Source organism: Martes martes (assembly GCF_963455335.1).
Source record: "Martes martes genome assembly, chromosome: 10".
Classification (NCBI taxonomy): domain Eukaryota; kingdom Metazoa; phylum Chordata; class Mammalia; order Carnivora; family Mustelidae; genus Martes; species Martes martes.
In genome coordinates, this window is record NC_137898.1 from 54,472,008 (window position 1) to 54,616,186 (window position 144,179).

Sequence of the window (144,179 nt, forward strand, 5' to 3'; positions counted from 1 at the left end):
ACCTTGGGCAAGTTTCTCAACTTTCTTGCTTCATCTGCAAAATATATAAATAACAATTATACTTGTTTCATAGGGTTGTTATGCAATTATATGAGTTAATATTTGTGAAATGTTTAGAACAGTGCCTGGCACTTAGTATATGCTTTACAAAATAGGTGAATACAAAATAATATGAATTGATGTTCCTAGCAATTGGGAGACATGCAATCTAACCCAGTGCTGTTACACTCTAAAGCCGGTGCTCTTTCTGTAATACCAGTTATAAAACACTGCCATTTAAAGTTGGCTCACTTCCTAGACACGTTGTTGCCCAAACCAAGCACCTTCTGGAAGCCTACTCTCAGCTCCTGGGTCCGGAGGGCATACACCATGGGGTTAAAGGCTGGGGGCATGACACTGTGTAGCACATTGAAGAGAGCAGGGATGACAGGGACCTTTCTTCCTGCCAGTTGGGTGACAGACACAACAATAACAGCTGTGTAGAAAAAGAGAATGAGGATGAGATGGGAGCTGCAGGTACTCAGGGCCTTCGATGTTGCTTCAGCAGAGTTCAGCCTCAGCACGGAGCGAATAATCAAAGCATAGGAAGCAAACACCAGACCCATGTCACTCCCAACCATAACCCATACCAACACCAACTGGTAAAATCTGTTAATCGTGATGTCATCACAGGCCAGACTGGTGACCCCCAAATTAGAGCACAGGCAGTGGTCAATTTCATTCCTGGAGCAGTAGTGTCGCTGGGCAGCCAGTACAGGCACTGGGATGGTCAAGAGGCCATTCCTGAGCACCATGGACAGTGTGGCTTTGATCACAAAAGCCTCAGTGACTATGGAGGGGTACCGAAGTGGGTAGCAGATGGCTACATATCTATCGACAGCCATGCAGAGGAAGATGCCTGACTCCATGCCCATAAAAGAGTGGATGGCGTAGATCTGAGCAAAGCACTCAGGGAGGCTGATGGCCTTGGCCTCAAACCAGAGAATGGCCAGTATCTTGGGCATGATGGTGGTAGCCAGGCCAATGTCCACTATAGCCAAGATACCAAGGAGCCAATACATGGGCTGGTGCAGGGAAGGCTCATGTTGGATGGTGATTAAGATGAGGATGTTGGCACCAAGAGCTAAGATGTAGAGCAGAGCCAGGGGCAGGGAGAGCCAGTGCTGCCAGTCATGAATGCCTGGGAGCCCCATGAGGATGAACTCAGACACTTGGAAACTGGAGCTATTGTTTATGCTCAAGGAGGTATCCATATCATGGGATGTCTTCTCAGCATCTATCTGTGAATTAAGGGGAAATAAGCATAGGCTATGGTAAGCTCAGCTGAGGCTCAAAATTTGTGTAGATGTAGAAGATTTATCCTTTATAACTCAAGAAGTCCTTTTTAAGATAATGTATCCTCAACCCATTTGGACCCCTGAGAAAAGTTTGGATAAGAACAATAGAAGAGCCAAAATAGATTCTAACATAAAGATTTTTAGCAGAATAAAAGTGAAGATTTATTGGCTTTGTTTTCTGGAAATTCTGGGTAGATGTGTGTATGTGTGTGTGTGTGTGTGTGTGTGTGTGTGTGTGTGTGTAAAGCAGACACATAGCAGAAGACTTGTACATTATAAAGAACCCAAAGTTAGAGGGCAGAGGTATTTTCTCCATTGTTGGGGATCTTCACGAAGAGACCAAGCAACCACAGGGAGAACCTTGACCGTGTTTTTCTTTTAAACAATGCCTGTGGTTGACAAATGATATCTCCACAAAAATCATGTCATTTAATCTTCACCCAGCAGGGGTTGGTATTTACATATAAGGATACAGAGGTTGAATGATTTGTCTAGATAAGAATCATTTTTGAAAACACTAATAAGTGAGAAAACTTGAGCAAAATTTTAATCTCTGGCATCAAATCCTAGCTAAAAGGTTAATATCTGTAGGAATATCACTATTTCGTCTGCTGATTATGAAAGTAATTTAAAGACATACATAAAGCTATATTTTAGAATCATCAATTTTATTAGTAAAAGATTTAAGGAGAGAAAATTACTACCAGACTTCCCAACACTTTCAGAGTTTTGTGTGGTATAGGTTTAAAGCAGTAGGCATTTATCACGCACATTTAGACCGTTTCATTTAAGTGATTTCACAGCTCGTTATTGGTCCTTTATACACTCTGTCCTCCTCATTCTCACAGTCTCAGTTTTGTTCACTCTTGAACTATTGCAGACTATTTTCAAAAATTTGTATCAAAAAGCATACAGGCATTATGGTTTTGGAAAGCTTTAATACCTGAGAATTCTTTTTTTTTTTTTTAACGTTTATTTGTGAGTGAGACCTTCCCTTGTCAAATATTTAGGTATAAATATTGCCTTTCCAAATCTCTATCTTTGCTTCATTGATGGCATTAAGTATAAGAACAAGCCTCCATCCCTCACTGCCTCTGTGAAGAATGAATGACCATGCCTTTTATAATTATAATAAACATACAGTACTCATGAAATTGAAAAATAAAAATAAAAAAATAAAACAGTAGCACTTTTAGAAAACAAAAAACAGAAGTTAAGAAAAATAACCATAAATCAAAATCCCAACAAGCAAAGGTAATGGTTTTTAACATTTTAGAATATTTAATTTTCAACACTTTTTTGCTGAAAGATAATATGTTTTATAAAGTTTCATGTAAGTGGAATTCTTCATCCTGTGCTTTTTCTTAGTACATGTAAATTTCTTTTTTTTTTAATTAAAGATTTATTTATTTATTTATTTCACAGAGAGAGAGAGAGAGAGAGAGAGAGAGATCACATGTAGGCAGAGAGGCAGGCAGAGAGAGAGAGGAAAGCTGAACAGAGTCCGATGTGGGGCTCGATCCCAGGACCCTAAGATCATGACCTGAGCCAAAGGCAGAGGCTTTAACCCACTGAGCCACCCAGGGACCCTGTAAATTTTTATAAGTTCTATGTAGCACTCAGTCTTTTCTATTTTTTTGTGGTTAATTTTGTGCCAATATCAAACTGAGTTAAACATTTTAGTTTTACAATAAATTTAAGACACAAGAGGACTATAATCCCTTATTACCTATTCTCTTTAATTTTAAAGTCCTTTTCATGTGTTTGTTTTTCAGATTAAATTTGATTTCCTATATTGAGTACTAAAATAGCAATTTTGTTTGGACTGTGCAAAATTTGTAACTTAATTTTGGAAAAAAAGTTGACATCCTTATACTGTCAAGTCTGCTTATTCATCAAATGTGGATTCTCTCTGCCTTTGTTTAAATCTTCAAAAATATTTTATTAAAATTTTGTTCTGCAGTGTTCTTATTATTAGCATTTTGAGGTATTTTGAATGAATATGACTTTTTTCATTATGTATTCCATTGTGTATTTATGACCTATGGAAATCCAGTGAATTTACCTTTTTTGGTGTTATTATATTGGTTTTTGTTATTTCCTTTTGCATTCATTCATTTTGCTAAACTTGTGCTACTTTTAAATACTTCATGGATTTTTTTCTGTACTATCTTAACCAATTAATAATTGCTGATAAACCAGATATTTTGGGTTTATTATTTTATAAATTGCAATTTTGCTTGTTTTGTTATTTCTGTCTTGTGTCTCAACCATTTTGCTAAACTGTTGTCAATTTTTAAATTTTTCCCATTAATGCTCTTTTTCTGATTTTCTAGGTATAGCAAAAAGTCGCTTTTAGGGCATCTGATTGGCTTAGTCCACAGAGCATGCAACTCTTGATATCAGGATTGTAAATTAGAGTCCCATGCTGGGTGTAGAGAGTACTTAAAAATAAAATCTTAAAAAAAAAAGTGCAACAAATACCTTTTTAAAAAAGTTGCTTACAAACAGTGCTATTTTTCCTCTTTACAAATATTAATATATTTTAATCTTTGTTTCCTATCTCACTGAAACAGTTGGAAATTTATGATCAATGTAAAATAAGTATGATGGCAAATATCTTCAATTTTTGGTTGATTTAGTGGGAACTCAGCTTCAATTTATGTTAAATATGAGGTCTTTTAAAAAAATCATGTCTTTTGGGGTGCCTGGGTGGCTCAGTGGGTTAAAGCCTCTGCCTTCAGCCCAGGTCATGATCCCAGAGTCCTGGGATCGAGCCCCACATCGGGCTCTCTGCTCAGCGGGGAGCCTGCTTCCCTTCCTCTCTCTCTGCCTGCCTGTCTGCCTGCTTGTGATCTCTGTCTGTCAAATAAATAAATAAAATCTTTAAAAAAAAATCATGTCTTTTCGTTGAGTATAATAAAGCAATGTTTTGTTTAAAGTTGCTTTTTGTTCTAGGAATCTTGGGTGTAGAATTTATTATTCTAGGCCTGTTGGTTTATCATTGATTTACTGAAAATCCTAGAACTCAGTCTCATTTCTCTCCTGTTTCCTAGTCACAGAATATAGTTTCTGCAAGTCAAGAGCCTGAGAGAAGGGAGGTACTAGAGGTGGAGAATCAAATAAGGAAAGCCATAGAAGGCAAGGATAAGGCATATACTAACTAAACTCAGAGCGGAGGAACAGAGTTTCTTACAGGATGGTGGGAAACATCCATCCTCTCACTTTTAGGGTACAGGTCATTGACTGGTTTACTTAGTACTTCAAGGTCTTGGAAGATACCTGTAATGCGTTTTGTAGCTGTGTCTGCTCTCCTGGCTTCAGCTGCCTTTGTCAGCCTTTTGTTGTTCAGAACAGATTCGTGTCCTTGCTTGTCACCCTTGGAGTCTGGGGTTTTTGTATAAATTAGGTCCGTGAGATGTCTGATCCTGGTGCGGTGCTCTCCAGGCCCTCCCTGCTTTATAACAAACATCCTCCAGGGTCTTTTTTGGCATTGCAGTGGGAATACAACCCAAGTGTTGTTAGGGATTAGTCACAAAATGGGTCTGTTCATCTCTAATCCCAGAGCGGCCCACAAGATGGACAGCTTTTCACTCAAGGATTAACTCACTCTTGTCTGATGAATAGTGCTCTTCATTCTAGGAAGGTTTTGAAGTCTGCCTATCTCAAAATATATCTTTACTTTGTATGCTTTCCAGAGATTGCCCCTATTTCCTGATCACAAACACTATGAGTAACCTGTTTGTGTTGCCTCCTCATCCTCACTTCCTAGAGCTTTCTTGTCTCACTGAAATTTAACTTCCGTTTTAGCATTAATAGAAATTGCTCTTGCTGATGGTCTCAAGTGCCAAAAGTATTGGGTGTTTTTTGTAAATACCCAGATTACTCAGGTAATCTTACTAGAGCCCTCACTATTATTTGTGTTGATCAGTTCCTTTTCAGGACGATTTGCCTCTCTTGTCTTTTATGACATTGTAATTTAAGTGTTAATTAAACTGGAATAAAAGAGTGATGTAGAATTTGTATTCAGATCAAATGTTCCTTAATCAGAGATGCGTTCTCTGATCAATTTATCTAAAATAGCAGTCCTGACTCTGTAACTCTCTGCTCTATTTGTCTCTATGGCACATATCACATGTCATGTTATCAAGTCATTTATTTGTATTTTTTTTCTTTTTCACATTAAAATATAAGTTCCCCCAAAGTATGCTTCTTGTAATTTTTGTTCATTGGTCTGTCCCCAGCACTTAGACCAGTTCTTGGCACATAGTAGATATTTTATGAATATTCGTCAAATAGACGAATGGATATTGAGAAGAGTGAATAGAGAAGCAGACTACAGGAGTTTCAAAGTGTGATGCTTACATTCATAGGCAGTGACATTTTACCCTTTTCTGTTTAATAATACATGTATTCTAGCTACATATACTATATATACTATTTATTTATTAAATAAAACTTTAATTTTTATTTTAATTTTCTCAAATTAGCTTAAACTCCCATTTACTTCTTTGTTGCTTAAAGGCTGCTGTCAGAGATTCTAACAGCCAAAAATTACTCAAAATACACTAACATTGTGGTGGAATGGAATCAATATATATTTAAGTTTTTATTTTAATTCCAGTTAGTTAACGTATAGTGTTACATTAAATTTCAGGTGTACAATATTGTGATCCAACTCTTCCATATATTGCTCTGTGCTCCTGAAGTTAAGTGTACTCCTTATTCCTTACCACCTATTTAACCCATCACCCTACCCATCTCCCCTCTGGTAACCATCAGTTTGTTCTCTATAACTAAGGGTCTGTTTCTTGATTTCTCTCTCTCTCTCTTATTTTTCCCCCTTTGCTTGTTTCTTTTGTTTCTTAAATTCCACATATTAGTGAAATCAAATGGTGTTTATCTTTCTTTCTCTGACTGACTTACTTTGCTTAGCATAATACACTCTAGTTCCATCCATATTGTTGAAAATGGCAAGATTTCATTCTCTTTTGTGGCTGAATAATATTCCGTGTGTGTGTGTGTGTGTGTGTGTGTGTGTGTATTACATCTTCTTTATCCATTCATCAATTAATGGACAGGTGGGTTGCTTCCATATCTTGGCTGTTATAAATTATGCTTTTGGCCTTCTGACAGGTGAGAGGTGGTATCTCTTTGTAGTTTTGGTTTGTATTTCCCTGAAGAGTGATATTGAGCATCTTTTCATGTGTCTGTTGGCCATCTTATGTCTGGAAAAATGTCTGTTCATGTGTTCTGCCTATTTTTTAATTGTATTGTTTTTTGGATGTTGTTTTATAAGTTCTTTATGTTTTTGGGTACTAACCCTTTATTGGATACGTCATTAGCAAATATCTTCTTCCATTCTGCAGGTTGCCTTTTAGTTTTGCTGATTGTTCCATTTGCTGTGCAAAAGCTTTTTCCTTTTATGTAGTCCTGATAGTTTATTTTTACTTTTGTTTCCCTTGTTTCAGGAGGTATATCTAGAAAGAATTGCTATGACCTATGTCAAACATAGGTCTCTGCTCTCTTCTAGGATTTTTATGGTTTCAGATCTTACATTCAGGTCTTTAATCCACTTTGAATTTACTTTTGTGTATGTTGTGAGAAAGTGGTCCAGGTTCATTTTTTGCATGTTGCTGCCCAGTTTTGGAATGGAATCAATATTTTGATTTATGTGTGAAAATTCATTTTTTTTGCTATAATCCAAGTTATGTAATGCTTTAGCAATTTTGTTTAATAGAATATTGTGCTGTTAAGGTTTTGTAATATATTGCAAAATGAGGTGTAGCTTGCTAAAATTAAGATATACCAAGTCGTAAATTATTATTGTCAAGCTATAGCCAAAGAAAGTCAAGAATTGCCAGCACATTAGGGAAATTTGCTTCTGGACTGTAAAAAAGCATGGTTAGGGGAGTAAGCAATTCTGGTGGAATAATTATTTATATTTTGGTAAAATATTTGTAAAATTTGGTAAAATTACCAAAACATTGGTAAAAAATTTTTGGTAAAAATAAATTTGTATATCGATAAAAAATGTGAAGTCACAACCAGAAGGGTTTGGGAATAAAAATATTTTGTTCAGGACATTGTAGAAACGCTGTGGAGAGAAATGGTATAGATTTCCAAAGGAAAAACATTGATAAACATTTCATAGGCTTATTCTCTACTCTGAAATCATGAGGTATTTCAGAAAACCTACAAATATCTAAAATTATCTTCTCTAATAGAATGTCAGTTGCTCTCAGAATGACTGCTGTCTGGTTGTTTTAACTAATGAACTTGCCCAAAGGAAAGGTAAATATGCTCAGTGGGTTTCTTCACAGTATCGGAAGGACTAAGTGATAATGACAATAGAAGAGGATGGAATTATTTTCAATCACAGACAATGAACTGGCAATGTGGTCTGAACTGGACCTTTGATAAGATGAACCTCAGTATGACATGCAAGATTATGGAACACTATGAACTTGGAAAAAGAGAATGTAAAAATGGGCATATTGATTCTCATTAGCAAAACCCTTTTGTGAACTCAGAAGTGGTGTAGCATCAACAATTAGATGTGTTAATCCACTTCCTGGTGGAGTCTTCTTGGGTTACCTGAGATGAATGGTCATGAGATTATTTTATCACGCTATCATGATATCATGGGCAATAAATAAATAAATCAGTTTAATCCACTGACTCCTTCTGAAGCTCAAAATTGTTCTGTTTGTCAACAGGGACAACCAGAGACTCAAAACAACTATTGGTCACTACGAGACCAACATGTAGCTAGCAAGTGGAGAGTATTGATGGTTCCTGACTGTGATAGGGACATATTCTGGATTTCAATTTGCATATTTGGTAATGGAAGCAAATACTTCAAATATCATTGGAGGATTAGAACAGAAAGTATTTTTATTTTGGATCCTCTGTTTCTAGATCTTTACAGCAAGGAACCATCTTCCAACAGACTAGTGAAAAGATGCTCAACATCATCATCAGGGAAATACAAATCAAAACTATAATGAGATATCACCATGCATCAGTCAGAATGTCTACAATCAACAACATAGGAAATGACAACATAGGTGTTGGTGAGGATATCAAGAAAGGGGAAACCCTCTTACACTGTTGGTGGAAATAAAAACTAGTGCAGCCACTGTGGAAAACAGTATGGAGGTTCCTCAAAAATTTTAAAATACAACTAACCTATGATCCAGCAATTGCATTATTAGGTATTTACCCAAAGGGTACAAAAATACTGATTTTGAAGGGATACTTGCCTCCCTGATATTTATACCAGCATTATCAATAACAGTCAAATTATAGAAAAAGCTGAAATGTTCATTGACTGATGAATAGATAAAGAAGATGTGGTAAAAAAATGCAATGGAATATTACTCAGCTAATAAAAGAGAATTTAATCTTGCCATTTGCAAGAATGTGGATGGAGCTAGAGAGTAGTGTGCTGAGCGAAATAAGTCAGTCAGAGAGAGAGAAATATCATTTGATTTCGCTCATATGTGGAATTTAAGAAACAAAACAAATGATCATAGGGGGAAAAAAAGAGAGGCAAACCAAGAAACAGACTCTAAACTATAGAGAACAAACTGAAGGTTACCAGAGGGGAGATGGGTGAAATAGGTGATAGGGATTAAGGAGTGTGGTTGTTATGATGAGCACAGGCATTGTATGAAAGTGTTGATTCACTATATTGTACACCTGCAGCTAAAAGCTAATATTACACAGTATGTTAACTAACTGGAATTTTAAATAAAACTAAAAAAAAAAAAGGTACCCATCTTACTGCCTTACACCATAGAACCAGAGGAGAAAAAGAGATTAATCTATTACCCGGAGTAATTAAACCCCAAAACTAAGGGGAAATTAGATTGCTTCTATGCAATGGGGACAGGAGGACTATGTTGGGAACCCAGGATATCCCCCAGGTGCCTCCTAGTACTTCCATGCTCACTAGTAAGGGTTGATGGAAAAGTATACTAACGATAAAGGGCAGGATGACTGAGAATTCAGATCTTTTAGGAATGAAGGTTTTCGATACTCTGCCAAGTTTTGGCAGAGCTGTTATAAATATGGTAGAGATCAATAATGACCTTGTGAACAATTACAGAAATTAGAGCTGTAGTAGTTTTGAATATTTTATATTGGCTTTTCATTTGTGAACTTCTCTTTTTATATATGAACCTTCTCTTTCCTTTCCATTTTTATTTTATGTACGTTATTGAAAGCTAACCGAATAGTTCAGTCTTTGGTAGGTAACAGAATATTTGATTGGCCTCTGACTGAGTTTGAGGAATATGGTAATTTTTCCAGCAGTGTATACACCGACTCTTGGGATTGTGCATCTTGTTATTTTTGGGGAAAAAGTGACAACCTCTTTGTATGAAGAATAGTTGTATCTTTTATGTTTATTATTATTTATTATTATTATTTAGCTGTCTTTTAAAAAACAGAAGTATTGAGTTGTTTTATTGTTATTTGGGAGTTCAGATGTGCGTGAAATAGTGCATTTGGAAGCTGAGTAGTCAAAAGTGTGAACCAGGCTGTTTATCAACTTCTTGTGCCTCAGCTACAAATCCTGTTGTTTGGCCTGCTCTCTGCAAGTGGATTTAGGTCCTTCAGTAATATGCCTTTATCTGCTGGAACGATGCTAAACTTTGGCAGTAGAGGGCACTGGAGAGACATCATAAGAAGAGAGGTTTTTTTGGGTTACTGTTTAAGTGAGGTAAAATCCAAACAACATACAATTCAGCATTTTAACTATTTTAAAGTATTTAATTCAGTGGCTTCTAGTACATTCACAATGTTGTACAACTATCAGTTCTAATACAGAAATTTTCACCATCCTCCAAAGAAACCCTTTTGTACATAGTTGTTTCTCACTTTCCCTTTCCTTTAGCCCATGGTAATTACTTAGCTCCTTTCTGTCCTTATGGATTTGCCTATTTTAGATATTTCATAAAAATGGTATCATATGATATGTATCTTTTTCTTTCTGGCTTTCTTTCATTTAGCCTAATGTTTTTGAGTTTTATCCACGTTGTAGCATGTATCAGTACTCCTTTACTTTTTCTGGCTGGCTGATTTTCCATTGTGTGGGTATACCGCATTTGTTTAATGCATTCCTCAGTTGATGCACATTTGAGTTGTCTTCATTTTTTAGCTATTAGGAATAATGCTGTTAGGAATATTTAGGAATAAATATTCATGTCCAAATTTTTGTGTGGACATACATGTTTTCAGTTCTCTTGGGTGGTACCTAAGAGTGGAATTGCTGGGTCATGGGGTGACTCTTGTTAATCACTCCCAAGAGCTGCCTGCCTCTCTTCCGAAACTGCTGCACTGGTTTACGTCCCCACCAGCGCCGTGTGAGGGTTTTATTTTATCCATAACTTCCCCAACACTGGCTTTCCGTATTTTGAATTATAAACATCCTGGAAGGTGGGAGTGGTATCTCATTGTGGTTTTGTTCTATACGGTAATGAAGACATAGCTAATGCTGTTTCGAAATGACAGGTTCAAATGAAATTGTCAGCTGGATATGAAAATAAATGTTCTAGAAAAGACAGATAGGCAATTAAAAATAAAATAGTGTGACAGTATTAAAATCACATAGGGCAGAACAAATGGGTAAATGTAAAGCATGTGACAAAGAGGAATAGTTTATAAAGATAAAACAGAGTGCACATCCCTTTTTATGCACATGGCACATAGAGTGAGTGGAGAGAATAATTAGCTGCTCTTATCTTTCTGTTGTGTCAGAGTTTTCCAGGTTGGATGTGAGATGTTTGCAGATTTTCAAAGGAACTGAGAGACACATCCCCAGCAAGTTATTGAAAGTGGCACTTGGGGCTCCTACACATAGACCCATGCTGTGTGTTTTTGAATGAATGAATAAATAAATGAAATAAATATGTGAATGAAAGCTTGGAGGCAGCTTTGAGGATGGCTCAACACTGCTATTCACTGCCGGGATCCAGCCTCGGCAGGTACAGGTGTCCCCGAAGGAGGGGTGGTGTTTGCGAGATGAATGGGAGAGCCACACAGCGAGTTCTGGTCAGTAGTCAGGCATCTCCATCTTTATTCTGATTATCGAGCTTCTTATATAGGCAGTTTAATGGGGGTGGGGGTTCCAAGCATTCATCATATAATTTCTCTTTTTTCACCACATGTTATTTTAGTTAAACCATATGGTACAGACTGGTGCCAGGGATGGGAGACAGGGTCTTGCTTCTTGACTAATCACGTCCCTCAGAAAGCCATGGAAGGTAGCAGAGATATGTGCTTTTTGGTAACTTATTTTGGGGTCTGCAGTAAAACAAGATATAGGTTAATGGAGAATGAGAAGCTATAGGGATGAACTAGAAAATAAAGAACTGTAGGAAAACAGGATATAGGTTAATGGAAAATGAGAAGATTGAGGGATGAACTAGATAGTAAGGAACTGCAGGAAAACAGGAGACAGATTAATGGAAAACGAGAAGCTATCTGGAGAAACTAAGTATATAGGAGGGAAGTAGGAATGAGAAGGCGTTACCTTTGTAGGAGGCAGGGTATATATATATATTTTTTTTTTTAAGATTTTATTTATTTATTTGACAGAGAGAGATCACAAGTAGGCAGAGAGGCAGGCAGAGAGAGGAGGAAGCAGGCTCCCCGCTGAGCAGAGAGCCCGATGCAGGACTCGATCCCAGGACCCCGAGACCATGACCCGAAGGCAGAGGTTTTTAACCCACCGAGCCACCCAGGTGCCCCAAGAGGCAGGGTATATTTTAATGGCTTGGTTTGTGAAAGCCTTGGGCAAACATCAACTTAGATAGGAAACCGTCTATTGCAGTACACATCTAAAGTTCTCCATTGTTCTAGGTACAGAATAATTTACCTCCTCGGAGTTGCTCCAGTCCTTAAGCCTGAGAGATGTTTGCGGCAGATTGGAAAGGGGCTCTTTATTTGAGAGAGATAATGGGGATCAGAGGAAAAGGTAAGAGACTAACAGACCATGCTTATCTGCAGGGCTATCCCACCCTCAGCAGTCACCGGCAGGGCAGGTGTTAGGCCTGCATTAGTTCAAACCTTAACGTAGTGGTGCAATGCCCTCAACCAGGCCTCATGGCTCCCAACAATTTACTAGTTGATGTATAATCATTCAACCTGAGTGCCTTTTTGTTGTGAAAAAGGGTTAATAGTATACTATGTTTCCTAACTAAGAAGGCTGCTGTGAAGACTACATGAAATTAGTTGATCCATTGTGGGAAAGTGTTCTGCAAACTGTAAAGAAGTCTTTAAGGTTAGATGTTGTTATTACCCTACTCCTTTGGGGTAGAAACAGTGGAAGTTGGCTTAAGTTCAAGCCTTTTCTGTGACTGCTTCTTGCATACCTTTTCTTACTGGAGAAGTGCTTCAGTGTGAATCAGTGGCTATTGTTGGTCAAGGGTGAAGTAATAGCTCCTTTTGGAGAAAGTTTATAGTCTCTGTTCTTGAGTAAGTGTTCAAGCATTACTCTTAGGATGGCTTGTCCCACATATGGACTGACTTCCTGCAGGTCTGCTGCCCTGCCCAGTGCTCACTTCTCTGGTAGGATGAGCTCATGGCGTTGCTTAAGCCCTGAGCAGTCTTCTAAGACTTCCAAGGTGGACTCATGCAAATTTTTTGAGGTCATTCTTCATATCATGGTCCAGGATATTTGATACATAGGTCCACAGACTATCTTATACTGCTGACCAGCCACATCATGAATCAAGTATTAAGCATTTGTCATGTGCGGAGTTCCTGTACTAGGCTCAGAGAAGGTACAAAAGGAACATGGATCAGCGTTCTTATACTCAAAAGTGTGCATTTTTAAGAAAGATTTTATTTATTTATTTGACAGAGAGAGATCACAAGTAGGCAGAGCAGCAGGCAGAGAGAGAGGGGAAAGCAGGCTCCCTGCTGAGCAGAGAGCCCGATGCAGGGCTCGATCCCAGGACCCTGAGATCATGACCTGAGCTGAAGGCAGATGCTTAACCCACTGAGCCACCCAGATGCCCCCAAAAGTGTACATTTTTGTTAGATGGGCAAACAATAAAATTTAAATTAGATTTAACTGGTTATTTGGAGCTACTTTTCTAGGGCATTTTCTGGGACTATTTTCTTCCTTTCCTAGAAAGAAAACTTTGCTGCATAATTAGATCAGTTTTTCCCTGTGTATATCATATCTCAAAGCCTGTTTTCTTTGTTGTCTCTTTTGCTTGTCATGGCATGCTGTGACTTTGTGAATCAACAAAATGCTATGATTATTACTACTTTTAACTTGAAGAATTGATGCAGAGTGAGCTTTCACAAGTTCCTCAAGATCGTGTAGAGATTCCAAAACAGAGCAAGAGGAACAGGGAGAATAGTGTAAAGGTTTTGGAATCAGACTTCCAAGGAGTAGAATCGTAGCTGGCAGCACAAGGTCTGTAACCCCCAGTGCCTAGATCCCTTAGCTATACATTGGGAATAATACTGTTTGCGCCTCACAGGGTTATTGTGAGTATTAAATCAGATTGTGTGCGTGTGGGTGTGTGTGTGTGTATCTCAGTTCTTTGGCCTATGAGAAGTACTTGGCACTTGTTAACCATTAATTAATTAATTGATTATTATTATTATTGAGATTATCTGGTACGAGATTAAACTTTTTTCTGTCTTAAAATAGGCATTTATTTATTTTCCTTTCTGTATTATGAAAATGACATGTAAAACACATAAATGTGTGCAAGTTAGAGTTAATTCATACAAACAGTTTTAAAGTCTTCATTTTCTATTAGTATTAATGAATTTTCTTGAATACATTTTTGCTTACATTTAGACTCTTTCTTTGGATGTTTTTCTAAATATAGCATTACTGGATAAAAGAATATGAACATTTATGAACATTTCAGTGAATTTTATCAAATTGTTTTTTGGTACAGCTGGGCCACTTTCTGTTCCTACCAGATGTGTGTAAAGAGTATCAGTCTCAGAATGGCATTTGTGGTCAGCAACATTTCACTTTTCTATTCTTACTTATTTTAGTAATAAGAAATTTTATTTTACTTTTCGTATGTATATTTTGGTCAACGAGACTGACAGTTTTCATGATTTTATTGGCCATTTTTTTTTCTGGTGAGAGATAAAGGCAGATTACAACCCAGGTCTAGTGAGATCTAAAGCCTCTGTCCTTTCCTCACACTTTAAAGGCCTTCTAAAGCTCAAGTTATTTAGTGGGTGTCTCTTCACTCAGCCCAAGCAGTCTCTGGAAGCCCAGTCTGAGCTCCTGCATCCTGAGTGCGTAGACCATGGGATTGAGTGCAGGGGGGAGAAAGTTGTGCAGCACATTAAGGAGTACAGGGATCAGGGGGATCTTTTTCTCTGCAAGGTGTGTGGCAGACAGTACAATGATACCTGTGTAGAAGAAGAGGGTGGGGATGAGGTGGGAGCTACAGGTACCCAGAGCCTTTGACATTGCTTCTGGAGTTCAACCGGAGCGCAGAGCGAAGGATTAATACAGAAGAAGAGAAAACGAGGGCCGTATCACTCCCAATCAGGACCCATGCTAAGATCAGTTGGTAAAATTTGTTCACAGTGATGTCATCACAAGCCAGACTGGTGACTCCCAAGTTAGAGCACAGGCAGTGATCAGTTTCATTCTTGGAGCAGTGGTGTTGCTGGGCAGCCAGTATAGGTAACTGGGATAGTAAACTGGCCATTCCTGAGCACCATAAATCCTGCAGTTTTGATCACAAAAGCTTCAGTGACTATGGAGGGGTACTGAAGAGGGTGACAGATGGCTATATTGTCCACCGCCATGCAGAAGAAAATACCAGATTCCATGCACAAGAAACAGTGGATGGCATAGATCTGAGCAAAACATTCAGGGAGACTGATGGCTGTGGCATCAAACCAGAGGATAGCCAGGATCTTTGGCATGATGGTGGTGGCCAGCCCCATGTCCACAGCTGCCAGTATGCCCAGAATACATAGGCATGTGCAGTGTGGCTTCATGTTGGATGGTGATCATGACAAAGAGATTGGTACAAAGAGCTAAGAAGTACAGCATAGGCGGGCAGGGAGAGCCAGTGCTGCCACTTGTGAACGCCTGGGAGCCCCATGAGGATGAAGTGGGAAATCTGAAGGCCGGAACGGTTGGTAACATTAGTGGAGGGATCCGTGGTATAGGTGCTCTGTTCTTAGTGTCTATCCATAAAACTGAAATAACAGGAAGACTGCATTTGAAAGTTCAGCTCAGGGTCCTCATAATGTACTCTCCCACCAATGACCCAGTTTCTTTCATGTGTGATTTTTTTTTTTCTCCTGGAAATATTCCACAGGGGAGTAATAAAACAAGCCAAATTTTTTCTAAACATAACAATTGTAATAACCATTTATCATTACCCTTGTGTATCTAATAAGCATGTTCAAATATATATATCAAGAATAATCTTCTTACTAATAGATAACAACTATTAATATTTGGTTTCCTTCCACTTTTCCATTTTATATTTAAGTAGTTTATATCATTATATGAGGATAATGTTGTATCTTGCCTTTGTATTTTAGTATTGTGTTCTAGGACATAAAGTAGGCACTCAGTAAAAATTTATGACATGGATGAATAAACCACAACTTTCTATTATCATTAAAAGTAAGGTAGACTCTTAATTTGGATGACTGTTTTATATTTCTACATTTGGCTGTACCATAATTGACTCACCACTATCTTATTTTCAGATTATTTCTTTTAAGTAGAATTTTTAAAATGAAACAGGAGTGATACATAAAAAGAACGTAGCCATCTTAAAATTTTATTTTCTGTAATATTTTGATTTTAAGTATCATACATGTATGTGGTTAAAAGTCAAATAAAATAAGAAAATATAAACAACAGACAGTAAGACTTCTATGCTTGGGTCTCCTAAATCCCTTCCTTTTCACCAGAGGCAGCCAATAACCCAGTTTCTTAGGAATCCTTCCAGAGATAGTTTTTGCATGAATAAGAATATACGTATATTTTTCTTATAAAAGACAAAAGCAAATGTTAGCATACTGATCATAGCCTTTAGCCTTTGTTTCCTTTCCTTTTCTTTCTTACTTAATTATCTTGGAGACTGCTCCATATCACAAACGAGATATGCCTCACTGTTAAGTACATGATTTTCTACCACACGGATATCTGATAATTTAATGAGAACTTTGGACTTTCAGTTTGTTTCCAGTATTTTGTTACTGTAAAAAATTATGTACTAACTGTACTGTTCATATATCCTTATGAATATGTGTAAGTTTATTTATAGGGTAATTTATAGGGTAATTTCTGAGTGAATTGGGGGGTGAAATGAAAAACAAAGATTTTGATTGATATTGCCAGATTGATTTTCAAGAAGTTATTCTGCCCCTGTATGAAAATATGGGTATTTTAAGTGCTCTTGATGTATACTAAAATGTTGCTTCATAGATACACTGTAGCACTTTACATATATATACATTTACAAGTTTGCTCTGGACTGTGTTTATGTCACCACATCCATCCATTTCATCACATCCCCAATTAGGAATTTTATTTATTTATTTATTTATTTTTTTTTTTAAAGATTTTATTTATTTATTTGACAGAGAGAGATCATAAGTAGGCGGAGAGGCAGGCAGAGAGAGGAGGAAGCAGGCTCCCCGCTGAGCAGAGAGCCTGATGAGGGGCTCGATCCCAGGACCCTGGGATCATGACCTGAGCGGAAGGCAGAGACTTAACCCACTGAGCCAACCAGGCACCCCCCAAATTAGGAATTTTAATTTAAAAATTTTTATCAATAGAGGAAGTAAAAATTGGTATTTCAATTTTTGTTCAGTTTTCACTTCACTGTTGAGTGACTGTTGACATTTTCTTTCTTTTTTTTTTTTGAACTTTGACATTTTCAAAGATTTATTTTCCACTTATGTGTTTCTTCACTAATTTTCTCTTTTGTCTTTATGTGCAACTTACAGTATTAAATGAAATAATGTTTTTCAAATACTCACTGTTTGTATGGATTTCTCTATAACTTTTTTTTTTAAATTTCATTTTATCTTAAGGATATTATCTCTGTTGAGTTTTCTGGAAATATTTCCTTCAATTCATTTTCCATTAAAGTCTGTCTTTTCTAAAAAATGATTATACACATGCATACACAAACTTTTATGTAGTTATAACAAACTCTACTTTTTATATTTTTTTATGACTTTTAAACTTTTAATGATGTAAAATCCATTCTTTTAATAAATATTTACTAGCATATTCTTTACAAAACTTTATTTTAATTTAGTTTTTTTAAAAATTTGAAATTTCATGGGTGCTTGGGTGGCATAGTTGAGTCCCTAACTCTTGGTTTTGGCTCAAGTCTGTTCTCAGGGTTGTGAGATTGAGCCCCAGGTCAGGCTCCACACTCAATGGGGAGTCTGCTTGAATTTCTCTCTTCTTCTTTCTCTGCCTCTCTCCCCAACCCCATTCTCTCTCTAAAATAAACAAACAAATAAATAAATAATAGAAAATTCACATGGAGTGAAAAAGTATCTAAATTAATTTCTCCCCACTAATTTTAAACTATTATTTCAGCATCATTCAATAAATGAGACTTCTTTTTTCCTATTACTCTGAATGCCCTTTTTTGTTCATATATTAAATTTCAGCCTGTATTCAAAGATCACTGCCTCCCAGGACAATCTTTTCTGTTTTTAGTGTCACTACCAATTGAATCATGTATTTACCACATGATAGGGGAGATTCTTAGTAATAACTTCAAAAAAAGTTTTAAATTAATGTTAATTTAAATGCTATTTTTTGAATATTATATTTAAAAATACAAATGATTATGGAAGAGTTGATGTCTTTATCCATTGATTCTCTCCATTCAGAAATCTATATGTTTTTCTTTTTTGTCATAGATTTTTTTTTTTTGGAATTTTTTCTATTATTATTACTTTTGTCTCTCTTTATATTTCCTAATTGGCTACTGTTACCTAAGAAACCTCCTGATGGCTATTGTTTTTTAAGACACTTTCCAAAATATAGCTCTTTTACACTATTGCTTTTCAAAGCTGATAGTTTTTAGGAAATTTTCTTTTTCATATTTTTCTTTTGGTAGAATATATTTTCCACAATTAGATAAGTTTGACTATTGTAAGTTTTTTTTAATTTAGTATTTTTTTAAAGATTTTATCTATTTATTTGACAGAGAGAGACAGTGAGAGAGGGAACACAAGCAGGGGGAATGGGAGAGGGAGGAGCAGTTTTCCCACTGAGCAGGGAGCCCGATGTGGGGCTCCATCCCAGAACCCTGGGATCATGACCCAAGCAGAAGGCAGATGCTTAACAACTGAGCCACCCAGGTGCCCCTATTGTAAGTTTTTATTTTGCATCATATTAAAATGTTTATACATTTCTAAACAACATAAGGAAACAGGGAGAGTCAACATCTGTGTCTAGGTCTAGACTTCAAATAGACTATCTCTAGAACTTTCCCTTCAGTGTGCTACTGGCTAATGCTTTTCTGATGAATGGTCTCTATTAGTTTTGGTGATTTGATGTCTATTTTTAGTTTTTGATTAAAAAAATCAGAAATGGGTATATTCAATCACAATCTCTTTTCAGGATCTTGGATCCATAAGTTAAATGGGAGGATCTCCTGTTGGCACCATCCTTTCTGCTTTGACAGCATGCTTCCCCAGTGTCAGGCTCTGAGAGGCAGACTTTGGTTGCTCTATTGTTAGGGATGGGTTTCTACTCCTCTAATATGTCCAGAGGATTGCTCAGTATCATTTTTCTCACTTGTTTTCTAGACCTCAGGCTTTTGTCTCTTTAAGGAAGATCTTGAGGAATAAGAGGGCCGAAGTCGGAAGGATCAAAAGAAGGAAGAAAAGTGAGAAAGCCAAAGATGGGGAGAAAGAGAGGCAGGGTAACCAGAACCCAGAGATACAAACACAGAGCCAGAAAATGGCCCCCTCCCCTCCCCTTCCTTCCCCTTGGCCCCTGGTTATTCCCTGCTAGGAGGTCCTGTAGAGATTCTTTCCAAATGGAACTGTCTTCTGTATCTGCTTCTAGTCTCTTGGCTACACCTATCTTTTATGCCTTTGTTGCCAGGAGTACAATTTATCCTCTCCCCTGGGGCCTGGGCTTTTGCACAGTTTGGAGCCTAGAGTTGCCCTAGACCTTCTTGGGTACTCCCCAGGTCCTCCATGAGACTCTCTGTAATCTTTTTTCCTGTGTGAATCAAGACATGGTGTCTTTTTTGCTATAGCCCCAAATGGCCTGCAGTGATCTTACAGGTATGTCAAGCTTGGCTCAGGGAGTAGAAATACTCATCCCCCAGTCCCATGGAAAGCACTATTATGTGGTCCCTCTGTCATTTAAAATTTTAAAAAATTTTTAGGTTAGCCATTTACTTTCTCTTTTTTAAAAATTTCATTTTAAGTGTTATTTTAATTCCAGGTAGTTAGCATACAGTATTATATTAATTTCAGGTATACAATATAGTAGTTCAACATTTCTGTGTATCACTCGGCACTCATCACAACAACTACACTCCTTAATCCCCATCACTTATTTAATCCATCCCCCAACTCCCTTTTTGTTACCATCCTTTTGTTCCCTATAGTTAAGAGTCTGTTTTTTGTTCTCTGTCTTATTTTTTCCCTTTTGTTTCTTAAATTCCCCATATGAGCGAAACATGTGGTATTTGTCTTTCTCTGATTGACTTATTTTGCTTAGCATAATACTCTAGCTTCATCCATGTCATTGCAAATGGCAATAGTTCATTCTTTTTTATGGATGAGTAATATACAATGGAATATTACCCAGCCATAAAAAAGAATATATATATATCACACATCTTCTTTATCTGTTCATCAATTGAAGGACACTTGGGTTGCTTCCATATCTTGGCTATTGCAAATAATGCTGCTATAAGCATAGAGCTGCATGTATCCCCCTGAATTAGTTCTTGTATTCTTTGGGTAAATACCCGGTAGTGTGATTGCTGGATCATAAGGTAGCTCTATTTTTAACTTTTTGAGGAATCTCCTTACTGTTTTTCAGAGTGACCGCACCAGTTTGCATTCCCACCAAAAGTGCACTACTGTTCCTTTTTTCCCACATCCTCAGTACTTGCTGTTTTTCGTATTGTTGATTTTAGCCATTCTGACATGTAAGAGGTGATACCTCACTGTGGTTTTAATTTGCATTTCCCTGATGATGAGTGATGTCGAGCATATTTTCATGTATCTGTTGGTCATCTTTATGTCTGGAAAAACGTCTCTTCATGTTTTCTGCCCATTTTTTAAGCTGGATTTTTTTTTTTGGATGTTGAGTTTTATGAGTTCCTTATGTATTTTGGATACTAACCTTTATTGAAGATGTCATTTGCAAATCATTTTGAATTTATTTTTGTGTTTGGCATAAGAAAGTGGTCCGGTTTCTTTCTTGTGAATCTTGCTGTCCAGTTTTCCAACACCATTTGGTGAAGAGACTATCTTCTTCCTATTGGATATTCTTTCTGCATTGTTGAAGATTAATTGACCACATAATTTTGAGTTTATTTATGGATTTTCCATTCTGTTCTATTGATCTATGCATCTATTTTTGTGTTAGTACAATATTATCTTGATCACTACAGCTTTGTAATAGAACTTGGAAGTCTAGAATTGTGATGCCTTGGGCTTTGCTTTTCTTTTTCAGGGTTGCTTTGGGTATTTGGGGTCTTGTGGTTTCATCCAAATTTTGGGATTGTTTATTCTTGTTCTGTAAAAAATGTTGTTGGTATTTTGATAGAGATTGCATTAAGTGTATAGACTACTTTGGGTAGTACAGACATTTTAACAATATTTGTTCTTCCAATCCATGAGCATAGAATGTCTTTCCATTTCTTTGTGTCCTCTTCAGTTTCTTTCATCAGTGTTTTATAGTTTCAAAGCATAGGTCTTTCACGTCTTTGGTTAGATTTATTCCTAGGTATCTTATTATTGTGGGTGCAATTGTAAATGGTATTGTTTCCTTAATTTCTCTTTCTGCTGCTTCATTATTGGTGTATAGAAATTCAACAGATTTCTGTACATTGACTTTGTATCCTGCAAGTTTGCTGAATTTCTTTATCAGTTTTAGCAGTTTATTGGTCCTTCCTTCCTTCCTTCCTTCCTTCCTTCTTTGTTGTTGTTCTTTCAGCTTTTCCATATATGATATCATGTTAATTGCAAATAGTGAAAGTTTTACTACTTCCTTTCCAATTTGGATGCTTTTTATTCCTTTTTGTTGTCTGATTGCTGTGGCTAGGACTTTCTAGTACTATGTTGAATAAAAGTGGTGTGAAAGGACATCTTTGTTTTGTTCCTGATCTTAGGGGAAAAGCTCTCAGTTTTTCCCCATTAAGGACGATGTTAGCTGTGGGTTCTCATAGATGGTCTTTGATTATGTTTAGGTACATTCCTTCTGAAGCTAATTTGTTGAGAGTTTTTATCATGAATATATGTTGGACTTTGTCAGATGCTTTTTCTGCATCTAGTGAAATGATCATATTGTTCTTATCCTGTATCTTATCAATGTGATGTATTACACTGATTGATTTGTGAGGATTGAATCACACTTCCAATTTAGGAATAAATCCCACTTGATTGTGGTGAATGATTTATTTAATGTATTGTTGAATTTGGTTTGCTAGTATTTTCTTGAGGACTTTTTGCATCTATGTTCATCAGGGATACTGACCTATATAGTTAGTGCTCTTTTTTAATGGAGTCTTCATCAAATTTTGGCATTGGGATAGTGCTGGCCTCATAGAATAAATTTGGAAGTTTTCCTTCCTTTTCTTTTTTCTTTCTTTCTTTCTTTCTTTCTTTCTTTCTTTCTTTCTTTCTTTCTTTTTGGAATAGTTTGAGAAGAATGGGTATTAACTCTTCTTTAAATATTGGTGGAATTCAACTGTGATGACATCTGGACATGGACTTTTGTTTGTGGGGAGTTTTTTGATTACTGACTCAATTTCTTTGCTGGTTATCTGTCTGCTCAAATTTTCTGTTTCTTTCTGTTTTAGTTTCAGTAGTCTATATGTTTCTGGAAATTTATCCATTTCTTCTAAGTTGTCCAATTTGCCGGCATATAGTTTTTCATAATATTCTTTTATAATTATTCATATTTCTGTGGTGTTGGTTGTTATTTCTCCTTTCTCATTTGTGATTTTATATATTTTAGTCCTTTCTCTTTTTTTTCTTGGTAAGTCTGGAGAGGGTTTAGCAATTGTATTGACTTTTTTTTTTCAAAGAATTATCTCCTGGTTTCATTGATCTGTTCTATTATTTATTTATTTCAGTTTCTATATCATTTCCTTTTATTTATTTATTTATTTATTTAGTTTCTTTTCAGTGTTACAGAATTCATTGTTTATGCACCACACCCAGTGCTCCATGCAATACATGCCCTCCATAATACCCACCACCTGGCTCCCACAACCTCCCACCCCTTGCCCCTTCAAAACCCTCAGATTGTTTTTCAGAGTCCATAGTGTTTCATGGTTCATCTCCCCTTCCAATTTCCCTCAACTCCCTTCTCCTCTCCATCTCCCTATGTCCTCTGTGTTATTTGTTATGCTCCACAAATAAGTGAAACCATATGATAATTGACTCTCTCTTCTTGACTTATTTCACTCAGCATAATCTCTTCCAGTCCCATCCAAGTTGATACAAGAGTTGGGTATTCATCCTTCTTGATGGAGGCATAATATTCCATTGTATATATGGACCATATCTTCTTTGTCCATTCATCCATTGAAGGGCATCTTGGTTCTTTCCACAGTTTGGAGACCATGGCCATTGCTTCTATGAACATTGGGGTACAGATGGCCCTTCTTTTCACTACATCAGTATCTTTGGAGTGAATACCCAGTAGTGCAATTGCAGGGTCATAAGGAAGCTGTATTTTTAATTTTCTAAGGAATCTCCACACTGTTTTCCAAAGTGGCTGCACCACTTTGGAACTTGCATTCCCACCAACAGTGTAAGAGGGTTCCCCTTTCTCCACAACCTTTCCAACACAGGTTGTTTCCTGTCTTGCTAATTTTGGCCATTCTAACTGGTGTAAGGTGGTATCTCAATGTGGTTTTAAGTTGAATCTCCCTGATGGCTAGTGATGATGAACATTTTTTCATGTGTCTGATAACCATTTTGTATGTCTTCATTGGAGAAGTTTCTGTTCATGTCTTCTGCCCATTTTTTGACATGATTATCTGTTTTGTGTGTGTTGAGTTTGAGTATAGATCCTGGATATTAGCCTTTTGTCTGTACTGTCATTTGCAAATATCTTCTCCCATTCCATGGGTTGCCCCTTTGTTTTGTTGACTGTTTCCTTTGCTGTGCAGAAGCTTTTGATCTTGATGAAGTCCCAAAAGTTCATTTTCGCTTTTGTTTCCTTTGCCTTTGGAGACATATCTTGAAAGAAGTTGCTGTGGGTGATATCAAAGAGGTTACTGCCTATGTTCTCCTCTAGGATTCTGATGGATTCCTGTCTCATGTTGAGGTCTCTTATCCATTTCGAGTTTATCTTTGTGTATGGTATAAGAGAATGATCAAGTTTCATTCTTCTACACATAGCTGTCCAGTTTTCCCAGCACCATTTATTGAAGAGACTGTCTTTTTTTCCACTCTGTATTTTTTCCTGCTTTGTCAAAGATTATTTTGACCATAGAGTTGAGGGTCCATATCTGGGCTCTCTACTCTGTTCCACTGGTCTATGTGTCTATTTTTATGCCAGTACCATGCTGTCTTGGTGATCACAGCTTTGTAGTAAATCTTGAAATCAGGTAATGTGATGCCGCCAGTTTTGCTTTTCTTTTTCAACATTTCCTTAGCAATTCGGGGTCTCTTCTGATTCCATACAAATTTTAGGATTATCTGCTCCAGCTCTTTGAAAAATACCAGTGGAATTTTGATCGGAATGGCATTAAAAGTATAGATTGCTCCAGGCAGTATAGACATTTTGACAATGTTTATTCTTCTGATCCAAGATCATGGAATTGTCTTCCATCTTTTTGTGTCTTCTTTGATTTCTTTCATGAGTGTTCCGTAGTTCCTCAAGTACAGATCCTTTCTTTTTTTAAAAAAAAAGATTTAATTATTTATTTTAGAGAGAGACAGAGACAGAGCAAGCAGGGGGAGGGGCAAAGTGAGAATGGGGAGGGTAGAGAGAGAGGATCCTGAAGCAGACTCCCTGCTGAGTGGGGAGTCCAATGTAGGGCTTGATCCTAGGAGCCTGATATCATGACCTGAGCTGAAACCAAGAGTCGGCTGCTCAACTGAGAGAGCCACCCAGGCATCCCTCTGTATCATTTATTTCTCCTCTAACCTTTATTATTTCCTTTCTTTAGCTGGTTTTAGGTTTTGTTTATTATTTTTCTATTTCCTTTTGGTGAAACGTTAGGTTGTTTGAGATTTTTCTTGTTTCTTGAAGGAGGTTTGTATTGCTATAAAATTCCCTCTTAAAACCACTTTTGCTGCATCCCAGAGGTTTTAGATCATTGTGTTTTCATTTTTATTTGTTTCCATGTACTTTTTAGTTTCTTCTTTAATTTCCTGGTTAACCCATTCACTGTGTAGTAGCATCTTATTTAACCTCCATATATTTGTGGTCTTTGCAGATTTTTTCTTGTGGTTGACTTCTGGTTTCATGGCATTATGATCAGAAAATATGCATGGTATGATTTCAGTCTTCTTGAATTTGTTGAGGTTTGTTTTGTGGGCTAACATGTGATCTGTTTTGGAGAATGTTCCATGTGCATTTGAGAATACATATTCTTCTGTTTTAGAATGGAGTGTTCTGAATATATCTGTTAAATCAAACTGTAATGCATGCATGACAAAGCTTCAGCTAACTAACTCAAAGTAGGGAACTGTGCCCACCACAGTTTAATCCACAGAAAACCAAAGTGTCCCAGCTGTCATATCCCCACTTCACACTGTCACTGTATGGGGTCTTCTTAGGGGTGGGTGTGACTTTGGGCATTCGATACCCAAGGGAGTCCCTAAGAATAACAGCTGGAGGATGTCTGCTCTCTTACCAGCTGGCAGAAATTCCTTCCTTGAAGAGTGATCTGTGTAGTCTGTTTGCGTACCCACCACACTTCACACTATTCAATCAAATGGGAAGTTTTTCGTATTTCTCTTTCTTGAACCTCATTTCTCAAATACATCCAGAGATGTTTTTCTTTCTTCATGAATTTTTTTTTAATGTTCATGTGGGTAACTTTTACTACTCTTTGGCTTCTAACTTAAGTATCACTTCTTCTAAGAAGCCTTCCCTGATTTTCCAGGTCTTTTTTAGATCCCATTCCTGTGTACTACCATAATGCTCCAAACTTCCCCTTTTATCAGTCTTTGGATAGCATTATAATTGCCATTATGTGTCTCTTCTCTCCATTGCTTTACACTCTGTGAGAGCAGGGGCTGTGCCTATTTTATCCGTTATTTTATTCCTCATAACCCTGAGTTGATGGCTGATAATGATGTTAACAAATGTTATATTGAATATTTTTTCTCTCTGCTGCTATAACACCATACTCTCTGTACTCCATTATATATATTAACATATAGTAAAAATATTAGTATAGAATCCAGCTACTTTAATCAACTCTTATTAATTCAACTTCAGTGCTGCATATTTTCAGTGTCCTGAATTTCCTTTTTGTGTCCTATGTTTAATGCTTGTACTTCCCTGTGTTCTTTCCTCAACCTATCTCTTCTTAGTCTACATTATTTTCTTGGGTGATATCCATTACTGAGGTTTTGCCAGTGGACATCAACCCCAAATCATCATTTAAACTTTTTTAGAGGTGTATTTATATATTAATTTGTTTTTCATTTTCTTTCTCTTATTGAAAGTTGACCTTATGCATTTGTTCCTTGAAGGGCCGAAAGTTGTTCATGAGGCCGGAAATCAGATACTAAAACTTGTACATATGTAAGTGTTGAGGTTATTTAGAAAAACAAATTCAGACTGGATGGTGAAGATTAAGAAGAACCTGACACAAGTTCTAAAAGAGGAAGGATCAGGCCATTAGAAAAGCTAAGAGCATATAGCAGAGAAGGTGAGTTTAATAATGTCTTAAAGTTATTTTAGAGATACGGTAGTATGGCTGATAGTGACTTTTTGTAAAAGAGCTTATTCTTTTACCTTTCTGTATAAGTACTATGGAAGTATATTCTATTCTAAGATTTATGATATTATTGAGTGATGTGGCTCACATTCTCCAGTTCAGATTATAAAGAAAACTTCTAACCCCTTACAGATTAAAGGGTATCTCCTTATCCATATCACTCAGACTCAGTAGTATAATGAAAATTTGAAAATAAACTGGCTAAGATTTGATGACTTTGCATCTTGATCCATGCCTTTATTAGCACAAGAGCTACAGGCAATGGAAAACAGGGAGTCTCTCTTATGAAATAGTAATGGGTAGATTTATGAAACCCCAGTGCCTGCCCACCAGCAAAATATTTATGAATTTGATACTATCTAATGAGATTATTGCAAGGCAATAATCTCACTTATCCATAGGTTCAAAAAGCCCTACTGATATCTGAAGCTACAATGTGCAGCTTGGTGACTTGACTCATATCATAGTTTATCAAAGAAAAACATCACCTGAACTTTACTGGGAGTAACCGTTCTAAATCTACTTACTACATTCCTTCCTCTCAAGCCTCATTGCTCTGCACTGTTCCCTCAATATTGATCTCTTAGCTGTTCATCCAAAATTCCACACCTTATGAATTTGGAGTTCCTTTTCGGGCTAGTAAGTCATTCTGGAATATTCTATTCCACTCTTAAACTTTCCTCTTTAATGTTGCCTTATTTGTGAAGCCTTCCCTGATCCCCTCAGGTATAATTAGATGCTCTCTCTCCAAGGTGTTCCCATCTCTCCATTGTGTGGCCACAAATCTTTGCCTAGGCCTCTGCTTTGCCTTTGGTGATGCTTCACCTTAGTTTGATGTATATCTTCCACTTGGCCATGTTTAAAATCTCTGAATTGCCTTCCACAACCTTAAGGGGGAACTCAGAAAACACATTTTTTGATACAAATTATTGATCCCAGCCCTCTTGTCTATTTGTGAAGCTTTAGCCCATTCCATTCTCTCGATATTTTACACAATTTCTGACTTTAGGCGAAGGTTCAGAGTTTCAGTCAAGCAGTCCATAGTCACACTAATCTAGAGTTCTGGTTCTGAGACTTTTCTTTATTTTCTGGGCCTGAGTTTCTGTTTCTGTTATCAGTGCCTATTAGACTGGACTTTGTATTGCTCTTGCTACTTGTTCTGCCTACTCCTTCCTCCTCCACTGGCGTTCCGGGCCAGTATTTTCTGCTTCATAATACCTCTCTCTGCGGTTTCAGACACTTGATGGTATCTTCTGCTCTAAGCTCACTGTTATCTAATTTGACTTCTCTGTCAGGAAACTGAGTGTTTCATATTAGGGTTCCTAATCTTGGCTCTACCTGAAATGACACCTGCTATGTCTTCTTCTTCCCTCTGGAACTGGTTTGGTACCCTTAGAGTATGGCTTTCAGAAAGGGGTGACCTGATTTGGGTGCTGTTGCCTTCCCATATAGCCTGTGTTGCCCTTTGTCTTTCTAGTAAGGGAGTATCATTCTGAAGACACAGGTCTTACTGAGTCTTGAGCTACAAATTTGCAGAGTTTGTTCTTGTCCCCCCACCTTTGTCTTTATAAAACAAATAATTTTTCCCCTGCAGGGACTTTCTTCCTAGACTTGAAGAATCCATCAAAAATCATGCATGTCACCACAAGTGTTCTCTTGTGTAAGCTGTACACACTCAATTTTTTGAATCCCTCTTAATCCATCGACTCCCTCTCAATCCAGATCCTTCATAATCTTGAATATCCTCCCATAGATTAACATGGCACCATTTTCAGGAGTGATTTTGGTGGCTGGGATGAGAATCAAATGTCAAGAAATTGGTTAAGTAGGGACAGAGTTGTAGGTAATTTCACCTAAGGTGAGATAATATATGGATGGTAGTACCTTCAAGACTTGGCCTACACTTGTACCTACCATTTTGAGTTCAGACATTTGATCTTATTCCCTGGCAGATTATCTTTTCTCATAAAGTCTTCTACTTATTAATCCATTCTTCCTCTCATGGTTCCACCTATGTCATGGGGGGTGGGTCATTTAGGTAATATTGTATGTTGGTCCTGGTGTTGGTCCTCCTCATCCCTGCCTTCTTCCTCACTCACCCTAGATCAGATCTTGCTTAGGCCAGAAAATCAGGTAGTCCCACTCCCCATGGCAGGAAGCTTTACCGTGTTTCTGGTGTAAGGCCTCTCTTGACATGGCACCCTGGAGTATGCGATTCAAAATATTCCCTGCTGGGGATGTTCCCTGGAGTCCCAGTAAGAAGAAGAGTCCTTGTTAAACCTTTGTCTGAAGAAGAGGCAGAAGTACTAATTGGTGTCTGGGTGGTGGGAGCTTCATTTTGGATCCCTATAGGCAATGCCCGAAAAGCTGCCCATTAAATACTCTGTTCTTGGAAATTTACTGGTAGCTTAACTTCTTCTCATTCTTCTGTAGGTTAAACAGTGCAGCTCTTTGGTGAGTAATGGCCAAGCATAGGGCCAAGCAAGAGAGATACATCCAGGCTTCATTCACAAATTAACTTTTCACCAACCTTCCCAGATCTGGATAATCCCGTAGACTGTCTGGGGTGGAAATGCATGGTCTTGATATCACTGGGAAAAATTGGAAATACCACCAATATTGATGATGTGTAGATCATCAAAAGTCTATTTGGACTTTTGTGTTATATGGACCCAGGCAAGGGAGGGGTAAGGTGTGTGAGAATTACCTCCTCCCAAGCAGGCAAACATCTTTCTAGTCCTGGCTCAATAGTAAGCTATTTGTAAGTCTGTTACTCTTTGAAGCTCACAGGGTGAGTCATAGGGAAACATTTATGGAGACATCTCAATCTGTTCCCTGGATTATTCTGGTTCCAGGACCCCCTACCTTCCTTAACCTTCTTCCCTGATGGAAGTAAAGGAGCTGAGCTTACTGAGTCAGACTTTTCCTTGAGGCACAAGGGTTATAATGAGGGACACTTGCTAGGTCCTGAGAGGCATTAGAGGTAATTATTTCTTCAACTATTCTGAAGATAACAGAAATGTTCCACAATGTGGGCTGAGGGTTAAAGATGGTCAGCTTTGAGAATAATGTGAAGCAGATGCTAAGGTGGTCAGAAACACCTTTCTTGACACCATTCAAGCCCTCCTCCCCCACCAACAACACACAGCAGTATTCCCTGGGGGTGCTGCAGGGAACAGTGTGTGGTTAGGAAGGAAGAGGGGAACAATATTGAAGAGGATATGTCATTTTTGACTATGTGCCTTTGGGTCACTACTACATAATAGCCATCCATTGGATGAATATATCATCCTTTGTCAAATCAAATACATTTTTCTGAATCTCTGAAGTTTCTGTTGCTCATAAGCAGATTCCTCCAAATGCATTATTTATTTTTTTAATTCAATGAAAATAATATTACTATTTTCAGCTCTTGACAAAGGACTTTCATGTATTATATCTCATTGGATTTTCACAATGATCCTGTGGGATGGGTTTTAGTATATTCATTACACATGTGGGGAAGCTAAGGCTTGGAAATGGTTAGATGATTTCCTTTAAGTCACAGAGGTGACATATGGCAGAAATAGTACCTCAAGTCAGGATCTTGACTCCTGGTCCAGAGTTTATTCCTTCATACCAGAAGTATAGGTCTGCTCTAATCTCCCATCTTCCCAGTTCTCATGCCTTCTGCTGAGGTTATGCAGTCTCCTTAGTGGTTGTGGTGAAAGTATGAGCAATAATCACATAGTTTCTCTTGGAGAGAAAAGCAAAACATTCTTGGCCATTTTAAGCCATGCTGTTTCTTCTTTCTTGGATTATGCTCCTGGCTGACTTCTGTTCCTTTCCCTCATGCTTCGAGACCACTTATTTCTGTTATTGGAATTGTGAGATCAACCTAGCTGCATCTTTTCCGCCAGGAATGTGAATCACTTATCTTATGCCCCTAAACCTAGGTCTCTCTGTATCCTTGTGTTTTTCTTTCACGTGAAAGAACTGTGGCACTGGAGGTATAAAGGATGTTGGAGAGACCTATACTCTCTAAACTGTTCCTTATCTGCCCTGCTATTTGATCCCTCTACTGCCCACCCTTGGCCACCCAGATCTGGATGTTCTTCCTTGGCCCTGCAGCAGTCACTGCTAACACACAGAGAGGGTGATGACTTCTTAGCTCAGGAACTGGGGATTGGTTTGATGTGAGCTCTTGGTTTGATGTGAGTCTGATTCTGTCACTAAATGGATCTTTGACCCTTAGCTATTTACTTCATTTTAGACCTCAGTTTTCTAACCTACAAAAGAATGGTATTGGGCACAGGATGTATTGCAGATCTGAATAATTTTGTACACTTTTTGTGATTATATATGAGAAATGGAATTGGAGGGAATGTCTGGCAATTTTTTCTCTGTTCTCATTAATTTGGCATGATTTAGAATTCTTTGGCTTTCACATGACAGTTATTACCAAGAGCTTCTGTTTTTTACAGGTGACCACAACTCTGAAATTTGTGTCTACCTCTGTACACCACTACCTTGAAGGAGAGGGAGATACAGGATTGAGATACTGGGGAGAGAAACAAGATACACATTTGTGAAATGGCTGGAGAATAACTGCAGAAAGAACCTAATCAGTTTTGGAGTCATCAGGGACCATTTATTCTGTAATCTGGCAGTCAAGTGAAATTTGGAGGAGTGTGATGTCTCCAAACTAAGGGAGTTTCCATATGTCAGGATTTTTGGCTGTTTCAGATGAAGGTTAGTGATATAAGACTAAAGGACCAAGTGAGGTCAGTGCTGATTAAATCCAGTCCAGAATTCAGAACTTGGGAATGTGAGCATGATGGGAAGGATTTTTATTTAACCTTAGTTTCTGGGCATCTACTTAAATCTGGTTATGTCAGTTGTTCCAGGTCATAGATATATTGGGATATTCAATTCTGGAACCTGGTTTCTGAACTTCTTTACAAATGCACTTCCCGTGGGACCAAGCTGACTTGCCTCTTCTCTGTTTGAAGATCTTGCAGAAATATTAACTAAACTGAAAATTATTTTTGAGTGTTTACTGAGACCTATGGGGGTAGAGTGATGGTGACAGTATTGTCAGTGGGACCGTATATCTGGAGCTCGTAATCACTGAATTTAACTTGCCTCCTTTCTTTGCAGTAGCCCTTCACTCTTCTAAGTGAGATGATCACCATGATTCTTTCCAATAATTCTCATCACTTCCCACATACTTTCTTCTTGGCTGGCATACCAGGACTGACTGCTGCCCACGTTTGGATCTCACTTCCCTTTTGCTTCATGTTCTTCCTGGCAGTGACTGGGAATTGTGTCCTGCTTTTTCTTATCCGGACCGAGCACAGCCTTCACCAGCCCATGTTTTTCTTTCTTGCCATGCTTTCCTTTGTTGACCTGGTTCTCTCCCTCTCCACTCTGCCCAAGATGCTGGCCATCTTCTGGTTTGGTGCTACAGCTATCAGCTCCCACTCCTGTCTTTTTCAGATGTTCTTCATCCATGCATTCTCTGCTATGGAGTCAGGAGTGCTGGTGGCCATGGCCGTGGACCGTTTTGTGGCCATCTGTAACCCACTACATTATGCAACCATTCTTACCCCATTTGTTGTTGCTAAGATTGGAGGCCTGGTGATACTGCGAGGTGTGGGGTTGACCATCTCCTTTCCAAGCTTGGCCCGTCGGCTGCCCTACTGTGGCTCTCACACAATTGCCTATACCTACTGTGAGCATATGGCAGTAGTAAAGTTGGCCTGTGGGGCCACCACTGTGGATAACCTCTATGCCTTTGCTGTAGCAATCTTCCTTGGTGTGGGGGATGTGGCCTTTATTGCTTACTCCTATGGGCAGATTGTGAGGACTGTGATTCATTTTCCTTCACCTGAGGCACGTGCTAAAGCTGGCAGCACATGTACAGCTCATGTCTGTGTCATCCTCTTTTTCTATGGACCAGGCTTTCTTTCTGTGGTCATGCAGCGCTTTGGGCCACCCACAGCCTCTGCCGCTAAGGTCATCCTTGCCAATCTCTACTTGCTCTTTCCCCCTGCACTAGACCCCATTGTCTATGGAGTCAAGACCAAACAGATCCGGGAGCTACTGTTTAAAATGCTAAGGGCCAAGCAGATTGACCCCAGCTGAGTATAGTTCTCATCAGCTGGATCTCAGGGCAATGGTGGTCCTCCCCTGTGGGGTGGGAGCCCCACAGCCCAGGTCATTTACCTGATAGGGCCAGTCAAGAGAAAAGCAAATAAAGTTTTCTTGAGTGTTTGGAAGTTGGGAAATCTCTTCTGAGGTCATATATAGTGTTTAGATATTGGGATGGAAAACAGAAGTACTGGGTGGGGTATATCAAGCAAGTAATTTTTTGAATACATCTTTCTTCTAAGAGTTTATGACTTGTGTTGACAAGATGAATGTATCAGGGAATTGAGAAACAATGAGGACTTCTATGGACCTGGAAAAAGTGACTTGGAAGATCAGGGAGAGATGAACTGGGTCCCTATTTATACATATGAGAACATGGGCCACTTCCCACCATCTCTGACACTGACACATAGGCAGTCTGTGGGAGCCAATAGGCCTTCTTGATCAGTAAAACTCTGGCATCATAGAAATAAGGGAATTCTTTAGAGTTTCAGGTTCATGAGAGAAACTCTTTAAAATATTCACGTTCCATCTGATTCTAGAAGTGCTTTAGTTCATGTGCTTTCATCCTGTTTTTGAGATGGATGACCTTCTCTGACTCTATTATGTATTTTTAACCTCTGAGAGTAATGATAATTTTTCTTTCATTTCTTCACTTTTAGTCTCAAGTGCAGAACCTTGAGTTAAATTTATTGCATGCAATAATTATTGTTCTAATTATTGTCTATTTTGTCTTCCTTTGTAATTCTTTTGGCCATTTTCTTCTAATTCTTACTATTGGCACTCACTTTTTAATGTTTCTCATATGTTCTTAAGTATCTGCATATCCTTTTTTTTTGTGTGTGTGTGTTTTTTAAATTTTTATTTTTTAAATTTAATTTTATTTTTTCAGTGTTCCAAGATTCATTGTTTATGTACCATATCCAGTGCTCCATGCAATATGTGCCCTCCTTTATACCTTGCAATGTACGTAGTGTTGATTAAGAGTTATATATTCCTAATATACATAAGTATCCTTCTCTAGTTCCTCAAGTCTATGCTTCCTCCACGCATGGGTAGTCTGGGATCTTCCTAATGGGGATGCACCTCCTTGTCTTTATCCTTGCTTTTCTTACTCATGCTCTCTCTCTCTAAAATAAAATAAATCTTTAAAAATGATATATATATAAAGTGATTGGTTGAAGTATCTGTCCTCCGTCTCTACTAAGTGGTGAATTGCACTGTATCCTTAGCATAGTACCTGGCCCAAAATAGGCACTCAATAAATGTTTACTTAATAAATAAATTTTATTATTTTAATGGACTGTATCATTGTTAACATATTTCCTCATCAGTCACATTGACATATGTGTATTTTGGATTAAATGAATACATAAATCTCAAATTGTGATATAGGCACTCAATAACTTTTTATTGAAGAAATGAAATAAGTTGTCACAAAATCAGCATTGCAGTCATAATCACTATTAACACTACTGTCTTTACTGCTATCGTTGTGGTGAACACTATCTCAACTTCCAAATGTAATTTCATTAAAAAAAAATTTCAACTGGTGATATTTTGGACACAGTGCAGATGCCCTGAAGAACGTGATTACTCTTATAATGTAATCTCACTGCTGTGTATAAACATAGAACAAGCAGAAAAATAACATTTATCTTCCTCCTTATCTTCATTTGCTCTTCTTTTCTTCAATATTTTCTTCCTCATCCTGAGTATTTTCTAGGCTCTCAGTGTGATGATGAAATGAACTTGAAAATATAGAAACTATGATAAAATGTGATAGTGCTGTGATGGATGTTGGTTCTAAGTCACTGAGACTAATTCTGCATGGGAGGTAAGAGCCAGCAAAGGGACATGGGTTGGATTAGGTTAAAGAGATGCTATGAATGACCTGGGTTTACAAGAATATGGGCCTAGGTTGTCAAGAGGGTGGTTGGAGGGTTAAGGCTAAACTTATGGTCCCTAAGGGAAGTCTGCTTCAGTCTTTCTCCTAAGTGGCTTCTGCTCTATGTCATGCTCAGTGGTCCCATGTTTCCTCTGTTAAATATTAATCTTCAATATTATTAGTAAGAAGATATCACAGCAGCCTTATTCATAGTAGCTAAAATGTAAAGACAACCCACGTGCCTGTCAGCTAATGAATGGATTAACAAAAATGTTGTATATACATATTAGTATTCAGCCTTCAAAGAAATAAAATTCTGGCACATGCTACAGCATAGATGAACCTTAAACATTATGCTAAGTGAAATAAGCTGGACACAAAATGACAAATATTTTATGATTCTTCTTATATGAAGTACCTAAGTAGGCAAATGCATGGAAGCATAAATAGCACAAAGGTTGCCAGGGGCTTAGAGGAGAGACGAATGGGAATTACTATATAACAGGTACAGAGCTTCTATTTGGGATCATGCGAAAATTCTGGAAACAGATATTGGTGATGGCTGCACAATATTGTAAATGTACCTAATGCCACTGAATTGTGACTTAAAAATGGTTAAAAATGTAAATATTATATTAAATATACTTTACCACAATTAAAAATGACAACAACAAAAACACCCCAAAGAGATAGCTCTTCAAAGAAAAGGCAGAAAGTGGAGACTTCCCTCTTCTCCTATCTCTGCTTCATAGGTCAGAGTAGAAGAAAGGGCTACTGGAGATGCACAGTAGCTATAGGATTGCAGATGAAGATTCCTTAGTAGGAGGATGAGTGACATTTACAACCAATGGGTGTAGAGTTCTCTGTGTGCTTTAGTTAAACTTGTTTTAATCTATCTTGGTCTGAATATGCTGCATTAATGCAATACATTATTTATTTGAGAGCAAGAGAGAGCACAAGCAGGGGGAGAAGCAGACTCCCTGCTGAGCAGGGAGTCTGATGTAGGTTTGATCCCAGGACTCTGGGATCATTACCTGAGCCAAAGGCATGCAGTTAACTGTCTGAGCCACGCAGGTGCCCCTAGTGTAAAATCTTTTTTTTTTTTTAAAGATTTTATTTATTTAACATAGAGAAGAGATCACAAGTAGGCAGAGAGGCAGGCAGAGAGAGAGAGGGGGAATCAGGCTCCCTGCTGAGCAGAGAGCCCTACGTGGGGCTTGATCACAGGACCCTGAGATAATGACCTGAGCTGAAGGCAGAGGCTTAACCCATTGAACCACCCAGGTGCCCCTCTAGTGCAAAATCTTGATGATATGAGCACCTCCTATTGTTCTGTTATTACTCCATGGTACTTTGAGCCTTTGAGAAAAAAAACTTCACACATAGGCTCTGTTGTTTAATGTCTAAAAAATGTATATGAAGCTGGTACTCTCATTATATCCATTTTTTGTTTCTGACAAAAATGTTATACTTCGTACTAAGTGGGGACCATTCATTGTCTCACACTTCTCATACCTCTTGTTTGATAGTGAGTTCACTGTTCTTGTTCCCCGAAGCAATTTTCAGGGGTTTTTTTCCCCTCTGGAACAACAGACAAGCAAACAAATAAGTTTGGACTGGTGCTTTGCTGTTCATGTCATTCATGCAAATCATTCTATACTACTCCTAATTACTGGTATCTCTCCTTGGTGCTCTTCTTCATTAAATGATGACTAAGTGGGTATATTCTCTATTTTTTTGCCTCCCCCCCCATTACCCTGGTGCAGGACTACAGGATTTATGCTTATGACCCATTGAACACTCTGTGTTTTCATATCCTTGATTTATTTCTCCCAAGATCCTTACCTCATTACCCATTCCCATGACATATCCTCAAACCTCTCTGGAGATCACTGTATTTGTCCCTAACACATCTCCCAGCATCTGTGCTTCACCTCTTATGCATACTCCTAGCATATTTGATAATGAGATTCTGTTCATGTCTCAGTCTTCTGCTTAAAATCTTCATGATTTCCACTTTTCACAGTCCTATGGTTCCTGCTTATACACCAGGTTCCACATCTCCTTTGGTTTCTGCTTATACACCAGGCTCAGTTCCTGAGTACTACATCCCCAGATGTCATGATTCTTTCAAGTCGTTGGCAATACCAAGCTCCCTTCCTTCTTGCCTCAGGGTTTTTGTATCCTCAGCCTACCCCCCACACCTCCCTTCACTTTTAACCCATTATTCTGGTCACTAACTTGAATTAGGAGGGCTTTCCTGCATTCCCCAGAATAAGAAGTTTCTCTTATTACATGCTTGACCTCCTGTAGTTTTAATTTACAATACTTATAACTGTTACTAGGTTTCTTTGATCACATACATAATATATGCCATCCAGTGAGCCATGATGGTAGGGACTGTTTATCATATTGCTTGTTTTGTATCATCTAGTGGAGTATATGGATATGGCTGTTATTTAATACCTACTGTATGCATGCATGAATGAATGAATAAATGAGGCTTCCCACCCACTATGAATTAAATACTTGTTGCCTGGATAAATGAAAAGACTATGCAACTGAAACATTATTCCAAAGGAGAATGTGGCCACTGAGGTGTACTGTAGCTGCTTTATCAGAGATGTGGCCAAGGGAAGGGTCTGTTTGGTAATAGGGAGTTATGATGGAGGAGGTCTTAGCCATCTCATTGGAAACTTGCTTAGATGGACTGTGTGAGAATCAATACCTATCTCATACTTGCTGTGGTATTGGAGTTGATATCCATGGACCTATTGCAGTTTCTCAGAAGAGAAGCAGAGTGCTTAATTCACTTGAGAGAGATGGTGTTCATCTCAGATTGGATTCTCTAGAAACAGATGCTGAGGCAGAGATTTGCCTGCAGAAAGCTTATTGTATACTTGGGTATACAAGTATACTAAGTATACTCGGGAATGACATCTGTCCAGGAGTACGGGAAGCAGGTTGGAAAAGAGGAAGAAGTTAAACTATGACCTATTTACCCCAGATGCCTGAGCTGATTCCATGGGGGTGCTGTTGAGTGGAGATGGTTCTTCGATGTTGTTTCTAAAGAGAGAGGTTCAGGTTTTTGTATTTGTACTTAAATGGGTCATTGGGTGAGAGCTGCACTCAGAAAGGAAAACTAATCGTGGGTGAGTCAGCTGTCTTTGTCCAAGGGAGAGTGACTCAGTTATGAGCTTTTAGCAGTCAACACTCAGCAAATGGAGGAATGAACAAGTTTCACCAGAGTCCTCTAAAGAATTTATTGCTCTGAGTTTGACCTGTGAGAATGAGAAATCTGAACTTACAGAGAAATATGAGCTTTCCTAGCTCACCGAACATTCAGCTTCCTATGACAGCCATCAAGGTGGACAGGCTTAGAAGTGATGACCAACACTGGACAGACATGAGCCACCTGGTCTGGTGCAGGTGCCACTCCCTGCTCTGCCTCTCTGCCCAACCAGCTATCCCTGGGGTAGTTGATTTAGCTCTCTGGGCCTCCAGCCAGTCTGGATGCTAACTTTAGCCCTGTCCAAAGGTGTCTGTGTGTCCTCTGGGACCTGCCAATTGGTAATAACAACATCTTGCCCGCTCACTGTCTTATTCACAGTTACTGGACCTACCTTGGGGAAGTATCAAGAATGGACTTGTCTTTCATGGTAGGATTACAAAACTAGGTGAAAATTTGTGCATTATTTATAGAGTAATCTATATACCAGAAATTTATACACATCATTTAATTAATATTTATAATATATCAGTAAAATTTATATTATTTGCTCTACCATCAGGTGAGGCAGTCTATACTCAGAGAGTTTAGGTATCCTACCATGGTTTCATTTGTTGAATATGAAGGGGACAGCATTTAAGCACAGTTGTCTACTTACAAAGCTTATGTTTATCTCCTGTACTGTGAAGACTCTACCAGCTAGTTCATAATTATGAAGTTTAATGAAAAATTGTTCTTTACGTGAGACAAACCATTAAGGCACTGAAAGGATTTTTATAATTAGATAAAACAAAATTGTGGATGAACAAAAAAAGATAACAAAATAAAGTGCTCTTAACATGATTAGTGTGGTCCAACAGTTAATCAGTCCTTCTAAGAGATAGTAACCAATGGACTCTGAATCTTGAAGGACGAGAAAGACCAAGTCAGATAAAAGAGGAGGAAGAAAGAATACACAAAAGGCACATGTAAAGTAAGTTGTTGCACTCATATAATTCCAAGAACATTGGACAGTTCAAGTAAGACATATATGTGGAAATTTGTTAAGTCAAAATAATACAAAGAGTAGACTTTGAAAGCCTTGTTTGCCAGTCTTAAATGTGTAATTTTATTCCATGGACTAAATGGAATAACATATTTTAATCTTAGAAGTGACGTGATGACATGTGAATTTTATTTATATTTTATAATTATCTGCCTTAAGAATGCACAGTGGATAGGAAGGAGTTAATAGCAAAGCCAGAGAGATCTAAGGACATAATCCACATGATGGAAGTTAGGAGTGTGCACTAGGCAGTGACACTACTGGGTGAGAATGAGTGGGTCAAAAGGGTTTAAAGTGCAATCAACAGGAACTGGTCCCAAGTAAAAGGGAGGAGAGATAAGAATGAGAAAGGATCCTTTCAGGTTTCTCCATTGGGTTGAATAAGTACGTATAGTGATTTAACTCACAAAGCTATGAGCATGAAGGAGGTAGAGTGGATTTGGGAAGAGTAAGCAAGTTAATTCAGTTTTGAATTCCTTGAGCGTGTGGTATAGATATTTAGGTATAGATAAATGCAAAATAGATCTGGGTTGCAGAAAAGTATTTGACTCAGAAACCTGTATTTGGAAGAAATTAAAGGATGTAATTGGTTACAATATTAATAAATGGATGAACTCAATCAGAGACAATGTACAGAACAAGGAAGAGAGGAGAGGATGGGACCCTGGAATCAACACCATATAAGGGAGAGGTAGATGGAGAAGGGGGTGGGATGGGAGACCTAGGAGGAACAACTGTAGGCTGCTGTGTTATGGAAACTGAGGAAGAATACTTTAAAGAGAACAGATTGATTTACAGTGTTCAGCAATGGCAAGAGGGGCTGCAGAGGATCCTTTCCAGTGGACATTCCAAGTGAGAAGTAATTGAATGGTAGAGTTTAAACATCTCTCTAAAAGCAGCGTGTTTATTCTTATCTGTAAATGAAACTAGACCCATCGTAGTTCAGACATGTGGATGTCTCACCTTAAAGACATTATCTCAAGATCAGGGGATTCTCTTCTTTGTATCTCACTTTATTTGCTTGTGTTTCACTTTCAGCTTCTTTCTTTTCATGAAGATGGCATCCAGATCTAGACACTGGGATAACCCACCAGGAATGGAGAGATCATGATTTTGTCTTCTTTTCTCTCTTCTGTGTCCAAGCCATTGACGATGGCCCTTAGTAATTCGAGCTGGAGGCTACTGCATCCTTCTTTTTTCCTGATGGGCATCCCCGGTTTGGAGGAAAGCCAGCACTGGATAGCATTGCCACTGTGTGTCCTTTATCTTCTTGCTGTAATGGGCAATGTCAGCATCATCTTCATCATCTGGACTGACTCATCCTTGCACCAGCCTATGTACCTCTTTCTGGCCATGCTCTCTGGCATTGACCTGGTGCTGGCCTCCTCCACTGCCCCCAAAACCCTTGCGGTGCTCCTGGTTCATGCCCATGAGATTGGGTACACTGTCTGCCTGATCCAGATGTTCTTCATCCATGCGTTCTCTTCCATGGAGTCAGGTGTACTTGTGGCTATGGCTCTGGATCGCTATGTAGCCATTTGTCACCCTCTGCACCATTCTACCATCTTGCATCCAGGGATCATAGGGCGCATTGGGATGGCAGTGCTGGTACGGGGATTGGTCCTCCTCCTCCCCTTCCCCATCCTGTTGCAGAGACTCATCTTCTGCCGGGCCACCATCATAGGCCACGCCTATTGTGAACATATGGCTGTGGTAAAACTGGCCTGCTCAGAAACCACAGTGAACCGAGCTTATGGGTTGGCGGTGGCCCTGCTTGTGGTTGGGATAGATGTTGTGGCCATTGGTATTTCCTATGGTCTCATCCTTCAGACTGTGCTGAAGGTACCAGGGGGTGAGGCTCGTCTTAAGGCCTTTAGCACATGTGGGTCTCATATTTGTGTCATCCTCATCTTCTATATTCCTGGAATATTCTCTTTCCTCACTCATCGCTTTGGCCACCATGTACCCCATCATGTTCATGTTCTTCTGGCCACCCTCTACCTCCTTGTGCCACCTGCACTCAATCCTCTTGTCTATGGGGTGAAGACCCAGCAGATCCGCCAGCGAGTGATGAGGGTTTTCTCCCTAAAAGGACAGATCTGAACATATCCCCATTATTTTCTTCTGAGGTTGCTGCCAAAGGTACAGCCAAGAGTCCCTGGCTGGTCTGGGCTATGTGGATAGAGACCATTCCACAGTGAGGAGTCCTTCCTGTCCTGCTAGTCTGATGGCAAAGAATGTTGCCTGGGCACTTGGCTTCATCAGTGATTGGTTTACTTAGATAGCAGGATTTGTGATTATTTTCCCCATACTTTTTTTTTTGCTCTTGATCCCAATATTTCTCTACTCCTTGTGATGTGGGACTTGGAGATAAAATTAATAGATGATACCTCTGGATATGCCATTTTTTCCTGCCTCCATCTGGTCACTATGGAACATCATCTAGTAAAGGAGTGGGAAGTCCCAACCTTTGCATGGTTTTAGTTTTAGTGTCTTCAAACTCAAAATTCTGTGAGCTCTAGGTCACTGGGTTCCCCTGTAGTAAGAGAGTATTTCTCAAAGCATTTGAAATGTCCAGTGAAAAAACACTTTTTATTACAATATGAGTAATAAACAGTTTTTATTACAATATGAGTGTTACTCATTTATTTAAAATAGATCTAAGTGGGAGGTAATATAATAGGCTCTAGGAGTAATCTGTTATTATTCTTATTTTCAAAATATAAACTTATATGTATATAGTGGATTTCTTTTTAAAAAAGGTCTGTTTGGATTTTGGATTTATTATATCTTAATTTATATGTTTTGCTTAGGATAAAGAGGGAATGAGACCAAGTATTGAGTATATGTATGTTTTATAAGTATTAATTTCAGAAAGCAAAAGTAATAATGTAATTATTATGATCTAATAATCATACCATTTGGTAGTCTGGTGTTGATAAATTTTTATTAAATTTATAAATTGTTATTATATTTATTAATAAATATAGAACTAGTTATGCCACTTGGAAGAAGAATTTTTCTTTTTGAAATGTGGATATGGGGATGATATCAATTAGATCCTTCCCATTTCTGGTAACATGAACTGGGTAAATCTTACAAGAGGATTGTCACAGTTGATATATTGCATCCTATTTGTTGGATATTTCCCTAAAATCCTAAAAAGTAGTACATTCTGATCAGCCTTAGAAGAAGAAAGTCATCCTGACTCACTGTAGGTGCTCTCATGTTGAGAGGGTCCTATCCTGGTACTCCATAGTGGTTGAAAGGAGGGACTGGATGGGTTAGTCTTCCAGTTTCTTTTTTCTTGATAAATTTTACTCCTAGTAAATAGTTTTCAGGTACAGAGGTGGAGTATAACGTCTTCAGTTTGGTTGGCACATGTGGGTGAATTAGGGAGGAGTCCTATGAGTTCTTATTGCAGAAGCAATTACATGTTCTCATCAGCTTGGTTGTAGGCCTGGACTTGAACTCTGGTGAGTTGTCCTGGGGAAGCCCAGGCTGTGCTCTATGTTGTATCACATCCACAGGAAAACCGTCATGGCCCTAGAGGTACTTAGTTTAGGTAGGTTATTCCAAGTAGTGGTTTGCTCTTTTCTCCCATTTACACTACTTGCTGATGCTTGGGATATGGGTATGATGTTGGGATCTGAAGATCTTCCTTGGGTCACAAGATAGAAATGTGTGCTGAAGCTGGCAGAGCAACACTGTAGAAGAGCCTGTGTCCCTGATGCCATCTGGGCCACCAACCCTGACTTAAACCTGGGACAGAAGCTTGTATTTGGGTTAAGCCACTATGCATGGGGGAATCTTTTTGTAGCAGACTAACCTATAGCCTAAGGAGTACATGTTTTTCCTATCAGGTCATCCAGGTGGGATATGTCTTCTTCCTGAAGGAAGTCTTTTAGAATTCCCTTTTGAAAAGGTTTTCAAAAAAAAAAATGAAAAGGTTTTCAGTTATTGTTTGTCTAAAAATCTGTTTATTTTACTCTCATTCAAATTTACTATCAGAAAGTGTTTATGTCATTTTCTTACTGTTTTTTTTTTTTTCTCTTGTGGCTATAGTATATCTCCATATATTCCCTGTTTCATTCTTAGCAGTGTTAATTTAAGCCTTCCCTGATTTCCTGGCTTATCCATGTTAAACATTTATCAGTAGTATGAAAATACTTAAATGTTATCCTTATATCCTTTTAACTTAATGTTAGCACTGGCTTCTTGGCTTTAACTTTTCTTGTCACATTTTGCGCAGAGAGGACTGCACTGATAATAAGAACATTTCTCATATCTGCATCAAAGCTTTTCCCAGTCCTTTCCCTAGCTTATAATTCTACCCTCCACACATACATACCTACATTGGTTTGTAGCCTCTTCATTCTGTTTTTCCTATAAAGCCAATCCAATGTGAATTATGAATTCCAGAAATTTCTCAAAGTATTTGTACCAGTCCTTGTCCATTTCACATATCTAGTACTGGATTGAATTATCTTATTTTTATATTTCCGTAGCCATCAAAGGGAAACTTTGGCAGATAGGGGAAGTAAATAATATTTTTAGTCTAACATCTTGAATCATAATTATTACAATTTTAACTTCATCTTGTGACATCACTTGTGTTGTATGTATCTTCCATGGTAGACTAGAGTCCAGAAATACAGCAGTTGTCTTCTTCTTCTTCTTCATTTTTAAAAAAGATTTTATTTATTTATTTAAGAGAGAGAGAGAGAGAGAGAGAGAGAGAGAGATAGAGAGCAGAGAGGGAAGGAGAGGGAGGAAACAATTTCCAGCAGACTCTGCAGTGAGACAGATCCTGACAGGGGGCTAGAGCCCATGGCCCCGAGATCATGACTTGAGCCAAAACCAAGTCTGACACTCAGCCCACTGAACTACACAGACACCCCAAAACAGGAATCTTCTGTGTGTTATTTACTTCTCAATACGTGGCTGACTTACTTCCCAATACAATAAACATCTTAATAATTATTTGCGATACAGGATGAATGCAAAAACTTGATATCTCTGCTGTGAATTCCCTTTCTTTTTTCTTTTTCTTTCTTTCTTTCTCTTTCTTTTTCTTTCTTTCTTTCTTTCATCTTTCTTTCTCTCTCTCTCTTTCTCTTTCTTCTTTCTTTCTTTCCTTGTTTCTTTTTAAGTTAATTAAATTATATTTTTTAAAAAAGATCTTATTTATTTGCCATAGAGAGAGAAGTGAGTGAGTGCACAAGCAGGGATAGTGGCAGGTTTAGATGGAGAAGCAGGCTTCCTTGTGAGCAATGAGCCCAATGGGGGACTTGATCCCAGAACTGGGATCAAGACCTGAGTCAAGGGGAGATGCTTAACCAACTGAGCCACCCAGGTGTCCCTCTTTCTTTCTTTTTTAGTAATTTTTAGTGTGATTTTCTGTTTAGGGGGATAGATCTTCCATCCTAGAATTAGATGCTAATGATCTGATGGAGACAGGGTGCCACTTGATAGAAAAAAGCCCAGGAATGCTGTAGGTGATCAAAAGTGTAGATTTCTATCCTATTTCCTCTGTGTTCTTACTAGTTGAGCCTGCTTATGAGGCATTATAGACTGATCAAAGTAATGATGGTTAGAACCTAGTAAATTCCATTTGCAGTAGGTCATGACTGCAAAATACATGTGGGACCAGTGGACAAAGGGAAGGTCTTCAACATCATTCTCTTAATTCTACATCTTGGGATCCATTCCTACTTCTTCCCCCTCCCCCCACCTTAACATAGGGAGATTTGATGTGAAAATTTGGCTTCAAATACAATTACCTAGCCATCTGCAAGGAGGACTGCAGAACCCCCACAGAGCCCTAGCTGAATGTAAAATGCAAAAAGAATGGTTGGCTTCTAGAGGTTTCTCTCCAGGAAGCAGATCTCAAGGTTCTTATGCAGGTGTGTATGAGATATTGGAATACAATGTACAAGAGTCCACTGCTGTACTTACAGATCCTCCACGCAGGCAGTGAAACAGACAGAACCTATTTCCTATGCTTGAGATGCATTAACCCTGCCCACTGCTCCAGTCATCTCTGTCCAGTGGTATTAGTGATCCTTCTTCCCACATGGAAAACCAAGCAAGGGAGAGGAGGAGGGAAAGACAGAGGTTTCACTCCTATTATGTCCCTCTTGGGGTGAAGGGAATAAAGTCTTACTCTGGAAGTAGAGTGGAGGAAATAAGTTCTTCCCCAACAGGCAGCAGATGGCTCCTTTCACATTCTTTTGAATGAAGTTGATAATGTTACATGGACTGGGGGTTGGAAAAATGGCTTGGAGGATAGGGGCAGAAAATTTTTTTTTGTGGTGCATCATAAATTATGTCTCAGTAGTTTCAAGAGAACAAAATCTTGCAGAGTATATTATCTTATCAATACAGAATTAGGTTGGGAAACAACACCAATGAGTTGTCATGAAAAGCCCTTAAATACTTGGAAACTAAATATCACACATCTAAATGATCCATGGCTTAAATAAGAATCACAGCAAAAGTTAGAAAATATTTCAGACTGATTGTTAATAACACAGAGCAAAAGTTATGGGACATAGCTACAAAGAAATTAGGGGTAAGTTTATATTTTTCACTGCTTACAATAGAAAAGAATGAAGATTTAAAAGCAATTATTTAATTTGACAACTTGGGAATTTATAGAAAGAAGAATACATTAAGCCGAGGTAAACAAGAGTAGAGTAAGGAGTTAATAAAGATAAGAATAGAATCAATACAATTGAGAACAGAAACAATAGAGAAAATCAACAAATTAACAAAAGAACAAAGTTGGTTCTTTGGGAAGATTAATACAATTAATAAAGCTCTGATAAGACTTAGAAAAAGGGAACAACACAGAAGATCAATATGATTATTGAAGAAGTTATACACACAATACAAAATACTAAAAAGATAATAAAGGAATGTTACAGTTTTAAACCAACAAAACCAACATTTACCTATGAGATTTTAGGGCACATGTTGTGTGAATTCCAGTTCCTAAACATCCTAAGTACAGATTTATGATTAGGAATTCTCAAGGGATGGTCTTTCTTTTTTTCAAGGAAAATCTTTTTTTTTCCTTTTCTTCCATTTCCTTCCTCCCCCTTTCCATCTCCTCCCCTTTTTCCTCCTCTCCTCTACCTTCTTTCCCTTCCTCTCCCCCCATCTCCCTGCCTTTTCTCCATCTCACTTTCCTTCCTCACATTTTTTTCTTTTCTGTGAGTTTCCCCTTAATGATCCACTAAGCATGTCTCCTTCTCAAGTTCTCCCCTTAAGGGAGACTATACTGTAATAGAGTTCTCCAGAGAAACTGAATTAATAGGAGATAGATAGATACATAGATAGCTAGATATAAGAGGAGATTTACTATAGGAATTGGCTCATGCTGTTATGGAGGCCAGTAAGTCCCACAATCTGTCTGCAAGCAAGAGAACCAGGACAGCCAGTAGTATAATTCATTCTGAGTCCCAAGGCCTGAGAACCAGGAGATTCCTGGTGTAAATCCGAGTCTGAGGCCATGGGTATGAGAACTTGGGGACTGCTAGTCTAAGTCTTAGAGTCTGAAGGCTCAGGAACCAGGTGCTCTGATGTTTAAAGGCAGGGAAGAAATAGCTCAGCTTAAGAAAAAATTATCCCTTCCTTTTGTCTTCTTGTGTTCTAGGAAGGCTTTCACTAGATTGGCTGCTGCCTATTGGTGAGGGTGTGTCTCTATGCAGTCTAATGGGCCAAATGCTAATAACTTCCAGAAACACATTCAGATGCATTCAGATATAATTTTGCCAGCTATCTGGGCATTCTGATGTCCAGTTAAGTTGATACATAAAACTAACCATCAAATATATGAACTCCCAGCAGACTCCTTCCTTCCCTTCCCACACTTTGTGTTTTTCTCCGACAATGTGATCTATAAACCTAGCTTGGACTCTCTCTTTATGACAATATAATGAGAAAAATATATATAAGTGGAATAAATAGGCATTAGCTGGCAGTCAAGGTTTATATTTTTAGTTGATTCCAACTTGGAGGAAAGTCTGAAGAGCATTGGAAGACATGAAAGAATTAATTTATGTATAATATGTGAGTCCAGCACTATTTTAAGTGGTATTTATATATTGATTCTTCTATCCTCACAAAAATCCTATGACATGGGTATGATATTATTATGTTTATGTTAAATAAGGAAACTGAGACTCAGAGAGGTAAAATGATTTTTTTTAAGATTTTATTTACTTATTTACAGACAGGGATCACAAGTAGGCAGAGAGGCAGGCAGAGAGAGAGAGGAAGAAGCAGGCACCCCGCTGAGCAGAAAGCCTGATGTGGGGCTCGATCCCAGGACCCTGAGATCATGACCTGAGCTGAAGGCAGAGGCTTAACCTGCTGAGCCACCCAGGTGCCCCTGATTTTTTTAAAGTAACATAGCTTCTAAGTGATTTTAACTCCAGTAGCCCATTCTACAGTCTTTTTCATCATAGCATCCTACTCTCCATTCTACATTACACTGGTGGTAATTTGCGTTATTGAGATGTCACTCCATGCTACATTTCACTGATGTTTCATTTTGTGCTGATTAGGTTTTCTACAGGTGAGCCAATTCTAGAGTCCTATTTTGAGGGTCTGTTCGTGGGTCCCGTCCTAGTACCAATACTGTATTGTGCAGGGTGTAAGGAGGAAACAGTACTAGAGAAGGATTTAACTGAAAGGTGTTTAAAAAGAGAGTATTTATAGAGGTGTTGGCAGGATCAAGGAAACAACAAGAAGAACCCAAGAGCTAACAACATCAGGAAGCCAATACCACCCAGGTCTCTACTACCTCACCCAGGGTAAGAGGAGGGATAGTATTACTCCAACCTGTAGAGCTCTGAAACTGGAAGAGGGGCTTCTTACTAGGATCTCTGGATAGGGAGAAACACAACCATGGTTAGAAGTGTATCAAACCAAAAGGTGGGGATAGGAATAAGTATCCCCTCCTCTCTACCCTCCTACATTTGATCTCCCGTAGGTGACTCCTGTTGTCTGAACTTGGAAGTCCAAAAGTCAGGTCAGGGAACCTAGCTGAAGCAGGACATAGATATCAGCCTCCATGAGCACAGAGCAGGGCAAAGAAAGAGGAAATGGATTTGTGGCTAAAAAGAGAATAAATAGCCAAACTGTTTGCCTTTTCTGTGGTTGGACCAAGGAGGTAAATGAGAAAAATATCACAAAATGAATTTGGCTGGTTTTACGTTTAACTTCTTCATCTCAAATCTCTTAGAGATATTAAAAAATGACAGTGACTAGAATATCCACTCAGAAATGTGGTTTAAAATACACTGAGGAGGTAGGAAATCTGATTATGTATGACCTTGATTTCATTAATTAGGTAAATATGTTTCGAACCTACTACATTCTTAACACTGTGTGTAATACCACATAAATGGGGAGCAAAATTGACATGGATCCTGTGTTCATGAAACTAACTGTCCGGTTCACATGTAGTGTTGTGTATTCCAGATTAAGAAAATTAGTTTTATTTTATGAACAATGAGAAGCTACTGATATTATAATGTAATGAAATTACTATAAAGGAATCTCAATGGGGGCAGGGACCTTATCTACTTTACACCCCTTTATTCCTGTGACTAATATAGCACTGGGCATATAGTTGATAATAAAAAACAGATATGTATGTTATACCTGAAGCTGATGTGACATTATATGTCAACTATTACTTGAATTAAAAAAAAAAACTTATCCAATGACTACTTTTATGTAGGGTAAATTAGCTGCCCAAATTCATGCAGATATCAAATAGCAGAGTTCAATACAGGATGATGTGAAAAGCAGGAAAAAATACAGTTTCATTAAGAAATTCTAGAAAAGTTCAATATAACATTTCAGGATGTTGAAAGTGGTATAATGTTTAGAAGGATGGTCTATGGCGTCAAGCAGATAGATGTTGATTTGAATTTCAAGTTGGTTTCAATTCCCGTTCCTCACATCACAACTACTGGTACCCTGTAGCACCATAGCATAAGGTGAGATGAAGGTTCTCAAGAGATCCAGCTCATCAGCCCCAGGGTCCTAGACTCCCAAACTAGGACTATTCCCGGATGGCTTGAAGAAGGGGGTGGAACAGGGTGCGGAGTTACCTCAGACCATAAAACTCATAAAACTTTGACTGGAGTCTCCCGTGTGCGAAGGGGTTTTCTTCACACATTCTCATGGCTGGAGAGCCCCACTGTCTGCAATATGGCCATGTCAGAACTCAGCCACAAATTCCCAGATTAGAACTCTTAACCTCTGCCCAGGTGAAGAGATTGATGGGAGGTAAAGAAAGGCAAGGTGAGAAATCCAAGGACAGTAAGCCAGATTCATAGACAGGGACAGAATCCTGAGAGGGGGACTGTCTCCACTGATTCCCCTCCCAGGGTCCATGATAGTGGCTGATTTACTTACTACTGCAGGAGGGGCCATGAAGATGCCTCCAGACTGGTTCTTCCTTCTGGGCTACTTCCCCTCTCCTGGCTGTTGCTGCCTATGCTGGGCCTTTTGTTGCTCATAGCAGATGTGTCCCTTTCCTACCACTCCTGGGGTTTTGGATGTGAATCACAGGTCTGAAATCACCTGGTTTTGGTCTGACCCCCCACCCCAACCCGGGCTCACCCCATGGCACTTGTCATTGCCATCCAGCTGCCCCCAGAGCAGATGTCTCACTCCAACAGGAGGTTCCCCAGTGACTCTGGAGGCCTGTCTTGGCTGCTCTGGGAACAAACCTAGTCCCAGGACACGGGCCCAGGAGGTGGACAGCTCTGCTAGTTTGAATTGTCAGAAGAAAGTGTGTTTGCTCTTTTTGTCTAAACTTGGTTTCCTCCCCACTCACTCTAGCAAGTGGTCAGTTCTGTTGTAATGGAATGCAGGAGTTCTTCAAAATCACTGTGCTATGCAAAACTCCACATGAGAAACCACAGGATTTATGGGGGAAAATGGAAGTAGGAGTGTAGTACTCAGAAATGTTACCAGTGACACATGAAAAAGATAGAGAACTAGGATAAACCTAGCAGAGTTTGACACATGTTAAATGGTTAAGGAAATACAAATACTATATTTGTATTTTACTTGAGACAGTACTTTACAAAGTAAAGATAACACTGAGAAGAACATGAAATTTGGTTTTGAAAGTGGGTGGAAGGGCTGTAGCTTGTGAGCTATGGTGAAGTGGTAAAAAGAGCTTTGTCTGAACTCAGAAAATTGTAATTGAAGGTAGAAAGCTGGTGGGCTTTAGGAGTGTGTGTGTGTGTGTGTGTGTGTGTGTGTGTGTATGTGTGTGTATGTATGCGTTATATCCTAGGACGCTCACTCTCATCTTGATGCAGTTTTCTGTGTTTGGATTGCACAACGGCAAAGGTGAAATCTGGTTATCCTCCAATTGTTTTTGTAATGTATCAAACCAAGTGATATAGCAGAAGGGGCTGTATCCTCCTTATCCTATGTTCACAGTCTTCCCCTCGAATCTTCCACCTCAATGTTTGAAGATTCCAAGGACTGAGAACTTCACAGAGTATCTCTACCACACATACTTGTGCCTGGGTCTTTCCATGGCACTTCCTAGTCACACCCTGTATCCTCAGGTTCTGTCTTTCACTGACTCATCCTCTTATAAGAGTAATCTTTGTGTGTTGCTCTCACTTCATCACCTTTTTAATCTGTGACGATCTCAAATCTGTCCAATTGCTATATTGAAACGGGTTTTGCTATGCCTAATTGAATAAGCATCGAATTAGAAAGAGTCCCAGTAGGGAATAGATGGCCCACTCAAATTAGAACAATTAGGGAAGGATTTATGTATGAAGGGACTACTTAAAAGGATGTCATCAGTAAAAGATCCTAAATCATAGTGCAATTACCTTGGGTTAGTAACAGCACTTGTCATCAACTTTAGATGTGAAGGGAGGAATCACTAGATTTTTGAAGTAGTGAGTTAGCATAGAGAAGGTTACTTTAAGAAGAACTTTTTTGATTGGTGCTGAATTTATTCTGTCTCTTTAGGCTGAGTTGTGTTTGTTAACTTTAATGCCACTCTCTCATGTTGATTTTACTTAGATATCTGGTTGTATTTGTTATTAAATAAAATTGTACTGGATAGGATGAGCAGTGGAAGTTGATTTTATTCTTATACTAATGCCAGCAATAGAGAAGAGAGCTCAGATCAAGTTTGGATACCCAGTTCCATTAACTCAAAGGCAGGGTTGAGCTGGGGTAATGTGTCAGATGGAATAAGTTTAAGTCACCTGGGGTGAGCAAGTGGAAATGTGCTGGGGAACTTCAGTGGGAGGTTGATCAATGGGATGTGTCAAGTACATTGAATTATTCCTGAGATTGCCAGTGTTTTTGTCTGTGATTAGACCATCTGTGTTTGCTAACTGGTGCCCTTAGAAATTAGGCTGGTGCCCTTTACAGGGATTAGGAGATGGGGTGCTATCTCTTTAAGTGTTTATATTTTAGGAGATAGTTCCTGGGTTCTTGAGAAAAACATTTCCTAGGTTGCCAAACTGGCAAGAGGTTAGGAAAAGATTTATATATACCGCAAAGGAACACAGACTTTATAATTACGAATTTGCACAAGGAAGTACTCTAAGAAAGCAAAGGACAGGGGCTTATAGTCTGGAAGAAACTGTCTGAACTTTAGTCATCTTGATCATTGATTGTTTTTTTCCTAGTAGGGATCCCAGGATGCTGCTGTAGTTGGTTGATGCAACATGTCATACAGGAGATGTGGGATATGTTAATAGCTTAATTTATGCTTGAGCTTATTCCCCCATGGTTCATGTGGCATGATTATTTATAGCCATGTGGGTCACTGTTCTGTATTCTGACCCAATCTTGAATATTCTGAAACACCCACCACTGTTTCTTTACTTTTGGCCTACTTCTCCAGGAATATATGTGTAGGAGGACCGACCTGCCTGACTACTACTCTGTGCTGCTTATTTATCAGCAGCTTGATTGTATCATGACCTTCTGCTTCTCATAGTATTAAACATCTCTGAATCTGAATCAACACTATTTTTGTAGCAGTTTTTTCCCATGCACCTTTTGGGCTTCCATTCTCTTCCATCATTCTATCACAGTAATCTTTCATCTTTTAGAGTTTCCTCATGTTTCTGTTTCATAAATGACTCTCCATTTGTTTTGTATCATATTATGAGTTGATTTATTTTTTAATATCTTGTCAGTATTAATTGGTTTTGGAGTGGGAGGAGGAAGGGCGTGCTGACTTTATCATGTTGATCCAGAGATCTTTGGAACTTATTTACCCTTTAGAACTTTTGACATTTTCTTCATGGCTTATTATTTTATTAATGTCTGAGAATAATGCATGAAAAGAACATGATGTGTATTGTCTGTTCTTAGTGTTAGCTATTCAGCTTTCCTTCAAATCCACCTTTGTATAACTTTCCTTTATTATAGAGACTGGGAAGCTAAAATACTCTACTTGAGAGTCTTCCTTGCTATTAGAGATGAACATTAGATCAATTTCTGACCAATCACATATAAAGGTCTATGGAGGTTTCCTTTTCTGTCTCTTCCTGTTGAGAATTGTGTGTGGAGGATGGTGGTCTTTGCTTTGAATGGCAGAGCAGAAAAAATAGAAAGTCTGATCTTTTGTTGGAATAATAGAAGTGTCGTAACAAATCTGAACTGCCTGATTATCCCTCTCTCTCTCCTGCTCCCGCTCTGTGATGAGACAGATAAACTCCAATTTGGTTAATCCATTATAATCTAGTGTCTCTTATACAGCTAAACACAATCCTAATTGATTGTTGACTAATGTTAGGAGGCACACCTTTCCCCTTCTTGATGTTTTGCTCTTTGTGTAGGTCAGCACATTGTTAAAACACTGCTGCCTTCTGTTCACCGTTCACTCACTTCCCAGAGTAGGAGTGTTTTCAACATGAGTGACTAATATAAAGAAGAAATGATGGTCATGTAGAGCTCAGTCCCTTTCTCTCTTCTTATTTCTGCAACGTGTCTCTATGGCTGTCAGTCATGGTAACTCCAGTTGTAAAGGTCTTATGTCTGCAGGGTCCTATGTCTTAGCAATTTGGGAGAGTCAGTTTGATTCAAGAAATTGTTGGCATTTGGTTAATTGACAGAGTATATGGAATGGAGGATATAAAAGGCATTCAAAATATGTTTAGAATAGCTGAATGGTTTGACAGCCAAGGCAAAAGCATAGTTGTCCAAACTTCTGGGAATTAATACAATTTTTTCAGGAAGCTCTGAACATGTGGTGGACAGGGACATACACCTACCAGCCAGGAGAGCACAAAAAACAACAAATGAACAAACAAACAAAAAAACCCCAAAATACATTTGTGGACAGAAAAATTTCAAGAAAATACTAGCAAACAGAACTCAGCAATTTATAAAAATGATTATATGCTATAATCAGATGTGTTTTATCTCCAAAATGCAAGATTGACTTAACATCCAAAAATCAATTAATGTAACATGCCATATCAGTGGAATATAAACCCAAACCACATGGTCATCTCAAGATGTAGAAAAAGCATTTGACAAAAATCTAATACTCATTCAAGATAAAAATACTTACAAACTAGGAATAAAAGGGAATGCCCTCAACCTGATAAAGGGCATCTATTAAAACCCCACAGCTAACAGACTTGATGACACAAAATTGAAGGTTTTCCTTCTAAGATCAGGAATGAAATACATGTGTCTGTTCCCACCACTTCTATTCAACATTATACTGAAATTCTAACCAGGACAGAGGCAAAAAACTGAAATAAAAAGCATTCTGATTGTAAAGGAAGGAGTAAAACTATCTCTGTTTGCAGACAACATAATCTTGTTTGTAGAGGATCCTAAGGAATCCACTAAAAAACTACTATAATATAAATGAGTTCCACAAGGTTGCAGGATATAAGGCCACTTATATAAAAATTATTTGTGTTTTTTTACACTAGTAATGAACTCTTCAAAACTGAAATAAGAAAATAATTCCATTTAAAACACAAACAATGAAATATTTAAGAGTAAATGTAAGAAAAGAAGTAAAAATTGTGTACTCTGAAAACTACAAAACATTTTGAAGAAATTAAAGATGAACTAAATAAAGGGAAAGATATTTTGCGTTCATGGATCAGAAGAATTAATATCATTGAGATGACAATACTCTTCAAATTGATCCATAGATTAAATGAAATCCCTATCAAAATTCCATCTGCCTTTTTGGGAGAAATGGACAAGTTCATCCTAAAATTCATATGGAAATTCAAGGGACCTGGAAGAGCTAAACAATCTTAAAAAAGAACGAAGTTGGAGGACTCACACTTTTGAACTTACTACACAGTTATACTGATCAAAACAGCATGGTATTGATATGAGGATATACATATAGTTCAATGGAATAGAACTGCAAATTCAGAAATAAACTATCACACTTATGATTAACTGCTTTCAACAAACTTATCAAGTGAGTTCAATGGGAGAAGAGTCTTTTCAATAAATGGTACTGGGATAATTGGATATCCACATATAATAGAATGAAGTTGGACCCTTTCCTCACTCATCATATATAAAAATTAACTTGAAATGGATCATAGGCTTAAATGTAAGAACTAAACTATAAAACCATTAGAAGATAATATAGGAACAAAACTTTAAGAGATTGGGTTAGGCAAAATCTATGAGATCAAAAACACAAGCAACAAAGAAAAGTATATAGATTAGACATCACCAAAATTAAAAACATTCATGCTTCAAGGGATACCATCAATGCATTAAAAAGACAACATACAAAATAAGAGAATATACATGTGAATCATGTATCTGATAAGGAACTTGTATGTAGAATATTCAAGGAACTCTTACAACCCAATAACAAAAGGACAAACAACCCAACTAAAATTCCAGTTTAAAAAATGGGCAACAGATCTGAATGGACATTTCTCTAAAGAAGATATACATATAGCCAATAAGCTCAACATCATTAGCCATCAGGTAGTGCAAATCAAAACCACAATGGAATACCATTTCACACTAACTAGAATGCCTATCATCAAAAAGATAGAAATGAAAAATGGACTTTTTTGGTTTTTTTTAGAGAGAGAGTACACAAGAGCAGGGAGGGAGGGGGAGGGGGGCAGAGGGAGAGGAAGAGAGAGTATCTTAACCAGACTCCACACCTAGTGTGGAGCCCAACGTGGAGCTCAATCTCATGATCCTGAGGTCATGACCTGTGCCCAAATCAAGAGTCAGATGCTTAACCAACGGAAAAACCCCAGTGACCCCCAAATGGATTTATTATTGTAGAATGGTCTTAGAGTTTTAGAATAGTGTTATTTGTGGAGATAGTGTAGAGAGTTCCCATGTATTTCCACTCCCAGTTTCTCTATTATTAATAACTTATCTGGTACAGTACATTTTTCACTTTTAATGAACTAATATTGATACAATATTAACTAAAGTGCATACTTTATTCAGATATTTTTAGTTTTTACCTAATGTCTTTTTTCTGTTCCAGGATTCCACCAGGACATAACATTGCATTTAGAACCATTTTGATTGATGGTTTTCTTATGATTAGACCAGGGTTATGTGTTTTTGGAGAAAGACCATAGGGGTAAAGTGCTATTCTTATATCATATCAAAGATACTTATGAACACAATTTATCAGTGTTGGTGTGAACTTGATAACCTAGCTGATATGGTGTTTGTCATGTTTCTTTATTTGTAAATTTATTCTTTCTCCCACTTCCCATGCTGTGCTCTAGTTGAGGGTGGTGTATGTACATAAATTATTTGGAAATTTTGTACATGGAAGATTTGCCTGTTATCCTCCATTCATTTATTATCATCTACTTATATTTAGTATCATCTACTTATATTAGTGTGGGCTTGTGGACATTTTGTACATTGAATATTAACCTCATACTAGGACTTCTGATGTGTAAAGAACTCAGAAGTCATCATTCCTGTCCTGACAAGAAGAAAAGTCAGAAAAAAGGAATATTAATAACTTTTCTTGTATCCATTAGGGAATTGATTGTTACAGGACAAAAAGCCACCCTAAAATTTGATGAGATAGAAAAACACTGGTTTTCCTACCTGGTTACTTAGAGTAGAAGCTGCTGGGGAGGGGAAAAGTTAACATTGTGAAATAATCCCAGAGCATTTTCATGATAAAGGTTTCCTCTCCAGGAGAAGATACTTACTAGAACCATACCCCATGTAGAGGAAGGTTATTCCTCTGACTCCAGGAAGTCAGTTAGCCCTGTCACCTCCATTCTCTGATGGGCCCAAGAAAAGTGGTTGTTTTTCAGTTTGTCCAACTTTATCTTGTTGTAAGAATGGGAGTGACAACTTCTGAACTTCCTTTACAATTTGGAGTGAAAGGAAGTTTCTCCGAGTCTCACATAATTTTTACTGATTTGTTAGTTTTCCAAACACTATATCCATTTAACGATGTTTGTCCATCATTTCTACTTGTTCTCACCCAGAGTCTTTCAGTTATCCTATCAGTCACTAATAGAAATGGAATCCAATCTCTTGGATAACCAGAAGAAAAGAGATTCTAGTATCTTTCTCTTTGGACTTATTTTTTCCTCCCTGAAATTTAAAAGGATCTCAAGGACTTGGTCCAGACATCATATAGAAAGAATAACAGGCTCTGACCCATCTATTAGTGTGCTGCTATTTATCAGCTGTCAGTGCTTTTGTTTTTGGTATATGGAATCACAATTTAAAAAAGGTGAAAGCACCTGGTCCAATTCTGCCTTGACATTAGGTGTAATAAAACTCTATCTAACTTGCTCTGTCAAAGGAAAGATGATTCAGTTCCTTAAGGATTAATGGCCTAAAATTCTCACATTTCAGTTTCCAAATTTACTGGCACAAGTTAGGTTTCTCTTTGAAAAATGTGCCATAATGCCATGTGATTGGGTCAGCATGAGATGCAATCATATCCACATGTTATATTGAAGCCAACATTCCACCCTTACTGAACTATACTCTGGCATTGAAATAAATAAAAAAAAATGACCAATTTCCCCTTCTTTTTGTTCCTAAACATCTGTCATTTCTCTTACGGAAAAAGTTTCTCTTCAGATACTTCTGGTGTTCTTTACACTTTCAGTGAACCATTCAACATCATTGGGATTGTCTTAATTCATTAGTGAAGTTCAAGTAATGTTGAATGTTAACAAAAAGCAGTTGGGATATTCCTTTTGGGCTCTAATGCAAATAAACTCAAGAGTTGGTGAAGACTTTATAAAGTAATAAAATACTGTCAAATTCTTGACTTACATTTATATAACAGGATCCTCTAGGGGGACTCTAGAGGATTTAAAATGTGCTATATTTACTATTGGACAGGAAGAATGCTGCCAACTTTTAAATGGGAAATTCTTTTATTAAGAGACATGTGATTTGTAGTCTCACTTGGATATCATTCCTTTTTATTTTCATCTTTATTTATGTTTTTAAAAGTTAGTAGCAAGGTTGAATAGAGAGAAAAGGGTTAAGAACAGGGTTTGCTTGGGTTCTAAAGTCACTGGCAACTTCTTTTCCACTTGACCTGGGATAAGTTTCTCAATAACAATTGTGTCATCTAAATAACAGTTGGACTTGTTTCATAGGGTTATTATGCAATTATATGAGTTAATATTTGTGAAATGTTTAGAACAGTGCCTGGCACATAGTGTATGCTATACAAAACGGGTAAATTAATATGAATTGATGTTCCTAACAATTGGGAGACATGCAATCTTAACCCAGGGCTGTTACACTCTAAAGCCTGTGCTCTTTCTGTAATGCCAGTTATAAAACACTGCCATTTAAAGTTGGCTCACTTCCTAGACACATTGTCGCCCAAACCAAACACCTTCTGGAAGCCTACTCTCAGCTCCTGGGTCCGGAGGGCATACACCATGGGGTTAAAGGCTGGGGGCATGACATTGTGTAGCACATTGAAGAGAGCAGGGATGACGGGGACCTTTCTTCCTGCCAGCTGGGTGACAGACACAACAATAACAGCTGTGTAGAAAAAGAGAATGAGGATGAGATGGGAGCTGCAGGTACTCAGGGCCTTCGATGTTGCTTCAGCAGAGTTCAGCCTCAGCACGGAGCGAATAATCAAAGCATAGGAAGCAAACACCAGACCCATGTCACTCCCAACCATAACCCATACCAACACCAACTGGTAAAATCTGTTAATCGTGATGTCATCACAGGCCAGACTGGTGACCCCCAAATTAGAGCACAGGCAGTGGTCAATTTCATTCCTGGAGCAGTAGTGTCGCTGGGCAGCCAGTACAGGCACTGGGATGGTCAAGAGGCCATTCCTGAGCACCATGGACAGTGTGGCTTTGATCACAAAAGCCTCAGTGACTATGGAGGGGTACCGAAGTGGGTAGCAGATGGCTACATATCTATCGACAGCCATGCAGAGGAAGATGCCTGACTCCATGCCCATAAAAGAGTGGATGGCGTAGATCTGAGCAAAGCACTCAGGGAGGCTGATGGCCTTGGCCTCAAACCAGAGAATGGCCAGTATCTTGGGCATGATGGTGGTAGCCAGGCCAATGTCCACTATAGCCAAGATACCAAGGAGCCAATACACGGGCTGGTGCAGGGAAGGCTCATGTTGGATGGTGATTAAGATGAGGATGTTGGCACCAAGAGCTAAGATGTAGAGCAGAGCCAGGGGCGGGGCGAGCCAGTGCTGCCAGTCATGAATGCCTGGGAGCCCCATGAGGATGAACTCAGACACTTGGAACATGGAGCTATTGTTTATACTCAGGGTAGTATCCATATTGTAGGATGTCTTCTTCTCAGCATCAGCCTGTGGATTAAGGGAAGCAAGGATAGTCTGTGTTTAGCTTAGGTGAAGGTCAAAATTTGTGTACAGGTATAAGATTCACAAACAATAATTTGGTCTTTTAAATATAATGCATTCTTTATCCCCTTGAGGTTCTGGGAAAAAGTACTTAAGAATAAAAGAATGTTCAATGTAGATAATAATGTAAAGACTTAATATAATAAAAGTAAAGATTTACTGATTTTATGCACCTGGAATCCTGCATAGAAATTTCTTTTCTCAAAGTTTTATAGGCAAAAAGTCCAAAATCAAGGTGTTGGCAGTCCTGGTTTCTTCTAAGTCCTCTCTTATTGGCTTTTAGATAGTTACTTTCTTCTGGTGTCTTTATGTCATCTAGTCTTTGTGAATGCATGTGTCTGTGTCCAGATTTCCTCTTTTGGACACTAGTTACATTGGATTAGGGCCTGTGGTCAAGAGTTCATTTTAACTTAATTACCTCTTTAAAGACCTTTTTGCCAACTGTTAATTCTGAGGTACTAGAGATTAGAATTTCAATAATATGAATTGAGGGATACAATTGAGCCATAACAAGTAAGTAAATTTAGGGAGTCAAGGTGATGTCTCCATTCCAGGGGATCTTCAGAAAGAGAAAAAATGGCAGCAGTTAGAGCTCTAACCAGGCTTTTTAAGTGCCCTGTTGCTGGAAAATAGTTTCCGACCTAAAACACTTCCTTTAATCTTCACCAAACAGATGTAATTCATATGAGGAAACAGACTGAATGATTTATCTAAATAAGGATCATGTGTCGAAATCACTAATAAGTGTCAAAGCTATAGCAAAATTTTAATGGTATGCATTCAAATTCAGCATTCCTTCTATAAACTCTTAGTGGATAGCTCAGTACCCTATAGAATAGCATTTGTTTCCTCTTCTGATTATTAAAGTAATGTTAAAGACATATCTAGGGATATATTTTTAAATCACCAATGTTATTAACAAAAGATAGAAGGAGGGACTAATGGCAATAAACTTTTATTTACTTTTTCTTTTCAAGATTCTATTTATTTGTTTATTTAGATTTTATTTATTTATTTGACAGAGATCACAAGTAGGCAGAGAGGCAGGCAGAGAGCGGGTGGGAAGCAGGCTCCCCACTGAGCAGAAAGCCTGATGTGGGGCTCAATCCCAGGACTCTGAGATCATAACCTGGGCCAAAGGCAAAGGCTTAACCCACTGAGCCACCCAGGCATCCCTCAAGATTTTATTTAAATTCAAGTTAGTTCACATATAGTATAGTATACTTTCAGGGAAGAATTTAGTAATTCACCAGTTGCATATAATACCCACTGCTCATTACATCAAATGCCCTTGTTAATGCCCATAACCCAGTTTCCCCATCTCCCCTACCCCTCTCCCCTCCAGCAACCCTCAGTTCGTTTCCTAGAGTTAAGAGTCTCTTATGGTTTGCCTCCCTCTCTCTTTTCATCTCACTTTATTTTTCCTTCCCTTTCCCTATGTTCATATGTTTTTGTTTCTTAAATTCCAAATGGCAATAACTTTTAACAACTTCTAGATTTCTGTATGGTACAAGTTGGAAATACAGCATGCATTTCTTTTTTTTTTGCACACATTTAGACTTTTTTTTTCTTTGTTTAAGTAATTTCATAGCTTACCCTTGGCCCTTTCACACTTGGTCCTTTTCATTTTTACATTCTTGATTTTGTTAATTCTTTAATCTTTGGAGAACTTTTCAAATAATTGTACCAAAAGGTGTACTTGAGAGCTTGATATTGGCAAAATGGTGAACTAGGAAGCTCTCTAGGTCTTTGTTCTACCACAGAACACTAATAAAGCAACAGATTGGTGAAAATAGTGTTGTGGGAGTTCTGGGAACTGAGAAACTAAGTGAGGATCTATAGGCACCAAGTAAACGCCCAACCAAGGAAATGCCACACTCACAATTGTAGGATTTTTCATGGCATTTTTTCTCACTTTTGCTTCACTGTCTCCCTTGCGCAGGGTGGTACATGCAGGAGGAATCCACCTAAGTCTTAGTTCCTCCCTTGAGATGTAAGGTAAAAAGTGTATGGTCTTCTGACTGGAAAATCTCATCCTTTTGAGGTTGTCCCATTATCTTAGAGCTCAGCCTCATTCCTGTCCTGTTTTTGATCATAGACCTTTGTTTCTACAAAAGTGAAGAGCCTGTGAGAGGGAGGTACTAGAGATGAAGATCAAGTAAGGAAAGCCAGCCACGGAAGCCAAAGATAAGGCATGTAGTAATCAAATTCAGAGTTCAGGACAGAATTACTGGAATGTGAGATGTATCCATCCCCTTACCTCTCAGGATGTACATTACTGGTTGCTTTCCTTATTATTTCAGGAGAGTCTTTGAAGAGGTTCTCAGACTGGCACTGCTTTCTGTGGCTGCTTCTGCTCTCCTGGCTTTGGCTGCCTGTGTTCAGCCTTTTGTTGTTCAGACCACATCTGTAGCTTTGTTTGACATCCCTGGAGTGTGGGGTTTTAGAATAAATTGGATCCTGGGGATGCCCTGATTCGGTGTGCTGCTCTTTAAGCCCTCCCCACTCTATTCTAAGCATCTTCCAGGGACTAATGCTTTTTTATATTGAAATGGGAAAAGGGCTCTAGTGCCCTTAGGGGTTAGTTAAGTAATTTCAGGGAGTAGACTGATTCAACACTAATCTCAGGGCAGCCCACAAGATGGACATCTTTCCACTCTAGACTCCCCACAGCTTAACTCACCCTTCTCTGATGAGTAATGCCCCTCAAATTAAAGGACAGTTCTGAAGTACTCCCCCCTTCAGATATATTTTTCCTTCATATCCCTTCCAGGGATTGCCCCTATCTATTTTCCTCTTTAAAAACTTTGTGAGTAACCTCTTTGTTAATTCTTCTTCATCTCCTCAATACTTATTTCATTGCAATTTAATTTTTGTTTCAACATTGCACAGAAATTACTCTCACTAATGCTTGCTCTCAAATTGCCCCAAATGATGGATTTTTAGAATGTAGTCTTGCCTGAACCCTCTCTGGTCTTAGTCTCTGTTCATTAGTTCCTTCTAGGACCACTTGCCTCTCTTGTCTTTTGTGACTTGGTACTTTTAGTGTTAATTAAACTGAAATAATGGAGTGATATTAAACTTGTATTCAGATCAAATGCTCCTTAATGATAAGTGTATTTGTTGATAATTCTGTCTAAAATGACAGTTCCAATTCTATCATTCTTTGCATTATCTCTAGGGCACTTAATCACAGCATGCCAAAGTATGGGACTATTTCTTTGTCATTTTGATTTGTAAAATTATTCTCTTATTCTTTGGGTTGTCTTCTTACTTTTTTGATGGTATCCTTTGAAGCACAAACATTTTTAATTTTGGTGAAGTCCAATTTGTCTATTTTTCCCTCTCACCCTGTACTTTTGGTGTCATGGCTAGGAAGGCTTTGCCTAAACAAGTCATAAAGATTTAATTGTACATTTTTTTTTCTAAGAGGTGTGTAGTTTAAGTTTTCATATTTAGGTCTGTGTCTCATCTTAAGTTAATTTTTGGATATGGTGGAAAGAGGGGTTCAACTTCTTTCTTTGCACATGGATATTCAGTGCTTTTAGCACTATTTGTTGAAGACTATTCTATTCTCATTGAATGATTTTGGCACCCTTGTTGAAAATCATTTGACCATAAATGTATGAGTTTATTTGTGAACTTTTTTTTTTTGAGATTTATTTATCTGAGAGAGATAGAGAGCATGAATGAGGAGGAAGGGAAGAGGGAGAGAAAGAAGGCTCAACAGAGAGCCTGATGTGGTACTTGATCCCAGGACCCTGGGATCTTGACCTGAACTGAAGGCAGATGCTTAGCAGACTGAGACGCCCAGGTGCCCTATTTGTGGACCTTACTTCTGTTGCATTCAATTATTTGTCTATATTTATGTCAATACCACATTGTTTCACTTTGCTTTTTTTTTTAAATTTAATTTTATTTTTTCAGTGTTCCAAGATTCATTGTTTATGCACCACACCCAGTGCTCCATGCAATACGTGCCCCCCTTAATACCCACCACCAGGCTTACCCACACCCCACTCCACTCCCCTCCAAACCCCTCAGTTTGTTTATCAGAGTCCATGGGCTCTCATGCTTTGTCTCCCCCTCTGATTTACCCCAATTTATACGGCCATCAGAAAGGATGAATACCCAATCAACATTGATGGGACTGGAGGAGATTATGCTGAATGAAATAAGTCAAGCAGAGAAAGTCAATTATTATATGGTTTCACTTACTTGTGGAGCACAAGGAATAACATGGAGGACATTAGGAAAAGGAAAGAAAAAGTCCATTGCTTTGTAGTCATTTTTGAAATTGGGACATGTGGGTTCTTCAGCTTTGATTTTTTCCATGATTGTTTTGACTCAAGGTCCCTTGAAATTCTGCATGAATTTTATGATCAGCTTGTCCATTTCTTAAAAAAAAATTAGTATTTTGCTAGGGTTGTATTTAATCTCTGGATTAATTTGGGGAATGCTATCTGAACCATATTAAGTCTTCCAACCATGAACACAGATGTCTTTCCATTCATTTAGTTCTGCTTTAATTTCATTTATTTATTATTTGCATGGTCCTCTCAATTGATGCAGAAAAAGCATTTGACAAAATCCAGCATCCATTCCTGATTAAAACACTTCAAAGTACAGGGATAGAGGGAACATTCCTGAACTTCATAAAACCTATCTATGAAAGACCCACAGCAAATATCATCCTCAATGGGAAAAAGCTTGCAGCCTTCCTGTTGAGATCAGGAACACGACAAGGATGCCCACTCTCACCACTCTTGCTCAACATAGTATTAGAAGTCCTAGCAACAGCAATCAGACACCAAAGAGAAATAAAAGATATCCAAATTGGCAATGAAGAAGTCAAACTCTCTTCGCAGATGGCATGAGTCTTTATATGGAAAACCCGAAAGACTCCACCCCCAAACTTCTAGAACTCATACAGCAATTCAGTAACGTGGCAGGATACAAAGTCAATATACAGAAATCAGTGGCTTTCTTATACACTAACAATGAAAATACAGAAAGGGAAATTAGAGAATCGATTCCATTTACTATAGCACCAAGAACCATAAGATACCTTGGAATAAACCTAACCAAAGAGGTTAAGGATCTGTACTCGAGGAACTACAGAACACTCATGAAAGAAATTGAAGAAGACACAAAAAGATGGAAGACCATTCCATGCTCTTGGATCGGAAGAATAAACATTGTGAAAATGTCTATACTGCCTAGAACAATCTATACTTTTAATGCCATTCCAATCAGAATTCCACTGGTATTTTTCAAAGAGCTGGAGCAAATAATCTTAAAATTTGTATGGAATCAGAAGAGACCCCGAATCGCTAAGGAAATGTTGAAAAACAAAAATAAAACTGGCGGCATCACGTTATCTGATTTCAAGCTTTACTACAAAGGTGTGATCACCAAGAGAGCATGGTACTGACATAAAAACAGACACATAGACCAGTGGAACAGAGTAGAGAGCCCAGATATAAACCCTCAACTCTACAGTCAAATAATCTATGATAAAACAGGAAAAAATATCCAGTGGATCAAAAGACAGTCTCTTCAATAAATGGTGCTGGGAAAACTGGACAGCTATATGTAGAAGAATGAAACTCGACCATTCTCTTACACCTTACACAAATATAAACTCGAAATGGGTAAAAGACCTCAACGTGAAACAGGAATCCATCAGAATCCTAGAGGAGAACATAGGCAGTAACCTCTTCGATATCAGCCACAGCAACTTCTTTCAAGATATGTCTCCAAAGGCAAAGGAAACAAAAGCGAAAATGAACTTTTGGGACTTCATCAAGATCAAAAGCTTCTGCACAGCAAAGGAAACAGTCGACAAAACAAAGAGGCAACCCACGGAATGGGAGAAGGTATTTGCAAATGACAGTACAGACAAAAGGTTGATATCCAGGATCTATAAAGAACTCCTCAAACTCAACCCACACAAAACAGACAATCATATAAAAAAATGGGCAGAAGATACGAACAGACACTTCTCCAATGAAGACATACAAATGGCTATCAGACACATGAAAAAATGTTCATCATCACTAGCCATCAGGGAGATTCAAATCAAAACCACATTGAGATACCACCTTACACCAGTTAGAATGGCCAAAATTAGCAAGACAGGAAACAACGTGTGTTGGAGAGGATGTGGAGAAAGGGGAACCCTCTTACACTGTTGGTGGGAATGCAAACTGGTGCAGCCACTTTGGAGAACAGTGTGGAGATTCCTCAAGAAATTAAAATATTTTTAAAATTTAAATTCAATTTAGTTAACATATACTGTATTATTAGTTTCAGGAGTAGAATTCAGTAATTCAGCAGTTGCATATAACACCCAGTGATCGTTGTATCAAGTGTTCTCCTTAATGCCTCATCCAATTACCCCATGCCCCCACCTATCTGTCCTCCAGCAAGCCTCAGTTTGTTTCCTAGAGTTAAGCATCTCTATGGTTTTCCTCCCTCTCTGTTTTCATACTTTAATTTCTTTTAGAAATGGTTTGTAATTTTCATTGTACAAGTGTTGTACCTCCTTGGTTAAATTTATTCTTAAGTATTTTATACTGATTGATGGTATTGCAAATTAAGTTATTTCTTAATTCCATTTTTGAATTGTTAATTGCTAATGTATACAAATATACCTGATTTTTTAAAATGTTAATGTATTCTGCAACATTTCTGAATTTATTAACACTATTTTTTTGTGAGTTCTTTACAATTTTCTATATATAAGATCATGTCATCTGTGAATATAGTTCTACTTCTTCCTTTTTTATTTGAATACTCTTTATTTATTTTTACTGCCTAATTGTCTAGTCAGTCTACCTAAAGTTTTGTCAATTTTGTTGATCTTTCCAAAGAGTTGAATCCTGGTTTTGTTGATTTTCTTTATTCTTTTCTATTCTCTGTTTCATTTTTTTCCACTGTAATCTTTAGTTTTCCCATCTTTCTTCTTGCTTTGCATTTAGTTTGTTGTTCTTTTCCTAGTTACTTAAGCAGGAAAGTTAGGTTTTTGATTTAAGATCTATTTTATATTTTAATGTACCTGTTATAGGTCTAAATTTTGAGAAATGCTTTTGACATATCCCATAAATTTTGGTATGGTGTATATTCATTTTATTCTTATGAAGTCTTTTATAATTTTCTTTTTAATTTCCTCTTTCACCCAACTTTTTAAAGATGTGTGTTGTTTAATTTTCATGTCATTTTAAATTTCCAGTTTTCCTTCTATTATTGAGTTTTAATTTCATTCCATTGTGATTAGAGAAGATCCTTTGTATGATTTCAGTCTTTTTACATTTACTAACTCTTGTTTTGTGGCCTAACATATGATTTATCCTGTAGAATGTTCTATGTGCCCTTAAAAAGAATGTGCATTTTGCTCTTGTTGGGTTGAATGTTCTATATATAACCATTAGGTCTAGCTGGTTTATAGTGTTGTTCAAGTTTTCTATTTCTTTATTTTATGTGTAGCTGTTTCATCCATTGTTGAAAGTGGTTGTTGAAATCCCCCAGTATTATTGTTGAACTCTTGACATTTTCCTTCAATTCTGTCATTTTTTGCAGCTTTGTTGTTTGGTGGATATATTGCATTATTGTCACAGTTCCTTGACGGATTTACCTTTTGTCATCATATAATATCTTTCTACATCTCATGTAGCAATTTTTAAAGTCTAAAGTCTAATCTGATATTAAGTATACTAACATATATCATAGCTTTCTTTGGTCACTATTTGCATGGATTATCTTTTTCTTTTCTTTCACTTTCAATTTATTTGTGTTTTGGTTTTAAAGTGAGTCTCTTTGTAGACATCAAATAGTTAGATCATGTTTTATTTAATCCATTGTGCCAATTTCTGCCTTATAATTGGAGAACTCAGCTAGTTAAATTTAAAGTCATTATGGATAAGGAATTAGCCATTTAGCTAATTGCCTTCTACATGTCTTATATTTTTTGTATTCCTGAATTTCTCAAATCTATGTATTATACAAATATATTACAGTATACTATTTTGATTCCCTTCTTCTTTTTTTCATCATTTATTTTATTGTATATGTTTTGGTTATTTTTTTAGTCTTGTCCTGAGGATTACAACTAACACATTAATTTATTATAATTTTGTTTGAATTAATACCAATTTAGTTTCAATAATATTCACAATACTTTGCTTTTTATTTTTTTATTTTTTTTAAAGATTTTATTTATTTATTTGACAAACAGAGAGCAGAAGTAGACAGAGAGGCAGGCACAGAGAGAGGGGGAGGCAGACTCCCTGCTGAGCAGAGTCCAATGTGAGGCTTGATCCCAGGACCCTGGGACCATGACCTGAGCTGAAGGCAGAGGCTTTAACCCACTGAGCCACCCAGGCGCCCCAATACTTTGCTTTTTATATAGTCCCATCCCTTTATCTTGTTATTGTCACAAATTACAACTTTAAGTGAGTCCTTTTACATAAATTTATATTTTTTGTTTTGTAGTTGTACTTTAAATCATAAAGAAAAAATGTTTATTAATAAATACATAATTGTCTTTTTAAAAAAATTAAAAAAATTAATTCCACTCAGGATAACATACAATGTTGTATTAATTTCAGGTATACAACACATGACTCAACAATTTAAAAAAAAATTTTTTTTTAAGATTTTATTTATTTATTTGACAGACAGAGACCACAAGTAGGCAGAGAGGCAGGCAGAGAGAGAGGAGAAAGCAGGCTCTCCACGGAGCAGAAAGCCCGATGCGGGGCTCGATCCCAGGACCCCGGGATCATGACCTGAGCCGAAGGCAGAGGCTTTAACCCACTGAGCCACCCAGGTGCCCCCAATTCTTTTTTTTTTTAAATTTCTTTTCAGTGTAACAGTATTCATTGTTTATGCACCACACCCAGTGCTCCATGCAATACGTGCCCTCCCTAATACCCACCATCTGGTTCCCCCAACGTCCCACCCCCCGCCCCTTCAAAACCCTCAAGTTGTTTTTCAGTGTCTATAGTCTCTCATGGTTCTCCTCCCCTTCCAATTTCCCTCAACTCCCTTCTCTCCATCTCCCCATGTCCTCCATGTTATTTATTATGCTCCACAAATAAGTGAAACCATATGATAATTGGCTCTCTCTGCTTGACTTATTTCACTCAGCATAATCTCTTCCAGTCCCATCCATGTTGCTACAAAAGTTGGGTATTCGTCCTTTCTGATGGAGGCATAATACTCCATAGTGCATATGGACCACATCTTCCTTATCCATTCGTCCATTGAAGGGCATCTTGGTTCTTTCCACAGTTTGGCAACTGTGGCCATTGCTGCTATAAACATTGAGGTACAAATGGCCCTTCTTTTCACTACATCTGTATCTTTGGGGTAAATACCCAGTAATGCAATTGCAGGGTCATAGGGAAGTTCTATTTTTAATTTCTTGAGGAATCTCCACACTGTTTTCCAAAGTGGCTGCACCAACTTGCATTCCCACCAACAGTGTAAGAGGGTTCCCCTTTGTCCACATCCTCTCCAACACACGTTGTTTCCTGTCTTGCTAATTTTGGCCATTCTAACTGGTGTATTCTGCATATGGGGGTGCTTCAGTGACTCAGTTGACTTAGAATCAACTCTTGGTTTCAGCTCAGGTCATGGTCTTGGGGTTGTGGGATCAAACCCCCTGCCAGGCTCTGTGTTCAGAAGGCAGTCTGCTTGAGAATCTTTCTCTCCCTCTACCCTTCCTCCTGTTCACACACACTCCCTCTCTTTATCAAATAAAAAAATCTTTAAAAAAATTCCACATATGAGTGAACCACCAGGCTCACCGAATGTCCCATGACTCTTCCCCTCCAAAACCGTCACTTAGGTCCTCAGAGTCCACAGTCTCTCATAGTTCATCTCCCTCTCCAATTTCCCCCAACTGCCTTCTCCTCTCCATCTCCCCACATCCTCTGTGTTATTCCTTATGCTCCACAAAGCAACACCATATGATAATTGACTCTCTCTTCTTGACTTATTCACTCAGCATAATCTCTTCCATTCCCATCCATGTTGATACAAAAGTTGGGTATCCATCCTTTCTGATGAAGGCATAATACTGCATAGTATATATGGACCACATCTTCTTTATCCATTCATCCACTGAAGGGCATCTTGGTTCTTTTCACAGCTTGGCAACTGTAGCCATTACTGCTATGAACATTGGGGAACAGATGGCCCTTCTTTTCATTACATCTGTATCTTTGGGGTAAATACCCAGTAGTGCAATTGCAGGGTCATAGGGAATCTCTATTTTTACTTTCTTAAGGAATCTCCACACTGTTTTCCAAGGTGGCTGAACCAACTTGCATTCTCACCAACAATGTAAGAGGGTTCTCCTTTCTCTACATCCTCTCCGATACATGTTGGATTGTATAGTAAGACAGTAGCAATACTGTCTTGTTAATTTTGGCCATTCTAATAGGTGTAAGGTGTTATCTCAATGTGGTTTGATTTGAATCTCCCTGATGGCTAGTGATGATGAACATTTTTTCATGTGTCTGTTAGCTCTTTCTATGTCTTCATTGGAGAAGTGTCTGCTCATGTCTTCTGCCCATTTTTTGACATGATTATCTGTTTTGTGTGTGTTGAGTTTGAGGAATTCTTAATATATCTTGGATATCAGCCCTTTGTCTGTACTGTCATTTGTGAATATTTTCTCCCATTCCGTGGGTTGCCTCTTTGTTTTGTTGACTGTTTTCTTTGCTGTGCAGAAGCTTTTGATCTTGATGAAGTCCCAAAAGTTCACTTTCGCTTTTGTTTCCTTTGCCTTTGGAGACATATCTTGAAAGAAGTTTCTGTTGCCGATGTCTAAGAGGTTACTGCTTATGTTCTCCTCTAGGATTCTGACGGGTTCCTGCCTCACGTTGAGGTCTTTTATCCATTTCAAGTTTATCTTTGTGTATGGTGTAAGAGAATGGTCGAGTTTCATTCTTCTACACATAGCTGTCCAATTTTCCCAGCACCTTTTATTGAAGAGACTGTCTTTTTTTTCCTACTGTTTATTTTTTTCTGCTTTGTCGAAGATTATTTGACCATAAAGTTGAGGGTCCATATCTAGGCTCTCTACTCTGTCCCACTGGTCTGTGTGTCTGTTTTTTGTGCCAGTACCATGCTGTCTTGGTGATCACAGCTTCATAGTAAACTTGAAATCAGGCAATGTGATGTCTCCAGTATTGTTCTTCTTTTTCAAAATTTCCTTAGCAATTCGGGGTCTCTTCTGGTTCCATACAAATTTTAGGATTGTTTGCTCCAGCTGTTTGAAAAATGCCATTGGAATTTTGATTGGAATGGCATCGAAAGTATAGATTGCTCTAGGCAGTATAAACATTTTATTTTATTTTATTTTATTTATTTATTTTCAGCATAACAGTATTCATTGTTTTTTTCACCACACCCAGTGCTCCATGCAATCTGTGCCCTCCCTAATACCCACCACTTGGTTCCCCCAACCTCCCAGCCCCCGCCCCTTCAAAACCCCCAGGTTGTTTTTCAGAGTCTGTAGTCTCTCATGGTTCACCTCCCCCTCCAATTTCCCTCAACTCCCTTCTCCTCTCCATCTCCCCTTGTCCTCTATATTATTTCTTATGCTCCACAAATAAGTGAAACCATATGATACTTGACTCTCTCTGTTTGACTTATTTCACTCAGCATAATCTCTTCCAGTCCTGTCCATGTTGCTATAAAAGTTGGGTATTCGTCCTTTCTGATGGAGGCATAATACTCCATAGTGCATATGGACCACATCTTCCTTATCCATTCATCCGTTGAAGGGCATCTTGGTTCTTTCCACAGTTTGGCGACCCTGGCCATTGCTGCTATAAACATTGGGGTACAGATGGCCCTTCTTTTCACTACATCTGTATCTTTGGGGTAAATACCCAGTAGTGCAATTGCAGGGTCATAGGGAAGCTCTATTTTTAATTTCCTGAGGAATCTCCACACTGTTCTCCAAAGTGGCTGCACCAGTTTGCATTCCCACCAACAGTGTAAGAGGGTTCCCCTTTCTCCACATCCTCTCCAACACACCAAGAACCATAAGATACCTCGGAATAAACCTAACCAAAGAGATTAAAGATCTGTACTCGAGGAACTACAGAACACTCCTAAAAGAAATTGAAGAAGACACAAAAAGATGGAAGACCATTCCATGCTCTTGGATCGGAAGAATAAACATCGTTAAAATGTCTATACTGCCCAGAGCAATCTATACTTTTAATGCCATTCCAATCAAAATTCCACCAGTATTTTTCAAAGAGCTGGAGCAAATAATCCTAAAATTTGTATGGAATCAGAAGGGACCCTGAATTGCTAAGGAAATGTTGAAAAACAAAAATAATACTGGCGGCATCACGTTACCTGATTTCAAGCTTTACTACAAAGCTGTGATCACCAAGACAGCATGGTACTGGCATAAAAACAGACACATGGACCAGTGGAACAGAGTAGAGAGCCCAGATATGGACCCTCAACTCTATGGTCAAATAATCTTTGACAAAACAGGAAAAAATATCCAGTGGATCAAAAGACAGTCTCTTCAATAAATGGTGCTGGGAAAACTGGACAGCTATATGTAGAAGAATGAAACTCGACCATTCTCTTACACTGTACACAAAGATAAACTCGAAATGGATAAAAGACCTCAACGTGAGACAGGAATCCCTCAGAATCCTCGAGGAGAACATAGGCAGTAACCTCTTTGATATCAGCCACAGCAACTTCTTTCAAGATATGTCTCCAAAGGCAGTATAAACATTTTAACAATGTTTATTCTTCTGATACATGAGCATGGAATGGTCTTCCATCTTTTTGTGTCTTCTTTAATTTCTTTCATGAGCGTTTTGTAGTTCCTCGAATACAGATCCTTTACCTCTTTGGTTAGGTTTATTCTTAGGTATCTTATGGTTCTTGGTGCTATAGTAAATGGAATTGATTCTCTAATTTCCCTTCCTGTATTTTCATTGTTAGTGTATAAGAAAGCAAGTTACATAAGTTAGTGTATACGAAATGATTTCTGTACATTGATTTTGTATCCTACCACATTACTGAATTGCTGTATGAGTTCTAGTAGTTTGGGGGTGGAGTCTTTTGGGTTTTCCATATAAAGTATCATGTCATCTGCAAAGAGAGAGAGTTTGACTTCTTCATTGCCAATTCGAATACCTTTTATTTCTCTTTGTTGTCTGATTGTTGTTGCTAGGACTTCTAACACTATGAACAAGAGTGTTGAGAGTGGGCATCCTTGTCATGTTCCTGATCTCAAAGGGAAGACTCTCAGTTTTCCCCATCGAGGATGATATTCATTGTGAGTTTTTCATAGATAGATTTTATGAAGTTGAGGAATGTTCCCTCTATCCTTGTGCTTTGAAGCATTTTAATCAGGAAGCGATACTGTATCTTGTCAAATGCTTTTCCTGCATCAATTGAGAGGATCATGTGGTTCTTATCTCTTCTCTTGTTGATTTGTTCGAGGCTGGTGGTGGGTATTATGGAGGGCACATATTGCATGGAGCTCTGGGTGAGATGCATAAACAATGAATTCTGGAATAGTGAAAAGAAATTAAAAAAAAAAAAGAACTTATCAGACTCAACACCCAGAGAACAAATAATCCAGTCAAGACATGGGCAGAAGACTTGAACAAACACTTCTCCAAACAGGAAATACAGATGACAAACAGACACATGAAAAAATGCTCTGCCTCACTTGCCATTAGGGAAATACAAATTGAAACCACAATGAGATGTCATCTTACACCAGCTAGAGTGGCTAAAATTAGTAAGACAAGGAACAACAAATGTTGGCGAGGATGTGGAGAAAGTGGAACCCTCTTACACTGTTGGTGGGAATACGAGCTCATGCAGCTACTCTCAAAACAGTATGGAAGTCCCTCAAGACATTAAAAATAGAGCTAACCTATGACCCATCAATCGCACTACTGGGTTTTTACCCCAAAGATATAGATGTAGTGTAAAAAAAGGGCACACGAACCCCAGTGTTCATAGCAGCAATATCCACAATAGCCAAACTGTGGATGGAGCTGAGATATCCTTCAGCAGGCAAATGGATTGGGAATATATGAGTCAGGGGAGGAGTCAAGATGGCGGAGAAGTAGCAGGCTGAGACGACATCGGGTAGTAGGAGATAGCTAGATAGCTTATCTAACCATTGCGAACACCTACAAATCCAATGGGAAATCGAAGAGAAGAAGAGCAACAATTCTAGAAACTGAAAATTGATCACTTTCTGAAAGGTAGGACCTGTGGAGAAGTGAATCCAAAGTGATGGGAAGACAGACCGCGGGCGGAGGGGCCAGCTCCCGGCAAGCAGCGGAGCAATGGAGCACAAAATCGGGACTTTTAAAAGTCTGCTCCATGGAGGGACATCGCTCCAGAGGCTAAACTGGGGGAAGCCCAGGCAGGGTCAGTGTAACCCCAGGTCCTGCGGGGTCACAGAAGGACAAGGGGTGTCTGAGTGCTGCAGAGCTCGCAGGTATTAGAGCAGGGAAGCTGGCTACAGTGACAAAGCTGAGGAGTGACTTTAAACCAAAGACTAAAATAAGAGATGAGGAAGGACACTATATCATACTCAAAGGGTCTGTCCAACAAGGAGCCCTAACAATCTTAAATATCTATGCCCCTGACATGGGAACAGCCAACTATATAAACCAATTAATAACAAAATCAAAGAAATACATTGACAGTAATACAATAAGAGCATGGGACTTTAACACTCCCCTCACTGAAATGGACAGATCATCTAAGCAAAAGATCAACAAGGAAATAAAGACCTTAAATGACACACTGGACCAGATGGACATCACAGATCTATTCAGAACATTCGATCCCAAAGCAACAGAATATACATTCTTCTCTAGTGCACATGGAACATTCTCCAGAATAGACCACATCCTGGGTCATAAATCAGGTCTCAACCAGTATCAAAAGATTGGGATCATTCCCTGCATATTTACAGACCACAATGCTCTGAAGCTAGAACTCAGTCACAAGAGGAAATTTGGAAAGAACCCAAATACATGGAGACTAAACAGCATCCTTCTAAAAAATGAATGGGTCAACCAGGAAATTAAAGAAGAATTGAAAAAATTCATGGAAACAAATGATAATGAGAACACAACAGTTCAAAATCTGTGGGACACAACAAAGGCAGTCCTGAGAGGAAAATATATAGCGGTACAAGCCTCTCTCAAGAAACAAGAAAGGTCTCAAATACACAACCTAACCCTACACCTAAAGGAGCTGGAGAAAGAACAACAAAGAAAGCCAAACCCAGCAGGAGAAGAGAAATCATAAAGATCAGAGCAGAAATCAATGAAATAGAAACTAAAAAAACAATAGAACAAATCAACAAAACTAGGAGCTGGTTCTTTGAAAGAATTAATAAGATTGATAAGCCCCTGGCCAGACTTATCAAAAAGAAAAGAGAAAGGACGCAAATAAATAAAATCATGAATGAAAGAGGAGAGATCACAACCAACACCAAAGAAATACAAACAATTATAAGAACATACTATGAGCAACTCTACGCCAACAAATTTGACAATCTGGAAGAAATGGATACATTTCCAGAGACATATAAACTACCACAACTGAACCAGGAAGAAATAGATAACTTGAACAGACCCATAACCAGTAAGGAGATTGAAACAGTCATCAAAAATCTCCAAACAAACAAAAGTCCAGGACCAGATGGCTTCCCAGGGGAACTCTACCAAACATTTAAAGAAGAATTAATTCCTATTTTCCTGAAACTGTTCCAAAAAATAGAAATGGAAGGAAAACTTCCAAACTCATTTTATGAGGCCAGTATCACCTTGATCCCAAAACCAGACAAGGATCCCATCAAAAAAGAGAATTACAGACCAATATCCTTGATGAACACAGATGCAAAAATTCTCACCAAAATCCTGGCCAATAGGATCCAACAGTACATTAAAAGAATTATTCACGGGGCGCCTGGGTGGCTCAGTGGGTTAAGCCTCTGCCTTCGGCTCAGGTCATGATCTCAGGGTCCTGGGATTGAGCCCTGCATCGGGCTCTCTGCTCAGCGGAGAGCCTGCTTCCTCCTCTCTCTCTGCCTGCCTCTCTGCCTACTTGTGATCTCTCTCTGTCAAATAAGTAAATTAAAAAAAAATTAAAAAAAAAAGAATTATTCACCACGACCAAGTGGGATTTATTCCAGGGCTGCAAAGTTGGTTCAACATCCACAAATCCATCAATGTGATACAATACATTAATAAAAGAAAGAATAAGAACCATATGATATCTCAATAGATGCTGAAAAGGCATTTGACAAAGTGCAGCATCCCTTCCTGATTAAAACTCTTCAAAGTGTAGGGATAGAGGGCACACACCTCAATATTATCAAAGCCATCTATGAAAAACCCACTGCAAATATCATTCCCAGTGGAGAAAAACTGAAAGCTTTTCCGCTAAGGTCAGGAACATGGCAAGGATGTCCGTTATCACCACTGCTGTTCAACATAGTACTAGAAGTCTTAGCCTCAGCAATCAGACAACAAAAAGAAATTAAAGGCATCCAAATCAGCAAAGAAGAAGTCAAACTATCACTCTTTGCAGATGATATGATACTACATGTGGAAAACCCAAAAGGCTCCACTCCAAAACTGCTAGAACTTGTACAGGAATTCAGTAAAGTGTCAGGATATAAAGTCAATGCACAGACATCAGTTGCATTTCTTTACACTAACAACAAGACAGAAGAAAGAGAAATGGAGGAGTCAGTCCCATTTACAATTGCACCCCAAACCATAAGATACCTAGGAATAAATCTAACCAAAGAGGCAAAGAATCTATACTCAGAAAACTATAAAGTCCTCATGAAAGAAATTGAGGAAGACGCAAAGAAATGGAAAAATATTCCATGCTCATGGATTGGAAGAACAAATATTGTGAAAATGTGTATTCTACCCAAAGCAATCTATACATTTAATGCAATCCCTATGAAAATCCCATCCATTTTTTAAAGAAATAGAACAAATAATCCTAAAATTTATATGGAACCAGAAAAGACCTCGAATAGCCAAAGGAATATTGAAAAAGAAAGCCAAAGTCGGTGGCATCACAATTCTAGACTTCAAGCTCTATTACAAAGCTGTCATCATCAAGACAGTATGGTACTAGCACAAAAACAGACACATAGATCAACGGAACAGAATAGAGAGCCCAGAAATAGACCCTCAACTCTATGGTCAACTAATTTTTGACAAAGCAGGAAGGAATATCCAATGGAAAAAAAAGACAGCCTTTTCAAAAAATGGTGCTGGGAAAATTGGACAGCCACATGCAGAAAAATGAAATTGGACTATTTCCTTACACCACACATGAAAATAGGCTCAAAATGGATGAAGGACCTCAATGTGAGAAAGGAATCCATCAAAATCCTTGAGGAGAATGCAGGCAGCAACCTCTTTGACCTCAACCGCAGCAACTTCTTCCTAGGAACATCGCGAAAGGCAAAAGAAGCAAGGGCAAAAATGAACTATTGGGAATTCATCAAGATCAAAAGCTTTTGCACAGCAAAGTAAACAGTTAACAAAACCAAAAGACAACTGACAGAATGGGAGAAGATATTTGCAAACGACGTATCAGATAAAGGGCTAGTCTCCAAAATCTATAAAGAGCTTAGCAAACTCAATACCCAGAGAACAAATAATCCAGTCAAGAAATGGGCAGAGGACATGAACAGACATTTCTGCAAAGAAGACATCCAGATGGCCAAGAGACGCATGAAAAAATGCTCCAAATCACCCGGCATCAGGGAAATACAAATTAAAACCACAATGAGATACCACCTCACACCAGTCAGAATGGCTAAAATTAATAAGTCAAGAAATGACAGATGCTGGCAAGGATGCGGAGAGAGGGGAACCCTCCTACACTATTAGTGGGAATGCAAGGTGGTGCAACCACTCTGGAAAACAGTGTGGAGGTTCCTCAAAAAACTGAAAATAGAGCTACCCTATGACCCAGCAATTGTACTACTGGGTATATATCCTAAAGATACAAACGTAGTGCTCTGATGGGGCACGTGCACCGGAATGTTTATGGCAGCAGTGTCCACAATAGCCAAACTATGGAAAGAACCTAGATGTCCATCAACAGATGAATGGGTAAAGAAGATGTGGTATATATACACAGTGGAATACTATGCAGCCATCAAAAGAAATGAAATCTTGCCATTTGCGACGACTTGGATGGAACTAGAGGGTATTATGCTTAGCGAAATAAGTCAATCAGAGAAAGACAACTATCATATGATCTGCCTGATATGAGGAAGTGGAGATGCAATGTGGGTGGGTTGGGGGAATGTAGGAAAAGAAAAAATAAAAAGATGGGATTGGGAGGGAGACAAACCATAAAAGACTCAATCTCAAAAAACAGACTGAGTGTTTCTGGGCGGAGGGGGGATGGGAGAAGATGGTGGGGATATGCACATTGGGGAGGGTATGTACTATGGTGAGTGCTGTGAAATGTGTAAACCTGGCGATTCACAGAACTGTACCCCTGGGGATAAAAATACATTATATGTTTATTAAAATAAATAAATTTTAAAAAAATTAAAAAAAAGAATATATGATTCACATATACAATGAAATATTACTCAGCCATCAGAAAGGATGAATATTTACCATTTGCATCAACATGGATGGAACTGGAAGGGATTATGCTAAGTGAAATAAGTCAAACAGAGAAAGACAATTATTATATGGTTTCACTCATATGTGGAACATAAGGAATAGTGTGGAGGATCATAGGGGAAGGGAGGGAAAACTGAATGGGAAGAAATCATAGAAGGAGATAAACCATGAGAGACTCTGGACTCGGGAAACAAACTAAAGGTTGCAGAAGGGAGGGGGTGGGAGGATGTGGTAACCAGGTAATGGACATTAAGAAGGGCAAGTGTTGGGGTGAGCACTGGATGTTAGATGCAACTAATGAATCATTGTACACTACATCAAAAACTAATGATGTACTAAATGTTGACTATAATTGAACATAGTAAATTTAAAAAAGTGAAAGGCAAAAAAAAATAAGAACAACTTTTCTGAGTGATTATTCTAGTTACAGACATTGTTGAATATCTCTTGGGGGCTGGGAAGAGGAATTAAGGTAAAACCAGCCAGATTCATTTTGTGATTTTTTTTTCTCCTTTACCAAACAAAAAGGAAAAGGAAGGAAAGTAAAGAAAAGACTCTGCGTAGTTTTTGTTAACCATTTCTTTGCTAATATCTCATTTTGTTCCTGCATTGTTAACCTAGTTTTATTTGCTTGTATATCTATGTGTTCTTGTAGTTCATTGAACTTCTTTAAAAGGATTATTCTGAATTCCTTGTCAGACAGTTCCTGCATCACCATTTTCTTATTGGAGTTTTATTAGATTCCTTGGTGATTTTGTGCTTACCTGAATCTTTGGGATCCTCATATCCTTGCACTGCCATCTGTGCATTGGAGTAATCAGTCTCCTTTCCATACTCTACAGCTTTGCTGTTCAGCTCAGCTTGGGGTATTAAATGGGCCAGCTGGTAGCAACAGTAGCACAGGGCTTGCTATTGTGGTCAGGTGGAGCCACTGTTCAGGCTTCCTGGTTGTGTAGGTCCATAGGCTATGCTCTTTGATTGGGAAGAGTTACTGGCTGGGCTCTCTGCATGGGCAAGACCACAGGCTGTGTTCAGCAATCAGGCAGGAACATAGGCTGAGTGAGATTGTCAGCTAGGCTCCAAGGCTAGGCTAGATCCAGGGTCATTGTTAGGTTATGCAGGCTAGAGGCTTTGCTCAACAGTTGCACAGGGCTGCTGGCTTTCAGTTTGTTTAGGGTGGAGTGTTTTTTTGTCATTTTTTCCTGCTTTTACCATTTTGTCATTCTTTGAAAATCATTTTTTATCTTTTGATGAGGGCAAGGCTTCCTGGTCAAGCCCAACAGTGAATTTGGTTCCCTGCCTGGATGAGGTCATAGAATAGACTACACAGCTAGTAATGCCTATTTACTGGGGACTCAAATCAGGCAGAAGTGCCAGCTGAGCTCACTGGCCAGATGGATCCATGAGCTTAGCTCTGCAGATGGGGTGATCCACTGGTTGAGATCTCTACTCAGTTTCTACAGCAGGAAGGCTGTTCTCTAGCATCTGAGTACTAGTTGTGGTAAACCCTTACCCCTGTTTTCCATCTCTATATTATGCCCTGTGGTCAAGCCAGGCAGATTAACTCATGATCCCTATGAGGCAAGACCTGAGTGGATCTCCCAGAAAGCACCCTGCAATGTTCGTGGAGCTGGATGTCCATACTGGGCTCTCCTTTCTTCCTGGAGAAACTGGATAGGACCTTTCAGTGCAGTTCTGTGTTTTCCTGGTAGAGGCACAAAGCAGGCAAAGTGGAACCTCTCCTCTTACTCTTCTAACGCAGTCTTTCTGGGTCTCTGTGGTCCAGGATAATGCTACAGCCTCACCCTGTGGTTATGGGATTTTCACAACAGTGTCTTGTCTATGGATAACTGCTAGTTTGTCTTCTTGTGAAGAGGACTAATGTCAGGCAACTTCTGTTACTATCTTGATGATATCATCCCTTTTTCTGTTTGTCCTTGGTAAGTGCTATTAGGGCTTTTTGACTGACAACTTAATTAATTCTTCCCTCTCAAAGTTACCTTTTTTTTTTTTTTTTACATCTGCAGAAGTTATCTTATAACTGGAAGTTTGTACCTTTGACCACCTTCACCCATTTCCCCCACCCCACCCCCATACCCTGCCTATGGAAATCACCAATTTGTTCTCTGTTTCCATGAGTATGGTGGGTTTTTTTTTAAGATTTTACATACAGTATTTCTTTTCTGACTTACTTCACTTAGCATACTGCTCTCAAGGTCTATCCATGTTGTTGCGAATGACTGGATTTCCTTTTTTATGGCCAAAAAATAATCTATTGTGTGTGTAAATTATATAAATATATATAAAATATATGTTTATATACATAACATATTTATATATTATATATATACTTATATATATAATATATTTATATATAATATGGAAAATATATATCCCACAATATAGTATGCACACACACCCCACAGTTTGCTATTCATTCACCTGTTACTCATTCATCTGTTGAGGAACACTTAGGCTATTCCCATGTCTTGCTACCATGAATTATGCTGCAATGAACCTAGGGATGCAGATATCTCTTTGAGTTAATGATTTCATTTCCTTTGGATATATATCTAGCAGTGGGATTGCTGAATCATATAGTATTTCTGCTTTTACTGTTTTGAGGAACTTCTATGGGGCTTTCCATAGTGGCTGCACTAATTTATAATACCCATTAACCAATTTATCAATTCCCATTAACAGCCCACAAGTGTTTCCTTTTCTGGGACACCTGAGTGGCTTAGTCAGTTAAGCATCTGCCTTTGGCTCAGGTCATGATCCCAGCATCTTGGGATCAAGTCAGGCTTGATCCTGCGTCAGGCTTCTTGCTCAGTGGGGAGCCTGCTTCTCTTTCTCCTTCTTTTTTTTTTTTTTTTTGATCAGCTTATTTATTTATTTATGTATTCATTTTTTAATTTTTTATTTCTTTTCAGCGTAACAGTATTCATTGTTTTTTCACCACACCCAGTGCTCCATGCAATCCGTGCCCATTACCCTGATCCTCAAACCAGGCAAAGACCCTACCAAAAAGGAGAATTTCAGACCATTATCACTGATGAATATGGATGCTAAGATTCTCAACAAGATCCTAGCAAACAGGATCCAACAGCACATTAAAAAGATTATCCACCATGACCAGGTGGGATTCATCCCTGGGTTACAAGGATGGTTCAACATTCATAAATCAATCAGTGTGATAGAACAAATCAATAAGAGAAGAGAGAAGAACCACATGGTCCTCTCAGTTGACGCAGAAAAAGCATTTGACAAAATCCAGCATCCATTCCTGATTAAAACACTTCAAAGTATAGGGATAGAGGGAACATTCCTGAACTTCATAAAATCTATCTATGAAAGACCCATAGCAAATATCATCCTCAATGGGAAAAAGCTTGCAGTCTTCCTGTTGAGATCAGGAATACGACAAGGATGCCCACTCTCACCATTCTTGTTCAACATAGTATTAGAAGTCCTAGCAACAGCAATCAGACAACAAAGAGTAATAAAAGGTATCCAAATTGGCAATGAAGAAGTCAAACTCTCTCTCTTCACAGATGACGTGAGTCTTTATATGGAAAACCCGAAAGACTCCACCCCCAAACTTCTAGGACTCATACAGCAATTCAGTAATGTGGCAGGATACAAAGTCAATGTAACAGAAATCAGTGGCTTTCTTATACACTAACAATGAAAATACAGAAAGGGAAATTAGAGAATCGATTCCATTTACTATAGCACCAAGAACCATAAGATACCTCGGAATAAACCTAACCAAAGAGGTTAAGGATCTGTACTCAAGGAACTACAGAACACTCATGAAAGAAATTGAAGAAGACACAAAAAGATGGAAGACCATTCCATGCTCTTGGATCGGAAGAATAAACATTGTTAAAATGTCTCTACTGCCTAGAGCAATCTGTACTTTTAATGCCATTCCGATCAAAATTCCACCAGTATTTTTCAAAGAGCTGGAGCAAATAATCCTAAAATTTGTATGGAATCAGAAGAGACCCCGAATCGCTAAGGAAATGTTGAAAAACAAAAATAAAACTGGCGGCATCACGCTATCTGATTTCAAGCTTTACTACAAAGGTGTGATCACCAAGAGAGCATGGTACTGACATAAAAACAGACACATAGACCAGTGGAACAGAGTAGAGAGCCCAGATATGTACCCTCAACTCTATGGTCAAATAATCTTCGACAAAACAGGAAAAAATATCCAGTGGAAAAAAGCCAGTCTCTTCAATAAATGGTGCTGGGAAAACTGGACAGCTATATGTAGAAGAATGAATCTCCTTCTCCTTCTATTGCTCCCCCTGCTTGTGTTCTCTCTCTCTCTGACAAATAAATAAATAAAATCTTTTTTTAAAAAGCTTCCTTTTCTTCACATTCTCCCCAACACTTGTTATCTCTTGTCTTCTTGATGATAGCCATTCTAACAGATAAGAGATGATACCTCATTGTGGTTTTGATTTGCATTTCTCTGATGATCAGTGATGTTGAGCACCTTTTCATGCACCTGTGGCCACTTGTAATGTCTATTCAGTTCCTCTGCCCATTTTTAATGGGACTGTTTGCTTTTTTCTATTAACTTGTATAAGATCTTCATATAATTTGTATAATAATCCCTTATGAGATATATGGTTTGCAAATATTTTCTTCAGTTCCATAGTTGCTCTCCACTTTATTGATGGTTTCCTTGCTATGCAGAAGCTTTGTGGTTTGATGTTCTACCACTTGTTTAGTTTGGACTTTGATGCTTTTTCTTAAGATATCAAATCCAAAAAATCATTAAGAAGACCAAAGTCAAAAAGTTTACCTCTTCTGTCTCCTTTGAAGTGTTTGATGGTTTCACATCTTACATTCATGTCTTTAATCCATTTTGAGTTGATTATTACGTATGGTGTAAGATTAGGTCCAGTTTCACTCTTCTGTATATGGATATCCAGTTTTCCCAACACTATATATTGAAGAGATAATCCTTTTCCAAACTGCATCTTTGTATTTGCCTTGTTCTAATTAAATTGTCCATATATGCATGTGTTTATGTCTAGAGACTCTATTCTGGTTCACTGATCTGTGTATAGGTTTTATGCCAATACGATATTGTTTTGATTACTATCAAAACTATTACTATTCCAAAACTTCTGGCTTTGTTATATAGTTTGAAATCAAATGACTAAAGAGATACATAAATAATAATTCAATAAAATTTCTAGAATATGGGGAAATATTCTAGGATTGGGTCAAATACTTTCAAATATTTCTGGAATTTATAAATCTACTGCATTGACTTTATAGAAATACCAGAATGAAGAAATCTATAAACCAGGGAGGGTATGTATGTGTGGAGGGTAGAATTATAAGTTAGGGAAAGGACTGGGGAAAGTTAAATCTCAATGCAGTTGTGAAAAATGTTCTTAGTAAGAGATTCGGGAGGTGGGAATGCAAGCTGGTGCAGCCGCTCTGGAAAACAGTATGGATGTTCCTCAAAAAGTTGAAAATAGAGCTACCCTATAACCCAGCAATGGCACTACTGGGTATTTACCCTAAAGATACAAATGTAATGATCTGAATGATATGGAATTATGTCAGTTAGATGCCCCCCCCCAACTTCCTTTCTAGTAACATGAACTGGGTAAAGCTTACAAGAGGATTGTCATGATTAGTAAAGTGCATCCTGTTTATATGTCATAATTAGTAAAGTGCACCCAAATGTTTATAGCAGCAATGTCCACAATAGCCAAACTATGGAAAGAACCTAGATGTCCATCAACAGATGAATGGATAAAGAACATGTGGTGTATAGATATACAATGGAATACTATGCAGCCATCAAAAGAAATGAAATCTTCCCATTTGCAATGAAGTGGATGGAACTAGAGCATATTATGCTGAGTGAAATAAGTCAGTCAGAGAAAGACAACTATCATCTGATCTCTCTGATATGAAGAATTAGAGAGGCAGGGTGGGGAGTTGTGGGGGTTAGGGAGGGAAAAAATCAAACAAGATGGGATTGGGAGGGAGACAAACCATAAGAGACTCTTAACCTCACTTAACAAACAACTGAGGGTTGCTGGGTGGGGGTGAGGAGGTAGGGATAGGGTGGCTGGGCTATGGACATTGGAGAGGGTAAGTGCTATGGTGAGTGCTGTGAAATGTGTGAGCCTGATGAGCCTGGACAAATAATACACTATATGTTAATAGACTCTGCAAATTAAACAAGAAGAGATTCAAGATTCAAGAAATAATCCAAGTTTAGAATCATTAGAACTGATAACAGAAATTGAAAGCCATCCTTTAGTGACTTGATGAGGCAACTGTTCTTGTATTACCAGAGCAACTGGGTCAGTGCAGTCCTCTCTATGCAAAATATGACAAGAAAAGTTAAGGCCAAAAGGCCTGTGTTAACATTAGGTTAAATGGATATAAGTTCAAACATTAAAATATTTTCATACTATTGATAAATATTTAACATGGATTAGCAAGGAAATCAGGGAAGGCACAAATTAACACTGCTAGGAATGAAACAGGGGATATATGGGGATGTACTATAGCCAAAGTAGAAAATAAACAGTAAGAAAATGACATAAACATTTTCTGATAGTAAAAATTGAATGAGTAAAATAAACAGATTTTTAGACAAGAACTGAAAACCTTTTCAAAAGGAAATTCTAAAAGACATCCTTCAGGAAGAACACATATCCTACCTGGATCGTCTGATAGGAAAAACATCTACTCCTTAGGCTATATGTTAGTCAGCTACAAAAAGATTTTCCCCAAACATAGTGGCTTAACCCAGATACAAACTTCTGTCCCAGGTTTAAGTCAAGGTGGTGGCCCAGATGGCATCAGGGACACAGGCTCTTCTACAGTGTTGCTCTGACAGCTTCAGCACACATTTCCATCTTTTTTTTTTTCTATTTAATTTAGTTCTCACTTATTTACATAAATTTACATTTATAAATATAAGTGTAATAAATTTATATTTTTATATTTATGAATTTACACTTTGAAAAAGTATTTGATAGCATAGCATTGTTTTTCTTCTCTAATCCAACTGATGATAGTATAATAAAATTTGTATTCTTATTGCTTATAAGTTATTCTCCCAAGTTGTTTTGAGTATGCCATAATTATATCCATATTTCTATCTCATGGTTGAAGAAAGCTCTTCAGATCCCACCATAATACCCATATCCCAAGCATCAGCAAGTAGTGGAAATGGGAGAAGAGAGTAAACCGCTACTTGGAATAACCTACCTACACTAAGTACCTCTAGGGCCATGACGGTTTCCCTGTGGATGTGATACAACATAGAGCACAGCCTGGGCTTCCCCAGGACAACTCACCAGAGTTCAAGTCCAGGCCTACAACCAAGCTGATGAGAACATGTAATTGCTTCCGCAATAAGAACTCATAGGACTCCTCTCTAATTCACCCACATGTGCCAACCAAACTGAAGATATTATACTCCATCTCTATACCTGAAACTATTTATTAGGAGTAAAACTTATCAAGAAAGAAGAAACTGGAACACTGACCCTTCCAGTCCCTCCTTTCAACCACTATGGAGTCCCAGGATAGGACCCTCTCAACACCAGAGCACCTATAGCAAGGCAGCAATGACTTGCATCTTCCAGGACTGAATAAAATTTGTTGCTACTTAGAAATACAAAAGAGTTAAGCCATATTTTAGGGCAACATCAAACAAACAGGATGCACTTTACTAATTAAGGCAATCCTCTTGTGAGCTTTACCCAGTTTATGTTACTAGAAAGGAAGGTGGGGGGCATCTAATTGACATCATTCCATATCCACATTTTAGGAAGAGAAATTCTTCTTCCAAGTGCCCAAACTACCTCTACATGTATGAATAAAGCTATGTTTACCAGTACCAAACTCTAGCACATTTTATAGTTAATAAATAATAATAATTACCTGGGTGTTCTGCTTTATTAAATTAAGACTTATAAAACACACATACATTCAATACTGGTCATATTCCTTCTTTATCCTAATCAAAAATATGAACAGATGAAAAATGCAAACAGAACTTCTTAAAAAGAAATCCACTCAGCATTGCTGAGTGAAATAAGTCAAGCAGAGAGAGTCAATTATCATATGGTTTCACTTATTTGTGGAGCATAACAAATAACATGGAGGACATGGGGAGATGGAGAGAAGGGAGTTGAGGGAAATTGGAAGGGGAGGTGAACCATGACAGACTATGGACTCTGAAAAATAACTGAGGGTTTTGAAGGGGTGGGGGGTGGGAGGTTGGGGGAACAAGGTGGTGGGTATTAGGGAGGGCACAGATTGCATGGAGCACTGGGTGTGGTGCAAAAACAATGAATACTGTTATGCTGAAAATAAAAAAAAATAAAAATAAAGAAATCCACTCTACAATATACATTTCTTCCTTGAAAATAGTTTTGTATTTTATGTTTCTAAGAACCTATTATAGTGTCTCCCCAATTAAATTAATTTAAATACATGACTAACAGTCATATTGTAACAAGAGGTGTTTTCTGACATATTGGCAGTATCAAATGATTTGAGAGACTCTGTTGCTACACAGAACCTGACTGACCTAGAGCTAATAGCACTAACTTCAAGAGTGTGAAGACACTCTAAAACCAAAGCCGTGCAAACACTGGGACTTCCCATTCCCTTACCAGATGATGTGGTACACTTATTAGCTGAAGCCAGAAAAAAATGACTTATCCAAAGCTCTATCTTTTCTCCAGTCCTCAAGTCGCCTCAACATAGGAATAGAGAAATGTTGGGATTAAAAGCAAAAGAAGCCATAGGAAAATAATCACAACACCAGCTATCTAGGTAACCAAATTAGTGATGGAGCCAAGTGCCCAGCAGCGTTCTTTGCCATCAGACTAGCAGGACAGAAAGAACTCCTCACTGCAGAATGATCTCTATCCACAGAGTCTAGACCAGACAGGGACCCTTGGCTGTACCTTTGGCAGCAGCCTCAGAAAAAAATAATGGGGATGTGTTCAGATCCGCCCTTTTAGGGAGAAAACCCTCATCACTCGCTGGCGGATCTGCCGGGTCTTCACCCCATAGACAAGAGGATTGAGTGCAGGTGGCACAAGGAGGTAGAGGGTGGCCAGAAGAACATGAACATGATGGGGTACATGGTGGCCAAAGCGATGAGTGAGGAAGGAGAACATCCCTGGAATATAGAAGATGAGGATGACACAAATATGAGACCCACATGTGCTAAAGGCCTTAAGACGAGCCTCACCCCCTGGTACCTTCAGCACAGTCTGAAGGATGAGACCATAGGAAATACCAATGGCCACAACATCTATCCCAACCACAAGCAGGGCCACCGCCAACCCATAAGCTCGGTTCACTGTGGTTTCTGAGCAGGCCAGTTTTACCACAGCCATATGTTCACAATAGGCGTGGCCTATGATGGTGGCCCGGCAGAAGATGAGTCTCTGCAACAGGATGGGGAAGGGGAGGAGGAGGACCAATCCCCGTACCAGCACTGCCATCCCAATGCGCCCTATGATCCCTGGATGCAAGATGGTAGAATGGTGCAGAGGGTGACAAATGGCTACATAGCGATCCAGAGCCATAGCCACAAGTACACCTGACTCCATGGAAGAGAACGCATGGATGAAGAACATCTGGATCAGGCAGACAGTGTACCCAATCTCATGGGCATGAGCCAGGAGCACCGCAAGGGTTTTGGGGGCAGTGGAGGAGGCCAGCACCAGGTCAATGCCAGAGAGCATGGCCAGAAAGAGGTACATAGGCTGGTGCAAGGATGAGTCAGTCCAGATGATGAAGATGATGCTGACATTGCCCATTACAGCAAGAAGATAAAGGACACACAGTGGCAATGCTATCCAGTGCTGGCTTTCCTCCAAACCGGGGATGCCCATCAGGAAAAAAGAAGGATGCAGTAGCCTCCAGCTCGAATTACTAAGGGCCATCGTCAATGGCTTGGACACAGAAGAGAGAAAAGAAGACAAAATCATGATCTCTCCATTCCTGGTGGGTTATCCCAGTGTCTAGATCTGGCTACCATCTTCATGAGAAGAAAGAAGCTGAAAGTGAAACACAAGCAAATAAAGTGAGATACAAAGAAGAGAATCCCCTGGTCTTGAGATAATGTCTTTAAGGTGAGACACCCACATGTCTGAACTATGATGGGTCTAGTTTCATTTACAGATAAGAATAAACATGCTGCTTTTAGAGAGATGTTTAAACTCTACCATTCAATTACTTCTCACTTGGAATGTCCACTGGAAAGGATCCTCTGCAGCCCCTCTTGCCATTGCTGAACACTGTGAATCAATCTGTTCTCTTTAAAGTATTCTTCCTCAGTTTCCATAACACAGCAGCCTACAGTTGTTCCTCCTAGGTCTCCCATCCCACCCCCTTCTCCATCTACCTCTCCCTTACATGGTATTGATTCCAGGGTCCCATCCTCTCCTCTCTTCCCTGTTCTGTACATTGTCTCTGATTGAGTTCATCCATTTATTAATATTGTAACCAATTACATCCTTTAATTTCTTCCAAATACAGGTTTCTGAGTCAAATACTTTTCTGCAACCCAGATCTATTTTGCATTTATCTATACCTAAATATCTATACCACACGCTCAAGAAATTCAAGACTGAATTAACTTGCTTACTCTTCGCAAATCCACTCTACCTCCTTCATGCTCATACCTTTATGAGTTAAATCACTATATGTACCTATTCAACCCAATGGAGAAACCTGAAAGGATCCTTTCTCATTCTTATCTCTCCTCCCTTTTACTTGTGACCAGTTCCTGTTGACTACAGTTTAAACCCTTTTGATCCAGTCATTCTTCTCAGCCCCCAGTGTCACTGCCTAGTGCACACTCCTAACTTCTATCACCTGGATTATGTCCTCAGATCTCTCTGACTTTGATTTCATACCCTTCAAACCAATCTCCGTGTAGTAGGAGGGTGGTTTGTAACATACAGATGTCATCTTCTCACTTCTGAGATTAAAACCCTTAGTCCATTAAATCCATGGAATAAAATCATACATTTAAGACCGGTGTACAAAATTTCAAAGGTTATCTCATATACATCATCTTAAATCAAATGTAATTATCATTATTATTAACGTTTATAAAAAACATTGCTAAATATTAGATTATGGCCTCTTTCCTTTTTACTTTGTCCACATGAATCTGTTTGTCTCAAATTTTTGCTGTTTATGTCTCACCATGAAGTCATGATGATACAGTGTTCTTGAAACCCCCATATTAACAAGTCATACAATTAAACAGGTGTTCTGTTTAATCTTCTCCATGTGATTCACGTCTAGAGAATTAAAACAAACAACATGATACTGGATCTGTTTGCATCTATATGTTTGTCTTAAGAAACAGACATGGTCTGAAATAATTGTATTTTTCTACATAAGGGAGAGGTTCACATGTATGTCTATATAAAAAGGAGTCAGTAAAGACTCAGGTCCTTCAGATTGTGCATCTATAGATCACTCCTAGTGTCTTTTTTATAAATCAATGATGACTACAATATTGTTCCAAAACTCTGAGCATAGCAGTTACAAAATCTGAAATGACAGATAGGCACATAACTCCCAGTCTGTTTTCCTTCCAGATTCAAATCCACTTATAACTGCAAGTAACAGTAACATATTTTTATTCAGACCTCCAGGAAAATCCCATAATTACAAAAATTCACATTTTAGTACTTGACATTCTATATGGTGAGAGAATTAAGTTTCTTTCTTAACTACAACCTCTCTGCTGCAGGTTTCAGCCCATGTCTCAGTTTTCAGCTGAGGAGTCAGAGAACAGCTCTCCATTTGTGGGAGATCACCCATTGCTTTGATAGGAGCAGTGTCAACAGAGAAGTGGAGGATGTAGCCCAATACAATGGGTAAGGGAGAGAGCAGACACACAGGTACCTGAGTACCACCTGCCTCTTTATGCTGTGTGATTTGTAGTCTAGAGCAAAAGCCTAGGGCTATTTCTTGAAAATTAATTGCTAAAGTCAACAAGAGGTCCCCCAGTGATTCTTAGAGGAAAAGTAGAACAGACTTTATTCCCAAGAACTAAGGGAAGATATATTTAGTTCTCTGAGCAGGAAGCAGAGGACAATTAGCAAAGAAGTGAAGTTGTACATTCCTATTTATTCACATAAATTCAGTCCAAGCAACCTGTCTTCTGTGAAGTCATCCCTAAATTCTGTAAGGCGGCATGGCATGCCGCCTTTTTTTTTCCTATTAAATCACTTTACCAGTCGTGTCATTGCACTGACTACCTTGTACTGGAAAACCTATCAGTGTATCAGTCCTTGGAGAGCAGGGGCTATATCTTGCTTGGGGCAGCAGTCCTGGGGCAAGTTTCAGAAATGCAGAATCTAAGTGGTACTTAGCAATGTTTGCTTAATACTTTATGATTATATTACAATATTATATTACTAATATTATATTATATAATGTAACATAGAATATTACAATATTATATTACAAATAAATAGATGAGTATATAAAACAACCATAGACAAAAACTTGAGGGATAGGAGTGATTAGCAGATGTGGGTATCTATGAGGGATGAACTGATTGGGCCTCAAGCTCCTCACCTGAAGTGATGTTCTGGGTGCTTCATGTCAGAAGGAACCCTGTTGAATCTCTATGCCAGAAAAGTCTATAGCAGAATCCCAGCTGTGTGTCAGAAATGAGGGCCGCCTCTGGTCACTGCTGGTCACTTCTATCACTATCTCTGTCATTGCATGCAGGCAGTGCAGGCAGCCCTCTGTGGGCTATGGCTTGTCCCTGTTTCCATAATCTCTAGAGTGGCATGGACTTGATCATAGTGGTAAAAGAGAGATGCAGGGACACAGAGATTATGAGAGGGCATAGAAACAATGGGTTCACAATGATGGCCTACTAGGAGAGGGAAAAACAAAAATCAAACCCTCAGAGGCAGAGTTCAGGTGTCAAATCCAAGACACATAAACAATCAGTAAAATATGCCTGGTATAGGGAAACTATTCTCCTGATCTCCAGGCTATCTTTGAGTATGCATATCTCACAGTCTTGATTCAGGAGAGAACTGAGCAAAAGGGGAAAATTGCCAGACTCAAAGTTTCCAATATGGTCCTCTCTTCTCAGCTACAAAAATACGCTGAATCCCCAGTTTAGTCTACATGATGACCACCTGCCCCATGAGACTAACAGTGATGAAGGGGATTTTACATTCAGAAAAGCTATACAGAAATCTCTGAATACCAAAAAGGAAACCAAACACATCACTTGGGTTCGAAGATAAAGATTTCCAGGATGATCTCCTTCTAGCTCTGGCAAGACTTGGGTAAAGTGGGTTAATTGGCTATGTCTGCATGCATCGTATATGATGATGAGGATGTCAAGCTAGGATGCTAAAGTCCTCTGTGAATGACTATGAAGATTCAACCATGGCTTTCGTTAGTATTGGAAAACTCAAAGGCTACCTTACAGCAATGTGTGGTCTGAAAGGCAGAAGCTAAGAGGAATTGAACAGAAAGGTTTAGTTTTGAGAAGTCAGACCTGGGGAGAACAGCTACTCTGAGGCAAAAGAAAATAAACTTAAGACAACAAAAGTTGTCAGACCAGATGTATTGGAAGACTCAGAGCCATAGTAGCCAACCAAGAAATAGCTCCTATCACAAGGGCTATGAGAAAGGCAGAAGTCAGCTGTCAATAGTCTTCCCCCAAACTATAAGCCCCAAATGTGACCTCAATTCCCACACCTGAAGTCCTGTGCATGGACTTTTAGTTGGTTTGGTCATCTTCACTCTAAAAGGTAAGTCCATTCTTGATACTTCTCCAAAGCAAAGCTGATGACTGTGAACAAGGCACTGGGAAGTCAAGATGTTATTACCATTTTGCAGGTCTCAAAGGACACACAGACACACCTGGACAGAGCCCAAGTTAGCCTCCACATTGGCTGGAGGCACAGGGAGTTAAGTCTATTGCCCCAGGGATAGCTGATTAGGCAGGAGAGTTGGTTATTTCCCTCAAATAACCATCCTGTCCTACATAAGAGGGGGAAAAAAACTGAAAGACACTTGTGAAGTTCACAGTCCCATAATACTAAAATACTGAGATCTAACCAAGTACTATAGAATACTTCCCCTCCCCCTACAACCCATCACCATGTTACTAAGGTCTATATACAGCAGTTTGAGGAAGGGGTTGTTTTTGTTTTTGTTTTTTTGCCTAATACATCATGTCCCACTATCAAAAAAAATTACAAGTCATATAAAAAGCAAAACACACAATTTAAAGAGACAAAGCATGCATCAGGCCCAAACGTGGTAGGGTAGCTGGAATTATCAGACTAGGAATTTTAAACAATTATGAACAATAGGCTAAGGGCTCTAATGGACAAAGTACATATCATGCAAGAGAATACAGGCAATGTAAGCAGAGAAACAGAAATACTAAGAAGAAAACAAAAAGAAATGCTAGAAATTAAAAACAACAACACTGTAACAGAAAGGAAGAATGACTTTGATGGGTTTATTAGTAGACTAGATATGACAGAGGAAAGACTCTTTAAGCTTGAGAATAGATCAGTAGAATCCTCCAAAACTGAAAAGCAAAGGGAACAAAGACAAAAAAATTGAACAGAATATCAAATGTCTGTGGGACAACTAAAAGGGGTAACATACACATAATGGGGTTATAAGAAGAAGAAAGAGAGAAAGAAAGAAATATTTGAAACAATGATGGCAGAATTTCCCCAAAATGAATGTCAGACACCAAACCACATCCAGGAAGCTCAGAAAACACCAAACAGGATCAATGTCCCAAAAAACTACATCTAGGCAATATCATTTTCAAACTACCAAACATCAAAGATAAAGAAAAAATAACGAAAGAGGTTATGGGGGAAAAAACACCCTACATATAGAGTAACAAAGATAAGAATTACATATGACTTCACCTCAGAAAATATGCAAGAAAGAAAAGAGAGGAATGGAATATTTAAACAGTTAAGAGACAGAAAACAATAACGCAGAATTCTCTACCCTGTGAAATTATCCTTCAAAAGTGAATGAGAAATAAAGGTTTTTCTCAGACAAACAAAAATTTCTCAGACAAACAAAAATCCTCACCAAGAGATTAAGTCTAATTAAACACCCCCTTGAATATGAGTGGCCTTGGTGATCCACTGACAATAGAATGTAACAGAAATCTAAGCCAGAAAAGGCCATTCAGCATCTGTCTGCATGTCTTGGAATGTTTCCTTCCTGGATGCTCCCTCCAGGAAGTGCCTTCTTAGGATCCAGATGCCATGCAGTAAGAAGTCTAAAACCACATGAAGAGGCCTTGGGTAGGCCCTCCAGTCAACACTCCCAATTAAGCCCAGTCTTAAAATCATGCCAGCCCAGGAGGCAGACATATAAGTGAAGATGGCTTCCCCTGATTCCAAACCCTTTTGAGTAGAAGGACACCACTGGCCTCTACTCCACTGTACTGCTTTTGAATTCCTGACCCACGGTATCCATGAGAATGATAAAATAGATGCTATATTATGCCACTATGTTTATGGTGGTTTGCTAAAAAGAGCAGATAACAAGAACACCAGATTTTTCTGAAATAATTTGGAATTTTACGGATGAGTCATTATTGATTATTTTTTAAAGCATATCTCTTCTACTGAAATTTTTTTGAATTTTTAATATAGTTCACAACTACACTAGCAAAATTCATTTCTATTTGGCTGTGAATCTTTACTAAATCCCTTGTTCATACCAATTTCTAGTATTTTTTTTCAAATAAAATCTTTTTTATTTTTTTAATTTAAATTCAATTAGCTAACATGTAGTACATCATTAGTTTTTGATGTGTTCAGTGATTCATTAGTTGCATCTAACACTCAGTACTCATCACATCACATGCCCTCCTTAATGCCTATCACTCTGTTACCCCATCCACAACCCTCAGTTTATTTCCCAGAGTCCAGAGTCTTCATGGTTTGTCTCCCTCTATGATTTCTTCCCATTCAGTTTTTCCTCCCTTCCTCTATTGATCCTCCACACTATTCCTTATGTTCCACATATGAGTAAAACCATGATAATTGCCTTTCTCTGTTTGACTTATTTCACTTAGGATAATCCCTTCCAGTTCCATCCATGTTGATGCAAATGGTAGGTATTCATCCTTTCTGATGGCTGAGTAATATTTCATTGTATATGTGAATCATATCTTCTAATCCATTTATCTGCTGAAGGGTATCTCAGCTCCTTCCACAGTTTGGCTATTGTGGATATTACTACTTTGAACACTGGGGTGCATGTGCCCCTTTTTTACACTACCTCTATAACTTTGGGGTAAATATCCAGTAGTCTGATTGCTGGATCATAGGCTCGCTCTATTTTTAATGTCTTGAGGAACTTCCATACTGTTTTCCAGAGTGGCTGTACCAGCTTGCATTCCCACAAACAGTAAAAGAGGATTCCTCTTTCTCCACATCCTCACAAACATTTGTTGTTCTCTATCTTGTTAATTTTTGCCTTTCTAACTGGTATAAGGTAGTATCTCATTGTGGTTTTGATTTGTATTTCCTTCATGGCTAGTGATATTGAACATTTTTTCATGTGTCTGTTAGCCATTTGTATGTCTTTGGAGAAGTTTCTGTTCACATCTTCCGCCCATTTCTTGATCAGATTATTTGTTTTTTTGGATGTTGAGTTTGAGAAATTCTTTATAACTCTTGGATATTAGTCCTTTATCTGTAATGTCATTTGCGAATACCTTCTCCCATTCCATGGGTTGCCTCTTAGTTTTGTTGACTGTTTCCTTTGCTGTGCAGAAGCTTTTTATCTTGATGAAGTCCCAAAAGTTCATTTTCGCTTTTGTTTCCCTTGCCTTTAGAGACACGTCTTGAAATAGAAACTAGAGAAACAGTAGAACAGATCAATGAAACTAGAAGCTGGTTTTTGAAAGAATAAATAGCATCGATAAACCACTGGCTAGACTTACCCCCCCCAAAAAAGAGGGGGCCCCTAGGTGGCTCAGTTGGTTAAGTGTCTACCTTCAGTTCATGATCCAGGGGTCCTGGGATCAAGTCCTGCATTGGGGTCCCTGCTTGTCAGGGAGCATCCTTCTCCTTCTCCCTCTGTTCCTCCTGCTCTTCCCCTCTGCTCATGCTCTCTCTCTGTCTCTGTCAATTAAATAAATATAAAAAAGAAGAAAAGAGAAGAGAAAGGACCCAAATTAATAAAATTATGAATGAAAGGGGAAAAATCACAATGAATACTGAGGAAATAGAGACAATTATTTGAATTTATTACCAGGAGCTATCTGCCAACAAACTAGGCAGTCTGAAGTAATGGATGCATTCCTGGATATGTATAAGCTACCAATACTGAAACAGGAAGAAATAGATAATCTGAACAGACCAGTAACCAGCAAGTAATAAAAAACTTCCCCAAAACAAGAGTCCAGGGCCAGATGGGTTCCAAGGGAATTCTGCCAAACATTTAAAGAAGAAATCATACGTATTCTACTGAAGCTGTTCCAAAAAACAGAAATGGAAGAAAAACTTCCAAACTCGATCTGTAAGGCCAGCATTACCCCAATCCCATTACCAGAAAGACCCCATCAAAAAGGAGAATTACAGACCAATATCCCTAATGAACATGGATGCCAAAGTACTCAACAAGATCCTAGTCAAATGGATCCAACAGTACATTAAAAGGATTATTCACCATGACCAGGTGGGATTTATTCCTGGGATGCAAGGGTGGTTCAACATTCACAAATCAATCAACATGATAGATCACATTAACAAAAGAAGAGACAAGAACCATATGATCCTCCCAGTCAATGCAGTAAAAGCATTTGACAAAATATCGCATCTTTGACCATAGAGTTGAGGGTCCATATCTGGGCTCCCTACTCTGTTCCACTGGTCTATGTGTCTGTTTTTATGTCAGTACCATGCTCTCTTGGTGATCACAGCTTTGTAGTAAAGCTTGAAATCAGGTAATGTGATGCCGCCAGTTTTATTTTTGTTTTTCAACATTTCCTTAGTGATTCGGAGTCTCTTCTGATTCCATACAAATTTTAGGATTATTTGCTCCAGCTCTTTGAAAAATACCGGTGGAATTTTGATCAGAATGGCATTAAAAGTACAGATTGCTCTAGGCAGTATAGACATTTTCACAATGTTTATTCTTCTGATCCAAGAGCATGGAATGGTCTTCCATCTTTTTGTGTCTTCTTCAATTTCTTTCATGAGTGTTCTGTAGTTCCTCGAGTACAGATCCTTAACCTCTTTGGTTAGGTTTATTCCGAGGTATCTTATGGTTCTTGGTGCTATAGTAAATGGAATCGATTCTCTAATTTCCCTTTCTGTATTTTCATTGTTAGTGTATAAGAAAGCCACTGATTTCTGTACATTGACTATGTATCCTGCCACGTTACTGAATTGCTGTATGAGTTCTAGAAGTTTGGGGGTGGAGTCTTTCGGGTTTTCCATATAAAGACTCATGCCATCTGCGAAGAGAGAGAGTTTGACTTCTTCATTGCCAATTTGGATATCTTTTATTTCTCTTTGGTGTCTGATTGCTGTTGCTAGGACTTCTAATACTATGTTGAACAAGAGTGGTGAGAGTGGGCATTCTTGTCGTGTTCCTGATCTCAACGGGAAGGCTGCAAGTGTTTTCCCATTGAGGATGATATTTGCTGTGGGTCTTTCATAGATAGATTTGATGAAGTTCAGGAATGTTCCCTCTATCCCTATACTTTGAAGCGTTTTAATCAGGAACAGATGCTGGATTTTGTCAAATGCTTTTTCTGCATCAACTGAGAGGACCATGTGGTTCTTCTCTCTTCTCTTATTGATTTGTTCTATCACATTGATTGATTTGTGAATGTTGAACCATCCTTGTAACCCAGGGATGAATCCCACCTGGTCATGGTGGATAATCTTTTTAATGTGCTGTTGGATCCTGTTTGCTAGGATCTTGTTGAGAATCTACACTTGATCTTAGCCAAAAGGCCGAGAAGCGATGTTTTGTTGAGAATCTTAGCATCCATATTCATCAGTGATATTGGTCTGAAATTCTCCTTTTTGGTGTGGTCTTTGCCTGGTTTGTGAATCAGGGTAATTCTGGCTTCATAAAAAGAGTCTGGACATTTTCCTTCTGCTTCAATTTTTTGAAATAGCTTCAGGAGAATAGGTGTTATTTCGTCTTTGAAAGTTTGATAGAATTCCCCAGGGAATCCGTCAGGTCCTGGGCTCTTGTTTTTTGGGAGGCTTTTGATCACTGCTTCAATCTCGTTACTAGATATCGGTCTATTCAGGTTGTCAAATTCTTCCTGGTTCAATTTTGGGAGTTTATAGTTTTCCAGGAATGCATCCATTTCATCTAGGTTGCTTAGCTTATTGGCATACAACTCTATGGTCAAATAATCTTTGACAAAACAGGAAAAAATATCCAGTGGATCAAAAGACAGTCTCTTCAATAAATGGTGCTGGGAAAACTGGACAGCTATATGTAGAAGAATGAAACTCGACCATTCTCTTACACCGTACACAAAGATAAACTCGAAATGGATAAAAGACCTCAATGTGAGACAGGAATCCATCAGAATCCTAGAGGAGAACATAGGCAGTAACCTCTTTGATATCACCCACAGCAACTTCTTTCAAGATATGTCTCCAAAGGCAAAGGAAACAAAAGCGAAAATGAACTTTTGGGACTTCATCAAGATCAAAAGCTTCTGCACAGCAAAGGAAACAGTCAACAAAACAAAGAGGCAACCCATGGAATGGGAGAAGATATTTGCAAATGACAGTACAGACAAAAGGTTGATATCCAGGATCTATAAAGAACTCCTCAAAGTCAACACACACAAAACAGACAATCATATTAAAAAATGGGCAGAAGATATGAACAGATACTTCTCCAATGAAGACATACAAATGGCTATCAGACACATGAAAAAATGTTCATCATCACTAGCCATCAGGGAGATTCAAATTAAAACCACATTGAGATACCACCTTACACCAGTTAGAGTCGCCAAAATTAGCAAGACAGAAATCAAGGTGTGTTGGAGAGGATATGGAGAAAGGGGAACCCACTTACACTGTTGGTGGGAATGCAAGCTGGTGCAGCCACTTTAGAGAACAGTGTGGAGATTCCTCAAGAAATTAAAAATAGAGCTTCCCTATGACTCTGCAATTGCACTACTGGGTATTTACCCCAAAGATACAGATGTAGTGAAAAGAAGGGCCATCTGTACCCCAATGTTTATAGCAGCACTGGCCACGGTCGCCAAACTGTGGAAGGAACCAAGATGCCCTTCAATGGATGAATGGATAAGGAAGATGTGGTCCATATACACGATCGAGTATTATGCCTCCTTCAGAAAGGACGAATCCCCAACTTTTGTATCAACATGGATGGGACTGGAAGAGATTATGCTGAGTGAAATAAGTCAAACAGAGAGAGTCAAGTATCATATGGTTTTACTTACTTGTGGAGCATAACAAATAACATGGAGGACAAGGGTAGATGGAGAGGAGAAGGGAGTTGAGGGAAATTGGAAGGGGAGGAGAACCATGAGAGACTATGGACTCTGAAAAACAACCTGAGTGTTTTGAAGGGGCGGGGGGGTGGGAGGTTGGAGGAACCAGGTGGTGGGTATTAGGGAGGGCACAGATTGCATGGAGCACTGGGTGTGGTGAAAAAACAATGAATACTGTTACGCTGAAAAGAAATAAAAAATTAAAAAAAATCGCATCTTTTCCCAATTAAAGCTCTTCAAAGTATAGGGCTAGAGGGAACATACCTCAATATCATAAAAGCCATCTATGAAAAGCCCACAGCAAATATCATTCTCAATGGGGAAAAACTGAGAGATTTTCCCTTAAGGTCAGTAACACAACAAGGATGTTCACTCCCACCACTCTTGTTCATCCTAGTACTAGAAGTCCTAGCCTCAGCAATCAGACAACAAAAGAAATAAAATGCATTCAGATTTACAAAGAAGAAGTCTAACTCTCTCTCTTCACAAATGACATGATACTTTATGTGGAAAACCCAAAAGACTCTACCCCCAAATTACTAGAACTCATGCAGCAGGCCAGCAACATGGCAGGATACAAAATCAATGCACCAAAATCAGTTGCATTTTTATACACTAATAATGTAACTGAAGAAAGAGAAATTAAGGAATCAATTCCATTCACAATAGCACCAAAAACTGTAAGATACTTAGGAATCAACCTAACCAAAGAGGTAAAGGATCTATACTCTAGAAACTACAGAACAATTATGAAAGAAATTGAGGAAGACACAAAGAGATGGAAAAACATTCCACGCTCATGGATTGGAAGAAGAAACATTGTTAGAATGTCTATGCTGCCCAGAACAGTCTACACATCGAATGCAATCCATATCAAAATACCATTGATATTTTTTACAGAGCTGTAACAAACAATACTAAAATTTGCATGGAACCAGAAAAGACCCTGAATCGCCAGGGGAATGAGAAAAAGGATGCTTGACTTCAAGCTACAGTGCAAAGCTGTGATCATAAAGACAGCATGGTACTGGCCCAAAAAACAGACACATCAACCAATGGAACAGAATAGAGAGCCCAGAAATGGACCTTCAACTCTATGGTCAACTAATATTTGACAGATCAGGAAGGGATATCCAGTGGAAAAGACAGTCTCTTCAATAAATGGTGCTGGGAGAATTGGACAGCCACATGAAGAAGAATGAAACTGGACCATTTTCTTATACCACTCACAAAGATAAACTCAAAATGGATGAAAGACCACTGTGTGAGTCAACAATTCATCAAAATCCTAGAGAACATAGTCAATAGCCTTTTTTCATTGGCCACAGTGATTTCTTTCAAGAAATGCTATTCTAAATACACTGGTCAGATTATGTATGACCTTGATTTAAATACAATAAATACAATAAATAAATACAAATGACCTTAACTACTTTATTCACTGTTTTATGCCTGTGACTATTTAAAGTTGTTCTAAATACACTGGTCAGATTGTGTATGACCTTGATTTCATTAATTAGGTAAAAATATGTTGATCCTACTATATTCTAACAATGTGTGTTTAGAACAAAACTGACAGTGATCTGTCTACCCAGTTCATGTGCAGTGTTGAGTAGTCAATATTAAGATAGCTAGTTTTATTTAATGAACAATTGGAAGCCACTGATACTATAATGTAATGTGAAAACTATAAAGGAATCTCAATAAGGGCAATGACCTTAACTACTTTATACACTCTTTTATACCTGTGACTATTCTAGTGCTAGTTATATGGTTGATAATAATACATAAATATTTATTGAATGTCTGAGATTTACATAAGGTAAATTAGTTGCTCACTCCATGTAGATGTCAAATAGCAGAGTTAAATTCAGGATAATATAAATAGTAGGATAGTAGGATAATTTCATTAAGAAATTCTGGAAAGGTTCAATGTAACATTTCAGAATGTTGAAAGTGGTATAATGTTTAGGAGGATGGTCTGTGGAGTCAGATATATCTATATCTGATAAATCTATACCTAAGCTGTTAGATATAGATTTGAATTTCAAGTCAGTTTCAAATCCTGTTCTTCACATCGCAACTACTGGCACCCAGTAGCACCATAACATAAGATGAGATGAAGGTTCCCAGGAGATCAGCTCATCAGCCCCAGGGTTTTAGAAACCCAAACCAGGACTGTTCCCAAATGGCATGGAGAAGAGTGTGGGACAGTGTGAGGAATTGACTGCAGATCATAAAACCCTCTAGATTTTTTCATCGGCACCAAGGAAGCAGCTCTGGTTCTGGTAACTGGTTGCAGGCAGCTGACTCCTTAAGCAGGACTCAATTTATTGCATCATTGGTGAGTTTCAGGGATAAGGGAAGAAGACCATGCTGTGCTAGGCCCACAAGAGCTAGGTTGCCAGAAGATTCAGAACAGGAGACCTTCTCTGCATTCTTATATTGGCTCCCATGATATTAGAAGTTGGCTGTGGGTGGTGGTACAAGATGGATGAACATTCAGAAGAGAAAAGATCTAGAGTCTCAGCAATTCCGTATCATTGAATACAAGGGATCCCATGTTTTATATGGCTGGCAATTTCATGGAAGTACATGACTGAAATACTTCTGGCCTGACCAGAAAAGCAGTGTAGGGGTTCCAGAGAATGGAAGTATGGTTCTGGAACAGAGACAGTGTTTTGAGTTTAGTATGACACTGAGCATCCAGGTCCATTAGGGCTAGGGAAACAAAAACAAAAACAACTGGTGAAGAAATTTGGTCATTTCCTTCCACCAGCATGTTTGCACAGAGTAGTGTTAACAAAAGAGCAAATCTCCTCTGATTATTATATAGGATTCATATTCAGCAGAAACAGATCTCTCAGATTTTCTCTTTCCTAGTTTTTATCTCTTCCCTTTGAAAGTCAGTCATATATTTGGGAGACATTGCTTAGGTAAAATATCTTCACTTTCCTAAAGTGTTCTTCATCATGAGTTCTTAAGGATCCTTTTATCCTGGATATCTTCTGGGTGGTAAGGTTTCAAAAATATTCCTGAAACCAAGGTTCACTGAACTGGACACTATTCTAAGCATGGTTAAACCAAAGTGGAGAAGAATAGAAGAATAATTGCCTTCCCTCTGATCACCATTACTTTCTTTAGTAGAGAGTCAGATTCTAGTAATTATTATTAACTGAATATGTCAAAATTTTGACTCATATTCATGTCTAAACTTCTGCGTGGCAATGTATCAAGGCATCTGATCCTTTTGCTTGTTACCTATTCCCTTGTATCCTCTCCTTTTTAACCCTTTTCATTAAGTACACTCTTAGTGAAATCCAGGTAGCAGAAGAATGAGCTTAATTTAGAACCATTCTTTACAGTATGTGGAAAGAATGAAGACAGGGAGTTGGTTGGATAAGAGACTGGGATTTGTGAAGCAAGTTCATGCATAGGGGCTACACATAAAGGGAAGGAAAAAGAACAAAGATCCAGGGAAGGCCTCTCTCAGGGGTGGCAGAATAGGCAGGAAAAGATACATATGGGGCGAGAAATAAAAGTAACAGTGGTTTGAACTATATTCTGTGTGCTGGTGATTTCTAATTCTCTTCCTTTAACTCCAAGGTTTCAAGTGAATTCAAACTTATTTCTGTAGAAGTCAGACTAGTGTACATTTTGATAGCTTACAGACTCTATAAATTCAACATATCAAAATTGGATCCATCATTTCTGCCTCTACAGCATACATCACATATTTTCAGAGACTTTCCTGTGAAATTCAATCATTTAATCCAGAAGAGATGGGGTAATTTAAGAATTCCTAACTTCTCTTCTTCTATGCAACTGCTCAGTCTAATCTTTGCTTATGCCATTATATTTATACCTCTGAAAGTTGCTCCTTTTTAAAACATCTTTAGAACCATTCTAGTGGCATTTATTTACACAGTGATCACTTCTCAACTGAACTATTGAAGCCAATAGTTTCCTCATTTAGATGACCTTTGTCTCTTCTGGTTCCTCAAGTTTGGGTGTAAAAGAAAGAGGGATAAGAGAGATTTGGTATCTTTGTTCAAAACTAAAATCATGGTCTTTACAACAAATGGGGATGTGGGATAGGTATAGAAATTTATTAAGACACGAGAGACTTCAGCATTTCGATTATCTATGGGAAGGATCTATGGAGAGACTGACTACATAGGAAATGGAATGGATAATTAAAAAGTCAAAGTTCTTAAGAAGATCAGAGGTGGACAGACACCATATCAGAGGTGGGAGGATTGTAATTGGGAGGAGGGATAGATCTTTGAGTTGGCTAGATGCAAAGAGAAAAGCAAGGTACAGGTATTGATGAGTTTATGAGTCTATCATAGATATTGAGGAGCTTGCATCTGATAACTTCTGCTGTCTTTGTGATGCCATTGGGGATGTGATTTCTGACCTATGGAGTCTATAATTAGTAATTTGCTTTATCATATCACATGTCAGTCTCACTTGAAAAAATTTTTGCAGCTTTAGACTATGTTTTAATGGGGCAATTCTTCTCATTTTCCTTCTAAACCTTGTGGGTAGTCTGTCTTATTTGTTTCTCTGAATTAACTTTAGAATAATTTGCTGAGTCCCCTCCCTATTCATATATGTTTTCACTGAACTTTGTGTTCATTTGAGATTGTTTTTCTATACTCAACAGTTTTCTGGATGAATAAATGTTAGCATTTTGACAGTTTTGTTTTCTATTGATGTAATTCCTGTGTCTTACCATGCTTAAACCCAGGTGAAATCTCAGTTTAGGATTTATCTCATGACATTGCACAGCAACTACTCCATTTCTCCACTCTCGGAATTCCTCCTCATCTGCTTCCCTAACTACCAGGGTTGGCAGCATTGGCTGTCTCTGCCCCTCAGTCTTCTCTTCCTCCTGGCCATGGGGGCCAACGCCACCCTGCTGATCACCATCTGGCTGGAGGCCTCTCTGCATGAGCCCATGTACTACCTGCTCAGCCTCCTCTCCCTGCTGGACATCGTGCTCTGCCTGACAGTCATCCCCAAGGTCCTGGCCATCCTCTGGTTTGATCTCAGGTCCATCAGCTTCTCAGTCTGCTTTCTCCAGATGTTCATTATGAACAGTTTCCTCCCCATGGAGTCCTGCACATTCATGGTCATGGCCTATGACCGCTATGTGGCCATCTGCCACCCACTACGATATCCAACCATCATCACTAATCAATTTGTGGCCAAAACTAATGCTTTCATTGTGGCTCGGAATGCTTTGCTTCTTTTACCTGTCCCCATTCTTTCTGCCCGGCTCCATTACTGTGGGAAAAATGTCATTGAGAACTGCATCTGTGCCAGCTTGTCTGTGTCCAGGCTCTCCTGTGACAATTTCACCATTAACAGAATCTATCAGTTTGTGGCTGGTTGGACTTTACTGGGTTCGGATTTTATCCTCATCTTCCTCTCCTATGCCTTCATCCTAAGAACGGTGCTTAGGTTCAAGGCTGAAGGGGCTGCTGTCAAAGCCCTGAGCACATGTGGCTCTCACTTCATCCTCATCCTGTTCTTCAGCACCATCCTGCTGGTTGTTGTGTTGACAAATGTGACCAGAAAGAGGGTCCCCATGGACATCCTTATCTTGCTTAATGTCCTTCATCACCTCATACCTCCTGCCTTGAACCCTATTGTATATGGACTTAGAACCAAAGAGTTAAAACAGGGGTGTCAGAAGTTATTGTGGAGAGGGCTTCAAATACATAGAAGGGCACCATTATAGAAACATCTATTACTATTTCCTTTGTTTCTATTCTAAGATTTATTTTTCTAGACAGTAAAATAATGCTTGGATAGCGAGTATTTCCTATCCACTTTCTGTCCCTCTGGCATTAGGAATTACTCTGGATCTGTTAGTACCTGATCAAACTTCATTTGCCTATTAGACACCTAACCTTAGGTACCTAAGTTTGTATGTAGACATTTATATTTTTAAATCATCTCATCTTCATAACAGTTCTAGAGGACAGGGATTACTGTCTCAGGTTATACATTAGAAAATAACAATTTCGGACACCTGGGTGGCTCGGTGGGTTAAATCCTCTGCCTCAGCTCAGGTCATGATCTAAGGATCCTGGGATCCAGCCCCACATTGGGGGCTCAGCTCAGTGGGGAGCCTGCTTCCTCCTCTCTCTCTGCCTGCCTCTCTGCCTACTTGTGATCTCTGTCTGTCAAATAAATAAATAACATCTTTAAAAAATAAATTTTATCGAGAAATATTGACAAAGGTCACACTTGGTGAGTGGTAGGACATCAATTGTTAAAATTCTGGAAGTCACAATCTACTGAAAATGGGTGAGGAAACATATATTATTGTAGTTGGTAGGGAGTGATGTCATTATTTACACGGGTATAGGGAATTTAGGGTTTAGGCTAATCAAATAACATTACTCAGTGATCAGACATAATTTTTATTTGCAAAATTCCATAAGGTGAAAGCAAGAGCCACTTTAAAAAGATCCTTAAACACTGATTCTCATGAGTAGATTTCAAAATTTTTAAAGGCATTTGAAATGTAGAGAGTACTAATTTCTTATTTTCTTTTTCTTTAAAAATTTTTTATTTCTTTTCAGCGTAACAGTATTCATTGTTTTTTCACCACACCCAGTGCTCCATGCAATCCGTGCCCTCCCTAATACCCACCACCTGTTTCCTCCGACCTCCCATCCCCCCCCCCCGCCCCTTCAAAACACTCAGGTTGTTTTTCAGAGTCCATAGTCTCTCATGGTTCTCCTCCCCTTCCAATTTCCTTCAACTCCCTTCTCCTCTCCATCTACCCTTGTCCTCCATGTTATTTGTTATGCTCCACAAGTAAGTAAAACCATATGATACTTGACTCTCTCTGACTTATTTCACTCAGCATAATCTCTTCTAGTCCCATCCATGTTGCTAAAAAAGTTGGGGATTCATCCTTTCTGAAGGAGGCATAATACTCCATAGTGTATATGGATCACATCTTCCTTATCCATTCATCCGTTGAAGGGCAGCTTGGTTCTTTCCACAGTTTGGCGACCGTGGCCATTGCTGCTATAAACATTGGGGTACAGATGGCCCTTCTTTTCACTACATCTGTATCTTTGGGGTAGTGCAATTGCAGGGTCATAGGGAAGTTCTATTTTTAATTTCTTGAGGAATCTCCACACTGTTCTCCAAAGTGGCTGCACCAGCTTGCATTCCCACCAACAGTGTAAGAGGGTTCCCCTTTCTCCACATCCTCTCCAACACACCTTGATTTCTGTCTTGCTAATTTTGGCGTCTCTAACTGGTGTAAGGTGGTATCTCAATGTGGTTTTAATTTGAATCTCCCTGATGGCTAGTGATGATGAACATTTTTTCATGTGTCTGATAGCCATTTGTATGTCTTCATTGGAGAAGTATCTGTTCATATCTTCTGCCCATTTTTTAATATGATTGTCTGTTTTGTGTGTGTTGACTTTGAGGAGTTCTTTATAGATCCTGGATATCAACCTTTTGTCTGTACTGTCATTTGCAAATATCTTCTCCCATTCCATGGGTTGCCTCTTTGTTTTGTTGACTGTTTCCTTTGCTGTGCAGAAGCTTTTGATCTTGATGAAGTCCCAAAAGTTCATTTTCGCTTTTGTTTCCTTTGCCTTTGGAGACATATCTTGAAAGAAGTTGCTGTGGGTGATATCAAAGAGGTTACTGCCTATGTTCTCCTCTAGGATTCTGATGGATTCCTGTCTCACATTGAGGTCTTTTATCCATTTCGAGTTTATCTTTGTGTACGGTGTAAGAAAATGGTCGAGTTTCATTCTTCTACATATAGCTGTCCAGTTTTCCCAGCACCATTTATTGAAGAGACTGTCTTTTGATCCACTGGATATTTTTTCCTGTTTTGTCAAAGATTATTTGACCATAGAATTGAGGGCCCATATCTGGGCTCTCTACTCTGTTCCACTGGTCCATGTTTCTGTTTTTATGCCAGTACCATGCTGTTTTGGTGATCACAGCTTTGTAGAAAAGCTTGAAAAGCTTGCCAAGTTACTGAATTGCTGTATGAGTTCTAGAAGTTTGGGGGTGGAGTCTTTCGGGTTTTCCATAGAAAGACTCATGTCATCTGCGAAGAGAGAGAGTTTGACTTCTTCCTTGCCAATTTGGATACCTTTTATTTCTCTTTGTTGTCTGATTGCTGTTTCTAGGCCACACTAATCCAAAAGAAAAGAGAGAAAGCCCAAATTAATAAAATTATGAATGAAAAGGGAGAGATCACAACTAACACCAGGGAAGTAGAAACAATCATCAGAAGTTATTATCAACAGTTATATGCCAATAAGCTAAGCAACCTAGATGAAATGGATGCATTCCTGGAAAACTATAAACTCCCAAAATTGAACCAGGAAGAAATTGACAACCTGAACAGACCGATATCTAGTAACGAGATTGAAGCTGTGATCAAAAGCCTCCCAAAAAACAAGAGCCCAGCACCTGACGGATTCCCTGGGGAATTCTATCAAACTTTCAAAGATGAAATAACACCTATTCTTCTGAAGCTGTTTCAAAAAATTAAAGCAGAAGGAAAACTTCCAGACTCTTTTTATGAAGCCAGCATTACCCTGATCCCCAAACCAGGCAAAGACCCTACCAAAAAGGAGAATTTCAGACCATTATCACTGATGAATATGGATGCTAAGATTCTCAACAAGATCCTAGCAAACAGGATCCAACAGCACATTAAAAAGATTATCCACCATGACCAGGTGGGATTCATCCCTGGGTTACAAGGATGGTTCAACATTCACAAATCAATCCATGTGATAGAACAAATGAATAAGAGAAGAGAGAAGAACCACATGGTCCTCTCAATCGATGCAGAAAAAGCATTTGACAAAATCCAGCATCCGTTCCTGATTAAAACACTGCAAAGTATAGGGATAGATGGAACATTCCTGAACTTCATCAAATCTATCTATGAAAGACCCACAGCAAATATCATCCTCAATGGGAAAACACTTGCAGCCTTCCCGTTGAGATCAGGAACACGACAAGGATGCCCACTCTCATCACTCTTGTTCAACTAATTTCTTATTTTCAACAAATATGATCTTCTTTGTTTTTTCAACATCCCTCAATTGGTATATTGGATATAAAGGTCTATACTATATAGCATTAGAGTATTAAAAAACAACGACAACAACAACAACTCAATGAAAGGTGGAGAGTTGGACAGCTGCTTGATTCCTTTCAGTATATAGGGTATGAAAAAGTGGTTAAAAGTATTTTAGAGGAATTTCTTTAAATAATGAGGAGAACTTCATTATCAATTTGATGTGTTTTTGGAATATAGGTGAAGTTCGGTGGGGTGAGGTCTGGAGCCTGAAGAATTCTTGAGATGTCTTTGGTGCAAAATGCTGGTTTTATTAATGGGGACAGGACCTGTGGACAGAAAGTGCTGCTGCACTGAGGTCTCAAGGAGTGGCTGATTGTATGCTCTGGAGTTGGGGGAAGTAAGAAAAGGGAGGTTTCAGAAAAACTTACATATGCTAAAGAGGATCTACAAGATAATGCTCAAGAGGACCCCCTAAGAGATCAGAGGCCTTGTCATTATCAAGTTAAGGTTGTTTTCCCTTCTAGCAAGGTGTTAACATTAAGATAGTTGGGAGATTCCTGGAAGAATGTCTCACATCCCACCCAGGAGTAGGCATAGAGCAGGGAGGTTGCAGGGTGTCAGCTTATACTTTGCCTTCAGGCAGCCTTCTGCTCCCTCATCAAGCTGGTTGTGTGAGAGGGAGAGAAAGACTACTATATTTTCATGCTGATACTTGTGTGGATTTTGTTTTTGGTGATTCAAGGAATATTGGCATAAGGTTCTCTTCTTAATAGTAAAGACAGCGACTGGGTTCCCTAGAGCCAAACATAATTAACTTGGTGGTCTGGTGATGCAGCTGTCCTTGCTTAACCCTGTGAAAAAAGATTCCTAGTTACATGGTCTTTCCTGAAATGCTCATATTAATTCTGAGTACACATCCTACTGTCTCTACATGCAAGGAAGAACATTTTGATAGTCTCTTCCCTTAAAAATAAATCTAAGTGCCATGCTTAATCTTTAAGGTCCTGAAGTAGACACATCTCATGTGATTTTTTTCCGTTTCTGTACAGCACTGTCCTTGCAGTCCTAAAATCCATTTTCTCCAAATTCCTTATGCAAATTTTGAAGTTCCCAAATCACTCTGACCTCAGGTTCCCCCAGAGGTGCATTTCCTTTTAATCCACCTAAGATACTAAGGCTTCAGGTATAAAACAGATCTCTCCTGACTTTTGGGAAGGATAGGGGGCTTATGTATCCTACCCTGAGCCCAGGGAAGAGTCAGAAGTTGGATGGTGCTTTCCTCTACCCTGAGCCCAGGGAAGAGTCAGAAGTTGTATGGTGCTTTCCTCTGCTTGTCCAGCATGATTTTACCTACTGGAGAGGAACTTTAGTTTATCGAGATGAGCAACAAGGACTTTCATTTATCCTCTCAACAAAACAACAACAAAACATTGTACAAAATATACAAAATAATTGTTCTGAGGACACTGGACCTGAGATAATGGAGGGCAAGGATTCCAAAGAGATGGGAAACAAAAGAGTTGAGTCCTGTTTATTGGAGAAAGATTGTCACAACTTGTTGGAGAGAGATTCCAAGCCATCTTGAAGGGAGGGTGAATTTAGGTGTAGCCTGGCAGTCTTCCTGTGGTGAGAAGGACATGGGGATAAGGGAAGGCCAAGGTAGCCAGAGTTCACAGGGTAGAGTACTAGAGGAGAGAGAACTGTATAGAAAGAGAATTCCAAAGATCTACAGAGGGCCCCCTAAAGTATTCAGCGGATGGGTGCATGCATGTGTGGAAACCAACTGAAAATATTTGAGGAAACAAAAAACAAAAATAAGACTTACATAATTACATAACAATTTCTGGTTGGCTTTTCAGAATCATCTAAGTTGAGACCTGTGTGCCAGACAGACCCTTTTTCCCTCTTATCAACTAGTCTTTGGGTAGAATTGTCCCAGGGAGAGAGCAAAACCTTGGAGGCGATTGCTCCCTTTTGCCAAAGGTAATGCCCCTTAAAAGAACACAGCTGAATGTCCAGCAGTCATCATTGACACACTTTAGGGAGAAAGAGGAAGTCCTGGCCAACACAGTAAGTAAAGGAAGAAAGAAGAGTTCTAAGGATCATAGTAGAAATGATTAAACTATGAGATACCACCTTACACCAATTAGAATGGCCAAAATTAACAAGACAGTAAACAACGAGTGTTGGAGAGGATGTGGAGAAAGGAGACCCTCTTACACTGTTGGTGGGAATGCAAGTTGATGCAGCCACTTTGGAAAACAGTGCGGAGATTCCTTAAGAAAGTAAAAATAGAGCTTCCCTATGACCCTGCAATTGCACTATTGGGTATTTACCCCAAAGATACAGATGTAGTGAAAAGAAGGGCCATCTGTACCCTAATGTTCATAGCAGCAATGGCCACAGTCACCAAACTGTGGAAAGAACCAAGATGCCCTTCAACGGATGAATGGATAAGGAAGATGTGGTCCATATACACTATGGAGTATTATGCCTCCATCAGAAAGGATGAATACCCAACTTTTGTATCAACATGGACGGGACTGGGAGAGATTATGCTGAGTGAAATATATCAAGCAGAGAGAGTTAATTATCATATGGTTTTGCTTATTTGTGGAGCATAAGAAACAACACAGAGGACATGGGGAGATGGAGAGGAGAAGGGAGTTGGGGGAAATTGGAAGGGGAGATGAACCATGAGACCCTGTGGACTCTGAAAAACAATTTGAGGGTTTTGGAAGGGCAGGGGTTGGGAGGTTGGGTGAGCCTGGTGGTGGGTATTATGGAGGACAAATATTGCATGGAGCACTGGGTGTGGTGCATAAACAATGAATTCTGGAACACTGAAAAGAAATTAAAAACAATAAAAAATTTAAAAAAATATTTAAATGAAAACCTGATTAAATGTAGAGATAAACCATGTACATGGAAAGGACACATGAGCATTTTAAAGATGTCTTCTCCTCAAATGAATTCATAAAATCAATGCAATTTCAAGAAACATTCCAGCAAAGATTTTCAGAGGGCATTTGGTACAGTTATTCTAAACTGTAAAGTGTATATGTATGGTAAAAGTTTCACCAAGTGGAAACAAGTTTTAAAAAAGATTTGTCACATCTTAACAGATAATAAAACATACTACAAACTCATTACATATCTAATAGTTGTCCCTAGTGCAACAGCATGGGATATAATAAAGAGTTTATAATAGGTTCATGTATTTAAGTTAAATTGATATGAGATAATATCATTTACATGTATATAACTTTAATATAAACATAGAAAAACACAGATGAAAAATATGCAACAGATTGCTTATATAGTTATTTCTGGTGAGTGACATTTTGCTGGACTTTAAATGATATACAATTATTATATAATTTGAATGTTAGAATGTCAGTGGATTATCAAAGGGAAGATTAAGAACTGCCATTGGTGGGCTGTATTGTTCAGAGTGAGAATTCAAAGGATGAGTATCAGATTGGGGAGAAAAACTATCAGTTTACATAAGTAGAAAACAAATGTAAAAAGTCAGTGAACTGATGGACTCATTTAAAGGTCACTAGTTAGGAACTTGTGGAGAAAGAGTAAAAAAATAAGTGTGGCAGAAGTGGGAACTACAAAGCAGCTCTTTCACTTTCTATCAGCTTGATTGTAGCATCCCTTTTGAATTTCAGTTTTGGCCATCAGTCTATTTTGGTGCTATCTTTGTACAGGCCTGTTGTGTTCCAGGTGTGTACTTCCCAGCACAAGTGAATAAACCTGTATTATTGGATTTCCAGCAGAAACAGCTCATGACCTGCTTGCCAGCTGAGTGGTTATCTCTTTGTTCTCTTCATTGCATCTATTTTGGTTGGGTCAATCCTCCTGTGCAATATAAAGCAACAGTAAGCTCCAGACTGCTAGAGTTACACTGATCCCAAACAAATTTATAAAGGTCACCAGGAGACGAGCTTCTGCCATTTTCTAATGTAAGGTAGCTGCCAGGTGACTTATATTTACAGGTAGATGAGATGAGACATCAAGAAAATTAAATAGATTATTTATTACCTAACTAAATTGTCTAAAGTCAGTGGGAGATACTATGGGCTAAAAATCGCATCTCAAATTATTTCTCTCTTGAACATATTCTTTGCTTGAAGTCTAAGCCTTTCCTAAACTCCTCTCAGATGCATCTTTAATTTAAGTCACTATACTCTATGTATCTTCTCCTATAACTGTTATTACTTTATGTATATGCATTTATTTTTCAGTGGAGTCTTATTGCTGGGAAAATGAAAAATTTGAGTACTTAGATCAGCCTGTACTCAAAACTTAAACTTTTTTGCTTAAAATCTCTAATTTTGACTTATTTTATTTTTGTGGTTGATGTATCTCTAATATATAGACTTGAAACATCTACTTTTGGCTTCAACCTTCAGGCTCAAATTTTCAACTATCCTTAGTACAGTCACAATTGTTGAATATCTAGTGTCATAAGCCATTGGTGGAATCCTCTTCATACTATCACTCATTCTTTTCTTGTTCTGATTTTATTTTTTGTATAGCCCTTCTATAGCCCATCATTTAAGTACATTTTTTGAAATAATCTAAACTCCTTTAGTCTCTGCCTCCATTGTAGTTGCTTGAAAAACCCCAAACTCTGTTTGAATCTAAATATCTGTCTCCTCTGTGAAAGATTGACATTTGCTAGGAAAAAAAATAAACTTACTGATTTCACGTTAATTAATTAATTAAATATTTTATATATTTATTTGAGAGAGAGAGAGAGCACAAGTGGGGGGTGCGGAGGGGCAGTAGGGAAAGAAGAAGCAGACTCTCCAACTAAGCAGGGAACCCTAAGCGGGGCTCCATCCTGGGACTCTGGGATCATGCCCTGAGCTGAAGGCAGACTCTAACCGACTGAGCCATCCAGGCACCCACATTACATTTATTATTACAAACTTCAGATGTACACTCAACAATACCCAGAAATCTTAATGTGTGATGTCATTATAGTAAATGAGCCCATATCCACCAAGTTGTCCAAGATAGAATCCTAAGATTCATATTTGACTTCTACATTGAATAACTCATTTCTCATTTGTAATTCGTCATTATATTGATTTGACTATTATTCCAAAATTTGTTTGTTCAAAGTTATTTCCTCTGCCACCAATCTGGTCCATGCCACCACCATCTCTTGCCTAGATCAGATGATAGTCTGTCTGCATTTTCTGCTTCTACCCTTGTTTTCCTTCCTATTCATACCTCTCTTTGTTAAGACCTTTTTGATCTGCCTTACCTAACCTAATGCTCCCTTAGTAATGTTCCATGATGGTACATGAGAGGATTTTGTATATTTTCTTTTTGTATAATTACCAAAACTTTTAGCATTTATTTGTTTTATATTTTTGTCTGTATTACCAAAAGAACACCTTTTAAAAATATTTAATTAGAAAGTACTGGTAAATCACAACATTATATCAAAAACCAATGATGTACTGTACCTTGGCTACTTGAATTTATATAAAAAAAGTAATGTATGTACATGATTCAAAATTTTGAAAATTAAAAAAAAGGGTTCAGTAAAAGTAATTCATTATCTGTTTCAGTTAGTGTATATCTGATTTCATGTAATAGGAACTCCAAATATGGGGACCAACAAATTAGAAAATTCTTTTCTTTCATATAGAAGAGTTTCAGAGGTGGACATCTGAGGCTGAAACCAGAGCTTCACCAGTTTCTCTCTACCTTCATTATCATACTTAAAAACTGACTTTTGTCCTCAAAGTTGCTGATAGTTTAAGCTAGAAATTCAGGTGTCAATCCCATGCCTGTTCCATGAGAAAAGAGTGAGGGTTAATGACCTTCATTTCTCAACTGATTTAGTTCACCTTAGAGTCTTCTTGGAAACCCCACCAAATGACATCTATTAGTATTCAGAATCTGAGAGGTATAGTATTTTGGCAGTATAGATGGGTACTCAAATAAAATTGTGTTTTTTGTTAATAAGGAAGAATGGGGGCATTAGGTACACAACCAGCAATCTCTAAGATACCATTCTATTCTATCTGCCAGGCACAGAATTTTCTTTCCTGGAAGCAACTTCTCTTATAGGTTTCTATATCCTTCCAGAGGTAATTTGATTTTACATAAGAATATATATAATAACATATATTTATGTATATATACTTATTTGTGTGTATTCTTTGTATAGCATTAAAATAATGTGTGGCATTCTATGCACTGTTTTTGCCTCTTGCTTCTTTGCTGAACAATATATTTTAGAAATTATTCAAATAAGTACATTTAGAGATGCCTGTTTTCTTTTAACAACCACATAAGTAGAATGAGCTCTTGGAGAATAGGAACCATGTTTGCCTTATTTGCCATTGTATACAGTGCCTAATAGAGTTTGTGGGGCATAGGTGGTAGTTAGTATTTGTTTAATGGATGGGTCACACCAATAGCAAATGCCAGGGCTAGTATTCAAATCTGCTTGTGATTTGAATGGTTTTATTCCCATGACCTTATCTACAACCTTGATATGTTAGGTGGCAGATTTCCTTATAGTTAACTCTCTTTGCATTTTTCAAAAGATAAATATATTTGTCAGTTAAAAAATGTCAACAGTTTCCTAAACTCAACTTGCTAGGATTTTGTTTAGGATATCAATACCTATGGTCACATTTATCAGTAAATAGAAGGGTCATTTAGAACACAGACATTGGAATCAGATTGCCATGGCTATGAATGTAAGCTAATTTTAGTGAGTTTGGGACAAGGTTTTGTCTTTCTATTTATCCCCTACATAGTGGGGTAATAGTTCCTACTTAAAAGAGTTGCACATTCATATCTAAGGGATATGATTCAATGAGACAAAATGTAAAAGAACACAAGTGGTTTAAGTCACTCAGAAGGGTCACTCAAAACTTTACAATTACTATTATAATAAAGGAGGTCTCTTTTCCTACACATTTGACCATGTTTTGCATGTCAGGTTTGTGCACCAGATCATTGGCTTCTGGCTTCTGGGTAAGTTCTTACCTTAGCTTCAAATCACTTCATTCTTTACCTCCCAACTCCCTTCCTTTAGGAGCACCATAAGATAGTTCCCAAAGGACTCAGCTCTTCATCCCCTAAGTCTGCTTTCCCAAGCCACCTTTCCCCATCTGGGTCCAAAAAAGGGAAGATAGAAGAGGAATAGGAGCTCATAAAACTCTTCAGACTTATTCCTTAAAGTCCCAAAATGGTTACCAGTACAACTGATACATCATAAAGGACTCATCCTTTGACATCTTCTGTAAGTTCCAGGGTCAAGGGAGGGTAGGTAGCACAGACTGAATTGGATCTAGACGGGAAGAGTGACAAGGAACGCAGAGATCTTTTCTAACAGGCAACCCCAATTAACAGGGAGAAAGGCAATGAATGAGGAGGTGGCAGATGCATTAGCATCCAGAAATCCCTAAGCACCTCTGTAAGGTGCATGCTAGGTTTTCTTTCTTCCCTCTGCCTTTCTAAAAGAGGATCCCATTTCCTTGCTTGGTTAGGAGACCTAGTGCTTGTAGAGAATTAGACTTCATCTTGTCCGACCAGGAAGAAAAAAAGGAGATCTATAAATCCTACAGTGGAATAGGGGGTGTCAGTATGCTGAGTTTAGTATGTCACTAGATACCTGGCACAGAGATTCAGGAAAAAAATGTTGATGAAGGAGCTCCCCTCCCCCCAACTTTGTTTCAGTAGAGCAATTTAAACTGCAGAGAGATAACTTTCTTTAGACTGATAGAAAGCTGTCTTTCATATTCAACTAGGCTCCATTTCTTTGATTTCTCTCTGATGGTCCTAGTTTTGCCCTTTCCCCCAAGATAGCGATTCCTATATTTTGAAGTTATTACTAATGTTCTTGTTTTTGGCAGTCCACACATCTGTAATTTGTAGATTTTTATCATCCTGTAACTTTTATCATCCTGTAACTCATATGACTTAATACAATATACTGAATTGGATAGGATACTCCAGATGAAGTAACCAGAATAGGGTTGAGAAAGATTCTCAGCTACATTGCTCTTGAGATTGTATGTTTATGAAATAAATTTACACACACACACACACACACACACATTTAGAAGAATGCCTGGTACATGCTAGACACTTGGTATATTTCAGCTAATATTGTCAATCCAGTTTTAGAGACCTAAATCAATGTTTACTCTATGTACCACATCATTGACTTATGTTCATATGTGCACGTCTACCTTTCAGGATGTCTAGGAATCTGTTCTTTTATCCTTCTCTCCTATTCCAGATTTCTTACGCCCTCCCCCTGTCCCGTTCTCCAGTGTTAAGCTGTGAAGAAATGGCATTGAATAGATTCTGAGCTGAAGTGGTAACACTGGGTGGCTGGAGGCAAGTGTCCTGGGCTTGATGAGTTTCAGGCAATAGAGATTTGACTTTTCCACAAGTTAATGACCAACACGTGAAGAACAGAAGCAGATACATAGGAGAATTGATCAGTGAGTGGCCTTTGAGAAGAAGCATAAACAGTTATGAAGATTATATCAAACAATGCTTGAAGAGGACAAAGTGCTAAAGAAGGTCATTCAACAGGGATGAGAAAATAGGATACAGTGAGGATAAGGGTCAAGAAGGAGAGGAAAGACTGGTGCAGGGAGATAGATAAGTTGGTAATGACTAGACTGGAGGAAATTCAAGAAAATTCTAACCAGCATATTAGGAGCAATAGGGATGTTTTGTGTTTGTATTAATTAGGGCAAGGGCAAAAGTTTTCTTAAGTCAGAGAACTAGCTCAGGGTTTTACCGTTAACCAAAGAAAAGGCTCTTGAGGAGGACCTGTAAACAGTGGCATAAAGAAGCCCCCAAGTTCCAACAGGCATTTTGTGCCCTGCCCTGCCCCCTCAGTGACCACCATTTGTAGTATTGTATTCTTTCTCTTCCTCAGTGTCCCCTTCAACACTGAAACTCTGGCTAACTCATCTCTCTCACTTTCCCTTGCTTGGAATTTTCCATCAATGTAGAACACCAAGGCCCCAGTAATTAAAAAATCTTTCAACAGATTTTTTTATTAAGAACCTGTGGGGTGTTAGAGAACGTTTGTGTGTATAAATGGAAAAGTGTACTTTGTCTTCAGATATTTCACAGGAGGGTGAAGAGAAACAAGGAAGTACAAAATCTATGTGTTAAGTGTGACAGAGAAAATAATAATAAAAATAATAATATTAATAATAATAATAACTTTCTCAGTGAACTAACTACTTCAGTTATCCTACTTTCCTTCTGAATTTTAACCTTTCCATAAACAAATAAGCATGCTGCAGTATGTTTCATTCCTGTCTTGCTTTTTTCTTCACTTATGAACTTAAAATGAGGCTCTTTAGCTGTGTGGTCAATCATCCCCATTTACATGTCCTCCTTTCCTAACTTCATTACCTGGTTTCATTATTATTTTATTATTCATTACCTGGTTTCATTATTATTTTATTATTATTTTATTATTTATTATTTTATTATTATTTTATTTATTTTATTATTATTTCATTATTCTGGTTTCTCTTGGCACCAGTCCAATGAATTATTCATGTCCAGGTCCCTATAAAATTTAATGTCTATTCATATTCTCATGTTATTGAACTTCTGCTTAACTGACAAGTTGGCCATATACTCCTTGAAGTTTTCTCCCTCATTTTTCCTAGGTCACCATATTCTTCTGATTTTTTTCATACTCTTCCAGACCCATCATTTATGTCTCTTTTTTCTTTTTTCACCCTTTCGGTGTTGCTGTTTTCCGAGGTTTCAGTCTCAGCCTTATGCTATTCCAACTACTTCAGCTATGTGCTAATGCTTTCTGAATTTATATCTTAAACCAGAATCATTCTAAATTGTTCAAACTCCTCATTTCTGACAGTCCGAGATAAATTTCTACGTAGAGTGTAAACACCTCAGCCTTGACATATACTCAGACACACTAAACCTACTAATCCTCCTGTGTTTCACATCTTGGTGATTCTGTTTATTCAAACCAGAAAATTCTGGGCTTCTCACCTACTATCTCTTTCATAACTGTCTACATTACTACCATCATATGCTGTTTCTTCCCATTTTCAGTGCTCAGACTTTGTTCATACAACACTTCTCATCTGGGCAATTGCGGCTTCCATTATTTTTGCTTCTGTTCTGTCTCCTTACTCAATCATTCAAAGCATTGCATCCAAAGTGATCCTCCCATAGCCCATACCTGGTCACCTCTCTCCCCTAATGAAAGTATTTCTGTCTTCTCTTTATATATAAGATTAATTCTAAAATTTTTAACATAGAAAAGGTCCTTCATGATCTGGCTTTCTCTTATATTTCAACTTTGTTTTCTGCTTTTTTTTTTTTTAAATTTCTTTTCAGTGTAACAGTATTCATTGTTTTCTCACCACACCCAGTGCTCCATGCAATCCATGCCCTCCCTAATACCCACCACCAGGTTCCTCCAACCTCCCACCCCTTCAAAACCCTCAGGTTGTTTTTCAAAGTCCATAGTCTCTCATGGTACACCTCCCCTTCCAATTTCCCTCAGTTAGCCACCCTCTTGGATCCAGTCAAGTTAAATATTTCACAGAGTTTCCCTCTGAAGTTTTTCTCCAAGTTATTTCCATGCTTTTACATAACCCATTTCATGTATCTGAAAAGTAGTACCCACAGTTTTTGTGCGCATATGTCTTCCACATTCATCAAAATCAGCCCAGGTGTTAGTAACTTTGGAAAGTCTTCCCTTATCTTCTCAGGCTGATTTTGGAAATTTTATTCTATGCCCCTCTATCATTCTGCTTGTAAAACAATTAATTTATTATACAAATATTGTTGTGCACCTCTTCATGCCAAGCACTGTGCCAGGTGGTGAGCATGGTCCCTATTATCATGGCATGAAATGCTTAAATGGACTTGGGAGAAGGAGTATATAATCAAATTATTACACACATACAAACTGTGAGGGTGGGACAATGTGCTATGAGAACATAAAATAGAAGATCTCGATCTTGTCTGGAGAGGGTTAGAGAAAACTGCTCAGAGAAGGGAATATTTGAACTGAGATGAATAGGATGAATAGAAAGTAAGTGGATGTGGAAGTATAAGTAGAAGCATGAGAGCACAATCTTCCAAGAGAAATGGGAGCAGAAAGTGCATATTGTATTTGAGGATCTGAAAAGAGGATGGTGTGGCTGGAGCTCTGGGAGCAAGAGAGAGAGAGAGGGAGGGAGAGAGAGAGAGAGAGATGTCAGATGAGACTGGAAAATGGGGAAGGAGGCAAATGATATATGACCTAGTATTCATTCATTCATTTACTTATTTATTAAATAATTAATTCAATTAACTATGAGCACCTATAAAGGAATCTACCTATACACTGTACGTGTAGTGTGAAAAACACCAGCAGACATTGTTTCTTTTCTCATGAACTTGTGATTTAATAAAGTTAAGGATTTGGTTTTTATGCCTATTAATGATGAGAAGTCAATGAGATATTTTAAAGCAAATGAGTGTCTAGATTCTACGTGTATTTTAAAATTTTTCTCTGACTTCAGTGTAGAGAATAGCTTTATAATGAAACCTAGAACACAGTAAATTTCACTCGAGAGACAGTGGTACTGTAGTCTTGGCTGGTGATGGTGGTGATGGAGAAATAAGTGGACCGAAGAGCTAATTTAAAAGGAAAATTTGATTGATTTTCTTGGTGGGTTTGTGATGGGTGGTACTGGTGAAGAATATGTTCAAGACAGTTTCTAGCCTTTGACTTGTGAGATAGTCCAGATGCATATGCTATTCACTGAGACAGGAGATGCTAGAAAACCAGGCTTGGGAGACAAATGGTAACTTAATTTTAAACCAGGTGAGTTTTGGTGAAAGACCCAAGTTGATATGTCAAGTAGGCATTTAAGGAGGTTTAGGCAAGAGATATAATTTAGTAATCATCAACATGGAGATGGTAATTGAGCATATGAACAAGGAAGTGGAAGACAGAGCAGAGCATATTAGCACAGAGGAGAGAAGAAAATCAAAGAGAACCCAGGACTGAACCTTGAAACTCATGCCAGGGTGGTGGATGAAAAAAAACACATAAGAGGGTGCCTGGGTTGCTCAGTGGATTAAGCCTCTGCCTTCGGCTTGTGTCATGGTCTCAGGGTCCTGGGATTGAGCCCCGCATCGGGTTCTCTGCTCAGCAGGGAGTCTGCTTCCCCCCAACCCCTGCCTGCCTCTTTGCCTATTTGTGATCTCTTTCTCTGTGTCAAATAAATAAATAAATAAATAAAGTCTTAAAAAAAACAAAGCACATAAGAGAAAATGAGGAGACCAGGAAGTATGAGAGAAATCAGGAGATTGTGATGCAAACCAAACCAAATAGGGTGTGTCAGAGAGAGGATCTGATTGATTGCTTCAGCAAGATTTTTTTTTTAAGAGGCATTTTGTGGGTCTACAGGAGGAGGCCATCCCAGGAGTTGTGGAATGGATGTGCGGTGAGGACTGGGGACAGTGAGTGTGGCAATGCTTGTGAGAAGTTTGTGTGTGAAGGGAGAGGAAGGGAGAAATAGCTGGAAGGAAAGAAAGAGGCTTTTTAATTTTTATTTTTAAAGATGAAAGATACTGGAGAATGTATGAAAGACAAGGTAGATCCAATGAAGAAGGAAATATGACTCCAAGTTAGGGAACTAGAACAAATAATTGATAGTGTAACTGCCAGGCTAAGAGGGCTACAATTCAGTGTAGGAGGTGGAAGGTTTGACATTTCAGGCTGGGCAGACTCTCAGTGGGAGGAAAGAAGGCAAGGGTGGGAGAAAGTACAAGTAGGTTGTTAAGTTTTATCTTGGGAAGTTGAAGAAAATATCAGTAGATACCTCTTTTCTCTGCAAGGTAGTGTTTGATGCCATCTTCCAAGAGAGTTTGAAAAGAATGAAGAAGGCTTTTGAAAAAGGCTTTGGAAGAAGGCACAGTTGATCAGGCAAGCTTTGTAGGATGGACAGGCAGCATTGAGGGCTCATTTGAAGTTGGTAACTATAAATTTATAAATTTTACTAAAATGAAATGGCTGTAAAACAGCCATTTCATTTTAGACTAATTCTAAGAACACTTGGTATGACCAGGTACAGGCCCTGGAAAGTGAATGGTTGTATTCAAATAGGATTGGAGTTTTAGCAAAGGACTGATTTAATCAATTTTGTATTCTATTTTCTTCTAATATACCATGAGTTTGGGGAAGAGATATAACAAAATTATTCATCAAAAAATTATATTGGATAAGTAGGTGACTACCTAATTAAAGGTTTCCCAACCCACATCAATGTCAATAATTATCTCAAAAACACCTATTAAAGACCCTTCTCATGCTTCCTTCATCTTAGTACTGGATAATTATAAAAACTAGGTGTGTTTGGCCTATATTGTTAACATTTTATCTCCTCACTGGTACATGCTGACATAATTTGTTGCACATTTTTAATGTTGTGAGGTTATTCCCTAGGATTATCCACCTATAAAATCCGGTTTTTTTTATTAGTAAAATATTTTATTTTATTTTTATTTTTTGCATAACAGTATTCATTGTTTTTTCACCACACCCAGTGCTCCATGCAATCCGTGCCCTCCCTAATACCCACCACCTGGTTCCCCCAACCTCCCACCCCCCGCCCCTTCAAAACCCTCAGGTTGTTTTTCAGAGTCTGTAGTCTCTCATGGTTCACCTCCCCTTCCAATTTCCCTCAACTGCCTTCTCCTCTCCATCTCCCCTTGTCCTCTATATTATTTCTTATGCTCCACAAATAAGTGAAACCATATGATACTTGACTCTCTCTGCTTGACTTATTTCACTCAGCATAATCTCTTCCAGTCCTGTCCATGTTGCTACAAAAGTTGGGTATTCGTCCTTTCTGATGGAGGCATAATACTCCATAGTGTATATGGACCACATCTTCCTTATCCATTCATCCGTTGAAGGGCATCTTGGTTCTTTCCACAGTTTGGTGACCGTGGCCATTGCTGCTATAAACATTGGGGTACAGATGGCCCTTCTTTTCACTACATCTGTGTCTTTGGGGTAAATACCCAGTAGTGCAATTGCAGGGTCATAGAGAAGCTCTATTTTTAATTTCCTGAGGAATCTCCACACTGTTCTCCAAAGTGGCTGCACCAGTTTGCATTCCCACCAACAGTGTAAGAGGGTTCTCCTTTCTCCACATCCCCTCCAACACACGTTGTTTCCTGTCTTGCTGATTCTCAGTTTTTAAACTGATTCATTATTCCTTCATCGACCATAGCTTTTTCAAATCTCACTAGTCTGTCTTTATGATATTGACTGGGATTTGCCTTTTGGGATGAGTGTCCTATATATCATTAGCTTCCTAAAGAGTGAGAGGCACACTTAAAAAGATTTTTTTGTTGTTTTATTTTTTTTCATTGTTCCAAGATTCACTGTTTATGCACCACACCCAGTGCTCCATGCAATCCGTGCCCTCCCTAATACCCACCACCTGGTTCCCCCAACTTCCCAACCCCCGCCCCTTCAAAACTCTCAGATTGTTTTTCAGAGACCATAGTCTCTCATGGTTCATCACCCCCTCCAATTTCCCCCAACTCCCTTCTCCTCTCCATCTCCCCATGTCCTCTGTGTTATTTCTTATGCTCCACAAATAAGTGAAACCATATGATAATTGACTCTCTCTGCTTGACTTATTTCACTCAGCATAACCTCTTCCAGTCCCGTCCATGTTGATACAAAAGTTGGGTATTCGTCCTTTCTGATGGAGGCATAATACTCCATAGTGTATATGGACCACATCTTCCTTATCCATTCATCCGTTGAAGGGCATCTTGGTTCTTTCCACAGTTTGGTGACCGTGACCATTGCTGCTATGGACATTGGGGTACAGGTGGCCCTTCTTTTCACTACATCTGTATCTTTGGGGTAAATACCCAGTAGTGCAATTGCAGGGTCATAGGGAAGCTCTATTTTTACTTTCTTAAGGAATCTCCACACTGTTTTCCAAAGTGGCTACACCAACTTGCATTCCTACCAACAGTGTAAGTGGGTTCCCCTTTCTCCACATCCTCTCCAACACACATTGTTTTCTGTCTTGTTAATTTTGGCCATTCTAATAGGTGTAAGGTGTTATCTCAATGTAGTTTTGATTTGACTCTCCCTGATAGCTAATGATGATGAAAATTTTTTCATGTATCTGTTAGCTATTTGTATGTCTTTGGAGAAGTGTCTGTTCATGTCTTCTGCCCATTTTTTGACGTGATTATCTGTTTTGTGTGTGTTGAGTTTGAGGAGTTCTTTATAGATCTTAGCACTTGTCTGTAGTGTCATTATAGATATAGATATGTAGATATCAGCCCTTTGTATGTAGTGTCATTTGCGAAGATCTTCTCCCAGTCCATGGGTTGGAGAGGTACGCTTTTGAAGCAAACTAAAAAAAAAAAAATTGCCTCTTGTATTTGCTCATACAAATAGTCAAAAGAAGCCTCAAGATTCATTCCATGGTCTTACCCAGCAACTACTCCACTGTTCCAGTCTCTGAATTCCTTCTCATCTGCTTCCCTAACTACCAGAGTTGGCAGCACTGGCTGTCCCTGCCTCTCAGCCTCCTTTTCCTTCTGGCCATGGGGGCCAACACCACCCTGCTGATCACCATCTGGCTGGAGGCCTCTCTGCATGAGCCCATGTACTACCTGCTTAGCCTCCTCTCCCTGCTGGACATCGTGCTCTGCCTGACAGTCATCCCCAAGGTTCTGGCCATCTTCTGGTTTGATCTCAGGTCCATCAGCTTCTCAGCCTGCTTTCTCCAGATGTTCATTATGAACAGTTTCCTCCCCATGGAGTCCTGCACATTTATGGTCATGGCCTATGACCGCTATGTGGCCATCTGCCACCCACTGCGATACCGATCCATCATCACTGACCAATTTGTGGCCAAAGCTAGTGTCTTCATTTTCACTCGGAATGCCCTTCTCACTGCACCTATTCCTATTCTCACTGCCCGGCTCCATTACTGTGGGAAAAATGTCATTGAGAACTGCATCTGTGCCAACTTGTCTGTATCCAGGCTCTCCTGTGACAATTTCACCATTAACAGAATCTATCAGTTTGTGGCTGGTTGGACTTTACTGGGTTCAGATTTCATCCTCATCTTCCTCTCCTATGCCTTCATCCTAAGAACGGTGCTTAGGTTCAAGGCTGAAGGGGCTGCTGTCAAAGCCCTGAGCACATGTGGCTCTCACTTCATCCTCATCCTGTTCTTCAGCACCATCCTGCTGGTTGTTGTGTTGACAAATGTGGCCAGAAAGAGAGTCCCCATGGACATCCTCATCTTGCTCAATGTCCTTCATCACCTCATACCTCCTGCCTTGAACCCTATTGTATATGGGGTTCGAACCAAAGAGATAAAACAAGGAATTAAGAAATTGCTGTGGAAAGGGATGTAAATACATAAAATAGATCTCTAATTCCTTTTCTTCATTCTCCTCAGTTATTTTTCTAGGCAGTGAATTGGACAAAACCTTGGTGAGTATTTATTATACACTCTGAAGCTCACTTCTTAATTGACCCAGATTTCTTCCTTTACTCTCCTTGCTTGGTTTGGGTGAAGGTAGACAATAAGGAGAAACTTGTATTTCTTGAGTAACTGTTTTGAGCCTAGGCAACTTTATTTAAGTAAATTTAATCTTTCACAAATTTCTGTAGGTCTTATTATTTCCATTTTACAGAGTAGGGGAAAAAAGATGCTTTTCAAGGTGAAAAATTCCAAGAATCACATTCTCTGGAATGTGGCAGAGATCGAAATCCAGAGTCCAGAGCGTGGGTCCTACAAAAATGCCCCTTCAAGTGCAATTGATGCTGGATACCAGGTCTCTATCCTTTGCTTGTGTTTTGTCCTTCTGTATTTCTATTTCTTGCATATACCTACTTCCTTGAGAACCAGCAGTTTCTCAGAGAAGGCACAGTCCTGCCTGACAAAACATCTGCAGGTCTATAGAAGAATGTTCATAATAATATACAGCAATGCCAGCTTCCTGTTCTAGCCTACACAGTATCACAACTTTTAACGAGTCTTAGAAAGGAGGATAGGTTGAGAGAGAGAGGTGGGGAGAAAAGAAGCCATTTCCAGAAAATGGGGAAACTGACTAGGACAGTGGGTTAGTCACTTCCCCTAAATGTTGAAGCTCCATATCCACTGAATTGAAAATCAGGTCTTCTTTGATCTGTTGACTCTGCTCAAGAGCTCTAGTTGAAGGTGAGAAGACATGGCAAAGGGTCAGGTTTTGGATAATAGTGAGTCTAGTCAGAAGAAGGGCAAAGAAATAGCACTGGTTATTTTCAGAGATTTAATGTAAGCAAATGGTTTAATGGATGTTGGAAACTTGACACTAAAACAGGGAATGCTGAAGTAATTGCAGAGGTAACACCTTTGGGAAGAATCTTACACTTGGTAAGAATTTGGTCATTGGACCTTAGAAAGTTGAAGATAGGCCCATTGGACTAGGTCTCACAGTTCTGAGGAAGGTGCTACCTTCAACTGGTACTGCTGTCACAGGAGCTCAGAAGAGGTGCCTTCAGAGCTGGGACTGAAATCTCTGAGGGTGGGACTCTGTCCTGCTGCTGCTGGTACCTCAGAGGAAGTTCTGTGAGGCTGATTGGATCCTGGGAGTTCCAAATCCAAACCTAAATCAAACTCAAACCCGACCAACCAACAAATCCTGGAGACAAAAATCAACTCCACTGCCAGGTGAAGAGTCATTGCTCAGGGGTACTGACAAGACAGGGACAGGAAGAAGGAAGTATTCCCTGGCCTGCTTTAGGCTTCCAGTCTTTTCCTGCTGTCTGGGGGTGGAAACTAAAAGGGAACCAGCTGACAAAGAAGAGTCCCAGAGTCCAAGTCCCAGCATCCTAAAGCAGATCTGGATGTTGGATCTGGGGCTGAGAGACAAGAGTTAATGGCCATGAGGCTCCTGTTAGTTCTGAGTCTGAGGGCTTGTGACCACACCAGGGACAACTGAGGCAGCACCCTGCACTGTACACCAGCTCCCAGGGACCGGACAGACTCAAGTTCTCCTGTGTGGGTATGCAAAGAGACATGGCATCATAACATGCTGTCACAGGGGCAGCTTTCACAGCTGTTGCAGAGTCTGGAGTTAGCTCTGAGCAGGAACAGAGAATGAGCACATCACCCTGCAGGGATTCCTCAGAGTAAATGCAGCTCAGGGCTGCCTTGGGCTCCAGGGCAGGCTCTTCCAAAGCTACACTCAGTGACAGCAGAAAAGGAAAATGACATCTGTTTGCCTACAAGAAGAGGCTCTTATTACCCACCAGCTTAGCTCTCCTTTCCTCAAGCAGAGCCATAGGTGTGACTCAGCATTTGTCATTTTCCACAAGAGACTTCTCTCACAGGGCTCCCCTCCAACTCACAGCTGCTGGAAGAGTTTATCCACCACGGCCTTCCTCCTGTCCCTCAGAGGCCAGAAGGGCCAACTTCAACACTGATGACCTAAAATAATACAAATAATCTCAATGTCCATGCATACTGATAACAGTGATAGTAATGACAATTAATAGGAAAGCTCAAATGTTTTAAGCACTTGCAATATACTAGCATCTGTACATGATAACATTAATTTTCATAAGACCCTTGTGTGGATGATTATAAAAATTAGTTTTGAAAACATCTAATAGAAAGGATGCAGTTCCTAGGAATAGGATACATATTGTCTGGTGTTATCGCCCAGAATTTGGTCCACTCCGTTGGTCTCTCTAGGAGTGCTTTCTCCACCTCTGCTATGCTTCTCCCAGGTGCAAATCCAGAAGGGATTCAAAGAGAAATCCTGTTAGTTGGTCATATTCAGATCTTAATTCCTGCGCTAGGCTTCTCTGGATCAGTGCAAATAGCCATCATATTTATAAGACTCAATTATATTTTTATATTTTATATATGTATTTCAAGTCGTCATGGCGGTGTATTGGGAAATGTTTCAATTAGCATTAATCGTGCCTTGGATAAACCTCATTGGATACGATACTGCCACTACGCAATGCTTATATTTTATATATATAAAATATAAATATAAATGTGTATATATTTATATTATATATATATAATTATATAATCCAATAATTATATTGACTCAAACTGAGTGTACACAGTTCTAGAAACTACAGCTTGTGCTAGGGATTTGTAAGGGATGTAGGGGCCAGCACACCTGTTGTCATCCCTCAGAGTGATGAGCACAGCTTCTGGCATATCAGGGGGCTCAGCAAACATCCCCTTGCTTATGAAATTGAAGTGACTAAGAGAAGAGTTAACCAATAGTGTCTACAATGCATCTTTCATTCCAAGTAGTAGAGCCCTAAGTATAAGAACAGATAGGACATGTACTTGAGGTTGGCTCTGAACTTTGGTCTTTAGGAGACAGGTTAAGAGGACAACAGTTTCTCACAGAATTGTCAAGCCCAGTATAGGTGGCTCAAGGATCTGGTCACAGTGGTTCTAAGATTTGGGGTGAGTCCTCATATAGATAAAGGGGATGGAGGCACAGAATTACCCAAAGAGCCAGATCTTGAAGAACAGACACAACTTTGCCATGAAGCTCCCTTCGAAAAAAAAAAAAAAGTCCTCTTAGTACAGTCTTTGAACATGTCTTGAATGGATAGAATGAAGTAGCAGAAACTAAAGGCATTTTAAATGGACACTTTAAAGTTACAAACTTCCAGTTTTAAGAGATAAGTACTGGGGATGTAATGTACAACATGACAACTGTGGCTAAAACTGCTGTATGGTATATTTGAAAGTCGTTATGAGACTAGATCCTAAAAGTTCATAACACATGGAAAAAATTTTTCTTCTTCTTTTTTTGTATATACATGAGATACTAGATAGTAACTAAACTTGTGGTAATCATTTCACAATATATATAAGTCAAGCTATTATGCTGTACACCTTAGACTTCTATGCTGCGTATGTCAATTTTATCTCAACAAACTGGAAGAAAAAATAAGATGTTTTGTCAGTTTAAGTGAAAATCTGTGGAGTTACTTTGCTAACACAGAACGACTGTGGCCCAATTGTACTGGAAGGGGGTGTTTTTAAAAATGTGAGAAGGGGAGGAGCGCATCGGTGGCTCAGTGGTTAAGCCTCTACCTTCAGCTCCGGTCATGATCTCGGGGTCCTGGGATCAAGCCCCACATCAGGTTCTCTGCTCAGCAGGGAGCCTGCTTCCCCCTCTCCCTCTCCCTGCCTCTCTGCCTACTTGTGATCTCTCTCTGTCAAGTAAATAAATAAAGTCTTTAAAAAAAATGTGAGAAGGGGGAAGGAAGAGGCCAACCACTAGCCATTTACCTCACTCCCTGTTTTGCACATTAGTTACATTTGCAAGAGGAACACAGAACCTTTTGGAAAAGAATATCTGAAACCATTGAACACTGCTATTCAGGACCAGCGCAGATTTAAATGAAGAGCCAGTAGCAAGAAAGAGCAGTAAATCTCCTGGAATTAAATTATCTGGAGGAAAAGGGAGTTTATGATGGTGACCCATGCTCAAACCAAAGACCTAAATACTGTTGAAGGACAAAACTACATTTTCCACATATACTAAAGTGGAGTTTGGGAGCCTTTGAGTACATAGTCATCCTGATACGCTCTTGTTTTTTAGATATATTCTAAGCCTATGGGTGTTAGCAATGAGAGCTGTGACGTCAGAGGTCCCATGTAGGACATCAAATTGTGCAGCCAGGGAATCTATGAAGCCTTGTGTTAGAGCCAGGAGAAATAAATGCTTCATAGCCTGCAAGTCAACACTGCTCTCTTGTGGATACTAACAGGAATAGCAATACTGGGGTGAACCCCGTTCTCAAACCTCTGCTTGATGTTTGAAAGGTGACTGACAATTCTGTTATGAAAACTCCTGGGATCTCCAACACTTAGGGAAGAGGCAGTCAGTGGCTTTAAGAAAATACTGTATTTCATAAGGCACATGGGAATTTAATGATTAACTTAAAAAAAGAAAAGATTATAACATTTATACTCTGATTTTCTTTTCTTCAGTGACATCCAAAATCAATATCAAATCAATGACATGAGTCTGGAATTCATAAGGGTAGAATGTATCTTGGTATTTAATAAGATGTTACATTAGCAGTATAGGCTAAGGACTATGCATCGTAATGTTTATTCATTTCTTCATCTCCTCAACCAAAAATTAGTTGAGTGCTTCGTGTGATTAACACATTAGTAATTAATATAGATAGTTAGGAATAGATAAACTACTTTTAGAGAAATTATGGTCAAAACAGTCCATGAACTATCATTTTTCCCAAATTTGCCAATTAGGCAATTGAACAAAAAGGTAAAATGTTAATGGTCATTCAGCTAACAGAGTGGAATCAAGTTAGAAATCAGGCATGTTTGCTAAGTAAATCCATTTTTCCTATCATGTTGTCTAGAGATTGAGGTGCATTTTTAGACTTCACCTGGACAGCTTTGTAGTTTTCTGACATTTTTGTGCTCCAGATTATGGATAGCAGAGGCAGTGTACATCAAAACCATCATATATTGAATTAGTCAATGCAAGTAAAGTTAGTTAATACAACAAGGATACCACAGTAACTTAGCACAATACCATTTTACTTCTCATCCAAACCCATTCCAGTGCATGGGGGCTTTGCTTCATGTCAATACTTAGGGATCCAAGCTTCTTCCATACGTAGATCCTCCATGTATTAAGCCCTAGGAATGTCCACAGATATTTCTGAATCTGGCTGATGTACAAATATATATTTTTTAATTTAAAGATTTTATTTATTTATTTGTCAGAGAGAGAGAGAGAAAACACAAGCAGGGGGAACATCAGGCAGAAGGAGAAGCAGGTTCCCTGCTGAGAAAGGAACCCAATGCGAGACTTGATCCCAGGATACTGGGATCTTGACCTGAGCTGAAGGCAGACACTTAACTGTCTGAGGCACCCAGGCATCCCATTGTTCCAGATCTTGTAGGAGATTTTAGTGGCTCACTCTGAGAGAGATTTATATCACTTTTTCTATCATTCCATCGGCCACACTGCTCACATAGATCCAGCTGCCTACGGCTGAGGTTGGGTCACTGAATAATCATTTCTTAAGAGAAATGATACAAGAGAGACTCTCGCATGTAAAATATACTTAACTTCTTCCCAAGGGAGACCACCCAGGCTCTCACACTGTCCAAGATCTCAAGCAGGGAGTGTCTTCTCCATCAAGTCCTGATGTGATTCCTTGTGGACCAGTCGTTTTTCTCACCACATAGGTAATGGTGGAGTACTGGTACCCATCATTAAGATTCCCATTTGGAGGGGAGGCATGGAATTCATTCAGTAGGAACTTGTCCATGGTAATGCTGGAATATTTTGAGGGCAGGCACTGCCACATTTTTACCCACTGAAGTGGTGGAAGTTCCCTGACTAGACACTGGTTATGTTCTCTGGGAGGAACTTGCCATTGTTTCTATGACCCCTTGTTCTGCCTTTGGAGGGTTGTGTCTTCTTCATCGTCCCCCATGGCATTATGACATGCAGGCACTGGAATATGTGACTTCTTTTGCATTACTGCATTTGGAGCCTGCTTCCAGCTCATAAAATATTAAGATCAATAATTGCTTTAATTATTTATCTTGATATTAAAGATACGGATACAATGCATATTTAATTAATTAAAGTTGAGTTTGATAGACTGACCTTTACTATATTATTATGAGCATTCAATTATATGCACTATTACTTCTGGAATTTTAGAGAACGGTCAGCTCTTCAGTTATTTTTCTCTTCATTAAGTTAAATTAATATACAATTCTTAGGTTTCTTCCTCTGCCCCAAGGCAAAAATTCTTAATTATTAAGAATTTTAAATTAGAAAGGTACAGCATAGGGGAATATAGTCAGCAGTATTGTAATAGTGTTGTATGGTAATGGATGGGAGCTACATTTGCGGTGAACACAGCACAATGCACAGACTTGTCAAATTACCATGTCGTACGCCTGAAACTAATGTAACATTGTGTGTCAACTATACTTCAATAAAAAATATTAATAAGGAAAAATAATTGCTTTAATTATTAATCAAAAACTTTCTTTAAAACCTAAGCTCAGGTGTCTTTGTCAACAAACACCCTCAAAACCCAAACACGTTTCTGATCTATTTTTATCAGGCAACTCCATGCACTAGTAATCACACACACATATGTTCTTCAGTACAATTTAAAAAAATTTTCTTTTGTTTCTTCGTCTTTTCCAGTTCACCATGCCACTCCTTTTTAGGTAATGGTGTTTATCTAAGGCCACTGGACTTGAGTACAACAACTATGCACATAATCTATTCTTCTTAGTTCTGGTTTCTATGAGTCTGTGTTTTTCAAAAACAGTCTAAAACTTTCTCTTAACCTCTGATGTCCCGAGCAGTAGGACAGTTTTTCAAGACTCTTCTATTATCATTAATTTCTGCTTGAAGATCAGCCAATTTTCTGCTAAGCTCATCTACTTATCATAATAACTTATCAATGAAATAAACAATTGCAAATACCCACAATTATTTTCAACTGTAACCAACCATTTCCCCTAGACTTACTATTTAGTAGACATGTCAGCTTTCCTTGTTGTGTGATCTTTCTAACATTGGTTGTCAATTTTCTCAGTGCCTGCAGTGTTATTCAGGATATCTTGCTAGCTGATGAAATGAACAAGTCCAATGTGTTAGGGGTTTAACACATACAACTTTATTTTTTGAGGACATACATCCAATGCATGTGGAAGAGTAGGCTCTCCTCCATGCCATCTTTAAAAAAAAAAACCTAACTTCTCCCATTGTGTGGTTACATCATTTCTAGGGCTTCACTTCTTCTGTGGATTAAGTTCAACTGGCCAGAGTGGTGGGGAGAAAGGGTAGAGGACATCAAGTAGGCTGTAAAGATTGTGCCTAGAAGAGGTATGTGCCATCTCCTTGGTCAGACTCAGTCTTAGAGCCCCACTAACTATAGATGAGCCTTGAAAATGTAAATGTATCTGTGTGTCTAGGAGGAGGAAGAACTCAGTTTAGTAAACGTAGACTTGTCTCTGTCATTTATATCCACTGATTGTCAGGTGAACTTCAGGTGTGCAGTGGGAAGGGGGAGAAGTGGTGGGAGAACTCTGGATGTTTTGTGGCTCTCCTAATCTCTCTGAGACACTGTGAGCCCTAGAGCCTGGTTTGCTCTTTGTTTGCCACTTTCAGGACCCTCATTTAGTAGATCATCAGGTTTTATTTTAGACTCATAAGAGAGAAGCAAAGGAGCCTTTCTGAGTTCCTTCCATGTTTTCTAGTCATCCCCGTATCAGTAGTAAGGATGAAGAGAGGAACATTAGTATCTGCATCTTAGTGGATGGGTACAGGGGTTTGAATGCCCTCCCTTCCAGACTCAGTCTGTGGCCCAGGACTGTGCAAACACATTCCTGAAAGCTGCCTTAGGATTTCCTGGGATGACATCAAGAACCTGACATGGGAATCAAATGAGTAATGCATTTTCTATCTAGTCCTTGAGTTTGTGCAGAGTTCTTCTGGCCTGTCAAGAGACATTGCTGTTAGGACACAGCAGGTGAGGGACCTGGTGAGTTAATCTTCCAGGGAAGGACAGATCTTGCTGGATTTATTCCACAAAGTCACTGAATTTATTGCCTTCACTTGGATGTTTATAATAGAATTAAGAACTGTGTCCTGTTTGAGAAAGAGGCTGTGAGTTTCCTTAGACCTATGCTTGCTTCTGAAAAAGTAAATATTGATTTGTCTGTAAATGGAGCCAAAAGAGATCTGTTCATGGGTCCATGTCCTGAGAGCTGGGTGAGAGCAGTTTCCTTGCTGCTGCCTTTCGAGGAGTCTGAGGAAGTCTGTGCACTCTATGTTTATCCAGCCAACTACTACCCACTAGAACGTATTTCTGAGACTGTAAGATCACACTTCTCTACAAGTCTTTTTCCTGTTGTGGGGCAAATACTGCTTTGGTTAGTATTACCATCTTCACTTTCCTTTTGCACCACCGTCTTTTTTCTCAGCCAAATGGATTACATAGTTTACCTACCCCCTCCCCATCCTGCAACTCCTAGTATTTTCTCCATATATACTTTATACTTAAAGTATATATATATACTGTACTTTATATATATACATATGTGTGTATGTATGTATATATGCACACACACACATTTCCACAGCCTTCTGATATCTGTTGTTGCTGTTGATAAGTATACTACCAGTCAATTGCCATTCCTTTGTAAGTAATGAATCATCTCTCTTGCTGTATTCAGAGCACCTCATCTTTAGGGTTCTGGAATGTTAGCATATGTGTAGGTTGTTAAAAAAAAATAGATTTGAAAGCCCAGAAATAAGCCCATGTTTATATGGTCAATTAATCTACAATAAAAGAAACAAAAATACACAATGGGAAAAGACAGTCTGTTCAATAAATGGTGTTAGGACAACTAGCAAAAGATGAAAGTGGACTACTTTCTTACATCACACACAAAAGTATAATAAAAATAGATTAAAGACCTAAATGTAAGACCTAAAAGCATAATTCTCCTACAGGAGAACATAGGCAGTAATCTCTTGTACATAACCTTAGCAATATTTTTCTGGATATATCTCCCTACACGAGGGAAACAAAAGCAAAAATGAAGAATTGGGACTACATCAAACTAAACTCTTTTGCACAGTGAAGGAAACCATCAACAAAACAAAAAGGCAACCTGATGAATGGGAGAAGATATTTGTAAATAACATATCACATAAGGGGTTAATACCCAAAATACATAAATAACTCATACAACTCAACATCAATAAAACAATCTGATTTAGAAATGGGGGGAGCTCTACATAAACAGCTTTCCAAAGAAGACATACAGATAACCAACAGACACATAAAAAGATGCTTGACAACACTAATTATCAAGAAAATACAAATCAGAACCACAGTGAGGTATCACCTTGCATCAGCCACGAGGCCTGGTATCAAAAAGACAAGAAATAACAAGTGTCAGCAAGAAAATGGAGAAAAAGGAACCCTCATACACTGTTGGTAGGAATGTAAAGTGGCAAAGCCACTGTACAAAAAATTTAAAATAGAAACACCATATAATCTAATAATTCCACTTCTGGGTATTTACTCAAGGAAAACAAAAACACTAATTCAAAAAGATAGATGCACCCCTATGTTTTGCAGCATTACTTAAAACGGACAAGATAGGAAGCAACCTAAATGTCTGGGCTGTGTGCTCAGTGGGGAGTCTGCTTCTCTCTCTCTTCCTTTGTCCCTCCCCCTCCCCCTGGTCATGCTCTGTCTCTCAAATAAATAAAATCTTTAGACAAAAGGAAAAGATGGGGTCTGATCACTATCTATACCCCTAGCCCCCAATATTCTAACCTGGATCTTGGGATGTATTCTCAGGGGGTGGTCAAACTGGAGTTCGTCAGTCTTTGTGTTAGATGGTAGGTCTTAATTTGATTATATCTGCAAAGACTCTATTTCTACAAGAGTTCACACTCACAGGTACTTGGAGGCAAGGACTTCACTATATCACTTTAGGGGACACAATTAAATTCAAAACATGTATTTTGGATTTCTCATCAGAGATTTGTAACTGTAGTTGCTCCCTTTAATATATGTATCTCATTAGGTTGTTATGAGGATTAAATGAAATATCAGGTAATATCCAGAATAATATGATAGATCATATTATTCTGGATAATGGTATATATATATTATCATATTATTCTGGATAATATATATATATCATATTATTCTGGATAATAATAATAAATCTAAAGAGATTTTATATATATATATAAAATCTCTTTATATATATATAAAATCTCTTTATATATATATATATAAAATCTCTTTATTGTTATTATTACTTGTGTTATCCTTGCTGTGTCCTTATATAAAGTTTTAGTCTCCCTCTGTAAGATGACAGAAGCCATTTTTTAATATACATATTTCAAATGTAGTGCCTTGTCAAAGTAGGGTAAAAATATTTGTTCAATGAAAAAGTAAAAGTAATTTTATCCTTACAACAAATCTGTGTTGGAAAGTTTGTTATGCTTATATTTTAGATGAGGGAATTGTGGTTCTGAGAGCTGATGAACTTTCTTCAAGGAAAAGCAATGAGAAAGTAGTAGAACAAGAGTTCAAATAGAAACCTCCAATTATCTCTTCCCAATATCCCTATGATTTGACAGTGAAGAGGGATTATTCATTTATAAGAAACATGGGGGGGGGGCGCCTGGGTGGCTCAGTGGGTTAAAGCCTCTGCCTTCAGCTCAGGTCATGATCCCAGGGTCCTGGGATCGAGGCCCACATCGGGCTCTCTGCTCAGCAGGGAGCCTGTATCCCTCTCTCTCTCTGCCTGCCTCTCTGCCTACTTGTGATCTCTCTCTCTCTCTCAAATAAATAAAATATTAAAAAAAAAAAAGAAACATGGGGACCAGGGTGTTTTGCCCAAAGTAAACTGTATGCTCTAGCAACATTCTTTCACTGAATGATGATTCACCCATGAAATAGTTTTCTTCATTTAGCATATCTATCACTCTATTTGATGCTGACAAGGTCCTTGGCACTTCAGGCAGGACCTCCAGGTAGCAAGGCAGAGGTGGGAGCAGGAGAGTAGTTAGTGCATGCAGGGAACAAGATTATATTCTATCTACATTCCTGTCCCGAAATCTCCTCTAGTAGCTGTGGGCAGGAAAGTCTAAGACCTAGAACCAGACTGCACTTGTTCTCCTCTGCAAAATTCCTGTGCTCAAAGCCTGAAAGATCCTACATTTAGCCTGAGAATCCCTATCGTAAGACACATCTGGGAAGGTCCACAGGAGTGGTGATCTTCGAAGTTCTACTGTGCACCACTTCAGAGTGAGGGCTGCACTGGTGGCAGTTACACTTGTTCCCAAGGAAACAATGCCAAGTGTTTCTGTGGGGAAGGTAAAGATTGTTAATGGTTGATCTTTCTGCAACCACAGTTAGGTAACAGAGTTTAGACCAAGAACGGCCATGAAGGTGAAACCTTGGACATGGGACACATGTGTGTAAATGGCCCCGCCCAGGGATTTGCTTGGGTGCAGACCAAGGATGCTCCCACTGCAGGAGAAGGACTCACAGGGAATGTGCTCTCTGGCCCCCTGGTTGCCCATGGTTCATGCTCCTCTGAGATCCATGCTCATTTTATGGCTGGAGGTGTCCCTGTGTCACTTCTTCCACAGAGTTATAGGGCTGAGGACAGTGTAGTCAATTCTTCGCCATAGGTGCATGCACATAAATGTTCCTGGAGAAGATTCTCATCACATAGTTTCCTCACCTTTCTTTTCTCAGGGTTTCTTTATTTAGACTTCTCAGGAGCCTTTGACCTCTCTTGCCCTTATTTTATTGACAGTGCTGAATCAAGCCTTTTACAGTATATTCTCTTGGGAAACAGACCATGGGACTTCAGGGCCCTAGTGCTTAACAAGAGCACCAACTCCCGTGAGCAATGGGGAGAGGGGCCACAGTGGAGGCAGAGTTCATAATACCAGCCTCCAGAGCCCTTGGAGGGGCCAGTTTAGTGCTTTCTCCAGCAGCCAGAAACAGCAGCAGTGCAGCCTTCTGAAGCTGGTGAGTCTCAAGGCTGGACCAAGCAGGATGATTGTGAGGAAGGAGATAACGAGGAGAGGAGGGACTCCAGGACCTTAGTATGCAAAGCAAAAAGAACTCTTTCAGTAGGACCTGGTATACATGCTCACCTTGCCAAGATGCTTAGATCTGGTATAAGGCTGAGTGGCAGGAACTGACCTAGTGCTGTTAGAGGTGAGGCTGAGTCATTTTGTGTCCATCCAGGGTTTGCAAACTTCTGTAGACTCAAAAACCTCCCCCTCCAACCCCATATCATGGCTGGGACACCAAGACCCTGTGCCTGGTTGGTCAGAATCTTCCTTTCTGTGCTTGTCTAAATTCATCTATGAGCCAAGGTGATCAGTCTGTTTTTTCATCTGGGCTTGGGTATTCTGTTGTGATTTTGTTTAGGCAAGGCTTGTGTGATCGTTCCAGACTGTCCATATATCACTGGCAGAGACCATGTTTGTTCAATAGCACTTAGAACAAGGGTCAGCCCTCTGTAGATGTCAGTCTGCCAGTACAAATGAATGGAACTGAATATTGAATATCAGAGCAATGCCCCAGATGGCCAACGAGTCCTCATTTCTCAGATTCGGAGACCTCAGTTTCACTGAGGAGAATGCAGAAAGAGAGGAAGGATAGTCCCAGCTCTTAAGGAATTTACTAACAGAGATGAAAGTATATTACCACCTGGGAGAAAATATCAGTGTTACAGGAGGTCTGTATCAGTTAAAAGGTCCTTGGTGATGTTCTGGATTCCAGTCTCTCTGCCCACTCATCCTCTCTTACACTAAACCCTGTAGGTCTCCCCACACTTCAGATATATCCTTCTTCTTTGCCTGCAATAGCTTTCCTTCAGATGTTCATCACTTTTCCTTTGGACTCCTCAGGACTCCCCAGAAGCTTCCACTCTTCTGTGTGATCTGCTGTGTCGCATCTACAGCACATCACTTCCCAGTCTCAAATCCTCTGTGCTTCCTTACAGTGTACATGATCATGCCTATTCTCAGGCGGACCTCACACAGTTGCACCTGCACACCTTACCCATGTTTCCTGACACTCTGCTCTCCTGCCTGCTTCCCCCGAAGAACTTAGGATCTACCAGCCCCTAGCATCTTTTTACCAGTCATGCTGAATATCCACATAGATGTTTCTTCTCTTGCCATTGCCTACAAAGAGAGTCCTCCTTTCCCAGGTGAATGTGGCCTCACTTTTGTATCCTTCTCTGATGCCCTCAGCTAATAGTGTCTCTTGGCCTAATAGGGCCTCAGGAAATCATAGACCTTTTTTTCTCCCCACAACAACATCTGAAGTTAAATATCATTTATTGATTTCATGTGAGGAACATATGTATCACAGAATTTAAATAGCTCTCAGGGTCCTTTAATGTGTGTAATAGGCTTCATTTCTGTTTGAAGCTAAATTTTCAACCATATCACATTGCTTTGTTAATCTGTGTATTTGTCTCTTTCCGACTGTTCGTAAGATCATCTTTATTACCACAACTATACTGTCTTTATAAGTGCATGTAAGTTAGTTTTCCTTTATTAGTTTTTGCCTAATGCATACTATACATTTGTATGCCTAACATTAAGACTAGGTATAGGGAAGGCACTGACCATTTTCTTGCTTATTCAAGAGATCAGGTCATGCCGAGGATATAGAACTTAAGGTTTATGGAAAGGACAAGGCTTTACTGAAAAGGTAGTTATGTTTTCTATCCTTTTTTATGTCTCTGATTCACACTGAGGGTCATTTCCTAATCACATATGAAAATACAAGGCAGAGTAGATGCATAATTGTCCCTACTTTATTTTAGTCCTTGAATCTTTGGTTTGTTTTAAAGCCCTATAATGAGTAGAAAGTGTATGAAGTGTGTTTTTGTGTGTGTGTTCACATGCTTGCATGCACATGCGTGTGTATGTGTGTGTGTTGTATAATCTATATTTGGGAAGTCTGGGATGTTCAAATATTCAAAAGGAAAATCTTACCCAATCTATTGGCTCCTATTTTCTGTGGCAGCTAGTCTGATGCCTTGTTTTCCAAATTTATTCTTTTTGAAGAGATTTATCAGGAACCACAGGTGAATAGGATCAGTAATCCCACCTATACTGATGAGTTGTTGCCAGGGATCCCTCTTCTAGTCTACTCTGACTCCCTTGCTGTATTCTGATTCTTTGTCTGGGACAGCCCTTCCTGTCACTCTGCTTTGTACTTGACCACTCTGTTCTTTGTTTAATAGTGAGGGAAATAAGATGGTTTCCAACAAAAGAAATAACTAAATAAAACAGATGAGTTTATAGAGCATAGATTCCACATGGGTAGAATAATTGGATTTTGGCCACAGGGGATCACAGATAATGTTGCTTACCGGATAAATGGATCCTGTATAGGTTTATACACCTGAAACATTAGTTCCAAATCTACCTTTGGTGAATCTACTGGTATACCCCTCAGTACTAACTGTCTGGTGTACCCCTCAATACTGACTGTCTCTGTTACCAGAATATGAAATTTATAGGTGTTTCTAAAGAATCCAAGCCAAAGAAATACTCTAGAACATCACAAAGAGAAAACACAGCAAATAACCCGGTAAAAGTGATAAACTCTATGCTTTTAAGAGTGAAATCCTCTTTGGGACTAGAAGATATTACTGCTCTTAGATGGGGTTAAGGGATGCCCTACCTTTAATCCAATATTCTTACAGAATGAAAATTAGAAAACCCTGAAGTCAGGCCTTGTCTGAGTCAATGGAGTAGAGGGCTGGGGTTTTCTGGAAACTTCAGTTCTGCTTAGTTCTCCTAAACAAAACTCTCATAATTTATTCCTTCTAAATTCCAAAGGAAGGGCTTAGTTAAAATTGTGCTTGTTGAGGCTAAATAATGTATAGTGGCTGAAAGCAGAGAATTTAGTCAGACTCTTTTGTCATAGTCCTGGCTTCACCACTTTCTGGCTGTCTAATTTTGATCAAACTACTTCGCTCCTCTGCCTGTTCCTTCTAATTACCTGGAAAATTAGGGTAAAGACATTATTTACTCCTAAGTGTTTTTTAAAATTAAATGTGATAGTGAATATAAACATTCAGCATAATGTGTAGCACATGATAACTTCTCAGTTAAAGGTTAGCAATTATTGAGATGGGATGATGATGATGATCTGAAAACTTGAGACGGGTTAAAAGCCCTAATGAAAACCTGAGTTTTAATACATGTAGAACACATATGTGATGAGCACTGGGTGTTATATGCAACTAATGAATTATTGAACACTACATCAAAAACTAATAATGTACTTACTATATGTTGGCTAACTGGATATAATAAGAAAAAAAGAGAGAAAAAAAGAACACATACTTTATATGTTGATGTATTTTTGTCCTACTTTTGAAGGGACTCTGGATTTTTAGCTTGTTCAGGATACTTTATATGGCTTCACCCAGCAACTACTCCATTGCTCCTGTTACTGAATTTCTCCTCATCTGCTTCCCTAACTACCAGAGTTGGCAACACTGGTTGTCCCTGCCCCTCAGCCTCCTCTTCCTTCTGGCCATGGGGGCCAATGTCACCCTGCTGATCACCATCTGGCTGGAGGCCTCTCTTCATGAGCCCATGTACTACCTGCTCAGCCTCCTGTCCCTGCTGGACATCGTGCTCTGCCTGACAGTCATCCCCAAGGTCCTGGCCATCTTCTGGTTTGATCTCAGGTCCATCAGCTTCTCAGCCTGCTTCCTCCAGATGTTCATCATGAATTGCTTCCTTGCCATGGAGTCCTGTATATTCATGGTCATGGCCTATGACCGCTATGTGGCCATTTGCCACCCACTGAGATACCCATCCATCATCACTGACCAATTTGTGGTTAGAGCTACCATATTTGTTGTGGCCCGGAATGGCTTCTTTTTTCTTCCTGTTCCAGTTCTTTCTTCTCAGCTCAGATACTGTGCAGAGAACATTATCAAGAACTGTATCTGCACTAACCTGTCTGTGTCCAAACTCTCCTGTGATGACATCACCTTCAACCGACTCTACCAGTTTGTGGTAGGCTGGACCCTACTGGGCTCTGACCTCGTCCTTATTGTTCTGTCCTACTCCTTCATCCTGAAAGCTGTGCTGAGGATCAAGACTGAGGGTGCTGCAGCCAAGGCCCTGAGCACATGCGGTTCCCACTTCATCCTCATCCTCTTCTTTAGCACAGTCCTGCTAGTTCTGGTCATCACTAACCTGGCCAGGAAGAAGATTCCCCCAGATGTCCCTATCCTGCTTAACATCCTGCACCACCTCATCCCCCCATCTCTGAACCCTATTGTTTATGGTGTGAGAACCAAGGAGATCAAGCAGGGAATCCAGAAGCTGCTGAGAAGGTTGTAAGAGGTAAAATGGACCATATCCACCTTTGGAATTGTTAGTAGAACTCAGGAATTATTTTTATGTTGGAAAGGAAATTTTACTTTTTAATCCCAGAATGAGTTCTGATTCTTTTTATCTCAGACAACAATGAAAAGATTCTGTGAATCCTTGTTTCCTCCTGCTTCAAAGGAAACATCTGTCCTGGATTCTGTGGTCACTTGCGAATTTGCCCTGACTGACTCCTTATCTGAGGGTCTTGCCAAGCCTTAGCTAAGTGGAGCTGGATTGGAGTGGGAGTGTTCGGCCCCAAAGAAACAAACTTTATACTTAAAGAAATCTGCCTGTCCCAATTTGCAAAGAACACAGATGACTCTCCTGCCTCCTGTTTCAGACATGGCTTTTGTGTTGTGAGGGGTTGATTGGGCTGAAGTAAGGACATTCAATCAGAATTTTGGTTTTTGGGGTTGAGTGCTTTATTGTGAATACCCCTGACTCTCTTTTTTGGCACCTGTGGCAGATGTGTCATCTCCTGGCTCTTCAGATCCTTAATAGGGGTTGACCCTATTAAGGTTTTCCATTTGTGCAACTTCCCTGGGAGCATCTTCTCCTATTCACCCACCCTCCTTCCTTCCCTTCCTCCTTTCCTTCTTTCTTTCCCTTTTCTTTCTTTCCTTCCTTCCTTCCTTCCTTCCTTCCTTTCTTTCTTTCTTTCTTTCTTTCTTTCTTTCTTTCTTTCTTTCTCTCTCTCTCTTTCTTTATTTCTTTCCTTCCTTCCTTCCTTCCTTCCTTCTGTCCATCCCCTCTCTCTCTCTATCTCTTTCTCTCTCTCTTTCTCTTTCTTTTCCTTCCTTCCTTCCAAGATTTTTTGTTCAGATTTTTATTTGTAGAGGAGGTAGAAAATCTTTTAGGGTTTTTTTTTGGGGGGGGGGAGGGGTAGACTTGTATTGTTTGAAGTGTTTTATGTTCTTTACCTCATTATCTTCATGACTCTGTAATCCTCACTTTATCCCATAATACCTCCTATAAGGAACTTAGAATGTTACATCACATTTCAGGCACAATCCCTCCCCAACTATGACCTGTGCATCCTAGGCACAACTCAGCTGTCCAGTTCATTCCTTCTATTGCCATGTTTGCTTCAGCCTTCAGCCTGGGCTGCTATAGATGTTGACAGTTTTTCCAGGATGACATAGAAGCTCTAGACTCTGATTTTATTTATTTACTATTTATTTATTTTAATAAACATATAATGTATTTTTATCCCCAGGGGTACAGGTCTGTGAATTGCCAGGTTTACACATTTCACAGCACTCATCATAGCACATACCCTCCCCAATGTCCATATCCCCACCACCCTCTTCCGTGCCCCCTCCGCCCAGAAACCCTCAGTCTGTTTTTTGAGATTGAGTCTTTTATGGTTTGTTTCCCTCCCAATCCCATCTTCTTTCATTTCTTCTTTTCCTACCCCCCAAACCCCCCACACTGCATCTCCACTTCCTTATGTCAGGGAGATCATATGATAGTTGTCTTTCTCCGATTGACTTATTTCGCTAAACATAATACCCTCTAGTTCCATCCACGTCATCGCAAATGGCAAGATTTCATTTCTTTTGATGGCTACATAGTATTCCATTGTGTATATATACCATATCTTCTTTATCCATTCATCTGTGATGGACATCTAGGTTCTTTCCATAGTTTGGCTATTGTGGACATTGCTGCTATAAACATTCGGGTGCACATGCCCCTTTGGAGCACCACGTTTGTATCTTTAGGATATATACCCAGTAGTGCAATCACTGGGTCATAGGGTAGCTCTATTTTCAGTTTTTTGAGGAACCTCCACACTGTTTTCTAGAGTGGTTGCACCAGCTTGCATTCCCAACAGTGCAGGAGGGTTCCCCATTCTCTGCATCCTCGCCAGCATCTGTCATTTCTTGACTTATTAATTTTAGCCATTCTGACTGGTGTGAGTTGGTATCTCATTGCGGTTTTGATTTGTATTTCCCTGATGCCAAGTGATGTGGAGCATTTTTTCTTGTATCTGTTGGCCATCTGGATGTCTTCTTTGCAGAAATGTCTGTTCATGTCCTCTGCCCATTTCTTGATTGTATTATTTGTTCTTTGGGTGTTATGTTTGCTAAGCTCTTTATAGATTTTGGATACTAGCCCTTAATCTGATATGTCGTTTGCAAATATCTTCTCCCATTCTGTCAGTTGTCTTTTAGTTTTGTTAACTGTTTCCTTTGCTGTGCAAAAGTTTTTGATCTTGATGAAGTCCCAATAGTTCATTTTTGCCCTTGCTTCTGTTGCCTTTGACGATGTTCCTAGGAAGAGGTTGCTGCGGTTGAGGTCAAAGAGGTTGCTGCCTGCATTCTCCTCAAGGATTTTGATGGATTCCTGTCTCACATTGAGGTCCTTCATCCATTTTGAGTCTATTTTCCTGTGTGGTGTAAGGAAATAGTTCAATTTCATTTTTCTGTATGTGGCTGTCCAATTTTCCCAGCACCATTTTTTGAAAAGGCTGTCTTTATCCATTGCACGTTCCTTCCTGCTTTGTTGAAGATTAGTTGACCATAGAGTTGAGGGTCTATTTTGGACTCTCTATTCTGTTCCATTGATCTATATGTCTGTTTTTGTGCCAGTACCATACTGTCTTGATGATGACAGCTTTGTAATAGAGCTTGAAGTCCGGAATTGTGAAGCCACCAACTTTGGCTTTCTTTTTCAATATTCCTTTGGCTATTCAAGGTCTTTTCTGGTTCCATATAAATTTTAGGATTATTTGTTCTATTTCTTTAAAAAATGGATGGGATTTTCATAGGGATTGCATTAAATGTATAGATTGCTATGGGTAGAATAGACATTTTCACAATATTTGTTCTTCCAATCCATGAGCATGGAATATTTTTCCATTTCTTTGTGTCTTCCTCAATTTCTTTCATGAGTACTTTATAGTTTTCTGAGTATAGATTCTTTGCCTCTTTGGTTAGATTTATTCCTAGGTATCTTATGGTTTGGGGTGCAATTGTAAATGGGACTGACTCCTCCATTTCTCTTTCTTCTGTCTTGTTGTTAGTGTAAAGAAATGCAACTGATTTCTGTGCATTGACTTTATATCCTGACACTTTACTGAATTCCTGTACAAGTTCTAGCAGTTTTGGAGTGGAGCCTTTTGGGTTTTCCACATGTAGTATCATATCATCTGCAAAGAGTGATAGTTTGACTTCTTCTTTGCTGATTTGGATGCCTTTAATTTCTTTTTGTTGTCTGATTTCTGAGGCTAGGACTTCTAGTACTATGTTGAGTAGCAGTGGTGATAACGGACATCCTTGCTGTATTCCTGACCTTAGTGGAAAAGCTTTCAGTTTTTCTCAATTGAGGATGATATTTGCAGTGGGTTTTTCATAGATGGCTTTGTTAATATTGAGGTATGTGCCCTCTATCCCTACACTTTGAAGAGTTTTAATCAGGAAGGGATGCTGCACTTTGTCAAATGCTTTTTCAGCATCTATTTGAGAGTATCATACGGTTCTTATTCTTTCTTTTATTAATGTATTGTATCACATTGATTGATTTGTGGATGTTGAACCAACTTTGCAGCCCTGGAATAAATCCCACTTGGTCATGGTGAATAATCCTTTTAATGTACTGTTGGATCCTATTGGCCAGTATTTTGGTGAGAATTTTCGCACCTGTGTTCATCAAGGATATTGGTCTGTAATTCTCTTTTTTGATGGGATCCTTGTCTGGTTTTGGGATCAAGGTGATGCTGGCCTCATAAAATGAATTTGGAAGTTTTCCTTCCATTTCTATTTTTTGGAACAGTTTCAGGAGAATCGGAATTAATTCTTCTTTAAATGTTTGGTAGAGTTCCCCTGGGAAGCCGTCTGGCCCTGGACTTTTGTTTGTTTGGAGATTTTTGATGACTATTTCAATCTCCTTACTGGTTATGGGTCTGTTCAGGTTTTCTATTTCTTCCTGGTTCAGTTGTGGTAATTTATATGTCTCTGAAATGTATCCATTTCTTCCAGATTGTCGAATTTCTTAGCGTAGAGTTGATCATAGTATGTTCTTATGATTGTTTTTATTTCTTTGGTGTTGGT

At 38.8% G+C, this 144,179-nt stretch overlaps 8 protein-coding genes and 1 pseudogene across 9 annotated transcripts; 5 read left to right on the forward strand and 4 right to left on the reverse strand.

Moving 5' to 3' along the window:
* Positions 1–287: 287 nt before the first annotated feature.
* On the reverse strand, positions 288–1,253 carry LOC308350022 (olfactory receptor 56B34-like; the record flags this gene model as incomplete). Its single annotated transcript, XM_080815023.1, has 1 exon — positions 288–1,253. One exon carries the CDS (start codon positions 1,251–1,253, stop codon positions 288–290), a length of 966 nt encoding a protein of 321 aa, XP_080671149.1.
* Positions 1,254–14,553: 13,300 nt separating this feature from the next.
* On the reverse strand, positions 14,554–28,693 carry LOC308350831 (olfactory receptor 56B4-like; annotated as a pseudogene). The gene is made up of 2 exons: positions 28,663–28,693; positions 14,554–15,525 (listed from the first exon to the last, which is right to left on the reverse strand). The product of its transcript is annotated as an olfactory receptor 56B4-like (transcript).
* A 2,967-nt stretch (positions 28,694–31,660) lies between these two features.
* On the forward strand, positions 31,661–32,623 carry LOC308350832 (olfactory receptor 52K1-like; the record flags this gene model as incomplete). The annotated part of the gene is made up of 1 exon (XM_080816306.1): positions 31,661–32,623. One exon carries the CDS (start codon positions 31,661–31,663, stop codon positions 32,621–32,623), a length of 963 nt encoding a protein of 320 aa, XP_080672432.1.
* A 7,275-nt stretch (positions 32,624–39,898) lies between these two features.
* Positions 39,899–40,894, forward strand: LOC308350009 (olfactory receptor 52L1; the record flags this gene model as incomplete). The annotated part of the gene is made up of 1 exon (XM_080815011.1): positions 39,899–40,894. One exon carries the CDS (start codon positions 39,899–39,901, stop codon positions 40,892–40,894), a length of 996 nt encoding a protein of 331 aa, XP_080671137.1.
* A 16,747-nt stretch (positions 40,895–57,641) lies between these two features.
* On the reverse strand, positions 57,642–58,607 carry LOC308350018 (olfactory receptor 56B34-like; the record flags this gene model as incomplete). Its single annotated transcript, XM_080815019.1, has 1 exon — positions 57,642–58,607. The coding sequence occupies one exon, from the start codon at positions 58,605–58,607 to the stop codon at positions 57,642–57,644; it is 966 nt and encodes a 321-aa protein (XP_080671145.1).
* Positions 58,608–86,412: 27,805 nt separating this feature from the next.
* LOC308350010 (olfactory receptor 52L1-like) lies at positions 86,413–87,408 on the reverse strand (the record flags this gene model as incomplete). Its single annotated transcript, XM_080815012.1, has 1 exon — positions 86,413–87,408. The coding sequence occupies one exon, from the start codon at positions 87,406–87,408 to the stop codon at positions 86,413–86,415; it is 996 nt and encodes a 331-aa protein (XP_080671138.1).
* Positions 87,409–102,750: 15,342 nt separating this feature from the next.
* Positions 102,751–103,719, forward strand: LOC308350833 (olfactory receptor 56A1-like; the record flags this gene model as incomplete). The annotated part of the gene is made up of 1 exon (XM_080816307.1): positions 102,751–103,719. One exon carries the CDS (start codon positions 102,751–102,753, stop codon positions 103,717–103,719), a length of 969 nt encoding a protein of 322 aa, XP_080672433.1.
* An 18,858-nt stretch (positions 103,720–122,577) lies between these two features.
* Positions 122,578–123,522, forward strand: LOC308350083 (olfactory receptor 56A1; the record flags this gene model as incomplete). The annotated part of the gene is made up of 1 exon (XM_080815085.1): positions 122,578–123,522. The coding sequence occupies one exon, from the start codon at positions 122,578–122,580 to the stop codon at positions 123,520–123,522; it is 945 nt and encodes a 314-aa protein (XP_080671211.1).
* A 15,582-nt stretch (positions 123,523–139,104) lies between these two features.
* On the forward strand, positions 139,105–140,094 carry LOC308350153 (olfactory receptor 56A4-like; the record flags this gene model as incomplete). The annotated part of the gene is made up of 1 exon (XM_080815156.1): positions 139,105–140,094. Exon 1 carries the CDS (start codon positions 139,153–139,155, stop codon positions 140,092–140,094), a length of 942 nt encoding a protein of 313 aa, XP_080671282.1. The 5' UTR covers positions 139,105–139,152.
* Positions 140,095–144,179: the final 4,085 nt, after the last annotated feature.